Consider the following 135,794-nt stretch of genomic DNA (forward strand, 5'->3'; position numbering starts at 1 on the left):
ACATGAAGAAAAAACATCGAGGAACTTAAATTGCGAACAGATTTTGGTTAGCTTGAACGGTTTTGTCATGGTGATTTTTTGAAATGACAGTAAAAAAGGGAAACATTAATTGTCTGGTATGTTTAAATTGCAGCTTCCAAACACTTCAACGCATTTTCTCATACAGAGATCAAATCATTCTGAGGAAATATGCATAGTTTCACGACTTTACAACACTGTATGGATAACAGAAAATAAAAAAACTGTCAGACTTCTCAACTGACATGATCTCACTCTGGCCACTCTGTCTGTGTGAGGAAAGGGAGGGGGAGAGGGAGGGGGAGTGTGAGGGGGTTGGTGACTGTGAATTTTTGGTGACTGACAGTGTGTGTGGATTGTAGGGAGGGGCTGTCTGGCAGAGAGAGAGAGAGAGAGAGAGAGACCTAATCATCCCTTTAATAATCAGGAAAAAAAATCTGTATTTTAAATTGTTATTGTTTTTGTTGTTGCTAATGGTGGCGTTTTTTTCCTTTCATTACAGGTTAAGAAATCTCTTAGGCCTTATCCTTTTCTGACAGTTTTAGGGATTTAAAAACATCCTAAGAATCCTTATTTGTGCTGCAAATAATAATTTCAAACTCATTTGATACTGACCTATGACAACCTGTGACGTGACATGACATTTATTAATCTCATGGATGTAACAGTAACTCTTCAACTGACAGATTAAGCTGCAATGCAAGCAAAACTATTTCACAAATGCTTATAGGTCATTAAAATCATTACAAAACACTAATAAATTATTTAAGGATTTGGTAACACTGTAAAATAATGTCTAATTTGTTAACATTAGTAAATGCATTGGTAACACTTTATAATAACTGCACTCATTAGCTAAGCATTAGTAAATAGTTCATGATTATAAAGCCTTTTCCCTTAATAATAGTCATTATTAAGCAGTAATACATCTATAAATAAATTGTTCTTGGTTTAAAATCACATATATTACAAAGGAGATTAAAGTCTCAGTTGTCTTATAAAATAAATAAATAAACACAACCCAGTTTGATTCAGAATTCAGAAATATTTATTTCAAGATGCAATAAAAGGAAACTGTACACTTGAATAGGTTTTGAGCGATTCTTGAAGGACTAGCATCACCACTTCTTGTACGATGGTTTGAGGAATATATCTTCCAGATAGTACCGCCGCTCCCTATATGCAGAGTATGCAGTCTTCGTAGGGCACCAACTCCCAGAGGGGGCACCATCCCAGTTGCCCAAAAAAAAACATGCGCCATTCTCCCATCCGCGCTCGCGACCGCTCACACCTCATGTTTGCTGCTGAATGTTCATAATTGATGGATGGACATCTATGCCCGGGTAAAGGACATCAGCAATCCGGCACAGAGAAAAGAAAACTAAAGAAAAAAAAAAAAACAGGCATAAAGTTGTCTTGACATTGGACACTCGAGAGTCTCAAATTTAGGGACTGTCTCTAAAGTTACATGTGATATTGTTATACACATTTCTAATGTCAGTAGCATTTGAAGAGAATGACTTACAGTCATAAAAACAACTGTAATTGTTCATCTAGGTGACAGCTATAAAGCACAATTAAATTGAATGTTTGATATTTATTACAACAAACTGTAAGTCATATGTAAATTATGCTACTTTTTCACATGGCCTCAAATGCAAATTTGAAGCTCAATAGCATTTGAGGAAAAAGACTTGCAGTCATAAAAATATTGTAATGTGTTCATTTAAGTGTCAGCTACGATGCACACCTTATAATTTTTTTATATATATTAAAATAAAGTGTTACTAAAGTTATATATATTGTTCAATGTATGTGATTTCAAAGTCTAGATTGGTCGGATTAACCCTTTAACTGCCGCATCCCTTAAAAATTGATTGTCAGAGGGTTACTGTAAATGCTTATGCCCGCTGGGCACAGTTTTCCCGATGCCACCGGGGTGGCGTTGCACTGATGGCTTGAGCCCGACATCGCTGCTTGCAGCTATATTTATTATTATTATTATTTTTTTCTAACGTTACGGGGGCTTTTGGGGTCCTTAACATGCTCGAAAACTCTTGAAAATTGGCACACAGATTGGAACCTGCGGCCATTAGGGTCGGGCAGAGACTGATACACGGGCGTGGCACAGGGGCTCTACAGCGCCCCCTGGAATACTGAGGGCCATATATCATACATACTTGCACGTAGACACATGAAACTCGGTACACATGTAGATCTCATTAAACCAAACAACTTTCGTACTGCATGTCATAGGCTCCGCCCAACAGGAAGTTGGCTATTTAGGGTTTATTATTCATATTTTTGGTCAAAGTTGTGGGGGCTTTTGGGGTCCCTAACATACTCAAAAACTCTTGAAAATTTGCGCACACTTTGGAATCTGTGCCCTTTAGGAGCCTGCAGAGGTTGGGACCCGGGCGTGGCACAGGGGCTCTATGGCGCCCCCTGGAACACAGTCATAAATGTTGATGTATAGCTCACACATACTTGCACATATTCATATGAAACTCAGTACACATATAGATCTCATTGTGCCGAACAATTTTCGTATTGCATGTCATTGGGCTCCGCCCAACAGGAAGTCAGCTATTTAGAGTTATGTAAAAAGCGCATGCTCTGGAATTTGATATACTTGTCATAGGTTTTTTACTCGTTTACCACCAAACTCGGTCAACATGATCTCAAGACATTGGGGATGAAAAATTGCCAGGGGATTTTTGATATCTCGAACGGTTTGCTCGTGGCGAGGCGTTGAAATTATGGCGAGAATTGAGAAACAGGAAGTGTCTAATACCATCCACATACATTTCCTGATTTCAATCAAACTTCATCAGATTATTCATTGTATGATGTCGATCACATATATGTGACTATTAGGAGTCAAAGTTATAGCGCCACCAACTGGCATCAGGAAGTGTGTCATTTTCAAAATGCTTTGAATTCAGCATAATATTTTTACTCGATTTGCTTCAAACTTCATCAGAATAATGTTAAAACACAGCCGATATGAATCTGCTGGGGGAAATTGGATAGCTAAAAATATTGTTGCCGTGGCAACATGTCAAACTGGAATACTTCTCAGGTGATTTTGAGGCATATAACATGCTTAGAATTTCATCAAACTCAGAACACATATCAGTATTTATGATAACTAGACACTGGCAAAAGTTCATAAGAGGGCGTGGAAAAGGCACTCTATAGCGCCACCTTTTGTCAAAAGTGGGGGGGTTAGTTTTAGCTACAGACACCAAACTCGGTAAAAAAATTGTTCTTATCAAGACGGACAACTTTCTAATTCACAGTCATCAGCTACGATCAACAGGAAGTCAGCTATTTTGATTTGAATGTGGATTTTTTTTTACATTTAGTTGTGAATTAATGCATACTGCTCAGAGGAGAGTAACACTATACACACCAAACTTTGTCTACATGATGCCAAAACATTTTAAACAACTTAAATTGCCAATGGATTTTGGATAGCTTGAACGGTTTTGTCGTGGTGATTTTTTTTAATGACAGTAAAACTGGAATTATTAATTTTCCTGCATTTTTAAATTCCAAACACTTCAAAACCTTTTTTCATACAGACAAAAAGTCATTCTGAGTAAATATGGATAGTTTCACGACTTTACAACACTGTATGGATAATAGAAAATTAAAAAACTGTCAGACATCTCATATCACTCTGTCCCTCTGTTTGAGTATATGTGCTTCAGACTTCCATTGTCTGAGAGAAATTGCGCCCCTACAGGTGCAATTACCGGAGATTTAGTTTCTCTTTTAAATCGGTTAAAATACAAATAAATACTTGGATTTAATTCACACTGACAAGCTAAACCAACATATATGATTATTATCAGGTCAGGGCTCATTAATAATGGATGTGTGGTCAGTGATACGTGAGAAACACGACGAGAGATGAATCACCGCTCTGAGCATGAGCATCTGGAATGATGAGCTCAGAAAAAACGAGTTTATTCTTGTTTTATAGCTATTAAAAATAAAGTATTGCAGCGATATCACACAATTCACCAATTAGAACACACCAAGAGCTAAATTAAGATGTTTTTGAACTGTTTGTGTGAAAATGAAATATTTGAGGCTGCCTATATGAAATCACGCCTCCGATCAGCGCGTACAGTGTCGAGCTCAAAACAAACGAATTTATTCTTGTTTAAGAGCTTTTTTAAATAAAATATTACCACAAATGCACACAATAAACCCATTGTAACACTACAAGAGCTAAATGCAGGTGTTTGTGACCCGTTTAAGTGTGCAAGACTATTTGAAAGCGCGACTGGCAGAATAACATATATCTCTCGAGCTGCAGGATTCTGGCTTTCGTCGTACAAACGAACACATCACGGACAAGATTATTTCAAAATAGCTTGGCGAATATAAACGAAAACAGCCACGTGAACATAAACTGTTGAGAAATAAAACTGAAGTGGATCTACTGAATTTGAATATTAAGTGACCGCGTATACCAGCTGCTTCTGTCTTCAATTTTAATCTATATAAAAAATGTAATTCATTCATCTTGGCTGCGTTTTTAATGTGTGTACGTATTTATTTATTTATTATTTTGCTCTAACAAGAATTAATCTATATTTATTTAAATCAATTACATTTTATTTTACATTTGATTTGTCCATTTCTGCATCTAAACGCCTAAAAACATAAAACATGCTCTATTATACTATTGTTAGCAATTTCTTTATCGTCCAATTTATCTGGTGTACACACTTTTATTTTCATAATAAACTTGTTTGTTAGATTATACACAGTTACAGTGGTCTATAATAAATATTAACAGGTTTTATTCAAGCTGTTTAGAATGATTGCAGTAGGCTAAAAAACATTGGAAAACAATAACTGTTGTACTTTTTTATATATTTTGTATAATTTCATAGTTTATGCATTATAGTTATAAAAACAAATAAATTTAGCCACTCACATAGAAATCTTAGGCCTTATCCTTTTCTTACAGTTTTAGGAATTTTAAAAAATCGTAAAAAACCTTATTTGTGCTGCAAATAATAATTTCAAACTCAAAAAGTAAATAGTCAGTTCATGCTTTATAAAGCCTTGTCCCAATATTAATAGTCAGTAGTAAGCAGTTTATAAATACAGCTATAAATAGCTTGTTTTTGGTTTATAAGCACATTTATTAAAAAGGAGCGTAAAGGATCAGTTATCTTCCTATGAAAAATAAAAAAATAAAAATAAACAAACAACAACACAGATTGATACAGAACTCAGAAATTCTATTGTGGATTTATGATAAAATCAGCCTGTAAATGAATTCATACTCCTCCAAGAAGACACAAGTAGTTCACACCAAACTTTTTTTTTAACATGAATCCAATATACTGAAGATGTTAAATTGCGAATGGGTTTAGGATACCTTAAATGGTGTGGCCATAGCGATTTATTAAAGTAACATAAAAAAATACAATAGTTATTTTACTATATCTTTAAATTTTTTAATTCCAAACTCTTCATAATTTTTTATATACGTAGAAGTCATCATTTGAAGGAACCACAGTAAGTTTCAAAGCTTTATCATTTTCAAGAGCCAGCAAAAAATTAAAACTATCATAACTTATAAATGAAGCTTGCAATTCTTAGTACCAATAATGGCCACCTGATGGAGCTATAGGATCACTTTTAAATAATTATTGTAGAAACAAGTATGATTTAAATCATTTATAGAAATCTTTCAAAGAAAAATAATATGAATTTTATGTATTTTACTGATAAAATGACCCTCACTTAATTAGAATAACAAGCTGAAGTATTGTGAACTGTATATTAAGAATAATTCTTTATAGGCTTTATGGACAGATACGTTTTGAGTGACTCTTGAAGGTTCAGCACCACATCCTCTTTTACCACTGTTTAAAGAATTTATCTTACAGAACAGATGCGAATGAATTTTGGATAGCTTGAATGGTTTTGTCGTGGTGATTTTTTGAAATAACAGTAAAAAAGTAACCAGTAAATGTCTTTTATTTTTTTAAAGTGCAGCTTCTAAACACTTCAAAAAAATGTACACATAGAAGACAAGTCATTCTGAGGAAATATGCATAGTTTCATGACTATACAACACTATATGGATGATAGAAAATTAAAAAACTATCATAAATCTGATGTCACTCAGTCCCACTGTCACTGTGGGTAATGTGTGTGTGTGTGTGTGTGTGTGTGTGTTAAGTGAATTAGGTGTGAAACTATCAGGGAGCATTTAGTCTCCAGTGCCAACATTTTACAGAACTGCCACTTTCCTGGAGTCTCAGAATTACAATGTGTCAGGTTCTGAGAAATCTAAGATTCCAAAAAATGATTTAATTAGAATACCATGAAGTATTGTGAAATACTATATATTAAGACTTTATATATAGGCTTCATGAACAGATTAGAGTGACTCGTGAAGGACCAGCACCACCTACTCTTGTCCGATGGTTTGAGGAATATATCTTCCAGAATCCGGGATTAAGATTTAGGAGCTCATTTTTATTCCACCTCCTTTCCTGAAAGTCTGTCTTGCAGAATTGACTAAAAATTAATCTTCACATTAATTCCTAATTATTTTGCAATTCTTTTTGTCAGTTCTTCTTGACCTGTTTTTTTCTTCTTCTTTTCTGACCTCATGACCCAGTCAGCATTTTTTGTATAATGGTCAAGTCTTAACTTATCCATTTCTGTATTGCATTTGTGTTTGATATTTCTCATGGGTATTTCATAATTTTCGACTTTACAGTTTGAGTTAAAACTCTTTTTTAGCGCATTCCATCTGCAAAAGAAAACATGCCTAATAATTCTACACACATGAATATAAAGTGTTTTTCTCTTCCAGCTTTCCTGGACTATTGTATAGCACTTATAAATGATTAAATAAAAATAATGGTAGTTATTAAGATTAATATGGTTTGGAATTGGTAAAATGTTCTTGGAAAAAAATCACAATAAAACAATGTTTTAATGTTTAAGTTTGGAATATTAACTGACATGAATGAATGCTATATAAATATTGTTCATGTTAACATAATGTTTATAAATGAAATCTTATTGTAAAGTGTTACTAAAGTTATAAATATATATATATATATATATATATATATATATATATATATATATATATATATATATATATATATATTGTTCTGTGAATGTAATTTTAAAGTCTAGATGATTCGGATTAACCCTTTAACTGCCATATCCTTTAAAACCTCACTGCCAGAGGGATATTATGAATGCATGTGCCCGCTGGGCACACTTTACCTGATGCCACCGGGGTGGCGATGGCATTGGTGGCTTGAGCCCGCCATCGCTGCTTGCAGCTATATTTAGGGCTCAAGCCTGGAGGGCGAGAGCCCTATTGTTTTCCTTAGGATTATTTGTTATTATTATTATTATTTATTCTTCTAATTTTTTTCCAAGGTTTCGGGGGCTTTTGGGGTCCTTAACATGCTTAAAAAGTCTTGAAAATTGGCACACACATTGGAACCTGCGGCCATTAGGGCCGGGCAGAGACTGATACACGGGCGTGGCACAGGGGCTCTACAGCGCCCCCTGGAATACTGAGGGCCATATATCATACATACTTGCACGTAGACACACGAAACTCGGTACACATGTAGATCTCATCAAACCAAACAACTTTCGTACTGCATGTCATAGGCTCCGCCCAACAGGAAGTTGGCTATTTTGGGTTTAGTAGTCATATTTTTCTTCAAAGTTGTGGGGGCTTTTGGGGTCCTTAACATACTCAAAAACTCTTGAAAATTTGCACACACTTTGGAATCTGTGGCCTTTAGGAGCCTGCAGAAGCTGGGACCCGGGCGTGGCACAGGGGCTCTACGGCGCCCCCTGGATCACAGTCAGAAATGTTGATGTATAGCTCACACATACTTGCCAATATTCATATGAAACTCAGTACACATATAGATCTCATTGTGCCGAACAACTTTCGTATTGAATATCATAGGCTCCGCCCAACAGGAAGTCAGCTATTTAGAGTTATGTAAAAAGCGCATGCTCTGGAATTTGAAATACTTGTCATAGGTTTTTTACTCGATTGCCGCCAAACTCGGTCAACATGATCTCAAGACATTGGGGATGAAAAATTGCCAGGGGATTTTTGATATCTCGAACGGTTTGCTCGTGGCGAGGCTTTGAAATTATGGCGAGAAATGAGAAACAGGAAGTGTCTAATACCATCCACATACATTTCCTAATTTTAATCAAACTTCATCAGATTATTCATTGTATGATGTCGATCGCATATATGTGACTATTAGGAGTCAAAGTTATAGCGCCACCAAGTGGCAGCAGGAAGTGTGTCATTTTCAAAATGCTTTGAATTCAGCATCTTATTTTTACTCGATTTCCTTCAAACTTCATCAGAATAATGTTAAAACACAGCCGATATAAATCTGCTGGGGGGATATTGATATCTAAAAATATTGTTGCCGTGGCAACATGTCAAACTGGAATAATTCTCAGGTGATTTTGAGGCATATAACATACTTAGAATTTCATCAAACTCAGAACACATATCAGTATTAGTGACAGCTAGACACTGGCAAAATTTCATAAGAGGGCGTGGAAGAGGCACTCTATAGCGCCACCTTTTGTCAAAAGTGGGGGGGTTAGTTTTAGCTACAGACACCAAACTCAGTACAAAAATTGTTCTTATCAAGACGGACAACTTTCTAATTCACAGTCATCAGCTACGACCAACAGGAAGTCGGCTATTTTGATTTGAATGTGGATTGTTTTTTACATTTAGCTGTGAATTAATGCATACTGCTCAGAGGAGAGTAACACTATACACACCAAACTTGGTGTACATGTTGAAAAAACATTGAGGAACTTAAATTGTGAATGGGTTTTGGATAGCTTGGATGGTTTTGTCGTGGGGATTTTTTTAAATGACAATAAAGATGGAATTATTAATTTTCCTGCATTTTTAAATTCCAAACACTTCAAAACCTTTTTTCATACAGAAAAAAAGTTATTCTGAGTAAATATGCATAGTTTCATGACTTTACAACACTGTATGGATAACAGAAAATTAAAAAACTGTCAGACATCTCATATCACTCTGTCCCTCTGTTTGAGTGTGTGTGCTTAGACTTCCATTGTCTGAGAGAAATAGCGCCCCTACAGGTGCAGTTACCGGACTAAAAAAGGGAGGAGACTGTCTTTTTGTTTCACTTTTAAATCGGTTAAAATACAAATAAATACTTGGATTTAATTCACACTGACAAGCTAAACCAACATATATGATTATTATCAGGTCAGGGCTCATTAATAATTGATGTGTGGTCAGTGATACGTGAGAAACATGAGAGATGAATCACCGCTCTGAGCACCAGCGTGTGGAATGATGAGCTCAGAAAAAAACGAGTTTATTCTTGTTTTATAGCTATTTAAAATAAAGTATTGCAGCGATATCACACAATTCACCAATTAGAGCACACCAAGAGCTAAATTAAAATGTTTTTGAACTGTTTGTGTGAAAATGAAATATTTGCGGCTGCCTATCTGAAATCACTGCCTCCGATCAGCGCGCACAGTGTCACAAGTTCAAAACTAACGAATTTATTCTTGTTTAAGAGCTTTTCAAAATAAATTATTGCCATAAATGCACACAATACATCCATTATAACACAACACGAGCTAAATGCAGGTGTTTGTGACCCGTTTAAGTGTGCAAGACTATTTGAAAGCGCGACTGGCAGAATAACATATATCTCTCGAGCTGCAGGATTCTGCCTTTCGTCGTAAGAACGAACACATCACGGACAAGATTATTTCAAAATACATAATAGCTTGGCGAATATAAACGAAAACAGCCACGTGAACATAAACTGTTGAGAAATAAATCTGAAGTGGATCTACTGGATTTTAATATTAAGTGACCGCATATACCAGCTGCTTCTGTCTTCACTTTTAATCTATATAAAAAATTAAACTCATTCATCTTGGCTGCTTTTTTAATGTGTGTACGTATTTATTTATTATTTTGCTCTAACAAGACTTAATCTATATTTAATTAAATCAAATACATTTGATTTTACATTTGATTTTTCCATTTCTGCATCTAAACGCCTAAAAACCTAAAACATGCTCTGTTATACTATTGTTAGCAATTTCTTTATCGTCCAATTTATCTGGTGTACACGCTTTTATTTTCATAATAAACTTGTTTGTTAGATTATACACAGTTATAGTGGTCTATAATAAATATTGACAGGTTTTATTCAAGCTGTGTAGAATGATTGCCGTAGGCAAATTTTTAAAAATGTAAATCCCAAAAAAAAAAAAAAAAATTATAAATAAATAAAAAACATTGGAAAAGAATAACTTGTACTTTTTTATACATTTTGTATAGTTTCATAGTTTATGCATTATAGTTATAAAAACAAACAAATTTAGCCACTCACATAGAAATCTTAGGCCTTATCCTTTTCTGACAGTTTTAGGGATTTTTAAAAATCCTAAAAAACCTTATTGGTGCTGCAAATAATAATTTCAAACTAATTTGATACTGACCTCTGACATCCTGTGACATGATATTTATTTGAATTTACATAATCTCATGGATGTAACAGTAAATCTGTTCAGCTCACAGATCAAGACTAAGCTGTAATGCAAGCAGAACTTTCACAAATGCTTGTAGGTCAATAAAATCATTACAAAACACTTACAAATCATTTAAGGGATTTGATAACACTGTAAAATAATGTCTAATTTGTTAACATTAGCAAATGCATTGATAACACTTTATAATAACTGCACTCATTAGTAAATAGTCAGCTCATGCTTCATAAAGCCTTGTCCCAATATTAATAGTCAGTAGTAAGCAGTTTATAAATACAGCTATAAATAGCTCATTTATTAAAAAGGAGAGTAAAGGGTCAGTTATCTTCCTATGAAAAAAAAAAAATGAAAAAAAAATAAACAAACAACAACACTGATTGATACAGAACTCAGAAATGTTATTGTGGATTTATGATAAACTCAGCCTGTAAATGAATTCATTCTCCTCCAAGAAGACACAAGTAGTTCACACCAAACTTTTTTAACATGAAGCCATATACTGAAGATGTTAAATTGCGAATGGGTTTAGGATACCTTAAATGGTGTGGCCATAGAGATTTATTAAAGTAACATAAAAAAATACCATAGTTATTTTACTATATCTTTAAAATTTTTAATTCCAACTCTTCATAAATTTTTATATACCTAGAAGTCATCATTTGAAGGAAGCACAGTAAGTTTCATAGCTTTATCATTTTCAAGAGCCAGCATAAAATTAAAACTATCATAACATATAAATCAAGCTTGCAATTCTTAGTACCAATAATGGCCACCAGATAGGATCACTTTTAAATAATTATTGTAGAAACAAGTATGATTTAAATCATTTATAGAAATCTTTCAAAGAAAAATAATATGAATTTTATGTATTTTACTGATAAAATGACCCTCACTTTATTAGAATAACAAGCTGAAGTATTGTGAACTGTATATTAAGAATAATTCTTTATGGACAGATAAGTTTTGAGTGACTCTTGAAGGATCAGCACCACATCCTCTTTTACCACTGTTTAAAGAATGTATCTTACAGTACAGGTGCGAATGAATTTTGGATAGCTTGAATGGTTTTGTCGTGGTGATTTTTTGAAATAACAGTAAAAAAGTAACCAGTAAATGTCTTTTATTTTTTTAAGTGCAGCTTCTAAACACTTCAAAAAAATGTACACATAGAAGACAAGTCATTCTTAGGAAATATGCATAGTTTCATGACTATACAACACTATATGGATGATAGAAAATTAAAAAACTATCATAGATCTGATGTCACTCTGTCCCTCTGTCACTGTGGGTAATGTGTGTGTGTGTGTGTGTGTGTTTGTGTGTGTGTTAAGTGAATTAGGTGTGAAACTATCAGGGAGCATTTAGTCTCCAGTGCCAACATTTTACAGAACTGCCACTTTCCTGGAGTCTCAGAATTACAATGTGTCAGGTTCTGAGAAATCAAAGATTCCAAAAAATGATTTAATTAGAATACCATGAAGTATTGTGAAATACTATATATTAAGACTTTATATATAGGCTTTATGAACAGATTAGAGTGACTTGTGAAGGACCAGCACCACCTCCTCTTGTCCGATGGTTTGAGGAATATATCTTCCAGAATCCGGGATTAAGATTTAGGAGCTCATTTTTATTCCACCTCCTTTCCTGAAAGTCTGTCTTGCAGAATTGACTAAAAATTAATCTTCACATTAATTCCTAATTATTTTGCAATTATTTTTGTCAGTTCTTCTTGACCTGTTTTTTTTTTTTCTTCTTCTTTTCTAACCTCATGACCCAGTCAGCATTTTTGTACAATGGTCAAGTCTTAACTTATCCATTTCTGTATTGCATTTGTGTTTGATATTTCTCATGGGTATTGCATAATTTTTGACTTTGAGTTAAAACAGTTTGAGTTAAAACTCTTTTTTAGCGCATTTCATCTGTAAAAGAAAACATGCCTAATGATTCTGCACACATGAATATAAGGAGTTTTTCTTTTAATCATAAATGATTAAATAAAAAATAATGGTAGTTATTAAGATTGATATGGTTTGGAATTGGTAAAATGTGCTTGGAAAAAAATCACAATAAAACAATGTTTTAATGTTTAAGTTTGGAATATTAACTGACATGAATGAATGCTATATAAATATTGTTCATGTTAACATAATGTTTATAAATGAAATCTTATTGTAAAGTGTTACTATATATATATATATATATATATATATATATATATATATATATATATATATATATATATATACATACATACATACATACATACATACATACATATATATATATATATATATATATATATATATATATACATACATACATACACATACATACATATATATATATATATATATATATATATATATATATATATATATATATATATATATATATATATATATATTGTTCTGTGAATGTGATTTTAAAGTCTAGATGATTCGGATTAACCCTTTAACCGCCATATCCTTTAAAACCTCACTGCCAGAGGGATATTGTGAATGCATGTGCCCGCTGGACACAGTTTACCTGATGCCACCGGGGTGGTGATGGCATTGGTGGCTTGAGCCCGCCATCGCTGCTTGCAGCTATATTTATTATTATTTTTATTTTTTTTCTAACGTTACGGGGGCTTTTGGGGTCCTAAACATGCTTGAAAACTCTTGAAAATTGGCACACACCTTGGAACCTGTGGCCATTAGGGCCGGGCAGAGACTGATACAAGGGCGTGGCACAGGGGCTCTACAGCGCCCCCTGGAATATGGAGGGCCATATATCATACATACTTGCACGTAGACACACGAAACACGGTACAGATGTAGATCTCATCAAACCAAACAACTTTCGTACTGCATGTCATAGGCTCCGCCCAACAGAAAGTTGGCTATTTTGGGTTTAGTAGTCATATTTTTCGTCAAAGTTGTGGGGGCTTTTGGGGTCCTTAACATACTCAAAAACTCTTGAAAATTTGCACACACTTTGAAATCTGTGGCCTTAAGGAGCCTGCAGAGGCTGGGACCCGGGCGTAGCACAGGGGCTCTATGGCGCCCCCTGGAACATAGTCAGAAATGTTGATGTATAGCTCACACATACTTGCACATATTCATATGAAACTCAGTACACATATAGATATCATTGTGCCGAACAACTTTCGTATTGCATGTCATAGGCTCCGCCCAACAGGAAGTCAGCTATTTAGAGTTATGTAAAAAGCGCATGCTCTGGAATTTGAAATACTTGTCATAGGTTTTTTTGCCGATTGCCACCAAACTCGGTCAATATGATCTCAAGACATTGGGGATGAAAAATTGCCAGGGGATTTTTGATATCTCGAACGGTTTGATCGTGGCGAGGTGTTGAAATTATGGCAAGAAATGAGAAACAGGAAGTGTCTAATACCATCCACATACATTTCCTGATTTTAATCAAACTTCATCAGATTATTCGTTGTATGATGTCGATCGCATATATGTGACGATAAGGAGTATAAAGTTATAGCGCCACCAACTGGCAGCAGGAAGTGTGTCATTTTCAAAATGCTTTGAATTCAGCATCTTATTTTTACTCGATTTGCTTCAAACTTCATCAGAATAATGTTAAAACACAGCCGATATAAATCTGCTGGGGGGATATTGATATCTAAAAATATTTTTGCCGTGGCAACATGTCAAACTGGAATACTTCTCAGGTGATTTTGAGGCATATAACATGCTTAGAATTTCATCAAACTCAGAACACATATCAGTATTAGTGACAGCTAGACACTGGCAAAAGTTCATAAGAGGGCATGGAAGAGGCACTCTATAGCGTCACCTTTTGTGAAAAGTGGGGGGGTTAGTTTTAGCTACAGACACCAAACTCAGTACAAAAATTGTTCTTGGATGGTTTTGTCGTGGTGATTTTTTTAAATGACAGTAAAAATGGAATTATTAATTTTCCTGCATTTTTAAATTCCAAACACTTCAAAACCTTTTTTCATACAGAAAAAAATTCATTCTGAGGAAATATGCATAGTTTCATGACTTTACAACACTGTATGGATAACAGAAAATTTAAAAACTGTCACACATCTGATCTCACTCTGTCCCTCTGTTTGAGTGTGTGTGCTTAGACTTCCACTGTCTGAGAGAAAATGCGCCCCTAGGTGCAATTCCCGGACTAAAAAAGGGAGGAGACTCTCTTTTGGTTTCACTTTTAAATCGGTTAAAATACAAATAAATACTTGGATTTAATTCACACTGACAAGCTAAACCAACATATATGATTATTACCCGGTCAGGGCTCATTAATAATTGATGTGTGGTCAGTGATATGTGAGAAACACTAGAGATGAATCACTGCTCTGAGCAAGAGCGTGTGGAATGATGAGCTCAGAAAAAACGAGTTTATTCTTGTTTTATAGCTATTAAAAATAAAGTATTGCAGCGATATCACACAATTCAACAATTAGAACACACCAAGAGCTAAATTAAGATGTTTTTGAACTGTTTGTGTGAAAATGAAATATTTGCGGCTGCCTTTCTGAAATCACTGCCTCCGATCAGCGCGCACAGTGTCACAAGTTCAAAACAAACAAATTTATTCTTGTTTAAGAGCTTTTTAAAATTAATTATTGCCATAAATGCACACATTACACCCATTATACACAACAAGAGCTAAATGCAGTTGTTTGTACCCGTTTATGTGCGCAAGACTATTTGAAAACGCGACTGGCAAAATAACACATCCCGAGATGCAGGATTCTGCCTTTCGTCGTAAGAACGAACACATCACGGACAAGATTATTTCCAAATACATAATAGCTTGGCTAATATAAACGAAAACAGCCACGTGAACATAAAATGTTGAGAAATAAATCTGAAGTGGATCTACTGGATTTTAATATTAAGTGACCGCATATACCAGCTGCTTCTGTCTTCAATTTTAATCTATATAAAAAATGAAACTCATTAATCTTGGCTCCTTTTTTAATGTGTGTACGTATTTATTTATTATTTTGCTCTAACAAGACTTAATCTATATTTAATTAAATCAATTACATTTTATTTTACAATTGATTTGTCCATTTCTGCATCTTAACGCCTAAAAACCTAAAACATGCTCTATTATACTATTGTTAGCAATTTCTTTATCGTCCAATTTATCTGGTGTACACACTTTTATTTTCATAATAAACTTGTTTGTTAGATTATACACAGTTACAGTGGTATATAATAAATATTAACAGGTTTTATTCAAGCTGTTTAGAATGATTGCAGTAGGCTAATATATTTAAATGTAAATCCAAAAATAAATAAATAAATAAATAAAAAACATTGGAAAAGAATAACTGTTGTACTTTTTTATACATTTTGTATAATTTCATAGTGTATGCATTATAGTTATGAAAACAAATCAATTTAGCCACTCACATAGAAATCTTAGGCCTTATCCTTTTCTGACAGTTTTAGGGATTTTTAAAAATCCTAAAAAACCTTATTTGTGCTGAAAATAATAATTTCAAATTAATTTGATACTGACCTCTGACATCCTGTGACATGATATTTATTTGAATTTACATAATCTCATGGATGTAACCGTAAATCTGTTCAGCTCACAGATCAAGACTAAGCTGTAATGCAAGCAGAACTTTCACAAATGCTTGTAGGTCAATAAAATCATTACAAAACACTTACAAATCAAGGGATTTGATAACACTGTAAAATAACATATAATTTGTTAACATTAGCAAATGCATTGATAACACTTTATAATAACTGCACTCATTAGTAAATAGTCAGTTCATGCTTTATAAAGCCTTGTCCCAATATTAATAGTCAGTAATAAGCAGTTTATAAATACAGCTATAATTAGCTTCTTCTTGGTTTATAAGCACATTTATTAAAAGGAGAGTAAAGGGTCAATTATCTTCCTATGAAAAAAAAATTAAAAAAAAATAAACAACAACACAGATTGATACAGAACTCAGAAACGTTATTGTGGATTTATGATAAACTCAGCCTGTAAATGAATTCATACTCCTCCAAGAAGACACAAGTAGTTCACACCAAACTGTTTTAACATGAAGCCATATACTGAAGATGTTAAATTGCGAATGGGTTTAGGATACCTTAAATGGTGTGGCCATAGCGATTTATTAAAGTAACATAAAAAAATACAATAGTTATTTACTATATCTTTAAAATTTTTAATTCCAACTCTTCATAATTTTTTATATAAGTAGAAGTCATCATTTGAAGGAAGCACAGTAAGTTTCATAGCTTTATCATTTTCAAGAGCCAGCATAAAATTAAAACTATCATAACTTATAAATCAAGCTGGCAATTCTTAGTACCAATAATGGCCACCAGATGGAGATATAGGATTACTTTTAAATAATTATTGTAGAAACGAGTATGATTTAAATCATTTATAGAAATCTTTCAAAGAAAAATAATATTAATTTTATGTATTTTACTGATAAAATGACCCTCACTTAATTAGAATAACAATCTGAAGTATTGTGAACTATATATTAAGAATAATTATTTATAGACTTTATGGACAAATACGTTTTGAGTGACTCTTGAAGGTTTAGCACCACATCCTCTTTTACCACTGTTTAAAGAATGTATCTTACAGTACAGGTGTGGATGAATTTTGAATAGCTTGAATGGTTTTGTTGTGGTGATTTTTTGAAATAACAGTAAAAAAGTAACCAGTAAATGTCTTTTTTTTTTTTTAAGTGCAACTTCTAAACACTTTTAAAAAATGTACACATAGAAGACAAGTCATTCTGAGGAAATATGCATAGTTTCATGACTATACAACACTATATGGATGATAGAAAATTAAAAAACTATCATACATCTGATGTCACTCTGTCCCTCTGTCACTGTGGGTAATGTGTGTGTGTGTGTGTGTGTGTGTGTGTGTGTGTGTGTGTGTGTGTGTGTGTGTGTGTGTGTGTCTGTGTTAAGTGAATTAGGTGTGAAACTATCAGGGAGCATTAAGTCTCCAGCGCCAACATTTTACAGAACTGCCACTTTCCTGGAGTCTCAGAATTACAATGTGTCAGGTTCTGAGAAATCAAAGATTCCAAAAAATGATTTAATTAGAATACCATGAAGTATTGTGAAATACTATATATTAAGACTTTATATATAGGCTTTATGAACAGATTAGAGTGACTTGTGAAGGACCAGCACCACCTCCTCTTGTCCGATAGTTTGAGGAATATATCTTTCAGAATCCGGGATTAAGATTTAGGAGCTCATTTTTATTCCACCTCCTTTCCTGAAAGTTTGTCTTGCAGAATTGACTAAAAATTAATCTTCACATTAATTCCTAATTATTTTGCAATTATTTTGTCAGTTCTTCCTGACCTGTTTTTTTTTCTTCTTCTTTTCTGACCTCATGACCCAGTCAGCATTTTTGTACAATGGTCAAGTCTTAACTTATCCATTTCTGTATTGCATTTGTGTTTGATATTTCTCATGGGTATTTCATAATTTTCGACTTTGAGTTAAAACAGTTTGAGTTAAAACTCTTTTTTAGCGCATTTCATCTGTAAAAGAAAACATGCCTAATAATTCTGAGTTTTTCTCTTCCAGCTTTCCTGGACTATTGTATAGCACTCATAAATGATTAAATAAAAAATAATGGTAGTTATTAAGATTGATATGGTTTGGAATTGGTAAAATGTGCTTGGAAAAAAATCACAATAAAACAATGTTTTAATGTTTAAGTTTGGAATATTAACTGACATGAATGAATGCTATATAAATATTGTTCATGTTAACATAATGTTTATAAATGAAATCTTATTGTAAAGTGTTACTAAATAAATATATATATATATATATATATATATATATATATATTGTTCTGTGAATGTGATTTTAAAGTCTAGATGATTCGGATTAACCCTTTAACCGCCATATCCTTTAAAACCTCACTGCCAGAGGGATATTGTGAATGCATGTGACCGCTGGGCACAGTTTACCTGATGCCACCGGGGTGGCGATGGCATTGGTGGCTTGAGCCCGCCATCGCTGCTTGCAGCTATATTTATTATTATTATTATTATTTTTTTCCAACGTCTCGGGGGCTTTTGGGGCCCTTAACGTGCTTAAAAAGTCTTGAAAATTGGCACACAGATTGGAACCTGCGGCCATTAGGGCCGGGCAGAGACTGATACACGGGCGTGGCACAGGGGCTCTACAGCGCCCCCTGGAATATGGAGGGCCATATATCATACACTCTTGCTCGTAGACGTATGAAACTCGGTACACATATAAATCTCATCAATCCAAACAACTTTTGTATTGCATATCATAGGCTCCGCCCAACAGGAAGTTGGCTATTTAGAGTTTAGTATTCAAATTTTTCGTCAAAGTTGTGGGTGCTTTTGGGGTCCTTAACATACTCAAAAACTCTTGAAAATTTGCGCACACTTTGGAATCTGTGGCCTTTAGGAGCCTGCAGAGGCTGGGACCCGGGCGTGGCACAGGGGCTCTACGGCGCCCCCTGGAACACAGTCAGAAATGTTGATGTATAGCTCACACATACTTGCACATATTCATAAGAAACTCAGTACACATATAGATCTCATCGTGCCGAACAACTTTCGTATTGCATGTCATAGGCTCCACCCAACAGGAAGTCAGCTATTTAGAGTTATGTAAAAAGCGCATGCTCTGGAATTTGAAATACTTGTCATAGGTTTTTTTCTCGATTGCCGCCAAACTCGGTCAACATGATCTCAAGACACTGGGGATGAAAAATTGCCAGGGGATTTTTGATATCTCGAACGGTTTGCTCGTGGCGAGGCGTTGAAATTATGGCGAGAAATGAGAAACAGGAAGTGTCTAATATCGTCCACATACATTTCCTGATTTTAATCAAACTTCATCAGATTATTCGTTGTATGATGTCGATCGCATATATGTGACTATTAGGAGTCAAAGTTATAGCGCCACCAACTGGCAGAAGGAAGTGTGTCATTTTCAAAATGATTTGAATTCAGCATCTTATTATTACTCGATTTGCTTCAAACTTCATCAGAATAATGTTAAAACACAGCCGATATAAATCTGCAAGGGGGATATTGATATCTAAAAAATTGTTGCCGTGGCAACATGTCAAACTGGAATACTTCTCAGGTGATTTTGAGGCAAATAACATACTTAGAATTTCACAAAACTCTGAACACACATCAGTATTTCTGATAGGAACTTAAATTGTGAATGGATTTTGGATAGCTTGAATGGTTTTGCCGTGGTGATTTTTTTAAATGACATTAAAAATGGAATTATTAATTTTCCTGCATTTTTAAATTCCAAACACTTCAAAACCTTTTTTCATACAGACAAAAAGTCATTCTGAGTAAATATGGATAGTTTCATGACTTTACAACACTGTATGGATAACAGAAAATTAAAAAACTGTCAGACATCTCATCTCACTTCTGTCCCTCTGTTTGAGTGTATGTGCTTAGACTTCCATTGTCTGAGAGAAATTGCGCCCCTACAGGTGCAATTACCGGAGTTTTAGTTTCTCTTTTAAATTGGTTAAAATACAAATAAATACTTAGATTTAATTCACACTGACAAGCTAAACCAACATATCTGATTATTACCGGGTCAGGGCTCATTAATAATTGATGTGTGGTCAGTGATACGTGAGAAACACGAGAGATGAATCACTGCTCTGAGCATGAGCGTGTGGAATGACGAGCTCAGAAAAAACGAGTTTATTCTTGTTTTATAGCTTTTACAAATAAAATATTGCAGCGATATCACACAATTCACCAATTAGAACACACCAAGAGCTAAATTCAGATGTTTTTGAACTGTTTGTGTAAAAATTAAATATTTGCGGCTGCCTATCTGAAATCACCGCTCCGATCAGCGCGTAGTGTTACGAGCTGAAAACAAACGAATTTATTCTTGTTTAAGAGCTTTTTTAAATAAAATATTGCCACAGATGCACACAATACACCAATTATAACACAACAAGAGCTAACTGCAGGTGTTTGTAACCAGTTTAAGTGTGCAAGACTATTTGAAAGTGCGACTGGCAGAATAACATATCTCTTGAGCTGCAGGATTCTGCCTTTCGTTGTACGAACGTACTGGATTTGAATATTAAAGTGACCACATTTACCACTTGCTTCTGTCTTCAATTTTAATCTATATATATAAAAAAGGAAACTCATTCGACTTGGCTGCTTTTTTAATGTGTGCGTACTTATTTATTTACCTTTTTATACATTTTGTATAATTTCATAGTTTGTGTATTACAATTATAAAAACAAAAATAAATTTAGCCACTCACATAGAAATAGCTTAGGCCTTATCCTTTTTCTGACAGTTTTAGGGATTTTTAAAAATCCTAAAAAAAAAACTTATTTGTGCTGCAAATAATAATTTCAAACTCATTTGATACTGACCTATGACATCCTGTGACATTATATTTATTTGAATTTACATAATCTCATGGATGTAACAGTAAATCTGTTCAGCTCACAGATCAATACTAAGCTGTAATACAAGCAGAACTTTCACAAATGCTTATGAGTCATTTAAGGATTTGATAACACTGTAAAATAATGTCTAATTTGTTAACATTAGCAAATGCATTGATAACACTTTATAATAACTGCACTCATTAGTAAATAGTCAGTTCATGCTTTATAAAGCCTTGTCCCAATATTAATAGTCAGGAGTAAGCAGTTCATAAATACAGCTATAAATAGCTTGTCCTTGGTTTATAAGCACATTTATTAAAAAGGAGAGTAAAGGGTCAGTTATCTTCCTATGAAAAATAAAAGATAAAAATAAACTAACAACAACACAGATTGATACAGAACTCAGAAATGTTATTGTGGATTTATGATAAAATCAGCCTGTAAATGAATTCATACTCCTCCTCATACTACTCCATACTCCTTTTTCAACATGATGCCAATATACTGAGATGTTAAATTGTGAATGGGTTTAGGATAGCTTAAATGGTGTTGCCATAGAGATTTATTAAAGTAACATAAAAAAAAAACAATAGTTATTTTACTATATCTTTAAAATTTTTCATTCTAACTCTTCATAATTTTTTTATATAAGTAGAAGTCCTCATTTGAAGGAAGCACAGTAAGTTTCATAGCTTTATCATTTTCAAGAGCCAGCATAAAATTAAAACTATCATAACTTATAAATCAAGCTTGCAATTCTTAGTACCTATAATGGCCACCAGAGGGAGCTATAGGATTACTTTTAAATAATTATTGTAGAAACGAGTATGATTTAAATCATTTATAGAAATCTTTCGAAATAAAATAATATGTATTTTAGGAATTTTACTGATAAAATGACCCTCACTTAATTAGAATAACAAGCTGAAGTATTGTGAACTGTATATTAAGAATAATTCTTTATAGGCTTTATGGACAGATACGTTTTGAGCGACTCATAAAGGTTCAGCACCACATCCTCTTTTACCACTGTTTAAAGAATTAATCTTACAGAACAGGTGTGAATGAATTTTGGATAGCTTGAATGGTTTTGTCGTGGTGATTTTTTGAAATAATAGTAAAAAAAGGAACCAGTAAATGTCTTTTTATTTTTTTAAAGTGCAGCTTCTAAACACTTCAAAAAAAATGTACACATAGAAGACCAGTCATTCTGAGGAAATATGCATAGTTGCATGACTATACAACATTATATGGATGATAGAAAATTAAAAAACTATCATACATCTGATGTCACTCAGTCCCACTGTCACTGTGGGTAATGTGTGTGTGTGTGTGTGTGTGTGTATGTGTGTGTGTGTGTGTGTGTGTTAAGTGAATTAGGTGTGAAACTATCAGGGAGCATTTAGTCTCCAGCGCCAACATTTTACAGAACTGCCACTTTCCTGGAGTCTCCAGAATTACTCGGTGTCAGGCTCTGAGAGACTTAAAATTCCAAAAAATTATTTAATTAGAATACCATGAAGTATTGTGAAATACTATATATTAAGGCTTTATATATAGGCTTAATAAACAGATTAGAGTGACTCGTGAAGGACCAGCACCACCTCCTCTTGTTCGATGGTTTGAGGAATATATCTTCCTGAATCCAGAATTAAGATTTAGGAGCTCATTTTTATTCCACCTCCTTTCCTGAAAGTCTGTCTTGCAGAATTGACTAAAAATTAATCTTCACATTAATTCCTAATTATTTTGCAATTCTTTTTGTCAGTTCTTCTTGACCTGTTTTTCTCTTCCAGCTTTCGTGGACTATTGTATAGCACTCATAAATGATTAAATAAAAAATAATGGTAGTTATTAAGATTGATATGGTTTGGAATTGGTAAAATATGCTTGGAAAAAAATCACAATAAAACAATGTTTTAATGTTTAAGTTTGGAATATTAACTGACATGAATGAATGCTATATAAATATTGTTCATGTTAACATAATGTTTATAAATGGAATCTTATTGTAAAGTGTTACTAAACTTATATACATATATATATTGTTCTGTGAATGTGATTTTAAAGTCTAGATGATTCGGATTAACCCTTTAACTGCCATATCCTTTAAAACCTCACTGCCAGAGGGATATTGTGAATGCATGTGCCCGCTGGGCACAGTTTACCTGATGCCACCGGGGTGGCGATGGCATTGGTGGCTTGAGCCCGCCATCGCTGCTTGCAGCTATATTTATTATTATTATTATTATTATTATTATTCTTCTTCTCCAAAATGAATCGCATTTTTGAGGGCTTAAACATGCTCGAAAAGTCATGAAACTTTGCACACACCTCAGAACTGGCGAAAATTTACATCTGATATGGGTTTCAGAAGTGGGTGTGGCAAAATGGCTCAACAGCGCCACCTATACACGTTCAACGGTATGCGCCTCGAGCTACGTTTCATGTACATGTATGAAAATCGGTATACACATGTAACTCTCCAATACCTACAAAAAAGTCTCTTGGAGCAAAATCCGAAACCCAATAGGAAGTCGGTTATTTCTAATATTATGAGCAAATTTTGTGTCATTTTTGTCATTTCCATGCGTTGTATTTTAATGAACTCCTCCTAGAGATTCATTCAGATAAACACCAAATTTGGTATGCCTAATCTAAAGGCCTTTGCGATGTTAAATTGCGAAGCTTTTGAGTTTTCGTTGAAGGGCCTGTGTGTGGCGGCCTGGCGAATTTTGATGATTCGCCATGAAACAGGAAGTTGCTATAACTCAGACATACAATGACCAATCTGCCCCAAACTTCACATGTTTGATGAGACTCCTGACCTGAACAGTTTGACATGACCATATTCAGTTATAGTCATAGCGCCACCTATTGGCAACAGGAAGTGACATATTTTACGCTGCGACAAACTACTCCTAGAAATTTTTGACATCAATGTCTTTTTTGTGGTCAGTGTAATCTAAAGGCCTGTGTGATGTTAAATTGTGAAGATCTTGAGTTTTCATTAAAGGGCGTGTCCATGACGGCGTGACAAAGTTCGATGTCTTGCCATGGGAATAAAATATGTTATAACTCAGACATAAAATGTCCGATCTTCCCTAAACTTCACATGTGTTATAAGAGTCCTGGCCTGAACACATCTGAAGGCCATTATTAAAACGGGTGTGGCAAAATGGCTCAGTAGCGCCACCTATACACATTCAACGGAGTGTGCCTCGAGCTATGTTCCACGTACATGTACAAAAATCGGTACACAAATGTAACACTCCAATACCTACAAAAAAGTCTCTTGGTACAAAATCCGAATTCCAACAGGAAGTCGGTTATTTAGAATTTTCTCTTCAAAATTGGCGCTGTTTTTGCCATTTTCAGGGGTTGTACTTTAACAAACTCCTCCTAGAGATTTATTCAGATCAACAGCTAACTTGGTCAGTTAAATCTAAAGGCCTTTACGATGTTAAATTGCGAAGATCTTGAGGTTTCGTTAAAGGGCGTGTCCATGGCGGCCTGACAAATTTTGATGTTTCGCCATGAAAAAGGAAGTTGCTGTTACTCAGACTTACAATGTCCAATCTGCCCCAAACTTCACATGTTAGATAAGACTTGTGCCCTTAACAGATCTACATGCCCATTTTCAGTTATAGTCATAGCGCCACCTGCTGGCAACAGGAAGTGACATGTTTTAGGCTGCGACAAACTACTCATAGAATTTTTTTGAGATTAAAGTATTTTTTGTAGTCAGTCTAATCTAAAGGCCTGTGCAATGTTAACTTGTGGAGATCTTGAGTTTTTGTTAAAGGGCATGTCCATGGCGCCATGACAAATTTTGATGTCTCGCCACAGTAAGAGAAGTTGTTGTAACTCAGGCATAATTTGTTCGATCTTCCCCAAACTTCACATGTTCGATAAGAGTCCTGCCCTAAACACATTTGAAGGCCAATATTCCATTATAATGAGAGCACCACCTGCTGGCAACAGGAAGATTGGCATATATATGGAGTAAACTTTGATATATTCCACTTATATTTATGAGTTTTAATGCATATTTCTCACCGTTCACCTAATTAATAAAGCCACACGCTGGCGGTGAGCCCGGGTGCGAGGGCCCGTTCATCGCTGCTTGCAGCTTTAATTATTATTATTATTATACTTCTCCAAAATGAATCGCATTTTTGAGGGCCTAAACATACTCAAAAAGTCATGAAACTTTGCACACACCTCAGAACTGACGAAAATTTACATCTGATATGGGTTTCAGAAGTGGGTGCGGCAAAATGGCTCGACAGCGCCACCTATACACGTTCAACGGTGTGCGCCTCGAGCTATGTTTCACGTACATGTATGAAAATCGGTACACATGTGTAACTCTCCAGTACCTACAAAAAAGTCTCTTAGAGCAAAATTCTAAACCCAACAGGAAGTCGGTTATTTTTAATATTATGAGCAAATTTTGTGTCATTTTTGCCATTTCCATGCGTTGTATTTTAACGAACTCCTCCTAGAGACTTATTCAGATCAACACCAAGTTTGGTATGCCTAATCTAAAGGCCTTTGCGATGTTAAATTGCGAAGCTTTTGAGTTTTCGTTGATGGTCGTGTCCGTGGCGGCCTGGCGAATTTCGATGATTCGCCATGAAACAGGAAGTTGCTATAACTCAGACATACAATGACCAATCTGCCCCAAACTTCACATGTTTGATGAGTCTCCTGACCTGAACAGATTGACATGCCCACATTCAGTTATAGTCATAGCGCCACCTATTGGCAACAGGAAGTGACATATTTTACACTGCGATGAACTACTCCTAGAAATTTTATGACATCAATGTATTTTTTGTGGTCAGTCTAATCTAAAGGCCTGTGCGATGTTAAGTTTTGAAGATCTTGAGTTTTCGTTAAAAGGCGTGTCCATGGCGCCGTCACGAAGTTCGATGTCTCGCCATGGGAATAAAAGATGTTATAACTCAGGCATAAAATGTCCGATCTTCCCCAAACTTCACATGTGTGATAAGAGTCCTGGCCTGAACACATCTGAAGGCCAAAATTCCATCAGGTGTGGCAAAATGGCTCGATAGCGCCACCTATACATTTTCAACAGAGTGCGCCTCGAGCTATGTTTCACGTACATGTACAAAAATCGGTAAACACATGTAACACACCAATACCTACAAAAAAGTCTCTTGGTACGAAATCCGAATCCCAACAGGAAGTCGGTTATTTAGAATTTTCTCTGCAAAATTGGCGTTGTTTTTGCCATTTTCAGGGGTTGTACTTTAACGAACTCCTCCTAGAGATTTATTCAGATCAACACCAAACCTGGTCAGTGTAATCTTAAGCCCTTTGCGATGTTAAATTGCGAAGATCTTTAGATTTCGTTAAAGGGCGTGTCCATGGCGGCCTGACAAATTTCGATGTTTCGCCATGAAAAAGGAAGTTGCTGTAACTCAGTCATACAATGTCCAATCTGCCCCAAACTTCACATGTTAGATAAAACTTCTGCCCTCAACAGATCTACATGCCCACATTCAGTTATAGTCCTAGCGCCACCTATTGGCAACAGGAAGTGACATGTTTTATGCTGCGACAAACTACTCCTATAATTTTTTTGAGATTAACATATATTTTGTGGTCAGTCTAATCTAAAGGCCTGTGCAATGTTAACTTTTGGAGATCTTGAGTTTTTGTTAAAGGGCGTTTCCATGGCGCCATGACAAAATTTGATGTCTTGCCACAGCAAGAGAAGTTGTTGTAACTCAAGCATAAAATGTTCAATCTTCCCCAAACTTCACATGTTTGATAAGAGTCCTGGCCTGAACACATCTGAAGGCCATTATTCCATTATGATAGCGCCACCTGCTGGCAACGGTAAGATTGGCACATATATGGGATATACTTTGATATATTCCACTTATATTTAGGACATTAAATGCATATTTCTCAACGTTCACCTTTTTACTAAAGCCACACGATGGCGGTGAGCCCGGGTGCGAGGGCCCGTTCATCGCTGCTTGCAGCTTTAATTAGGGCTCAAGCCTGGAGGGCGAGAGCCCTATTGTTTTCCTTAGGATTATTTTTTATTATTATTATTATTATTATTATTATTATTATTTTTTTCTAACGTTACGGGGGCTTTTGGGGTCCTTAACATGCTCGAAAACTCTTGAAAATTGGCACACAGATTGGAACCTGCGGCCATTAGGGTCGGGCAGAGACTGATACACGGGCGTGGCACAGGGGCTCTACAGCGCCCCCTGGAATATGGAGGGCCATATATCATACATACTTGCACGTAGACACATGAAACTCGGTACACATGTAGATCTCATTAAACCAAACAACTTTCGTACTGCATGTCATAGGCTCCGCCCAACAGGAAGTTGGCTATTTAGGGTTTATTATTCATATTTTTGGTCAAAGTTGTGGGGGCTTTTGGGGTCCCTAACATACTCAAAAACTCTTGAAAATTTGCGCACACTTTGGAATCTGTGCCCTTTAGGAGCCTGCAGAGGTTGGGACCCGGGCGTGGCACAGGGGCTCTATGGCGCCCCCTGGAACACAGTCATAAATGTTGATGTATAGCTCACACATACTTGCACATATTCATATGAAACTCAGTACACATATAGATCTCATTGTGCCGAACAATTTTCGTATTGCATGTCATTGGGCTCCGCCCAACAGGAAGTCAGCTATTTAGAGTTATGTAAAAAGCGCATGCTCTGGAATTTGATATACTTGTCATAGGTTTTTTACTTGTTTACCACCAAACTCGGTCAACATGATCTCAAGACATTGGGGATGAAAAATTGCCAGGGGATTTTTGATATCTCGAACGGTTTGCTCGTGGCGAGGCGTTGAAATTTTGGCGAGAATTGAGAAACAGGAAGTGTCTAATACCATCCACATACATTTCCTGATTTCAATCAAACTTCATCAGATTATTCATTGTATGATGTCGATCACATATATGTGACTATTAGGAGTCAAAGTTATAGCGCCACCAACTGGCAGCAGGAAGTGTGTCATTTTCAAAATGCTTTGAATTCAGCATCTTATTTTTACTCGATTTGCTTCAAACTTCATCAGAATAATGTTAAAACACAGCCGATATGAATCTGCTGGGGGAAATTGGATAGCTAAAAATATTGTTGCCGTGGCAACATGTCAAACTGGAATACTTCTCAGGTGATTTTGAGGCATATAACATGCTTAGAATTTCATCAAACTCAGAACACATATCAGTATTTATGATAACTAGACACTGGCAAAAGTTCATAAGAGGGCGTGGAAAAGGCACTCTATAGCGCCACCTTTTGTCAAAAGTGGGGGGTTAGTTTTAGCTACAGACACCAAACTCGGTAAAAAAATTGTTCTTATCAAGACGGACAACTTTCTAATTCACAGTCATCAGCTACGATCAACAGGAAGTCAGCTATTTTGATTTGAATGTGGATTTTTTTTTACATTTAGTTGTGAATTAATGCATACTGCTCAGAGGAGAGTAACACTATACACACCAAACTTTGTCTACATGATGCCAAAACATTTTAAACAACTTAAATTGCCAATGGATTTTGGATAGCTTGAACGGTTTTGTCGTGGTGATTTTTTTTAATGACAGTAAAACTGGAATTATTAATTTTCCTGCATTTTTAAATTCCAAACACTTCAAAACCTTTTTTCATACAGACAAAAAGTCATTCTGAGTAAATATGGATAGTTTCACGACTTTACAACACTGTATGGATAATAGAAAATTAAAAAACTGTCAGACATCTCATCTCACTCTGTCCCTCTGTTTGAGTATATGTGCTTCAGACTTCCATTGTCTGAGAGAAATTGCGCCCCTACAGGTGCAATTACCGGAGATTTAGTTTCTCTTTTAAATCGGTTAAAATACAAATAAATACTTGGATTTAATTCACACTGACAAGCTAAACCAACATATATGATTATTATCAGGTCAGGGCTCATTAATAATGGATGTGTGGTCAGTGATACGTGAGAAACACGAGAGATGAATCACCGCTCTGAGCATGAGCATCTGGAATGATGAGCTCAGAAAAAACGAGTTTATTCTTGTTTTATAGCTATTAAAAATAAAGTATTGCAGCGATATCACACAATTCACCAATTAGAACACACCAAGAGCTAAATTAAGATGTTTTTGAACTGTTTGTGTGAAAATGAAATATTTGAGGCTGCCTATATGAAATCACGCCTCCGATCAGCGCGTACAGTGTCGAGCTCAAAACAAACGAATTTATTCTTGTTTAAGAGCTTTTTTAAATAAAATATTACCACAAATGCACACAATAAACCCATTGTAACACTACAAGAGCTAAATGCAGGTGTTTGTGACCCGTTTAAGTGTGCAAGACTATTTGAAAGCGCGACTGGCAGAATAACATATATCTCTCGAGCTGCAGGATTCTGGCTTTCGTCGTACAAACGAACACATCACGGACAAGATTATTTCAAAATAGCTTGGCGAATATAAACGAAAACAGCCACGTGAACGTAAACCGTTGAGAAATATATCTGAAGTGGATCTACTGGATTTGAATATTAAGTGACCGCGTATACCAGCTGCTTCTGTCTTCAATTTTAATCTATATAAAAAATGTAATTCATTCATCTTGGCTGCGTTTTTAATGTGTGTACGTATTTATTTATTTATTATTTTGCTCTAACAAGAATTAATCTATATTTAATTAAATCAATTACATTTTATTTTACATTTGATTTGTCCATTTCTGCATCTAAACGCCTAAAAACATAAAACATGCTCTATTATACTATTGTTAGCAATTTCTTTATCGTCCAATTTATCTGGTGTACACACTTTTATTTTCATAATAAACTTGTTTGTTAGATTATACACAGTTACAGTGGTCTATAATAAATATTAACAGGTTTTATTCAAGCTGTTTAGAATGATTGCAGTAGGCTAAAAAACATTGGAAAACAATAACTGTTGTACTTTTTTATATATTTTGTATAATTTCATAGTTTATGCATTATAGTTATAAAAACAAATAAATTTAGCCACTCACATAGAAATCTTAGGCCTTATCCTTTTCTTACAGTTTTAGGAATTTTAAAAAATCGTAAAAAACCTTATTTGTGCTGCAAATAATAATTTCAAACTCAAAAAGTAAATAGTCAGTTCATGCTTTATAAAGCCTTGTCCCAATATTAATAGTCAGTAGTAAGCAGTTTATAAATACAGCTATAAATAGCTTGTTTTTGGTTTATATTATAAGCACATTTATTAAAAAGGAGAGTAAAGGATCAGTTATCTTCCTATGAAAAATAAAAAAATAAAAATAAACAAACAACAACACAGATTGATACAGAACTCAGAAATTCTATTGTGGATTTATGATAAAATCAGCCTGTAAATGAATTCATACTCCTCCAAGAAGACACAAGTAGTTCACACCAAACTTTTTTTTTAACATGAATCCAATATACTGAAGATGTTAAATTGCGAATGGGTTTAGGATACCTTAAATGGTGTGGCCATAGCGATTTATTAAAGTAACATAAAAAAATACAATAGTTATTTTACTATATCTTTAAATTTTTTAATTCCAAACTCTTCATAATTTTTTATATACGTAGAAGTCATCATTTGAAGGAACCACAGTAAGTTTCAAAGCTTTATCATTTTCAAGAGCCAGCAAAAAATTAAAACTATCATAACTTATAAATGAAGCTTGCAATTCTTAGTACCAATAATGGCCACCTGATGGAGCTATAGGATCACTTTTAAATAATTATTGTAGAAACAAGTATGATTTAAATCATTTATAGAAATCTTTCAAAGAAAAATAATATGAATTTTATGTATTTTACTGATAAAATGACCCTCACTTAATTAGAATAACAAGCTGAAGTATTGTGAACTGTATATTAAGAATAATTCTTTATAGGCTTTATGGACAGATACGTTTTGAGTGACTCTTGAAGGTTCAGCACCACATCCTCTTTTACCACTGTTTAAAGAATTTATCTTACAGAACAGATGCGAATGAATTTTGGATAGCTTGAATGGTTTTGTCGTGGTGATTTTTTGAAATAACAGTAAAAAAGTAACCAGTAAATGTCTTTTATTTTTTTAAAGTGCAGCTTCTAAACACTTCAAAAAAATGTACACATAGAAGACAAGTCATTCTGAGGAAATATGCATAGTTTCATGACTATACAACACTATATGGATGATAGAAAATTAAAAAACTATCATAAATCTGATGTCACTCAGTCCCACTGTCACTGTGGGTAATGTGTGTGTGTGTGTGTGTGTGTGTGTGTGTGTGTGTTAAGTGAATTAGGTGTGAAACTATCAGGGAGCATTTAGTCTCCAGTGCCAACATTTTACAGAACTGCCACTTTCCTGGAGTCTCAGAATTACAATGTGTCAGGTTCTGAGAAATCTAAGATTCCAAAAAATGATTTAATTAGAATACCATGAAGTATTGTGAAATACTATATATTAAGACTTTATATATAGGCTTCATGAACAGATTAGAGTGACTCGTGAAGGACCAGCACCACCTACTCTTGTCCGATGGTTTGAGGAATATATCTTCCAGAATCCGGGATTAAGATTTAGGAGTTCATTTTTATTCCACCTCCTTTCCTGAAAGTCTGTCTTGCAGAATTGACTAAAAATTAATCTTCACATTAATTCCTAATTATTTTGCAATTCTTTTTGTCAGTTCTTCTTGACCTGTTTTTTTCTTCTTCTTTTCTGACCTCATGACCCAGTCAGCATTTTTTGTATAATGGTCAAGTCTTAACTTATCCATTTCTGTATTGCATTTGTGTTTGATATTTCTCATGGGTATTTCATAATTTTCGACTTTACAGTTTGAGTTAAAACTCTTTTTTAGCGCATTCCATCTGCAAAAGAAAACATGCCTAATAATTCTACACATAAATATAAAGTGTTTTTCTCTTCCAGCTTTCCTGGACTATTGTATAGCACTTATAAATGATTAAATAAAAATAATGGTAGTTATTAAGATTGATATGGTTTGGAATTGGTAAAATGTTCTTGGAAAAAAATCACAATAAAACAATGTTTTAATGTTTAAGTTTGGAATATTAACTGACATGAATGAATGCTATATAAATATTGTTCATGTTAACATAATGTTTATAAATGAAATCTTATTGTAAAGTGTTACTAAAGTTATAAATATATATATATATATATATATATATATATATTGTTCTGTGAATGTAATTTTAAAGTCTAGATGATTCGGATTAACCCTTTAACTGCCATATCCTTTAAAACCTCACTGCCAGAGGGATATTGTGAATGCATGTGCCCGCTGGGCACACTTTACCTGATGCCACCGGGGTGGCGATGGCATTGGTGGCTTGAGCCCGCCATCGCTGCTTGCAGCTATATTTATTATTATTATTCTTCTTCTCTAAGATGAATCGCATTTTTGAGGGCCTAAACATGCTCGAAAAGTCATGAAACTTTGCACACACCTCAGAACTGGCGAAAATTTACGTCTGATATGGGTTTCAGAAGTGGGTGTGGCAAAATGGCTCAACAGCGCCACCTATACACGTTCAACGGTGTGCGCCTCGAGCTACGTTTCATGTACATGTATGAAAATCGGTATACACATGTAACTCTCCAATACCTACAAAAAAGTCTCTTGGAGCAAAATCCGAAACCCAACAGGAAGTCGGTTATTTCTAATATTATGAGCAAATTTTGTGTCATTTTTGTCATTTCCATGCGTTGTATTTTAACGAACTCCTCCTAGAGATTCATTCAGATCAACACCAAATTTGGTATGCCTAATCTGAAGGCCTTTGCGATGTTAAATTGCGAAGCTTTTGAGTTTTCGTTAATGGGCGTGTCCGTGGCGGCCTGGCGAATTTCGATGATTCGCCATGAAACAGGAAGTTGCTATAACTCAGACATACAATGACCAATCTGCCCCAAACTTCACATGTTTGATGAGACTCCTGACCTGAACAGATTGACATGCCCATATTCAGTTATAGTCATAGCGCCACCTATTGGCAACAGGAAGTGACATATTTTACACTGCGATGAACTACTCCTAGAAATTTTATGACATCAATGTATTTTTTGTGGTCAGTCTAATCTAAAGGCCTGTGCGATGTTAAGTTGTGAAGATCTTGAGTTTTCGTTAAAAGGCGTGTCCATGGCGCCGTCACGAAGTTCGATGTCTCGCCATGGGAATAAAATATGTTATAACTCAGGCATAAAATGTCCGATCTTCCCCAAACTGCACATGTGTGATAAGAGTCCTGGCCTGAACACATCTGAAGGCCAAAATTCCATCAGGTGTGGCAAAATGGCTCGATAGCGCCACCTATACACTTTCAACAGAGTGCGCCTCGAGCTATGTTTCACGTACATGTACAAAAATCGGTATACATATGTAACACACCAATACCTACAAAAAAGTATCTTGGTACGAAATCCGAATCCCAACAGGAAGTTGGTTATTTAGAATTTTCTCTGCAAAATTGGCGTTGTTTTTGCCATTTTCAGGGGTTGTACTTTAACGAACTCCTCCTAGAGATTTAGTCAGATCAACACCAAACCTGGTCAGTGTAATCTTAAGCCCTTTGCGATGTTAAATTGCGAAGATCTTTAGATTTCGTTAAAGGGCGTGTCCATGGCGGCCTGACAAATTTCGATGTTTCGCCATGAAAAAGGAAGTTGCTGTAACTCAGACATACAATGTCCAATCTGCCCCAAACTTCACATGTTAGATAAAACTTCTGCCCTTAACAGATCTACATGCCCACATTCAGTTATAGTCATAGCGCCACCTATTGGCAACAGGAAGTGACATGTTTTACGCTGCGACAAACTACTCCTATAATTTTTTTGAGATTAACATATATTTTGTGGTCAGTCTAATCTAAAGGCCTGTGCAATGTTAACTTTTTTCTTGAGTTTTTGTTAAAGGGCGTTTCCATGGCGCCATGACAAAATTTTATATCTTGCCACAGCAAGAGAAGTTATTGTAACTCAAGCATAAAATGTTCAATCTTTCGCAAACTTCACATGTTTGATAAGAGTCCTGGCCTGAACACATCTGAAGGCCAATATTCCATTATAATGATAGCGCCACCTGCTGGCAACGGTAAGATTGGCACATATATGGGATATACTTTGATATATTCCACTTATATTCAGGACATTAAATGCATATTTCTCAACGTTCACCTTTTTACTAAAGCCACACGATGGCGGTGCGCCCGGGTGCGAGGGCCCGTTCATCGCTGCTTGCAGCTTTAATTAGGGCCCGAGCACCGATGGTGTGAGGACCCTATTGGAATTGCTCCGTTTATTATTATTATTATTCCGCTTCTCCAAAATGAATCGCATTTTTGAGGGCCTAAACATGCTCAAAAAGTCACCAAATTTTGCACACGCCTCCGAACTGGCGAAAATTTACGTCTGATATGGGTTTCAGAAGTGGGCGTGGTAAAATGGCTCGACAGCGCCACCTATGCACGTTCAGCGGTGTGCGCCTCGAGCTACATTTCACGTACATGTATGAAAATCGGTACACACATGTAACACATCAATACCTACAAAAAAGACTCTTGGAGCAAAATTCTAAACCCAACAGGAAGTCGGTTATTTTTAATATTATGAGCAAATTTTGTGTCATTTTTGCCATTTCCATGCGTTGTATTTTAACGAACTCCTCCTAGAGATTTCTTCAAATCAACACCAAATTTGGTATGCCTAATCTAAAGGCCTTTGTGATGTTAAATTGTGAAGATTTTGAGTTTTCGTTGAAGGGCGTGTCCGTGGCGGCCTGGCGAATTTCGATGACTCGCCATGAAAAATGAAGTTGCTATAACTCAGACATACAATGTCCAATCTGCCCCAAACTTCACATGGTTGATAAGACTCTGGAACAGAATAGATTGACATGCCCATATGCAGTTATAGTCATAGCGCCACCTATTGGCAACAGGAAGTGTCATATTTTATGCTGCGAAGAACTACTCCTAGAAATTTTATGACATCAATGTCTTTTTTGTGGTCAGTCTAATCTAAAGGCCTGTGCGATGTTAAGTTGTGAAGATCTTGAGTTTTCGTTAAAAGGCGTGTCCATGGCGCCATCACAAAGTTCGATGTCTCGCCATGGGAATAAAAGATGTTATAACTCAGGCATAAAATGTCTGATCTTCCCCAAACTTCACATGTGTGATAAGAGTCCTGGCCTGAACACATCTGAAGGCCAAAATTCCATCAGGTGTGGCAAAATGGCTCGATAGCGCCACCTATACACTTTCAACAGAGTGCGCCTCGAGCTATGTTTCACGTACATGTAAAAAAATCGGTATACACATGTAACACAGCAATACCTACAAAAAAGTCTCTTGGTACGAAATCCGGATCCCAACAGGAAGTCGGTTATTTTGAATTTTCTCTGCAAAATTGGCGTTGTTTTTGCCATTTTCAGGGGTTGTACTTTAACGAACTCCTCCTAGAGATTTATTCAGATCAACAACAAACTTGGTCAGTGTAATCTTAAGCCCTTTGCGATGTTAAATTGCGAAGATCTTTAGATTTCGTTAAAGGGCGTGTCCATGGCGGCCTGACAAATTTCGATGTTTCGCCATGAAAAAGGAAGTTGCTGTAACTCAGACATACAATGTCCATTCTGCCCCAAACTTCACATGTTAGATAAAACTTCTGCCCTTAACAGATCTATATGCCCACATTCAGTTATAGTCATAGCGCCACCTATTGGCAACAGGAAGTGACATGTTTTACGCTGCGACAAACTACTCCCATAATTTTTTTTGAGATTAACATATATTTTGTGGTCAGTCTAATCTAAAGGCCTGTGCAATGTTAACTTTTGGAGATCTTGAGTTTTTGTTAAAGGGCGTTTCCATGGCGCCATGACAAAATTTGATGTCTTGCCACAGCAAGAGAAGTTGTTGTAACTCAAGCATAAAATGTTCAATCTTCCCCAAACTTCACATGTTTCATAAGAGTCCTGGCCTGAACACATCTGAAGGCCAATATTCCATTATAATGATAGCGCCACCTGCTGGCAACGGTAAGATTGGCACATATATGGGATATACTTTGATATATTCCACTTATATTTAGGACATTAAATGCATATTTCTCACCGTTCACGTTTTTACTAAAGCAACTCACTGGTGGTGAGCCCGGGTGCGAGGGCCCGTTCATCGCTGCTTGCAGCTTTAATTATTATTATTCTTCTCCAAAATGAATCGCATTTTTGAGGGCTTAAACATGCTTGAAAAGTCATGAAACTTTGCACATACCTCAGAACTGGCGAAAATTTACATCTGATATGGGTTTCAGAAGTGGGTGTGGCAAAATGGCTCAACAGCGCCACCTATACACGTTCAACGGTGTGCGCCTCGAGCTACGTTTCATGTACATGTATGAAAATTGGTATACACATGTAACTCTCCAATACCTACAAAAAAGTCTCTTGGAGCAAAATCCGAAACCCAACAGGAAGTCGGTTATTTCTAATATTATGAGCAAATTTTGTGTCATTTTTGTCATTTCCATGCGTTGTATTTTAACGAACTCCTCCTAGAGATTCATTCAGATAAACACCAAATTTGGTATGCCTAATCTAAAGGCCTTTGCGATATTTAATTGCGAAGCTTTTGAGTTTTCGTTGAAGGGCCTGTGTGTGGCAGCCTGGCGAATTTTGATGATTCGCCATGAAACAGGAAGTTGCTATAACTCAGACATACAATGACCAATCTGCCCCAAACTTCACATGTTTGATGAGACTCCTGACCTGAACAGTTTGACATGACCATATTCAGTTAGTCATAGCGCCACCTATTGGCAACAGGAAGTGACATATTTTACACTGCGACAAACTACTCCTAGAAATTTTTGACATCAATGTCTTTTTTGTGGTCAGTGTAATCTAAAGGCCTGTGTGATGTTAAATTGTGAAGATCTTGAGTTTTCATTAAAGGGCGTGTCCATGACGGCGTGACAAAGTTCGATGTCTTGCCATGGGAATAAAATGTTATAACTCAGACATAAAATGTCCGATCTTCCCTAAACTTCACATGTGTGATAAGAGTCCTGGCCTGAACACATCTGAAGGCCATTATTCCAACGGGTGTGGCAAAATGGCTCAGTAGCGCCACCTATACACATTCAACGGAGTGTGCCTCGAGCTATGTTCCACGTACATGTACAAAAATCGGTACACAAATGTAACACTCCAATACCTACAAAAAAGTCTCTTGGTACAAAATCTGAATTCCAACAGGAAGTCGTTTATTTAGAATTTTCTCTTCAAAATTGGCGTTGTTTTTGCCATTTTCAGGGGTTGTACTTTAACGAACTCCTCCTAGAGATTTATTCAGATCAACAGCAAACTTGGTCAGTTAAATCTAAAGGCCTTTACGATGTTAAATTGCGAAGATCTTGAGGTTTCGTTAAAGGGCGTGTCCATGGCGGCCTGACAAATTTCGATGTTTCGCCATGAAAAAGAAAGTTGCTGTTACTCAGACTTACAATGTCCAATCTGCCCCAAACTTCACATGTTAGATAAGACTTGTGCCCTTAACAGATCTACATGCCCATTTTCAGTTATAGTCATAGCGCCACCTGCTGGCAACAGGAAGTGACATGTTTTAGGCTGCGACAAACTACTCCTAGAATTTTTTTGAGATTAATGTATTTTTTGTAGTCAGTCTAATCTAAAGGCCTGTGTAATGTTAACTTGTGGAGATCTTGAGTTTTTGTTAAAGGGCGTGTCCATGGCGCCATGACAAATTTTGATGTCTCGCCACAGTAAGAGAAGTTGTTGTAACTCAGGCATAATTTGTTCGATCTTCCCCAAACTTCACATGTTCGATAAGAGTCCTGCCCTAAACATATTTGAAGGCCAATATTCCATTATAATGAGAGCACCACCTGCTGGCAACAGGAAGATTGGCATATATATGGAGTAAACTTTGATATATTCCACTTATATTTATGAGTTTTAATGCATATTTCTCACCGTTCACCTAATTAATAAAGCCACACGCTGGCGGTGAGCCCGGGTGCGAGGGCCCGTTCATCGCTGCTTGCAGCTTTAATTTAAAATATAATTGATTCTTTTGATAGCAAAGCTGAATTTTCAGAATCATTCAGAAATCATTCTAATATGCTGATTTTATACTCAAGCAACATTTCTTATTTTTATCAATGTTGAAAACAGTTGTGCTGCAGAATATTTTTCTAGAAACAGTGATATATTTTTTTTTTTTTACCCAGGATTCTTTTAAGTAGAAATTTCAAAAGAACAGCATTTATTTGAAATTTTTGTGTACCAATGTAAAAGCCTTTATTGTCTTTTGATCAATTTATCAACAATGCATCATTGTTGAAAAAAAAAAAGTACATTTTAATATAATTAAAGTTTTCATTAACAGTTAAAACTGAACTTGGGTTGAATAACGTGCATGTAATCAAATAACCAGACCACAAATAACTAAACTATACTTTGTGCAGAAAATACAGAAACCTTTAAACAGAATTGCTCCATTGTACTGTAGTGCTGGAGAAATAGCAGAAAGTTTGAGTAAGTCCTTCCTCTGGCAAAGGCCGGATGGACAGACTTGGCTGCTGATGGAAGGGATTTCTCTCCTCCTCTCCCTCGCTCCACTGGCTCCAGCTTTCCCTGAGGTTCTTTAGGTGGACTCCTAATGAAAGATCAAGGGCATTAGCTGCCGTCTGTGCAGAAACAGGGTACCTGCAGTTAGTGCGATGGTTACAGAACATTAATTTTACCGCAGGCTCATTTATAACTGAGAGAAAAGTGTGTGTGTGTGTGTGTGTGTGTGTGTAATTGTGAATAAGAGAGGAGAGTAAGAGAGTGACAGAGATAGAGAGAGAGAGAGAGAGAGAGAGAGAGAGAGAGAGGGGTAGAGAGAGATCAGTCCTGATTTGAAGCTCTCTCACAAATCCATTGTCCAAAGGTGTACAATTCATGGAAAGCATAGTGTGGAGAGCAAAACAGAGAAGTGGGGACCATTCAAGCCGGCATTTCCATCTGCTTCGTCAGCACAGCCTCTGTGGAAAAATGTCAGATTCATTACCTTATCCCTCTTCTCTCCCTCTTTCTTTTCACCTTACGATTCACACAACTTCAGCTTGTTCATCTCTTAAGCCCAGAGCACAGACTTGGTGTAAGCAATGGACTCTTCCATAGTAGGACTTTGGATTATTTGTATTTATTTATTGCAAACGTAATATTTTAAAGAACTTTGGAATTATATTTGAAAAATTTCCAGTTGATTTGGACGCTGATAAACCATTCAGCATCCAACAGTGATGTCATTTTAATAATGATTTCCAATAAAAGTTTTCTTTCTTAAATTTATTAGCAAAATTAATTATGATTATGTGCGTGTGTGTGTGTGTGTATCTTTAACAGTCTTTAGGCATTTAATTATTCACCTGTTCATTTTCTTAATCAGAATTTTAGTAAAAAATTGACCGCATTTTACAGACTATAAATTGCAACTAAGTCGCATCAGTCCAAAAATACGTCATGATGAGGAAAAAAACATATATAAGTCGCACTGGACTATAAGTCGCATATATTTAGACCCAAGAACCAAGAGAAAACATTACCCTCTCGTGGCTGTAGACGGTAATGTTTTCTCTTGGTCCATTTCTCTTGGTTCATGTCAAATTAATTTTGATTAAAAAAGTCACATCTGACTATAAGTCGCAGGACCAGCCATACTATGAAAATAAGTGCGACTTTTAGTACAGAAAATACGGTATATCCTTAAAACAAGATAAATTAGATTGAGAAGCAAAATATATTATAAATGTATTAAGATAAAAAAATAAAATAAATAATCAAACATGGTCAAAAAAATGTAGACAAACTATTTAGAAATTAAGTTTAGTTTTGTTATCTATTATCTTTGGCACAATTTAGTGTCTCAGCACTCAGGTAAACGTTATTTCTTTTAAATTTGAAAACCTGAAGGTTTTTTTGCCTGACAACCACCTGACAGATTGAAACATCACATGAATAAAACCTGGAATATTAACATCGGTGTGTATATACAATTTCTGTTCTTGTCTACACCTGAACCCAACTTGAATGAGGATTTTTCTATTAAAACTAAACCTTTTGCTGCGAAGGGAAGCGCTGTAAATCTAGTTCAGTGAAAATACAATACTTCATGACGTTTATGGGTCACCTCAGGTAACGTAACCAGGGTTTTATACTCTCATTATACATCAATGAAAGAGATAGCAGCATGTGTAACTGCTAAAACCCTGGTGATTTCGTAGAGAGACCATATAGACCTGAAAAACATGCCCTTACTAATGAAGTCCTGGCACGTTTCTCCAGTCATAGTATCATAGATTCCAATTTCTCCTCAAATCCCTGGTCTGTGCCCTCATGCAAATCAGGCAGATTAAGGCAAGATGTATGGACTTGCAAATGTATTCAAACATTCTTCCCTTAATGCCACAGATTTGCAGTAATACTCCCATATTTGTGTCTGACTTACAAGGACCGACAAATTGAAGTCACCGTGTGGCAGATTTGAACGGTTATTATCTTGCGGCGTGCTCCATCAAAGAGTGTACTTATTGATTTGCTCTGCCAATGAGCGCCTCGGTTTCCAGCTACCTTGGAAACGAGTAGTAGGCCCTAGATGGTTTTTTGGGTCCTCCAAACCTAAACAAACCTCCTGAGGCGACAAGTTTTTAGGTGATGAAGGAGTCAGCCACTTCCCAGACTCAACAATGCGATAAAGCCCAGTGCAGTTTGTCATGTTACATTCTGCCTTTCGAAAAAAAAAAAAAGGAAAAACAAACCATCGGTATATATACCATCCGGATGTGCTGGAATGAAAGCTACCTTGCTTTGTTTCCTTGGCAACAAACACATGGAATATGTTTTCTGGAAGCCAACTCTCGTGGGAGATTTCAGAGGAACGAGAAGATAGCTTTACTGAGTAAATTAAACAGCCTTTTGACTGCCAGTGTGATGTTTGCTGAGATTGTATGCCGAAGTCACGCGTATGCCAAACTCAACAAAAACACGCACAGACAGCCCAAATTGAATAATGACATTTGTTTGGTGTTTAGTTCTGTTTGAATAGAAATTTCACCCGAACTATGTCGATGTAAAATCACGCGCGCATTTCATCTCAGCTCCGGTAACCCATGCAAAATATAGATCAACTCTGTACGAGTCCACCAAAAAGCTTCTTGTAGATTTTCAGTCTCTCTTTTTCTGCAGTTGCATAGCAACACAGACGAGCATAGCTGTAGTGACAGGGTGCAGGGAGGCAGTTCTGATTTCCAAACCCTCACTCTTTGATTAAGAATAGGCCACAGGCACCAGGGCTGATAAATTATGTGCTAACAATTGTTAGGGTTAGAAAAGTTCACTTCAATAGGGATAGAACACATCATCAAACTCTTTCAACACTAAAATTTAATGTTTGTTGCCTTAATAAAGATCATAAAATGTGGCGTATGAACTGTAAAATAAGATGACATGAGCAGACAGTAGAAACACAACATATTAAAGAGAATTTAGGGTTTGTGAAGGTTAACAAAAGTTATTGAGAGTTTATATATACATATATATATATATATATATATATATATATATATATATATATATATATATATATATATATAGGTTTTAATATACCTTTAGCAACAGTGATGTTTAAGGTCAGTAAGATTAAATTTTTTGGAAAAAATAAATATTACTTTTATTCTTCAACAAGGATGCACAACTGTTTAAAAAAATTATAAGAAATGTTTCTTGAGCATTTAATCAGCATATTATTATTTCTGAAGGATCATGTGACACTGAACACTGGAGTAATGGCCCTGAAAACTGAAAATTCATTACATTCTAAAATATACTAAAATAGAAAATATATAAATTGTCAATTTTACACAATATTTTAATTTTTTCAAGAAATACAGCCTTGGTGAGCATGGGAAAAGTCTTTTAAAAACATAAAAACAACATTTTTTAAATTTCTCTGACTTTTGAATGGTTGTGTAGTTTATTCTTACAGTATATAATTCAATTTATTTTATTGATTTTTGCTCCTTGTTGCACACATATTAGGGTGAATCAATTGCATTTAGTAAAGTCAGTAGGTAGGTAAACCGAAAAAAAAAAAATCTAGATCCAATACACAACACTTATATAGGCTTCTTATATCAAAATATTAATATTTTTTAACGATAATATCAACAATTGATTTAGAGATGCACAAAACCATCATACTAGTCCTGGATCACCTTTGCAAAAAAACGTTTTACATTTTTTTATTGCAACTGGAAGACAATACAATCACAGAAACTTGATGGTAGGGTTGGAGAAAAAAACTAAAACAAACCCAAAACAAATCGAATTTGTCATGGCAATAGACAAAGTGGTATATACATTAATTGATAAAATTGTTGTCTTTGGCAATATGATTACAAGTCAAAGGAAATACAGAGAGCAATAACGCCTCTATATTGACATATTAGCAGGGTGCACATGCCATCAGACTGAATATTTCATTACAAACCAAATGGACTCCATTACCTTCATTTTAAACAACTCAAAAACATAACAGAATGGCAGTAAAAAACAAAACAACAGGAAGAAAAAGAAACACTTTGCCTCCTATTAACATTTTTCTTTTTTTGGCTGGCTCTTCTTGATGCTTTTTAACATGTTTCAGGTTCCTCTGAAAGAACTAAAAAAGGAAAAGTTCCGTAGTGAGTGTTGTCTTTGAAGGAAAGGCAGTGTATACAGGACTCATGGCTCTCTGTACTAACGGCTTCCCAGTTTGAAGCATATTGAACAGAAATGTGATATGACAGATCTTTATAAAGACCAGCAGACAAGGTTATAATCAGGGTGATTTTGAGTCAAGAAATGTCTAGCTTGGTTAGGGAAAGGCATGCCAACTGGAGACATCACATTAACACTCATGGGTCAGATATAACATTCAACACGCTACAAAACATCGGGTCGAACCATTATCATCATCAGATGAACGGGGAAGGCAGGTGACTTCATGAAACACAGCAATGAAGAGCGATATCAACAAATATGACTGAGAATATCTTCTACATGAGTACTTGACAGAAATGCTACAACTTTTTGACATGTTTATGACTGACATATCAAGTATACATCATCCGTTTTGCAGTGTATAGAGTCATTACAGGCTTTGGCACTGAATCCTTAAGTTTTTTACTGCACCTTAAAACAATAAAAGTGCAATTGGTTGAGGTCGTGAGAATATATACACTAGCATTTGCACTGAGCTCTGGTATCACTTGTTTTTATTATTTATAAGTGCTTTAATATATATATATATGCATGGAGTCGTAAATAACCATCTGAATGCCTGTACCAAGAACAACTGAATCAATACTGATGACTCCTGAACAGTGCTACATGTAAATACAGGAAAAATAAAACTGTAGATCCAAAGTCTCGCAGAACAAAATGGAAGACCCTGAATAAATCGCAGACACGCACATCGGGATTACATATGGATGAAAAGCAGGCACGAAGCCGGAAGGGGACCGACACTCACTACGAACTTCTCCTTGACGACGTGGACATTGACGTAGTGGGTATTCGTGAGTATTCGGGGCGGCCACAAGCATGGACCGAGGTGGTCCAAGCCTGAGTCCTCGTATTGCAGAGAGAGTTTCCCAACAGTCAGTGTTTGTCCCTGAAGAAGGTAGTTGTTAAGATGCCCGCTTCAACACAAAGGCGACGAGGATGACAAATGGAAATCAAATCCGACAAAAACAACGAAAGAGACTAGGCCTATTGGCATAGAATTTAGAAGCGGCGCCTTCGTTCTCTAGGATCTAAATTTATATGAAAATAATTCATGCTCCATGCTAAATACATCATTTACCTTACATGAACTTTGAATTGTTTTTTTTTTTTTTTTTTTTTACGGTTTTCTTTTTCTTTACAGAACCCATGCAACACGATTTGGAAAATCCTGCTGGCTACATTGCTTAAATTAAGAAAGGAAAATGGTCTAGTGTTACTTTTATACAGTGTTTATCCTGACCGGATGAAATTGCTTATTACATCATGAGGGTTAGAAAAAACAAACAAACAAACAAACAAATGAACATACACAAAACAACTCCACAGTCAATATTTTCTGCTATTAAAATAAACTTGGCAGGTATTGTAGCTTTAGCTCAAGAGTTTTCATTTTCAATGTGCCGAAGAAAGAGTTTCACCATCCACTATCGGTTTAGTTGGAAAATATCGCTCAATTTGATTGCTCAGAAAAAAAATGGGGGCAGTTTTGAGAGACTTATTGATAAATGTAATCACTTTTTTGACTCCAAAAAGCACTTTGACAAAAGTTTATGGCTTTACTCTCATCCCAGTGAACTATGATTCATACGAGCCAAACGACAACTACAGACAGGAGTGTTTTCCACACAATGCTGCTGGTCTTCTTTAACGGCCAGAGCATCAGGGGGAAGTGACATCACAGAAACTGCTTGAGGATTGTCTTTGGCACTGCCCTGTGCTTCTAAAACATTGATATTACACCAGAGATTACTATAACCCATAATTATCACTAACTTGAGAACTACTCTGGAAACTCAATTTGCTGTCATGTTTTTAAAAGATTAGTTCACCCCAAAATTTTTCTTTTGTCATCATTTATTCACTCTTATGTTGTTCCAAAACTATAAGACCTTCGGAACACAAATAAAGATAATTTTAATTAAATCTGAGAGATTTCTCTCCCATTGAAAGTCTATTCATGCTTCAAAACATTAAGATCTAAATTAATCAAGCAGTTTAATCCAGGTCTTCTGAAGAAAAAAAAAAACCAAGAGCAAACCTCATTGGTTCTTGCAGAAGCTCAAATTTATTGGCATGATGCCGGAATGAACCTCATTGGTTCTTGAGCTTCGTGACCAAATTAGTTCGCTCGGTGTTTGTATTTGAATAAAAGCATCATATAAAGAAATCATGTCTCTTCAGAAGACTTGGATCAAATCACTTCATTCACATGGATTAATTTTTTGTTCTCTTTATGAACATTGGTTGACTAGATTTTCAATTGAGGGACAGAACTCTTTCAGATTTTAATTTCATGGGTAAAAATCCTTTGCATTCCAAACGAAAGTGTTATGGTTTGGTAATGAAATGAAGGTGAGTAAATCATGACAGAATTTTCATTTTGGGATGAGCTATTCCTTTATCTACTGTATGACAATGGAGCAGGGCATATTTTACTATCGCTATATTTCTATCAGTCGAATGAAACTTGCTGGATATCTTAAAAAAAGGGAATGCTATGGCTTCAATCTCCATAGATTACAAACAGAAATCACAATAAAACAAACTAAAAGTTAACCCTCAGGAAAATGTTACCTATTAGGATAGGAAAACAAAGTGATTGTTGATATTGCCACAAATCAGTAGAATTCACCTGATGTCCTGGAAAAAAAAATAGTAAATTCTATTAAAAGTGATGTTTTTTTCTCTCTCTCTCTTTTTAATAGTCAGTTTATTATTTTTGCTCTTTCTGCCCCTTTGCCGTCCGGTTGGTGATATTGTTCAAACAAGCCCTGACTCCCGCCAAATGAAGTAGAGATCCGGCCGCCTCCTTCATCTCCTCGTCATCGCTTTCTGGAGGCTTCTCCGTGCGCCTCTTTTTGAGAGGAAGAGTGTCACTGGCCACTCTCTGTTTGACTTTTGTCAAATGTTGCCGTTTCTTGTGCTGGGCCAGAGCGAGGGCGTCTACGGACCACTCCTTTGGCTCCTTCTTGATTTTGCTCTTGTCGTCTTCCTCGGCATCGGCCTCGTCCAACTCGCTTCCGTCGCAGTGGACATCTTCTCCGACATCCGAGCTGGAAGATTTGGCAAAACTGTAGGTGTGGTCCTCCTTGGGGTCAATGCTGACCAGTGAAGAGTTACGGGTTGGCTCGTCATCACTGGTTAATCTGTATCCGAGTACTGACCTATTAACACAGACGAGAGATGCATTAGTGCACGTGCACACATGCTGTTCCTGTCCCTGAGTAAAACAAATGAACTACATGGACTTACAGTGTAATTATTTTATGGAGCTGCATGTAATTATGCTACCATAGTAATTAATTATAATAATATGTTTAACACAGACACTCTGGACTGATGTTTTGAAGTTTTTTGCACAGATGGCAACAACCTCTGGAACACATGAATAAATTCATCCCATTTGGTATAATATAAAATTAGTAAATCTAAATCACAAAACCTGTCAAGATTATCCCTAGGTAATAGTAAAAAAAATAAAAATTGTTAAATATAAACTACCATTCAAAATTCTGGGGTTGTAAAAATTTTTATGTTTCTGAAAAAGACTCTTATGCTCACAGTAAAATGCAGTAAAAACACTAATATTGTGAAATATTATTACAATTTAAAATAACTGCTTTCTATAGTAATATATTTTAAAATCTCATTTATTCCTGTGATGGCAAAGCTGAATTTTCAGCATCATTACTCTAGTCTTCAGTCATATATATATATGAGAGAGAGAGATAGAGAGAGATAGAGAGAGAGAGAGAGAGAGAGAGAGAGAGAGAGAGAGAGAGAGTTTTGATTTCATGTGTTATGTGATAAACACTGCAGCCTTCAAGTGCCTCATCATTAAATATTAAAAACAATTAAACATTTGTCTCTGAAACACACTTGAGCTTTCTTTGAAGCACCTCTTCAGCTGGCCAACATCAACACTGAAAAGCATATTAATTGGTGAATTACAAAACTCTCAACTTTTTGGTAAAATAATATGATGCAAAATGGCAAATAAAGCTAGTTTAACTATGTTTAAGCCTCAGAAACATTAATGAAGTGTCTTTTAAGTGATGCCTGTTTTGTGCTTCTGGTCAGTTTATACAGCAGCAGCTCTGAGTGACAAAGAACATCCAGCCGTGCTTCGCAGAATCACTGCAGAAATGCGAAAACTCCCTCTGTGCTTCGAAAAATAATCCTAAGAGCTTTTCCACTTCCTGCCTCATATGTGCATTTATGACTCATAAATTATAGTCCCAGCACAGCAGGCTAAAGAAACTGTTTCAATAATTAATTCCTAAATGCAGTGTCACTCATTTTAAAGAGGCTGAGATAGTTATCATGTCTAGGCCTTTGTTTCATTCTAATAAAATAATAAATCTTACTGGGGAAAAAATAAACCTGGGTCATATTTCACCACAAATACAGGAGGAATAAACAAAAAATATATATTTTAGCACCATTAAGACATTATCTTCATGAGTGTATCATTCATATAGTGTTCCTGTAGCTCAATTGGTAGAGCACTGTGCCAAAAATTGATATATATATATATATACACACACACACACACTGTATATACTAGGGGTACAACTTTTTCACGGTTTGGATTATTTCAATGTTTTAGAGTCGGTATGGTTCGGTATATGCTATGTTTATGGGGAAAAAAACTTTCAAATAAAAAAATAATAATAATATTCTAACTACAAGCAACAGCACAAATAAATCCAATATAGTAAAGATACAAATTAAATAAACAGTGATTTTTTTGGTAGGTTTGGCATTAGATTTTAGCTACAGAAATTGAATAAAGTGATCAAATGTAAAACAGCATTGCATATTGGACTGTATCAATTAAATATCTTCAACTCCTAAATATTTTATGTAATTCTCGTTAGTTACTGTATATACAAAAAAACATTTTTTTTAATTTATGCTGATTTAAATAAAAAGATGATTCTAAAGTTTTTTTTGTTTTTCAGAAAGACGTTTCGGCAGTTGAACAATCGGTATGTTGTTAAACAGTAATACAATCCACTGAAAACAATGTCTCATTTTCATTCCTGTCAAAAATGTAATTAGGTCTATAATGTCACAATGGGACAAAAAGTGATGTTGGCACATAATGCACACCCCTCTGTTTTTATTTGGTGATTCTTTTGAGTTTACACTTTTTCAAGCACTAGTTTCTAATTCCGTCCTTTTAGTGCAAAATCTTACATTGAGATGCAGCAGAGCTTGTAATGCTTGTAATGCTTGATTTCGTGACTAGGCCAGACCCAGAGCCCAATTACCTTCGGCTGACGGGACATTTTGTGTAGATTTTGAAGTGCACTGGCACTAGCATGCAGTACCTGAGGGGCGGCCTGTTTCTGAGCCCCAACTTATGAATGTTTCACGGCAAGACAGTCAGTCTGTGTGTTTGGTCATGCCATTAAAAAACTTAGCGTTTGTGATCAATTATTCAGGTCACATCATGCATGCAAGAGTGGGGCCTAAGCCCGGATAAGACTTTGCGCTGATGCCTGCAATGACCTGCTCTGATCTAATGAAATGTGAGGAACAGAGCAGCCAGACTTCAGGGAGTCAGAGGGAGAGATCAGATATGGGTCAAAGCACTGCAGGGTAAGCATGGTTCTGATATGCTGATAAACCTGTCAATCATGTAATGGGCTCAAAGTGACCTGAGGGACAGGACTGACCTGACAGCGGCTGTCCTGCTGACAATGGGGTTGATGGGAAGGGGTCGGATTCCTGGGAAGAGGCCCTGGCTCATCATTCGAGCTCCGTTCTGGATCACTCCCTGAGGGACTGGAGAGAGAACACAGATAAGGTAAGTTAATGCAAATGCTACCTAAAAGCATATAGCAGCCAAAATACACAATTTAAACAATCCTGCTATGTATTATAGCAGACATGTACTGTAATCCATTTAAAAGCACCACACCATGTTAAACAATTAGAAATCAGTTTAAAATGTTTGGATGGAATTTCCCTATAGTTTCAAATTGGCTCGAACAGGCAAGGGCTGTTTTAAAGGACTAGTTTAAATATGTTAGGCTGGCTTTTGCAACTTTGACCCCTAAATAGTGCACAAAAGCAAACAATCTTCATTTTTCTAAGAGTGAAAATATTGTCAAGTTTTCCAAACCCACTGGATGATTATAGCTTTTCTAGTTCATTTATAATAATGAAAATAACCCATAGAAGGTCGGGTCTCGAAAATTTGTCACATGATTTTACAGGGAATTTGTTTATTTCATTGATTGATTGCATTGATCTCTCTCTCTCTCTCTCTATATATATATATATATACACGCATACACACACACTATGTGCAATATATAATAATAAAACAAAAGTAATAAAAGTAAGCAATGATATATAAACATTTATTTTACAAATACATATATTTATTAACAAATATATATTTTTATTATTATTATTTATTAGATAGCTTTTTGATGGAGATCACACTCAGTATCCAATCAAACATTTTTGCATCCGAGAGCAGCGTCCTCTTAATGAGGTTTAAACAGGGTTGAACCTGCAGTCAAACAGACGTAATGTCTGCTGTCCCTCTCTGTCAAAGTATGAGGCAACATAAAGCTCCATCTGGAAAATGAACCTGGACTCTTAGCAGATGGCGAGCACAAAAAAAGGACAAAATAACCATCCATTCAGATTCCAGCACACTGATTTGGCTATTAGGCAGGAGCATTGTTGCCTAGGCAACTGGTCCCCCTATGCATGCCATAGTTGCGGAACTCAACTAGGTGACAGTGAGTGGAACATCTGGGCTGGCTGGGTGCCCTCTTCACCCGCCTTTCCGCCCTGAGGGAACACACTGCCATAACAAGGTGAAGCGATGCCCTGTGACAGAGGCCGTCCCAGCTAACTGAGTGCACAATGAGAATTGACAGAGATGTGCCGCTCTCCACCAATTAGCGTGGATGGGCTAGCAAACTGAATGGCTAATGATCTCGGCCCATTTTAGGTGGTTCATGTCGAGCCATCCATCCAGGCATCAGAAACAACAGCAGGACACAAAAGCAAATCATATTCACAGTGCAGCCACATCAGGAAGAAAGCCAGTGAGGCTTTTGTGCTTGGGAATGTTCCTCTTTTATGTGGATGAGAGCTGTTAAACAAAGGCGAAAAAGTGTTAGCTGGCTCAATAGAAAAGAAATCTAGATCTGCAATGGCAATGAATGGCTTCACGTTAGCACCAATGACCGAGATTTTCGATGTGGCATTATGTGCGGATAATGCTGCATTTAACAGCAGGTAATAAATAAAATACCACGGATGGTGACTTCCAGGAAGCTCGGCATACACGCAACACTGTGCAAACATCAGCTGTGATTCAGCGGCGTTTCGGTCACGCTGATGCCCAGGGGAAGGTGGCCCGGCGCTCTCACAGGGGCAATGCAGAGGCAGTCAGTGCACAAATGATATCAGACTGTTAGTACGCTCTCTCTCTCTCGGCCTTCCCCTCAAGCACATTAATGTCAGTGGCATCGACCCAATTGCACAATTCTGTATTGAAAAGTCAGTTTCTCTCTAATTCCCTCTTTAACAACTGTATTCTGACAGGGGACAGCTGAGTTGGGTATCAACATCAACCTTTTTATGTCTTGTAAACTTAAAACTTTGATGTATTCTGCATTGTTACTCCAACTAACTAAAACTAAAAGAAAACATTAAGAAAACGTTTGATACTTGAAATAAAATGAAGTTTCAGTTAAATTAAATATATATATTTGTATTTTTTTTATTTCAGCTAGTTACTAATGATCTAACATGACTACAGAAATTAATAATAAATGAACAAAGCACACAACAAAATTACTAAAACTTTTAACTAAAATGAAAACACCAAATTTCTAAAATAAAAACGAATATATTAAGAAATATTTCAATGGTACTAAAATAACGCTGCTGCAAATTAAGCTGACAAGAAGTTGACAAAGTTACAAAAATACATAAAAAAGAGAATTATCACAAACCAGTCAAGTTTTGCATTAAACAGCGGAAACATATAACATCATGCATAAAGACGCCTTCAGACATTTTCTTCTTGTTAAAATGTTGTTGTTGTTAAAAAATCAAAATAGAAGAAAGAAAAAGAAAGAATTTATAAAATAATTCAAATAATCAAGAAAGAAATGCTGAAACCTGTGTATGTTCATGTTTGCCTGGCAATAGTTCTTATTCTGAAACAAATGTAAAGTACTCAAGTTTTCAGCACCAGCCTTTGCCATTTTTACCCACCAGGGGGAGTCATTCACAACAAAGCAGATGTCTAACAGAGCACATAGTCCACTCTTTCCATGCAGTTCCATATTACCATATCAAAGTGCATAAAAAAACCCTTAAAATTCATTCTACTAAATAATAAACCCTAAAAGCCCCTCATCACTAAATGCGAGTAAATCAAGCCTGAATTTTCATTTTTGCGTGAACTATCCCTTTAATACCTGATTTACAACTCCTTCACATGAAATGTCACAGCAGTCAGTCTGTAGATGAGCCGTCCTGACAGGACTCCTCCTTGGGCAAACTACACACTCATTAAGAAGTACCTTAAAAACGCTTCTTATACAAAGAGTTTCAGGACGAGAGTGCTTTTGGCCATTGTTTTCTCACAATACAGCTGGGGGCTGCGTGATTCGTACATTCGGGCCTATGACACGCACCACTGCTTCTGTAGAGCGAGCGCTTCTCTTCTCACAAAAGCCTAACAGCAGGGACTCCACGTCCTCTCAAGAATCAGCCTGCACACATGGGCTCTATGGCCACTGGGCTTCCTTCTGTATAAACACCAGTGGAGGAGGAGGAGGAGGAGGAGGTGTACTGAAGGTGTACTTGTGTTCCTGTGGCTCAGTGGTAGAGCACTGCGTTAGCAGACAAAAAGGTTGTGGTAAATAAATGTATAACCTGAATGCACTCTAAGTCACTTTGGATAAATGCGTCTGATAAATTCATAAATGTAAATGTAAATTAAAGAGTTTTTGTATTCAACTGGCACACTTTCGTATGAGCAGGTTCAAGTAAGCAAGGTCAGAGGCCGTACTGAATGACAGACTAAAAGCCTGACTTGCTATGAAAACATTTTACAGCTTCATGGTTAATGTACCATCAACACAAAGACCAATACAAAAAGAGCAGTGTTTATACATGTATTAGTATTTATCCAGCATGATATTCTGAGATGATTTTCAATAAAAATGAACGTCAATAGTCTTTCAACTACAAGCGGTGATGTCGTCATCTCATATGCAATGCTCCCAAATATTTAACCATCCAAACATATATGACTTTCTTTCTTCTGTGGAACACAAAAGGAAATATTTTGAAGAATGATCACTTTCATTTTTTTAAATAATGAAAGCAAGAAAGCATGCATAAATAATAATAAAAAAGTAAATAAAGAATAATTAATTAAAAAACAAACACATTAGAAGTTCCATAATAGTAATATGATTTATGATTTCAGACTTTGAACTATAAAAGTACATTTTTCAAAACAATTTTAGATAATTTAATTAAAAAAAAAAAAAAAAAAAAAAAAAAATATATATATATATATATATATATATATATATATATATATATATATATATATATTATATTAATATTATAATTGACTTAAATTTAACCATTTTAATGTAAATTCTGAAGTAACTGCTTTAAATTGATTTCAATGAGTAAAAAGGAATCCAGATTAACACCAGCAAGACTTAAATGGTGACTACAGCTTTGTAAAAATGCACCAGAGAAACAAGCATTTACATGCCTGCTCATTTCATCTAATACTGCATCTGCTGGAATCACTCCTCTGGGGTATAATGAGAGAGACGCAGTGAGAAAAGAGATAAAGACAGATAAACACATAGACAGACACTGAAAGGAAGAGTAAAGGCGATGACAAATTCCCTGTACTGTAAACTTGGCACCTGCTGTTGTGCAATAAAGCCCATGCATTTAGCTTAATTCTTCTCCCAGATGAACTATAGGAAGTATATTGGATTTGAGGGGATCGGTTTTCAGCTCAAATATTTGCAGCGTGATAAATGTCTGCATTAGCCAGAATTAAAAGGAAGGAAAAGTCAAGTGATGCACTGCTATCTTGAGGCACTGAGGCAGGAATAACAGAGCACAGTGATGCCGGCGTCTTAAACAATTCTCCTGCATGCTACAGAGAGCACTCGGCTGTGTTGATGGATTTGCGGATTGTTATGAGAAGTCCTTCTGCCCGTCACGTCTAAATAAAAGCTTCAACACACACTTGCGAGATGGCTAGCGTATACATCTCACATACAAAGCCTTGAGAGACAGAAACAGAGTTCAACAGAAGATGCCTTTTTGTTCATTGAGCCACAGTGAATGCCACGCCACCGAACCGAATCCAAACAAAATGCCGTTTAAGGATATCATTTTAGGAGTAGTTGCTGTCAGTACACTGGCAGAAATCGAAGGGCCCTTTGTAGGTCACACAGTGACAAGGGACCTCCTTAGGGACTGATCTCCCGCTCGCTGCTTCACAACTATTTACCAGACTGCCACGGTGACCGAGACTGATATCCGAGTGTTCACATCTCACTCAGATCCTGCCTTTCGCCACTGTGACCAGGAGCAAGGTCAGGCCGAAAAGATAAGCAGCACACAGGGTCTCAACGTTAAGCAACGCTCCTACTGACAGAAGGCAGATGCGAGTAAACGAATGCTCTTTTTAAGTCAGCGCCGGCTGCGTTAAACAGAGGCAGGCGGGATGCCAGCGCATGTTCTGAACGCTCATCGTGTGAGTTCTCCTTTGATTCTCCAGACAAATGAACATGTTCAAGGGCTTGAAACATATTTATTATTCACAGGGTGGAGACCCAGCATTCATTTAAGTGTTAGGTTCTGATGAGATTTTAGCACACGTTGTCGGGTACACAAACTTAACGATGACTCGCACTGTGTCAGGGCCCCGGGGTTAAACATTTTTAAGTCTCTTTTAAGTTTTTACAAATAAACCTGTAGTTGAGGTCAAGTTGAAGTATGCAAGTTGAAAAACAAAATAAATCAAGTCATATAACTATGCTAGGACTGAGATAGTCTACCCAAAAATGGAAATTACGTTATTAACTCCCACATACTGTTCCAAACCTGTAGGAATTTCTTTCTTCTGTAAACACTAAATGAGATATTCTGAAGTATGTTGGTACAAACGGTTTCCATACAACTGAGGTCAATGGGAACCAGAAATTTCTGAATTTTTTGTAACAGAACTCAGAATAATTTTTTGGGGTATAATATGCCTTAAAAAATTAAGGTCACGTCAGAGCTGATAACCTCATGGGCTTGTAGCACCCGTTGGGCTTCTGGCGTCTCGAGTTTGAGTCCCAGCTTGCAGACCTTTGCCAAAGTACATTAAGACGTGAAATTAAACATTTTTGTTTTCTGAAATATTATGTGAAAATAAAATTGCAAATGTGACATTCTTATTAAAAATGCACTTATTTGCACACAGTTTCAGAACAGAAGTGTGAACTGGATAAAGCCAGGTTCAAAAAAATTTGTTTTATTTTGTTGACATTAGAATTAAATGTTTTTACAGAAAGGATTTTTGATAGCTCTTATCGTGAATCAGAAAATACTGCCAAAAGCCATAGAAGATCATTTTCACCATGTTTTTCAGGAATTAAATGTTGTATAAAAGCAGGCAAATTATAATGTATATGAACAAACCCATTTGTAAAAACATTCAGAACACAGATAGGAATAAAACTGTAATGTTTAGTGTATATTTCTGACTCAGTGCAGGAGAAAAAGCTGATTTGGAGAAAATGGCATTTAAAGATGTGTATTATAACAAATCACAAACAGAAGAAGTCCCATAATGCATAAATTGATAAATAATTTTTTTTATATATATATTTTCTTTGTGTTAGTCTTAAAACAAAAAAAAAGTCACGAAAAGTGATATTTATTTCAACATTGACGAATGCATGAAAAAAGTTTTAGCCTGTAGTGTCTTGCCTTCAAACAATCATTTTTGTTATTGTGGAAAAAAAAATTATATCAAAAAAACCTTTTTCCACAATAAAGAATATTTTGTACAATGGGTAGGTTTCATGGAACTATTAAAACCCATGTAGAACCTTTATTTTTAAGAGTGTGAACAAAGTATCTGACTCTATAGTCTTTTTCATGTTGCAATGGCTAAATAGTCGAATCGATAGCATAAATCATCAGATTTGAATCCAAAAGAGCAGCCGTCCCAGTTAAGCAATGAGCCATAGTAGAGGAACATCCCACCATCTGGAGGGACTCACAAAACCCCTGTGAAAGGTCAATTACCATTTTTATAATGATGTGGATGGGGATTTACTTGTTTGCAGCAACATCTAAGTTTAATTGTGCAGTTAATAACACAAAATGCATTCCCAAAATATGCAAACAGATCCCAGCAATCAGATATCAGAGGCTGAGGGAGGGAAACAGTCTGAGAACGAGACAGAAAAGACAGAGAGGTCCAGAAGTACTTGAGAAGTGATTGTTTGAAGGCAAGACACTACAGGCTAAAACTTTTTTCATGCATTGGTTGTTTTAGTTTCAGTGGGCCAAATCTATAATACACAGACACACACATCAGAACACTTTTAAATCAGAGTGCTTTTAGAAACTACAACGAACTAAAAACATAAAAACAAAATTTTGGGTGTCCTTTCTTTTCATTTTCTTAAGATTAAAGTGACTTCTGTAGTGGGTCGCCTCAAAGGCGTTGACTCTACTGTACCGCTAAAACTAAGCTTGGAGGCATTCAATGTTACAGTGATGAATAAACACGACGAGCGTGTTTCTGTGGTCCGTGCTGATATGCAGAAACTGCTCTATTGCTGAGAGAAGTCAGTCATTTCCCTTAGGTGCCCGCCTCAGGCCCTGCGGCGGTGCGTAGGCCTCAGGAGTGCTCAGAGATTAAGGGCTTACAGTTGGCACATTAGCTGCTAAATGAATCCTGCTCTGTCACTGGTAACGGGCCACTTAACCGTCGCTAAAGTCCAACTCCACAATCCTAAAAATACCCTTCAACACACTGAAATATGAATTATTATTCGTGCTGTTTTGACCTTTATGCCCCTTTATTGATACGGATAGTGAAAGGAGGGTATTCAATGCAAGGCAAAAGAAGTGAGAATGGCTTCAAGTTTTACAGTCTAATATAAAATATTACAAATAAATTACTTCAGAAATGGTTCGGCAATGTAGTAGTCAAAAAATGTGTCAATAAAAAGAAAATAAAAAATGTTCTGCTTTTTTTTTTTATTCTTATTTTTTTTTTTACAATTAACCTCTACATAGCTAAAATAAAAATGCAGGCTTTTAGAGCTTTTTATGAATGTTTTAATACATTTTTTTTTAAATGTATTATTTTATTACTACTGTACATAAAACAACAAAAAAACATTTAGATGCATTTTTTATGCACTCACAATACTACACAATTTTAACAAAACAAAGTAAAAAATAAAACAGATACTGTTACTTATGTAATAGCATTAATAAACGGTTTTAAATAACCAGATTTTTGTACAGTATTTAACAATAAATCCAATTGCTTTAATCTCATATATTTTAACTAACTGAATACTGCTTGCCATATTTAAACAATACAATATTTAAACATACTTTTTAACTGAATAAGTTTTTTTTCCATAATGAACAGATTTCTGTTGATTCTAAGTAATTAGAATAAAATATTTTTTGAAAATATGAATTAAATTAGTGCTTTCATGTTTATATATGTATGACTGTCCAAATTTTTTGAAACATTTATATGTAATTCAAATACATTAATCGTAAATTTAGGCCTTAATATTTTTTGTCTTTATGAATTATTTTTTTCCCAAAAGTATATCTAGATCCAAAACACACATACACACTTGGGTGGGCAAATTAGCCAACCATCAGTACTCCAAATCAGCTCAGTTCTTGTTTTGAGTGTGGGGTGTTAAGTTACCCAGCGGTACCCCACAGGAGGGAGTTGTGTTGTTTTCTCTCTTTGCTTTGGTGCATGTCGATACATGCTAGTGGAGCGTGAAAAGCCGCTGCTACAACAGCGTCCACTCAAACAGTTCTTCTTCTCCCCCTTCTGTCTTTAAATCCCCAAACAAGGATTGTGGGCGTTGTGGCGGAGCCAAACACACATCAGCCGAATGAGATCAAACACTACGGTGGCACTCGGCGCGTGTGGACACCAGTCAGTCTCGCCCCCTCTGGGACACGCCCTTCTCATAATGACCCTGTCCCCATGCTGCCCTACACAACCCGGCAGATAAGCCACTAGCGTCTGTGTGTTTTATCAGCCTCTAATGGTCTCTGCACGCATGAGTAGAGCTTAAAACAGTAGAGCGCGCTTGTTCTGTCCTCCCCCCTCTGCTAGCCCTGCTAAACACAAATACACACATGCCGGACAATCCTCTCCCTCACGTCTGTAAAAGGGTAGTCCACCCACTCTCAATGATATGTCTCGGAATGCCACTCTCACATGTCATTCCGAACCCCTTCCGATTCTTTTGCTTCCACAGATGACAAAAGGAGATGTTTAGCAGGATGCTCAAGCTGCTTTTAACTTAAACTGAATACGAGCGATCAGAGGCTATCAAGCTCCAACAATGACAAAAAGCACCATAACAGTAGTTGATATGCGAGTTGTGCACTAGATTTTAAGTTTGTGTGTAAAGAACAGACAAAAAAATATTTTTTTTAGTATGTGAAAATCTTAAGAATTAAGAATTTTGCTGATTTTAATTTCATACATTATTATTTGGCATTCTATCTGGCAAAATATAAATTTTATATCCAATATTATAAATTAATGAGTTTTGATTATGAATTGTCACAGAGCTACTACCATAGTAAACTTACTGAACCATTTAAAGCTTGTTAAACACATTTATGGAGAAGACATGCATGACAAGCTATTGATCACCTTCAAGGACACATATATGGTACAAGACATTTTGTCCAAAAATACAACGAACCATATATGGAGCATTATGAAACAGCTTCAGGCATATTTATATATATCAGTGTGAAACCGACATTCTGGTGTTACCTTTGGCAAACCATAACTCGACTTTGTTGTTTGATCAATAAAGTCTACTGGCTTCAAAACCTCTCGCACAATTTATTTTGAACAAGGAACATTCTACAACACTGTCTGGCAAGAAAAACATAAAATTGATTTTACATTTCATGTGGATTACTTGTGGGTTATTGTGATGTTTTTATCAGCTGTTGAATTCTCATTCTGATGGCACCCATTCTCTGCAAAGGATCCATTGGTGAGCAAGTGATGAAATGCTACATTTTTATGAAAAAACAAACTCATTTACATCATGGATGGCCTGTGTCAATAAATGTTTAGTCAATTTAAATTTTTTAGTGAATTATTCCTAGTGAGGGTCAGTATGATGGTTTCACGGAATATGACCATATTTATCTTTTTTTTCCATGCATGACCGAGTGTAAACCACATTTTCTACTTCTTGAGAGAGGAAATAGGTTACTGCAGTGTTCGACTTCGAATGCCCCATTATATACTGTCATAATGAAGGAATATTGTAGAAAAATTCCACTCTAAATAGTGACAAAACGCAGCCCAAAAATACAGGTTAACCTCATTTATAATCGCGACATGATAAAATTAACATGCATATACAGTAGATGCATGTTGAGCAGCTATGGTGGTTTTTGCTTTATTACTTTTTTGTCTCATGCAGCGCACTGCCTGCATCTGAGTAACAGGAAAAACAAAACAAATAGTGCATATTAACAGACAAACTATGCTCATATTTGTAATTCCAAACAGTCAGTAAGCAACAGGTGCTTGGAAACATGTTTTGCACTCATTTATTGACGAGTCGTCTGCGGTACGGCCAGCTGAAAGTGATGCTTCTCTGCCGCTCACTGCACAGAACAGACACCGCGAGAGAGGACACTGCGCCGGGAGAGTTAGACTTTGCGCTCGCGGGGCAGCACTGGTGACATCTTCCAACTGAATCATAGCTAAGGTTTATCCAAAAAAGTCAGTATAAAAAAGCCGCTAAAAGCGTAGAGGGTTGCTAAATCTAGCGCTGAAGTCACACTCGTGTCTGAGGCGCAAGAGCTGAAGGCAGCAGGCGGTGGATGTGTGTGGTGGTCTCTGATCTATAACAGAGAACATTTATAGATCAGTGGTGGTGGTCAGTGGATATTGTGGACGAGTTCTTCTGTGTCGTCATGTTCTACTAGTTCTACAGCTTCAGTTTCGGATCTTTATACAGCCGTGTCCTCCCCACAGTGCAACAGTGAAAAGAGACCCCTCTCAGACAAGTTCCGAACATTATTTAAACTACACCGGTATTGCGGTATTTAAAAAATGTATATCATCATAAAAATAAACACTTGTATACAGTATGAACCGGTATACCATCCAGCACTAATTATTCCTTTAATTATGCTTTGGAGCTTGACAGCTCCGGGTCACAATTCATCGTTTGTATTCTACAGAAGAAAGGAAGTCATACAGGTGTGAGTAAATGATGCCAGAAGTTTCATTTTTGGGTGAACTATCCCTAAACTAGTTTTACAAATGCCCACAATGCAATGCGAGAAAATAAAGAGCTGTCAGGCACAGACCTTCCCTCCTGTTTTTTATTTTTGGCTTTGCACTGTAAAATGGCCCGGTGTGTTGAGATAAATAATAAATAATTAAACGGCTCTTTAAGATGTCTTAGTAAGCTCTTCAGCACCATGCACTATGTAAGATCTCCGGATGTCTTCCTTCCTCTCACTTCCCTTCGCTCCCCTGGCCAGGGCTTGCTGTAGCCATGGCAACCGCTCACATTTCACACACTTGAGAACAGTTTATCATGCAACGGCCAAGGCTAAAACAGGAAATAGCTGTCTTTGCTTAGTCGTGGCTTTCAGAAGCATGTTTACAGCCAGTAATAGAAGCCAGACACACGGTGGCGACTATAAATGTGGACGCTGACATAACACATTATAATACGCAGACCCTGACTTCAGAGTGTATTTATAGAAGTTACTGTGAGGAAGCATAGAAATTAGGACACACTTTATATAACAGGGACAAAAACGCATTTTTGTAAATGACTTGTAGAGCCAGACTGCTCTCAGGTCAGCAGATTGTGTGCTTTACTGAATGACGGTCATACTCAAACCCACTTCCCACTGATCCCAGAGCCCTCGTGAGCAGTTAGAGAGAGCACTAGAGTTACTAGGTGAACCCGAGAGACGTGCCCAGATAAGATCTTGAAGCCAGGGATGGTTTATTTGTTTTGGCATTTTCAGTAAAGTGGACATAAAACAGAGCAAGACATTTTTTGAAGGGCATGTCAATGTAGCAGCACAATGCGCTACACGCGTTTCATCTCTGATAATGCACACGCAATATCCACACAAATCTTTTCAGGCACACCTCCGTAAAAGAGCCACAGTGTATGGTTGAAAATAAAGACATTTGCTCTCCTATCCCAAATGTGCAACAAAAGGGCCATTTGGAATTCCTGAGGACACAGAGGTGCTGATAGTGATCAAGGCCGATATGTGTATACATTGGGGTTTAGCTGACCGTCGCACTTTTAGTACAGTCGGTAGCTGCAATCTGCTGATTGGTCAGTTTGAATAACAACTGATCCTTCACAGGGAGCTTGACTGACAGGTGATCTGACCAATCATAATGTCGAATCAGCTATTTCGGCAGACAAACAAACCAGACAAGAGAGTAGATTAACGTCAGTAGACTTAAACTTGAAAAATGGTGTGTATTGATGTCTTTCCGACATTTTTGGTGTTAATGTCTTTCCAAATTTTTTGGTGTTAATGTTTATTTTGTGCTTTAAGTAAAAATTTAAAACGTATCGTTCCTCTATGCTCCTCTATGTATTATTCCTCTGCGAGAACACGATGTGTGGCATGAAAGCAGCATGGCTTGTCAGACGTATCAACAGTAGCTAAGGCGGGTGAGTCTTTGCTCTTATCACTTTTTTTCACTGGTGCAATCCTTTCTCTGGCTCTCTTCTCGGGTCTCTGAACTCTGTTTCTCCCTCGCTCATGTAACATTCTACATTAATGCACGGTACAATTAACTGTATGTGTTTTTTTATTCTCCATCTATTTTGAAAACCAGTTTGAATATAACCATAATGAATAGCTGTTATTAAGCCATTTCAATTACAGGTGCATCTCAATAAATTAGAATGTCGTGGGAAAATTCATTTATTTCAGTAATTCGACTCAAATTGTGAAACTCAAAATTCAATGCACATAGACTGAAGTAGTTTAAGTTCTTTTAATTGTGATGATTTTGGCTCACATTTAACATAAACCCACCAATTCATCTCAACAAATTAGAATATGGTGACATGCCAATCAGCAAATCATCTCAAAACATTTTCAAAGGTTTCCTGAGCCTTCAAAATGGTCTCTAAGTTTGGTTCACTAGGCTACACTTTCTTGGGTAAGACTGCTGATCTGACAGTTGTCCAGAAGACAATCACTGACACCCTTCACAAGGAGGGTAAGCCACAAACATTCATTGCCAAAGAAGCTGGCTGTTCACAGAGTGCTGTATCCAAGCATGTTAACAGAAAGTTGAGTTGAATGATTTGGTGATACTCTTTTTGGAATTCTGTAAAAAGAACAGCATTTATTCAATTTATGATTAAAATCTTTTGAACCAAGTCTTTACTATCACTTGTCTTTCCTGAATAAAAGTATTAATTTCTTACAGTTTTAATTATATTTCACAATATTTCTGTTTTTACTGTATTTTATTTATTAAATAAAAGTAGCCTCTATAATCAGAAAAGTCTTCTTTCAAAAAAAACAAAACAAAAAAAAAACACTGAAGTGCTACTAATTGCAATACAATATAGTCACACAACAGCAACACTCTCTCACATATTTTGCTATTCTTACTGAGCTTATTTCCATTGTTGGTATACGTGGCAGTGGGTGATAATACACAAGAAATTTACATTTTTATACCATCAAGCTTATAATGTTTCTTTAGTCATTCTGCAATCCTAGAGCCTGAACCACTGTAGTGAAAGCACTTTTACAGCGGGACGGTAGAGCTGTAGGATGGTGATTGTTAACTGTGGACAGCTTTACAATAGCAGCTTTCAATAAACTTTACACATTCCACAGAGCAATTAGCATGAACCATGCCACTTGATGATTTCAATTTGCTCAGTAAGACGCAACACCCACAAACCTCCGTCTGAGAGACGGGCAAGATAACAATGCAGAGAACAGACACCCTACCGCCAGTCTCAGAGATGAGTGCTCGATGTATCTGGGAGCCCAAAAAGTTTTCTCCTGATTAATGTTTCTAGTTCTGTCCTATCTGCTTTCTGTCAGTCTCCCTGTTATTTTTCTCTTTCCCAAATGGGAAAACTGAATTGATGAGGAAAAAAATGGATTTGGAGGAGATGACCAATACATAATTAGTGCTGCTTGCTAAGGTAAACATCACTATTCTTATTGTTCAGTCATAATAATTTTTCAAAACCCCTAACACTAAGTTGTAAGCTTCGTCCTGAACTGTTATATTCAGGAAAGAAACCTCAAATTGTCCAGCTTGTTGAGGAGGGAAGCACTACTACAAACGCCAGAACACCACAGCAATCACATAACAATATGCTAAAAAAAAAACACTCCAAACAACTTAGCAACCATCCAAAACACTGCAGAAACCAACCAGGATACCTCGACAACACTTAGCAACCTTTCAAACATTCTAAGAACACCATTGCAATCACCCAGGATACCTATCCACCACCACCAAACATCCTAAGAACACCTTAGCGACCACAACATCCTCAGAACACCTTAGCAACCACAACATCCTCAGAACACCTTAGCAACCACAGAGCAACTCTAAAGAACACTCAGAACAACATGGCACTTCCCAAAACCACCATGGCAACCTTCGAGGATACCTTAGGAACCTCCTAACACCCTAGCAACCAAACAAAAACTGCTGTATTCTACCAAAGTATATTAATAAGTTCAAAATATTCATCTGATTTTAGAAGAGTGGAAATGTCCTGGATGAGGCATTCAAGGCATTTTTTAAGCATTTTTTCTTTCTTTCTCTCTGTCACTTCATTTTATTGTCTACACTAGCCTGACAAAAATGGAGATTTATTCTTGTTTCGGCTGAGTCATACAGACACAATGCCTTCCTTCCTCGGTGGGAGTGGGAGAAGGAGATGGAGGAAAGATGGGATGGAAAGAGGGAAAGATGGAAAGATAGACAGACCTCAGGTAAAATACAAAATAATAATAATGCTAATAATCTGACCCAAAGGCAGTCAGTGTCTATTCGGAGTCAATATATTCTCTACAAAGAGAGATAAATGACTCATGTCATTCTAAAATTGTCCTTGCACTCACCCTCTGTGAAATGGTGAGGGACATATGCACCACCAGTTCTTGTTTAGGACTTATTTTAGGACATTTTTACTGCTTGATAAATATAAGCAGCACAGTACAAAGTTCAATGTGCTCATCGTCTCATAATTAGGATCTTAAGTAGATAAACTTAAATTCTGCTTTGCATGTCAAATCTGACTGGACGTAAATTATTACTAATTAACATTACTTATTTTATTTAACTTGTTGTAATACTTCTAAAATATTTTCAGGATTTAATAAAATATTGGATTCCCAGATTTGAATGGAAACCCCACTGTGTATTTACATTTATACAGTATGTTTAATGTTGGCTGGGACCTTGTGAAATGATGAGAAAAGGGTTCCCCAGACATTTCTCCCAGATGCTGGAAGGCAAGTAGCTTTTAGAATGGACCCCCCACCGTTAGCCGGGGTGGCATCAGAGGCAGAGATGAATACATTTCAGTGTGACTTCTTAGTAACTCATCTGACTCATGTAGGTTCAAAGCAGCCGCTGTAGTAAAGAATGAAAGAATGTCTGAAATGAGAATTTATGCATCCACCTCTAGAGAAGACAGGTAATGTCACCGGCATGACAACACAGCGCTCTATTGTGCTCTCTTTGCACCCCTTCTCTCTATGCTCCTCGCATTCTTTCAACTAATTCAAAGAGAGGAAGAAATGCAGAACAATTATGACACAGCAGCTATTTATCAACTGTGAAATCTGAGGAATGGCAGGTGAACTGAGCACAAGGAACATTTTCAGCCTGATCCCCTGAAGCAAAGCCTCAAGCCAACAGACACTCTCCTACAATCTTTCATTACTGCTTATTACATGAAGAAAACACATTCAGTTTTCTACAGTAAGCATGCATTTCTGAAGAATCCAGAAGAGATTTTCAAAAGTAGCCATGTGTTCTGATAAAACAAACTGTTCTGCGAGTTAAAATGTTGACAAAGTCGGGCTACATTTGCATTATCTAGGTCTGTTAGCCCACAAAATGCATTTAGGTTACATTGTAAAAAATATTATTGTTTGACGTAGGCATACTGTTTTTATATATATATATATATATATATATATATATATATATATATATATATATATATATATATATATATATATATATATATATATATATATTTAATAAATTTTATTGAAAACAGTAAATCGTATTAAAATGTAAAATAATTGATCTTGAGAGAAAAAAAAAACAATTCAATTAAGCTCAAATTGTATTTAACGTGGATTATACCATTAAAATGCATATGGTTGTGATGTCACATTTATCGAATTAGATAACTGATAACCCTAATGACACTGCAGTAAGGGAACACTAAGCAAGGATGAAAGGATGGAAAGTGCACAAACACAAACACAGACATGAAAGTACATACATTCTCATGTTACTAGACGTGACTACATTTTCAAAACACGGCTCAGTTTTGTCACGTCCATTTCGATACAACTCTCGTAGAACAAAGAGGAGATAAAAGAGGAAACGTGCAAGGCTGCAAGGCAGGCAGGAGACAGCGCTCTCGTTCCAGCGCACACTTGCTGGCGTTGAGAATAATAAGGTCTGAAAAGTATTACTGAAAGAGTTCCACAGCTCCGTCCAATCCTGACAGCCTTTCTTCTCAGAGAGATGAGTCTTACTGTAATTCATCAGAACTCAAAAACAAAAGTACGTTTTAATGTGCTGCTTGCATGATGAATACATTCGGAATGCGGAAAGAGAGTTTTAGCATTTTTGGTTCGTCTACTTTTAAGGTGCGACATTTATCTGCATTTCTTTGCCGCCTTCAAACAGTGGATGTGACCAATATGTATGCACTTCCAATGCATATGTCACAGCTCATCAAGGATGTTTTGGATCCTGATCCTATTGGTCCGGAATGATTTAATGGAATCATAAAGTGAAATTTACTATAACAACCCAAAGACCACAGTGAGTCACAGAGAGGGGAAACGTGCACGGATAACTGGGACATCCACTCAAGACTTCCTTCATCTTTATTGTTAATGTCATGCCTCATAAAAAAACGGACCTCTTCATAGTAAATGTGTGCACCTAAAATCATGCAACTTGATGAAATAACCACTCGGTGACCTCCCAGAAAAACCTGGAAATGATAGAAAGCACACGAGCAGCCACACAAACCAAGAAACACCTAACAAACACCCTAGCATTATGAGGGATTTTCACAAATATGTAAAAAGTTATAAATCACTGAGCCTCCTTTCACCAATTCAGCAACAGAAGCAGAATTTGTGTTCTACAGCATTTCTAAACACAGCCACAGCCTTCTAAAGGCTTTGAACTTCAGAGGCGCTACTCAACATGAAGAGGCTGGAGAAAAAAAAACAGGAAAGAGTAAAAGAGAGGAAAGAGGGGGGTTTATTTGGATCGTTTTTCATGGAGTGTCAAAAGGGCTTCCACAATCACCAAATCAATCCCGACCTACTGGTAACTGTGCGAGAGGTGAGAGGTGCTTAGCTGTGAGAGAGTGTGAGAAAATAACAGCAAGAGAGAGAGAGACAGAAACTGAAGGAGTAAATCTCACTGGTAATCCCTTACTAAATAGTTCGTAGAACTTCTTGGTCTTTGTGCAGTTCTGTGCTTGTCTTTTCCGTCAGTAAAAAAGTCTGTTAAAATCCAATAAGAGGGCTGGATATGGACCACTTGTCACAGTGCTGCAATACAAATCTCTAGTGTGCAGGGTCAGTACACATTTTACACAATTTACCACAAGCTACCTGCACTTGAAAATAATAAAATGATTTGACACTTTTTAATCAAATTAAATATATAAATACATACTTACACCAGCATTGATAAGTTTGATGTCAGTAAGTTGTTGTTTTAAATTTCTGTACTTTATGCCACAAGGATGCATTAATTCCCATTATCTTCTCACATAAAATCAATATTTTTTTGTCTATTTATTTATTTGCATACATAGTCTTGTTTAATCAAACTTCCCATCACATTATGGCCTTAAAATGGGATGCAAATGCAGAAATTCCAGCTGACTTTAACGACACATGTCGACTATCTGTGTTCGCACTCGCTTAAAATTTATGGCAAGTTAATAAGTTTCTAGTGGACTTCAAAGAAAGCCATTTTGAAATTAAATGACCCCTCGGCTGCCATGACTGACAATGTGCCAGTGATCGACCCGTCACCAAAGCCAAAGTCAAAATACAAGCAGCTAGTCCATCCAGTGACTTCACTGCAAATCTTCATCTCAGAGAGTATAAGACCACACGCACACACAAAAAAAACCTCAATATTTTAGACTTGTACTTTAGAGTGATAAGACAGTCAATCATGGTCCACAATAAATATCAAACAGCTCATTTGCCTGTCACTCCCTCAAACATCATCTCCACACACAGTCTGGAGTGTCATTTCCCAAGATCCTCGGAGACATAATCCAGAGCTCTGTGCCATTTCGACTATTTAGTGAGACACCAGTGCTAGCAGACAAACTGAGAGCAATTCATTCCACTGCTCATACACCACACATCAGCTTTTGTAAGAAAAACAAAATGCAAAATCTTCTTGAAAAGTGTTATCTCTGAAATGAAGCCGGCTCGCACTTCTTCTCCTGCCTTTGAATTCACTTCACATCCATCTTTTTCATAAAAAGGCTTATTTAGCCTTAATAACTTACTTGCCTTTTAAAAACTTCCTCTAAAACGGATAATCATATCAAGCAGGCATCTTAGATCTAATTGATGTTTCAATGGCTACGCAACAACCAGGGCCTTGACAAGCAGAAGAAAACTTCGCTTTAATGTTCAAAGGCATACAGTATCTGAGAAAGAAGGATGGCGAAGAGCGCAGTACGTGCAACACGAGTTAGTGTGCACTAGCACTTCAGAGCTCAGCAGACGTCCCTCCTACAAATATGGCAGCCGCTGCAGGTGTATCGCTGTCGCCTCCCCACGCGTCAGATAATGTCACAGCCACAAAAGAGTTTACAAAACACACAGTTAACTGCCAATTATTTTGAGCAAGTTGCTGCCTGCACGGCACCTCTATGTAGCGCTCAAATGACACTCTTCGAGAGGGTGTGTTGTGATTTTCTCTGTCATATAAGCGTGTTTAAGAGGGTGATGATGTACAGTATTGTTCAAAATAATAGCAGTACAATGTGACTAACCAGAATAATCAAGGTTTTTCGTATATTTTTTTATTGCTACGTGGCAAACAAGTTACCAGTAGGTTCAGTAGATTCTCAGAAAACAAATGAGACCCAGCATTCATGATATGCACGCTCTTAAGGCTGTGCAATTGGGCAATTAGTTGAATTAGTTGAAAGGGGTGTGTTCAAAAAAATAGCAGTGTGGCATTCAATCACTGAGGTCATCAATTTTGTGAAGAAACAGGTGTGAATCAGGTGGCCCCTATTTAAGGATGAAGCCAACACTTGTTGAACATGCATTTGAAAGCTGAGGAAAATGGGTCGTTCAAGACATTGTTCAGAAGAACAGCGTACTTTGATTAAAAAGTTGATTAGAGAGGGGAAAACCTATAAAGAGGTGCAAAAAATGATAGGCTGTTCAGCTAAAATGATCTCCAATGCCTTAAAATGGAGAGCAAAACCAGAGAGACGTGGAAGAAAACGGAAGACAACCATCAAAATGGATAGAAGAATAACCAGAATGGCAAAGGCTCAGCCAATGATCACCTCCAGGATGATCAAAGACAGTCTGGAGTTACCTGTAAGTACTGTGACAGTTAGAAGACGTCTGTGTGAAGCTAATCTATTTTCAAGAATCCCCCGCAAAGTCCCTCTGTTAAAAAAAAGGCATGTGCAGAAGAGGTTACAATTTGCCAAAGAACACATCAACTGGCCTAAAGAGAAATGGAGGAACATTTTGTGGACTGATGAGAGTAAAATTGTTCTTTTTGGGTCCAAGGGCCACAGGCAGTTTGTGAGACGACCCCCAAACTCTGAATTCAAGCCACAGTACACAGTGAAGACAGTGAAGCATGGAGGTGCAAGCATCATGATATGGGCATGTTTCTCCTACTATGGTGTTGGGCCTATTTATCGCATACCAGGGATCATGGATCAGTTTGCATATGTTAAAATACTTGAAGAGGTCATGTTGCCCTATGCTGAAGAGGACATGCCCTTGAAATGGTTGTTTCAACAAGACAATGACCCAAAACACACTAGTAAACGGGCAAAGTCTTGGTTCCAAACCAACAAAATTAATGTTATGGAGTGGCCAGCCCAATCTCCAGACCTTAATCCAATTGAGAACTTGTGGGGTGATATCAAAAATGCTGTTTCTGAAGCAAAACCAAGAAATGTGAATGAATTGTGGAATGTTGTTAAAGAATCATGGAGTGGAATAACAGCTGAGAGGTGCCACAAGTTGGTAGACTCCATGCGACACAGATGTCAAGCAGTTTTAAAAAACTGTGGTCATACAACTAAATATTAGTTTAGTGATTCACAGGATTGCTAAATCCCAGAAAAAAAAAATGTTTGTACAAAATAGTTTTGAGTTTGTACAGTCAAAGGTAGACACTGCTATTTTTTTGAACACACCCCTTTCAACTAATTGCCCAATTGCACAGCCTTAAGAGCGTGGATATCATGAATGCTGGGTCTTGTTTGTTTTCGGACAATCTACTGAACCTACTGGTAACTTGTTTGCCACGTAGCAATAAAAAATATACTAAAAACCTTGATTATTCTGGTTAGTCACATTGTACTGCTATTATTTTGAACAATACTGTATAACCGACTATACATTCGCATTCATCAGATACTCATTATGGTGCAGGGGTTTATGTAACTGAACACACACACACACACACACACACAAAAAAAGCTAAGTAATGATCAGGCTGTGAGTGAGCAACTAGAGTTGCTCTGCTGTGGTGATGTAGGTGGTGGATGTCTCCTGGGCTTTGGACTGCCGTGAGCGTCACTCTTGCACCTTGGATGAGAAACATATTTATAATAACAGCTCTCGCACCGCACTTCCATTAGTGTACCGCTTTAAATGCCACCAGGTTAATTAAATCTCTGATTACTATGATTCACACGCATGAGTCTCATCAAAGAAATGCATGTGGAGGGATCCAGCACATACTAAGGAGAGATTTGAACAAGGAAACTTTCAGGACAAGAATATCAAGTATATCAGGACGATGGACCATGCGTTGTGAAACAAACCAAGCCATCGGTCAATGTCTTTAGAGCTTGGCGAGAATTAATTTCCAGTCAAATTAAATATAGATCACATCTTAGGCGCACTGAAAGCAAATTCATTTAGGTGTCTAAAGAACCGCTTCTGGGCATGTCAATAAGTCAACCACTTGTAACATTGGGCCACAGTAGGCATTGGTCTTATACTGGATAAAACTGTTAAGAGGTGGATTAGTTCAATAGCATAAACTGTGACCAAACTGTGCTTTGCGCTCATGAACCAGCCATGTGATTCTGATTTTGCATAACTTCCTGTCCTCTACCCACCATCTCTATCAATAGAAAGCAGCAAAATTCACATGCAACAAATAGGAAGTCTACTATCTTTAAAACATTACTTACTGCTATTGCATTGAATAAATGAACTAATAATGTTATAACTGTTATCGTTAACATTTACTCTCCGAGTGCTGGGATGAAGATACCCAGGAAAAGTGCACAACAAGCCGTCCAATCCTCTGCCTGCTGAGGCTAATGAGTGTAATAAGGCTTTCATTGCAGCCATTATTAAAATAAGCAAGGAAACAGCCACGGGGTCTAGTTTTAAAAGGTTTGCTATCGTAGATTTAACTTTAAAAGGGTTCTTGTGTACAAAACAATTCGTTTTTAGGCATGCACCAAGCATTAACCCTGTACGAATCAGAATCAGAAAGAGTTTTATTACCAAGTATGCTTTTTTTTTTAATGATACAGATTTTTGTCTAATGGGGGAATATTTTAAATACTACCCTTATTTTTTATAGAAGATATTCAGATTTGAAGCAGCTCGTTTTTAACCAGGGCAAACAAATCAAATAATCACCCACCCAGCTTATTCCTTAATGACCTAGTCATGCACATAAATATGAGCCTTTTGCTGAAGAAAAGGCTCATCTAAAGAGCATGCAAATAAACCAAGAACCCTTCTTGTAGTAGAACTGATGTGGGTAAAAATGAACAAAGCGCACTTGTCAGTGGAACAAACAACACATTAAGGACAAAATGGTTCAAAGCATGTCAATATGGTAAGACACGTCACTCTACCTTGTAGCAGGACCCCCTTGTTTTTTCTGTAAAAGGGACTTCCTGGCCAAATTGGAGGACTGGACATACTGTAAAGAAAACACAGTGGAGAGAATGATGAGAAAGTGACACAAACAGATGATGTACAACTGACAGATGGACTGCGATCCTGAAAAACAGACAACGAAATGGCACGAAAGATATTTTAAGAGATAAAAGGTGCCAAAAGAGAAAGGAAGAGTGAAACAGACAGAGAGTGCATGTACACATTCACAAAGGAATACCATGGTGAGCGTAGCTATTTTTATGTTGATACTGTAAAATCATAAATTGATACAGGATTCAAGTTATGAGATCATGTTATCACAGTTTTACATTAATAACATTAACGAATGCAGCTAGAGTGGGTGCCATCAGAATGTTCAAACAGTTGGTTAAACCAGCACAATAATCCATAAGTAATCCACAAGACTCCAGTCTATCAATTACCAAACTATAAAGTGAAAAGCTGTATATTTGCAACAAAAGGATCCAGCTGATTTAACTCTAAACCATTTGTTCTGCCCAAAACATAAGTCCTACATCCATAAGGTTTCCTCAAGTGAAAAAGCCCCTGTTGACATTTTGCATATATTTATATCTATATTTATATCCGATATATTTATATCTGTGCATATTTCACTCCCGATTCAGACGAGACATTTGACATTAAAGACATCTTAATGATGGATTTCTTTCTTCACTTCACAAAACCTTAATTGATGGACTGGAGTTGCGTGGATTACTGTGATTTTTACTGTGATTTTTCCAAATGAGTGAGTACATTTTCAGCAAATTTTCATTTTGAGGTGAACCATTCCTTCACGTATTATTATAAGATGAATTTCAAAACAACTTTTCTAGAGAGTTTTACCATGTGATTTATCGGCTGAAGGAGCAACAGTAATAGGTAAAGCTAATTAAATAATCAATTCTAGAAATATATTTAAAAAAATCCAATAGAAAATCTAAATCTAATTTAAAAAAAATCCAAAATTAGTCAACCTTTTATTAGCAACTAGTAACTTTGATATTTTAAAGTAAACTTTGGGTACAACGGCAGAACATGAGGAGGGTTGGAGGCTTATACAATGTTGAGACTTGACTATGCAGCAACTCCTTCAAATTGAGCCCTCATAGCTTTAATCATTACTTTCTAGTCCTGAGATGACAGGCCGGCTCAGGTGATGGAGCTTCACAGCGGGAGACACTTCAGCTGAACTACACACCCACAACTGGTGGGACCTTTTTTTGGGAACAAATGAACGGAGCGATCTGGTAAACCATGTTAATGCTCTGTGCTGTCACTCAGGCAGGAAAATTGGAAGGTTTTTTTTTTGTTGTTGTTTTTTTTTTTTATCTGTATTACTGGTTTAAAAAAATGCCTGAAAACAGACATTTGAATATACCTGCGATGAACAGGGGGAAAAAAGCAAGTTACTGTGCTGGCTGTGAGAAATGAAACCAGACTTCAGGACTGCTCACATATAATAGCTATTGATTTTTCCTGGTGGTTGGAAAAGGAGGTCAACAGGCCCTTCATGAAAAGAAGTGATGGTATGAGGCAGGATGTGTGTACGAACTCAAACGCTATCTATGTCAGGGTCACCGAAACAAAACATCATACTCAAATTAACATTAGTATAATAAATTAAACAATATATGGTAAATTTAATAAGTATTTGATAATTAAATGTAACCATTATTGTATTAATATAAAATGTTGAGAAATAAAAAAATAACAAAGCAATATTATATACATTATAACAATATAGTAACACATTTTATTACAAAAAAATATTGAATAATTACATTGAAAGATTTTTTATTATTACTAAATGTGTTATATAATTTTTTATTTTATTTATATATAATTTCTATAAATAAAATTTACATTTATTTCAAATATATATAAATGTATAATACATAAAACAAACAATATAAAATAAATGATAAAAAATGTAAAAGATAAACTATTAGAAGTGTTTGCAACTGTATGTAAACTGTAACGTTATGAATGTTATCCAAATGTACTACATGAAAACATTTGTAAAGATTTAAGAGTGCTTCAAATATGATCAAACTTAATTAAGTCATGAATTTTGTCTTGATCTTTTTCATCTCCTCTAATGATTCGCATTCCCAGACACTGATCATCTGTGACAGCAAATATGAATTTCCTGACCTTTTGATTAGTGAAGTATTGGTCTATTGGAGCAGGGTTTCACATTTAGCAGTATTTCAAAATGTTTTTTCCACATCTCTGTTTCCAGACAGTCCCTACTGATCTGAATATTTTTTGCTTCAAAAGGTTATGAAATATTTTTTCGTGGATTAGCTGCTTAGTTGCGATCAATTACCTTCTTGTGTACGATTCCTCGCTCAGTGCTCACTGCGAGCTTCACAAATCTAATCAGGAGCAGTCTAATCTTCGATTTAGCCCTCGATCCACTTTCTGCTTCCCTGTAGATTCAGTATGTGTAGACATTGGCTCTGTCGCCTTCCCTTCTTAATCTTCTTAGAGTAAATTAACTAATTGAGAATTAGAACAAACAGAGGTGGCACAGGGCTTTGAGCACATTTGTCTACATGTTGTATTTAAAAGCCTAAGTCTGCGGGTTGACAGGGCTGTTTTGGCTCTGGACCTCTCCTGATGAAGGAGCGCTCTACGGTGCATGGCATCTCCAATCGTCGAGAGGCCGTGTGCCAAGGTGAATAAACACAGCACTGCCACTTCACATTTGCTAATCTCCACAGGGCTGTCAGACTTCAGGTATCTGCCCTGACAATTGAGGACAATTTAGTGTGAGAAGTAATGGAACCTTTCGATTTCTTTACGGAGCCATTAATTACAGTGTTCCGTCAGAATGTTTTAGATTCTTTTCCCCCTACTTTTTCCCGTTGAGAGTGATTAAAACATATCTCAGCACTGCTCAGACACAGCTTGAGATGAACATCTTCATTAGCATACTAGTCGCCTAGCAACTAAAACATCTCTAACTTTCAACTTTCAGATTTTTTTTTTACTAACCTTACACCTGAGTATAGCATTCAGTCATTACTAATGTACAGGATCCGACAGTTCCGAAACCCCAAAAATGAAAGAGTACCATCTTAAAATATGCAGGGAGGTAAAAATAAATTCTTTTGGGTTTGTTATGTTTACTTTAACTCCTTACAACCACAATAAATGAGACCGATCAGCGTATAAGAACATTTACACCACAAAAATGTGAAACTTTTATCACATAAAAAAGACCACTGTGAATTTAATTTCTGATTGAGATATTGGAGTTGAACACTTGAGTAGAAAAGGTAGAAAGTAATGTAATATTAAACAGAATTATATTTTATTTAAACAAATCATAATTTTGTATTATATAATTTTACATATATAGTAGTCATAAATATTTTATGTATTTAACATATATTTTAATATCTATTGATATTGCATTCAATTTATTGTTTATTAATTAATATTTTATATAAACAGATGCAAAATTATATTTAATATTTATAGCATTTTAATAACAATAGTATAATATTTTATACAACTATATTCAATTGATTAACATTTGATATACTTTACATATTATATTCTGTTATATAAATATATATATATATATATATATACACACATTGTATATATTATGTAATAAAAAAATTTTTTTAAAGGTAGATATTGACCAAATGAATTACCTGAAAACCTGCAAAAATGTATAATGCTGGCATAATCCAAAAATTATATAAAAATTATAAGGCTGCTATATACAGCATTATTTTATCCCTACTATTTAAGAAGAAAAGTGTTCCAATGAAATAACAAAAAAAGTTAGTTTTGTTCTGAATTAACTTACGCACACTAAGCTTCAAATGAGTGAGAGTGACAGTTAGGTGTAGGTATTCATGCTGCTGACACATGGCTGAAGTACAGTATGAAAGAGCAAGATCCCTGCAGTGTTGGGTTCAACATGCCATCTCTCCCTCTTTCTACTTCAGGAGGACTGTTCATACTCCTAATGCACAAATGCTTTGTATCGGGTTACAGCTATGGTATGTGTTGCCATGGACACAGCATGCCTCATGATAGACGACCCAGGTCCTTTTTTTAATCAGCTGTAAGAACCAAACCAAAAAAGCAGGAAAGCTTTTATGGTATTATGTTATTTATATGTTATTATGTGCCCTCCACTCTCTGAACATAATAAAAAGAAATGAGATCTCCAGCTGCAATTATCTGGCCCATGATTTCGCCAGTATTATTTAACACATTGAGAGGAGGGAACAATCAAACAGCTGCTGATGGAATTTGAGCCCAAGAGCCCTGATGCGGCCTTGTATCAATAGCAGCTTTTGTTCTTGACTAAAGGAACTATTACTGTTACTCAGACGAAGTGTTAGTGATTTGAGCGAACTCCTATTTAGCTTAGGCACAAAACTGTTTGTGCTATGGTCATGAATGATACTGTGAATCATACGGTTAGTTGCCTGGCAAACAATAAACTAAATTAAAGGAGGGAAAATCAGAGACTTGTGGTATACTCTTTGGCCTTAGGACAACGATAAACTACCTAGCAACCAACCAGAACACCCTAGCGACACCATGGCAAACAGCCTACAGGTCTCAATGGTAAGGATTTTTTTTTTTGCTTGCCCAATAAGGCCAGTAGTTCACATTTCTAGTTCCTATCTACCACAATTTCAGTGGCTCACAAAAAAAAAGGTATCCTTTTTCCCCTTCTAATTATAATGTATAACTATATAATTGTACATATAATTATTTTAATTAAAATACAATTATATAGATTTTTTAATTGTTACATTTAATTAATTCAGTATTTTATTTCAAAACTATTTAATGTATATATATACACACTCACACGCACCTATGTATATATATAATATACACACACACATACATACATACATACATACACATACATACATATACACAGTACACACATAAATAAAACAGTTTTCAAAAAAATTATATAATAAAATAATAAAAAATCTAAAATCAAAATATAAAATGAAATATTATAAATATATAACTATATAACTATAACTATATATTATATATATATATATATATATATATATATATATATATATATATATATATATATATATATATATATATATATATATATATATATATATAATTTAAAAAAATATATAATGAAACTAAATAAAATAAATTATTTATAAAATTATTTAAATTATAAATAAATTTATAATTATACTTTGATATTTGTAATAGTTATATTTGACTTATGTATTTTATTTCAAAATAATTGTATGTATAATGTATGTAAAAGTAAATAACTGTATATATATGTAAAATAAAATATCAATAATTAAATAAAGTACATAATGAATACATTTTAAATAATTTACAATTAGGAATACATAAATAAAAAGATATAAAATAGGTATATTTTAATGTATAAAATGCATGAACATAACCAAAGAAATGAAAGATAATGCGCTGACCAAAGTGACATTTCCGTCAACTACGCAAAAAAAATCTGATACGCTCTTATTCAGTGGGCCTTATTCAATATCCTAGCATTGTGCCAGTAAGTTTTGCATGGGTAAGCACACCTCATTTTCTTCAAATAATGTAAAAATCTATTTAAAACGTGTTGTATAACAACATTTGAGGGGTGGAGGGGGAGGGGTTGCACCAGGGTACAGGGCATAGAACAGAACAGAGCCACTACCTTGGCCTACAAATGCATATCCCGGTAATCTAAGCAGAAACGACCCCAGCCGGCTCTAGCGGAACCTCTCTGAACACTTTATGTGGGAACGTGGCTCACTTCTTCAGCACAAATGCTTTTTAATGAAATGTTAACGCCAGCTATGAAGCCAAAAACAGATTTCTTCAGGGCTCTGATAGTGCAGCTACGCCTGCCGGAGCATTTTCAAAAAATGTTAAACATCAATGGGGAAGGGCGCTCTTTTGCCCTTGCTGGATGTTTGAATGTAAAACACATGTGCCACCGGCTGGAGTCTTGCTGAGTATATAGCCCATCTATTTTTAATCTGGCGTGCTCTATCTGTTTGCTCTGTAAATGCAAACACTCACACCTTTCAAGGAATAGCTGCTTTCTCCATCTCCATCAGGAGCAGGCTTGGGTCATTCATTTTTAAACAAAGCTTACCTCCTTTCACTTGATTCTATAATCTAATTTCAAATCCTATCGCCCTCTACATTTTCTTTTTACCCCTACAATCGCAATCCTCTTTAACTAATCTAAAGTCTAATTGGTGCCAGCACCGGTTCTCCCCTGCAGGTTACTTCTCACCTTGAGGTTTTTAACTTTTGTTCGTGTGAAATCTGAACTGCTCTCATCCGGGCTCAACGGCTCACAATGGAGGCTTTCTCAGGGTCAGGAGGTTGAGAACAGCTAAGACTAAGAAAAAATGGTTCTTTTAAGAATTTTTCATTGAAAGTAGTGCAGTGCGATATTGAAGAAAAATTTGATACCTCGTTAAATAATTTTATATTCAATATGACATACAATATTGACTTAAGTGTGGAAAGTCAATTAAAATTATATTTAAAAATGAAAAAATACAACCAATATGTTTCACGTGCTTTTTTGGAACACTTCTGAAAGTTTTAGAATTACTGTATTTTCCGGACTATAAGTCACAAATTTTTTCATAGTTTGGCTGGTCCTGCGACTTATAGTCAGGTGCGACTTATTTATCAAAATTAATTTGACATGAACCGAGAGAAATGAACCAAGATAAATGAACCAATCGAAAACATTACCGTTAGACGGTAATGTTTTCTATTGGTTCTAAATAAATGTGTTTTTTTTCCTCACCTTGACTTATTTTTGGACTGATGCGACTTATACTCAGGTGCGACTTTTAGTCCGAAAAATACGGTACATAAAAATGTCACAAATCAGGAAATGTAATTATAACATCAATTTGAAAAAACAAACAAGAAAATGTATAACTTTGCTTTCTATTTATTACTTAAAGTACACTTTAAGGACTTCTTCATAAACCAGAGCAAAACCTATAGCCTATGAAAGTTACAAAAATATTAAAGGTAACTGAACAGTCAAAAGTAGGGAAAAAGGGGGGGGGGGGGTAACAAATATACAAATGACAAGAATTGATAAAATAAACAGTAATATTCAGGGACAGAAATGTAAGAATCAAGTGTAAAATACAACTGCATAGTGTTCACTGTATGAATTAAATTTAGATGAATATTTGTTAATATCTTTTTTTTTTGATAAACATTAGTGACATATTCAGTAGCACGTATTTATAGACTGCTGTCAATTTAAGACTGACTGCACAGATCCAGTGGCATTTAAAACATAACTGACTGCTTTTACGAGAGCGAATGTCGAGACAGGTATTTTGACAATTCTGTGGATTTTTGTCTGTTCAAAAAGGAGACGTGAAAGAATCAACTCGCTGTACGCAGGGGCAGTTTTCTCTGTGCATAGACGTCACACACACCCAAAGCATGCGCACACACACACTCAAACAATTCTCAGCTATATGCGTCGACCTATACCTTTGACCTTTTGTAACACTTTTATTTAAGAAGCCTTTTATATCTGGTTCAGATATCGCAAGCTGTTGTGATATTTATTTGTGTAAACTTTTGATAAATCCTGCAGCCCTAATAGAAAGGTACCTGGGGAGCCCAAAATGGTTCTTCTGTTGCATCGCTACAAAACCACCCTTAGAAGCTTTATTTTTTTAGACTAGATTGTGAAACTCAAAGAAAGTGTATTTGCAATACAAAACACGTCTGTAAAACAACTAAATCAGAGCTGGAGGGAAGTGGTTTTAGAGCACAGAAAAATACGACTTGTGGATCCAGACTGAATATTTTCCATGGACTTTTAACAGGAAAAAGGCAGGCTGTTGACAAACTTCCAAGGGAACTAAAATACCTCAAAGATAATAAATCTCCACAGATGTGCTTTCAATGACTGCCCACCACCACCCAAAAAAGCCACAACCTTCCACAACCTCCTTTTTGTTTCTCTAAATCACCTAAAAAGATGACAAAAGATTGTAAGAGAAGCTAAAATAGATGTTTGTGTATGCTAAATGAACTAAAGAAATCCTCACTCATGTCATAAACACTAAATCCTCAAAATACCTCAACCAACCCCCCAAAGCTTCTCTCAGCGAAGAATGTTCTTCTCAGACCTATGTTAATCAAAGAGACATGGGACGTGTCCCATTGGAAGGGTCATCAGTCTTGGGCTGCTGAAAAGCTAATATATCTCTAAACTTTATAGACGGAGAAGATCTGACACACTGAGGGTTTCTGCCAGATATGGAAGCCCCATCATTTACAGCACCGGCCATTAGAGTAAGCGTGGAATAGTGGGCGATCTAGTCATTTAGTGTTACTGAGAAGACTTGACGGCAGGAGAGGTGGGGGCAGAGGCACACAAACAAGACTGCAAGTCTGGGAGAGAAAAAGAGAAAGAAGCGAAACAAGACGATACCCAACTAGAAACTAGAGCTTTTCATCAGCTTGTAAATTTTTTTTTTTTTTTTTTTTAGTAATGCATTTTTACCTACAGGCTGAAATGACAACTATTAAAAATGAGAACTATGTCACTCTCTGTGAACTCACTGTTTTTTCCTCCCTCTCTTTGTTTCTGGGCTTCTTCAGATTCACAGTCCCATTTAAAATTAATCTCCAAAAGCGACTGGACCTCCACTTGTCATCTCCAATATTTCACGCGTCTTTGAATTTTTATGAAGACAGACAAAAGCAGGTACAGAAAACCCTAAAATATGCTCCAGGCCATCTGCGGTTGCCATGGAGAGTTGCATGTTTCCAGGGCGCTACTGTATTTCCCGAGCGCTAATGGCCTGTCCTTTTGCCAGGCAACAAATAGCCCTGTGATGCAACTGCACCTGTCTCAGCTATGTGTTACCATGGAGGCGTTCCTGTTGCTATGGCGACTATCACGCTAATAACCTCGCAAGGGCAAACATGCATCGGTGAACTCCGAGGCCCAGTTGTTCCTCCTGCGCTCTCGTTCACATTGTGAGCATGTTAAGGAATGCTCATCTACCTGATCCCACACACTGCCATTTAAATGTTAGTCAAGATTTCTTACATCAAAACCAGTCACTTCCATCCTCTCACTGACCTTTACAACAACATGATGTACAATACAGTGTTTATTTGAAATAGAAATCTTCTGAAACGGTGTAAAAAGTCATTTTTGATCAATATAATGCGTCCTTGCGGAATAAAAGGATTAGTTTCTTCAAAAAAATATATAAATCTTAATGTCCCCCAATTTGTTGCTACCACAATTTAATTGAAATTCAATTAAAACTGGACAGAAGCTTCAGGTTTTGAACTTTCATGTAATGTTTACAAAGTGGATCAACCTATTCCATTTCAAAGAAAGATAACCCAAATTAATTTCTCCATATTTTCCCTTCTTTAAATGAAACCACCTCATCCCTCCACAGTGAATAAGGACACATATGTACCCATCCACAGGGATTGATGATGATATCACCAGAGCAAACTCTGCATTCATTCCATCTGTCTTCCTGACCAACAACCTGAAAAAGAGCTGAAGCTCTCAGCTCACTACCCTCAGGATCTAATAATCTCCACGCTATTGCTGTGATTACAAAAACAGCAAAGATGAAAGAGTGGTGCATTAAAAAATGAGCAAAAAAAAAAAAAAGGAGTGTGTCAGTCTATGACTCAGCTGATTCGCGTGAACCTTAGGAATGCTATAAAAAGCTTCATTTGGCTTCCTGGGAGCCGCAGTGGCCAGATAAACACTTTATTACACACTGCTATACGCAGATTGACCATCTGGCCGGAGAGAGAGAGGAAGCCGAGCCTGTGTGTGCCAAACACTACTGTGCTATCTTTGCAACCTTATTCACACACCCCTTACACCAGGGTTACCAGAAAGATCTGAAATGTGAGGGCGGAATATAGTATAAACTGCAGCAACTTATAGATATTAATTAGATGAGGTCGAGTTCATTCAATAAGAGTAACAGATTTGCTAATAAAAAAAGCATTGGGCTAAAAAAAGACCAATTTACACTGCAAGTAATCATTGCATTAGATTCATTAGATTTTTTTAGGTTGCGAGGTTCTTTGAAGATTAAAAAAGTTCTTAATGTTTCATTCTAAAGTTCAGATCTGTGAATCTGTGTTAAAACAGAACAATTTAAACATGCCTGAGATCTTTAAAGCCGCACTTCGAAAAATCTAGAGATTTAAAAATTCTTTGTAGACTTTAAAAAGATTCTTCTAGGGCATTAGGCTGTAAAACCTTTTTGGGTTTTAATTGGAAAGTTTATTTTTAAGAGTGTGTCTTTGAAAATAGTATTGTGAGGTTGTTACAGGCTGTTGTTTTTAAGAGGTGTAGGCTACAGGGACCGTCCTCTGTGATCTCCTCTTCCCACAGGGCCTCCGCGTCTTTGAACACCTGGTGCTAATAACCAACCTAGTGCTTTTCCCACACAGTGTTATCAGCAGAACACAACTGACTGCAACACTCAATACAGAAGGCGAATTCGCTAACAATGAACTGCGCCCACTGATAGAGTCATTTATTTGCACATGCTGTCTGCGCTGTTTTAGCATGTGATTCAATGAAAAAATTATGCAAATCAGGGAACAGCAAAAACACAGCCAAAAAATTACTGCATAATACAATTTGCTCAGCTCTATTCCATGTTTTAGGTCAGTTCTGAGTTCTGGGTCTTCAAAATGCCCACACACATATTTTCTGGCAACAACATATTTCAAATATATGATCAATCTATGTTTGCAAAAAGTCTGGTTACAAAAATATATATATTCTTTTAAATAAAAAATTTAATAAAAAAATGGAAATACAAGTATATAATTTTTTTTTTTTTTTTTATAATCCAAAGCTTGTACCTGATAGTATACCTGGTTCAATATTACTGAGGGTGGTTATTCAATAAGACTGATTTACCAGGAGCAAAGCTTTTGAAAAATCTTTCAGATACAATCAGAAACCTTAGAGTAAAATAACACCAATTATCATTCCCCTCAAAAAGCCTCTCATCGGATATGGGATTATTTTCACTCAGCATTCCGTGGCGCAAAAATTGGCAAACAGCGCAATTTCACCTCCTGCACACATGCATTTTGAGAGAAAAAAGTACATATTTTTTAAAGAAACAACCCTATTCAGCAATTGTTTGTCGAGCTATAAGATTTCTGCCTTGATGAGGCAGCAATGTGCTTGCAGCTTGCAATACTGCTGAAGGGAGAAATGCAGGCCGTCGTGACAAAACCCAATCCAAAAACATCTGAGCTTCTCTTTCTCCACCTAATTCCTTAATCATCTCACCATACATGAGCAACACCTGAAACCCAACTGATGTCTCTTACTAGAGCTGTTCAGTTAAATTCAATCTCTTTAAAAGCATTAATCTCCATTTTCCCTTTCTAGCCTCTGAGCTGGCCGCCCATTTGTTCCATATCCTTTAAGGATGATATGCTAGTTCGAGTTTTACAGTAAAGCAATTATTTTGTCCTGCACAGTCGAGTGGCTGGGAGCATGCAGACCTGTTAGCTGGATCAAAATGAAATGGAGCGGTGAGGGTGCCGCTCGGAACCCAATGCCTGGACTCGCTCTGATAGCTCCGCTCAGCACGCTGACACCCATGGGTTACGCTGCTAACCAATACCAACAGGGACAAGCATGCAACATGGAGAGAGAGACATTTGGTGAGGTTTAAGGATCGATGTGTCCAGTGGGCCGCTTGCCTACCTTTGATATGCCTGAGGAGAGGTGGGAGGCGTGGCGAACACCTGGGAATAAGGATGATAAGGCGTCTTCTTCAGCGCCTGGATGAGATTCTGTCTGTATTCTGGGTCTATGCACCACAGGGAGCCCTTCCCGATACTCTGTGGAGGAGGAAGAGGAATACATCAGGACAGAAAAAAAGCTGCTAAATATGTCAGGGCAGCTAGCAGAACCAGTCAAAGATTTTCAGCTGTGGCATAAACTGGTGTTTGTGTACTGCTTCTTTTACCTTTTGGCTCAAATGAATCACATGTTATTCTGGAACGTGGATTTCAATGTATGGATCATATCTATGGACACAAGTTATTGCGCTGTGCTTCCGTAATTTTACTTCCGTAATTTCTGTAATTTAAATTTACTTCATACTGAAACATCAGATCAAGTAAATAAATGAAATCATGACGCATAGCTAAGCATACTAATATACTGTAGCATTTTTTCCAACATGATGGACAGAAATGTTAATACCATAATACCGACATAACATTTTATAATAAGAATATTTATTATTTAGTCAATATTAATTTATATTAAACACTAAAATATTTAATACATGTATATTATTTATTTTAATGAATATATTTAATATTTAAATATATGAAATATGTAATAACATTAATGATTTACTAAATATGAAATGCAATTTTTATACTAATATGTATTGTTATTATTATTAAGATTTGATTATATATTCATATGCTTTTTCGGGTAAGTAGGTAACACTTTTACAACAAATTTTATTGGACTCAACTGTACAAGCGCTATACTGTATGTGTGATGTAAATCAACAGGGTGCAAATGGAAATATCAGGGTGCAAATGGAAATATGAAGGACTACCGTATTCACACTTCTGGTCACTTTGTTGTTGCAGATCACTTCATATACAAATATATGTTCATTTTGTGAATTTCTGAGTTAAAGGTTTGCTCTGGTTGCAAGATAAGACTGAGTTTACTTCATCCAGTACAAGGGAAAAAATTAGAACCTGACCAGCTGCGTCCCCTTGACCTCCACATTCTCCAGTTCATTAAAGTGAAATGGGTAGAAATAATGTGTAAATAACCAAGAAGTGCAGACTACAGCTAGCACAGATGCTACAGACCACTTAGACAAACTCAGCATTTTAAGAGCGAATGCTCCTGGTATATAAATTACCTCTTCTGACAGATCCTGCTGAAAACGAGGAAACGGCAAAATGTCACTTTGAAAGTGATATCAGGGGAAAATTACTTGGGCTCATTAGCACAGACTACAATCAGTGTCGTGTTACTAAGCCCCATTTTTCAGCTCAAGTTATCCCTCTACTGTCAGAGATTTACACAATCAGCAAACCACCACCACCATCACAGTGCTTTTGTAAAGTAAAGTCATTTCCTTTCACTCAGGCACTTTGAAGTTATGGACAGCGTGTGCTGTTTTGTTAAGACAAACTGTGTGTTCTCAATGAATCAATAGTCATGACCTTCGGATAAGTGACAGTGTGTCATACTGTGTGCCCTGAACCAATACACATACTCTGGCCAGGGCCATGTGTCACGTATTCAAACTTCGCTAAACTAACAAACCGGACATTGCTTTAGCATAGGTTTCATTTTTGCTACCTAAACCACTGAAATCAGCCGGCCCTACTGACCTACTGACCAACATATCTTTAACAAAGAACTGCTATGAGATTTGTTCATCTTGAACACTAGATCCTCCTGACAAGGGCTCAGAAACGATAACAAAGTCTATTGATTGCAGCAAAGCCCAGAGCGAGCGCTCGGTTCTTTACCCACAGTATTTGGCTTCAGTGGAAAGATTTGTACCAGCACAAGTCAAACAATTCAAACCCTTGGAGTGTTTTAGCAAACAAAATAAACAGCACATTTATTGGAAAAGCCTGACCAGTAAAATCTGAGATAGAAAAGCAACAATAAAAAAATGGTTATATAAATATATAGAATAAATTGCTTTAATACTAATAAAATCAAATAATTGACATGTAATTAACAAAAATCACTACAAATAGTCATATTACAATGACTACTAATTATAATCTATATTATATTATTACAATTTATACTCAATATTTTAATTATATATGACTATTTCAGTAAATAATTGAATAGCAGTACTATGGAGCATTGTTTCATGCCATGTAATATTTTCCAGAGGGAAAAGTCTTTCCTAACAAAGAATTCAATTTTCTTCTGAAAGCAGTGGATGCATTTATTCTCAGCACAAATTGACATTCTCCACCTAATTAAGCTGTCAAGTTTTCATCAGCGTGTTTAAAAACCATACCTGGACCAACCACAAAGATGAACTGCACCATGAAATTCAATCCTTAAATGGTCCGTCCAGAAGATCCTCTGATGGAAATGAAAAATAGGGGAGTTAAAATAAATTAACAGGGTGGAAGCAATGAAATGGGAAAGTACAGCAACTGGTTAAAGATTTTTTTTTTTAAAATAAAATTATTATTTATAAAATTTATACTATTCATAAAATAAATATTCATATTATCATTACTGTAGGGACATAGAAAAATTAAGCGAATTAAATAAAAAGTGCTACACTATTTCAATTAAAATATAAACAATATACAGAAGAAGAAAATAGAACTGAAAAGTTATATAGGCATTTTTGTTTCTTGGGAACTGACAAAAGGTTTCAGTTAAAACAAGACAATCAATTCTAATTAAAATAGCATCATAAATCGTATAAGCCCTGCAGGAAAAAACAACTATTGTTAAAGTGACTAATTCATATTTGACAATTTCAAGAGAGTGAAAAAATACCTACTGATGGGTTAAAATTGCAGTGATTACATTGTCAACTTGTGTATTTGAGTAATAAGTATATGTGCAGACACAATAAAGCTTGGAACAAGGCCACATCCGTCTTTAAAGGGTGTGATATGTGATCTTGAGAGCATCAGGTTATTCATATATGCTCCGTGGAGAAGAGGCTGCACTGGTCTATCTTTCCAAATGTTCTGTAATCAGGAGAAATCAATAGGTTTCAGAGCACATTGCCTCCGATTTATCTCCAGCTCCCTGACAGCTGCTGCGTCCGTCTGAAGGCCAGCTCAATGGCACCAGCCAATAGAGTCTCCAATCAGAGAGAGGGGGTGAAAAAGGGAAAGGAGAGCCAGGGAAAAGGGGGGAAAGTACTTGGATTACACTGGTCTCCAAGGCAACAGGCAATGTGGAGTATATAAAGACTGTTTGATATACTTGGCAGAGAGATCTTTCTTTCTCTTTAAGACGCACGGGCCTCTGAAGATGCTATATTCCATTATAAGCAGTAAAGTTAATCCTATCAGTTCCTGAGCAAAATGAAAAACCTGTTATTATGAAGCAACCCCTCCCTCAACCTGACTGTCCAGAGTCCCCCTCTTTCATGCTCAAGACTTGTGTGTGAAAAAAGAAACTGTGGGGAAAAAGTAAATCCAAAATTCCAAGTTGTGGATCCATCGTGATGAGATAACTGCCAATTATTTAATGTGTTTTAAAGCAAAAATTGCTCTTTTTTTCTTTATTACAATGCTTATATTTAAGAGATTCTATAAAAAATCCTTAACCCTAAGTATTAAGCTATGGCATGTTACTCAAAGATACAATAGTCCTACAGACATTACCACTAACTCAAATCTAACGGCTTAAGGAGAGAAAACGTGCTATTACTTTCTAAACAGATTTTTTTTAGTTATAATTTTTAGTAATTTTGCGTTTTTGTAATTTTTATGTTTTTTTATATTACTATTTAATGTTTAATTTATTTTTAGATTTAGTTCAGTTTTAGTTTACTTGCAGTAATTTTTCATGCTTTAACAATGGTTGTCAAAGTTTTTAATCTTATATTTCTGTTTTTTTTTTTTTTTTTGTTATTTCAATTAACAATTTTTTGGATCATTCTAGTATTAATCAACAATAACAGTACCATATAATTTATTGGCCGAAAATTAAAAAAATTTTGGTCAAGATTGGATGAATTCCTTCATCATGAGCTTATTTAATCTTGTTGCACATTTAAAAAAAAAAAAAAAACCTTACATAGGGTCCTAAGCCAATTCTAGGGAATTTATCATTTGTTTGGTTTTAAATTGAACCAGTAAGTAACCTCTTAACAAAACTATTTAGCATGCTACCTACTACTCAGAGCACTTGACTTCCTAAACTGAGTGTGTTAATGCTCTCGTGGTAAGGTAATCATATAAATCAAGGTGTCCAAAAGGACATCATTGCTTTGGTCTCCAAATCCCAGCAATCTTCAGCTGCTAATGTCTGCGGCCCCAGAGTCGTCATCTCTTCTGAGGCTCTGCAGCTTAAATCACATGAAGGAGCAGAGAAGCGGTAAGCTCGCTCTGTGATTGGTGGAGACACGATAACCTCAGTTCATATTGGCTGAATTCTGCACATAATGGCATTTTTAAAGAAGGTCTATATTGTGGAGTTCTGCAGTGGAGCATTAAGGGCCCGATGACTCTGTTCATCTTCAGAGGCCCTCAGTGCATTAGAAAGGGTATGGAAGGTCATTCATAATGAGGGCGTTTGGGGAGGGGGAAGCTTGGCTGTTGTTGGATCTATTCACGGAGATGATTCCAACACATCACCCCCATCCAACTCTCGCACTTCTGTCCTTTCAGTCTTTCTAAGTGTGTGCAGCTCATTCTGTAAGCTGAGTAGAGCTTGAAGATCCACAGTGGCAGTGTGTCACAAAGAACATCAGAGAAACACATCACACCTCTAACAACTGACACCAATGACTACTGCACTGCGTCCTACTTTCATCATACATTAAAAACAACGTGAACAGTTATGAAAAAGATTGTGCCAACTCTGAATTCTGATTAGCTGTCATGGTCAAACCCAAGCAATTGTAAAATTTCTGCTATATATTGTTTTACAATGGCTTGGTTTTTACTGTGGCATTCAATCCTAAAATGAATATACCGGTGGACACACACCCATTGAATTATGCATCAAAGCTGATAAATTGCAAGAAAAACATAAACAACCAACCATACATCTAATGAACTATATTACTTGGTATATAAAAAAAAAATCAATCATGTATAATAATAACATTTATTATTATTATTATTATTATTAATGCAAAATTACTATATATGGACATTTCAATACTCTAGTCTAATTTGGATAAATAAATAAAAAAGGGGGGGACATTTTAAGTAAAAACCATAAACTCAACTAAATTAAATAGTAAAAAACTACAAAATGTATTATTATTATTATTATTATTATTATTAATAATAATAATAATAATAATAATATGTTCCTATTATTTATATTAATCATAATTACTATTAAATCATTCAAAATTACAACATATACAAATACAATATTCTAGTCTCTAGAAATTATCAGGTTATGATTTGACAATATATTTTTAATAAAACCATAAAAGAAAATTCATGAAGCTACAAAAATATAGTTAAATTCTAAAAAAAAAAATGTAAATAAAAAAATATATATAAAAATATATAAATCATTCTATATACTTTTTAGTATTTCTTACTTTCATCTCCTAAAAATGTCTGAAAACTCTTCTGAATGTCTGAATGTTCTTTGCAACAGAAAATGGATGGAAATGGATTTTCAGCATAAGTTTTCATGAGATGCCTTTTAGTGATGTAGAATTTTAAGACACCGTTATCAAATCTTTCCAGAAATACAAGTCCAAAATAAGTAGCTTGGTTCACCAAAAGCTAAACCAAGCAATGCCATTGAGACAACCACGATCAAGAATTTAGTTTAATGCCAAAATCTGTCCTAATACCGAGGCAGAGGAGAAAAGAGCACATGACAAACTGCTAATGACCTGTGTAATCCTAATTAAACAGGATTCCTTTGCAGAGCCTGAAGCCATCCAGAGTAAGGCAGATACAAAAGTAAGAGCTGATGACATGATAAATTAAGACAAGTTCTGTTCCCACAGCGCAGTCTGTGCCAGAACAGTACCCAGGACAGAGTGTGTGTGTGTGTGTGTGTGTGTGTGTGTGTGTGTGTGTGTGTGTGTGTGTGTGTGTGTGTGTGTGTGTGTGTGTGTGTGTGTGTGTGTGTGTGTGAAATTGTGCCTGTGCATTCATACCATCTTATGAGTGTATATGCTGTACATGATTAACAGTGATGAAGGGTGGCCAGATCAAGTCCCGCTGAGATGCATTCCCCCCAAAAAAAATCCACACATTTGAGCGAACCGTCTCTCTTGGCGTTCAAACACCATGTTTATTCTGACACAGTCAGCGCATGCAGAGATCATACACAAGCAATATGGTGTCCCCCATGGGTGCAGCATACGGCCATGATGCGTGAGGAGACCAAGCCTTGGAATCAAATCAGTGCAGGAAGTGGTCAGTGCCAATATAATATGAGCAGGAAGTGAACAGACTCACACATGCCATCATATTTTAAATAAAGTGAATATATAAGCTGAATAAATAAGCTTTCCATTGATATATGGTTTGTTAGGATAGGAAAATATTTGGCCAAGATAAAACCATTTGAAAATCTGGAATCTGAGGGTGCAAAAAAACTAAATACTGAGAAAAATCACTTTTACAGTTGTCCAAATTAAGTTCTTAGCAATGCATATTACTAATCTAAAAATTAAGTTTAAATATATTTACAGTAGGACATTTACAAAATATCTTCATTGGACATGTTCTTTACTTTATATCCTAATTATTTTTGGCATAAAAGAAAAATCGATCATTTTGACTCATACAATATTTTTTAGGCTATTGCTACAACATATACCCCAGTTACCCAAAACCTTATGTATGAGCAACAGACATCTGGAAAATAAGGCAGTGCACCCCTAAAAGCTGTTAATAATTGTGGAGGGAGACAAACAGACAGCCAGACATCCTGAGGACTGAACTGCTGAGGTTCACTTGCGTTTCAGGCACCTGAAGCTCTGCCAAGAGGCTCTTTAAGCACAGACAATTGACAAAAGATGCTGATTTCCATAATCAGACGGTAAAGATTTCGAACACAGAGATTATCTCACTTAACAACACTTCTCACCCTGACAGACTTGTATTCAACACAGATTTAGACACACTGCTCCGTTGGTGAAAAGCCCTAATGATGAAGCACTAACGGGGTTATATCAGAAACAGACCAACAGACAAGTCAAGCAATCTCTAAAATTGCTCAATTGTACAGCTCAAACGACGGCATTAGCTGCAATTATCCTTTCATCTGTTCAGCGTTAGTCTTGTTAAAAGCGAATTCTGCCAGGATGCGATTTTGATCACAAAATAACTTTTTCTGTCAGTTTACTCGCACTTGAGTTCTTCTGCTTGATTATTTAAACACAAAAAAAGATAACTTTGGAAGAATTAATTTTTTTTTTTTACTATGTTCACAAAGGCTGCATTTATTTTATCAAAAATAAACTGAAAAAAAAATAATATTGCAATATTACAATTTAACAATAATGATTTTCTTATATTTAAAAATGTCATTTATTTTTATGATGACAAACGGAATTTTCAGTAGTCATTTATTATTAATAGCAATGTGGAAAACAGTTGTGATGCTTAATATTTAATAATATATAATCATATAATCATACAATTTTTTTCTGGATTCTGAAAAGAAAGTCCAAAACAACAACATTAATTTAAAGCACAAATCTTTTGTAACATTTTAAATGACTTTACTCGTCAGTATGGGCCTTTATCACAGCATCACGCTGCTCAAGTTACTCCCAGAGGAATAATCATACTGATTTAAATGTATTCTTAATATTATTTTGTTTACTCTAGCATTATATTTATTATAATTAATCTCCTGTTTGTACACAGTATAATGCTATTCAATCACTTAATCATGTAGGATATGAATCATTTAAGATGATCAATCTAGTTATTTTTGAATAATCATCGACGGGCTGGAAAGATTTTATTTGAACAACTATAATTTAATGTAATTATTGAGGATTGCATCGTAAAGTGCGTGCATGAAAAATGAGAGCATTATTATTTAATACAATAAGTTTCCCCCAAAATTTTAATTTAATCATGCGGTTTTTAGTCATAATTAATATTTCAGGCTTTGGCTAAGTTTCCTGCAGTTCTGTACTAAAATAAGGTCATCCGGCTCCTGGAAGTGTGATAAAGGCCAATTCAATAAAAGTGTCAAGCCATAGATCTTAGCTCATTCACAATGTCCATTCATCATTAATCATTGCTTTGAGTCAAATCTTTTCAATTAGCACATAAAATCAGTCTTCATTATAAGTTCATGAATCTGACTGGTCTGGTTTTCACACAGTTATCATATCACCTCAGAGGACTTCGGAAATTAAAAGCTCCATACCGATCTGTACAACTCTTAAAAACGTCTCCTTTTTGTTTTCCACAGAAGAAAGATAAGGGTGAGTAAAGATGAGGAATTTGTCATGTTTTGGGTGAACTAATCCTTTAAACATGCATTCCTTTCGCAGGATGTAAGGTGCTAATAATGGTCTCTTACAACCATTAGAGCAAAGATTAAACAGCATAGAAAGCACCCAGTGAACGTTTTCAGTGACTGGTCAGTGAGTCATGAATCAAGTAATGACAGAACACAGAATGCTCTTTCATTTTCTCTATCATCAAAACCTACAATAACCATAAAGTAAAGTGGGTTGAAAGATTCATAGCGTTCCCCAAAGTTTTATGAAATAGTCTTATCATCAAGGCCAGCCTTATCTTTGCCACCAAAACATATACTTAGATGTCAATAAGGAGAAGACATTAAGTTTTGGTTAAATCTCCATCCTGCTCTCATTAAGTGCAAGATTCAGATTCTAGAAGGTGCTGACATCTTAAAAATCCGAGCTCAGCTCCGTATCCGCTATTGATCGGCAGGTACTGTGGTGTCAGCATCAGGATCCCTTGGGGGATGGTCGGGTAACCCTTGATTACACTGTACACCGCAGTCTCTGAAAGTTGGGCGGGCTGGTGACGTCAACAGTAGGTTTGCGTGCAAATCTCTCGTGGCTTCCCTCGCAACCAACATCTGTCCAGAGGGACCACAACAGCTGGCCAGGGTACATGTCAGCGAGCAGGCCGGCTTTATCTTACATCAACCTGGCTTTCAGAGCAATGGATAAATCGTGTCACACGGATCAGCATTATCGCAGTAAACCCTCACAGATATAGATGGGGATTGAAGAGCGGGGATCAGAGAAAAACAAACAGAGAGTGATATATATATAGATCTGACACATTGCTCTTTAAATAATTAAACTTGTCAACTCAATCAAATGTCCAGGCAAACACCCAGAACATCACCATTATTGTGCTGACAGTACAGAAAATGCTACCTACTGGAAATGCCAATGCGTGCTCTTCCATCCTGCATTTCTTCATAAACCACTCCACTGCTACTTGTTCAATTGCAACTCTTGTGTAACTTCGTCCTGTTGCTATGGAGATGTCATCAACAATGGAACAGACACGATAATCATCAAAGCTCCCTCAATGTATAAACACCAAAACAGGTGGCTGTATGTGAACCAGACGATGTAAGTGACACAAGAGCTTCGGGGAACCACCTATATTACCACCTCTCAGGTGCCAAGTTCAGATCCTGCATTCATAACAGTGTCATGGAAACAGATGACAGGGTGTCATTTCTAGAGCACTCACTCTTCACCAGTCACTGCGAAGTCACTGTGCATTGCAGAAACATGCATGCATAAAACCACTAAACTGTTGCACCACTTTAGTGTAGTGGTCAACCGATACTTTTTTTTTTTTTTTTTTTTTTTGACAGCCGATATCAAAATCTTGGAAAGCAGGGGGCCAATAGCCAATATTAAGCTGATATAAATTTAATTTTTGTTATTAATATTAATAAGAAATTTGAAATCATTTGACAACGAATTAAAAAATAAATGTGTAAAATAAACATACTTACAGCATACTTTAGATGACAAAGTATTTTTCTCAAATTAATAAATAATTAATATTAATATAATTAAAAAGGAAGTAAACTGTAACCAACCTGGCACTCAGCATTCTGGGAAGTTTGTGTGCATTGGGAATCATGTTTTTCAAATAAAGCAAGGCTAGCACTTATCTTACATAAAGCACACAAAAAAAAATATATATGAATATTACAGTGGTCAAATGCATAAAGCAAAGCATAATTTGAAACCATGAGTTTAAAGTTTAAAGCAATTAACACAGACCGACCAGTCAGACAGAGAACAAGCGATCTTGCAGATCACATGCACACTTCACATGATCTCACAGCGGGATTCAACTAAGTTTGCAAGGTTTGTGAAATTAATTGTTCATTAGTCATTCAAAGATTTGTTTAAATTATATAAATGCATATTTGCTTAAGGCTGACTTCAAACGCGGAATTATTATAACATTTGCCTTTCTATTACAAATAATATATAAACAATCATTATAACACTTTCTGTATTAATTCCTTTGTTTAACCATTCTATCGGATTATTAGACAGACTTCTATCCGTATTAGACAGAACTGTAACAGTAAACAAGAGGAAGAATGTGAGCACTGTGTGCTCTTGCACAGGAGTTTGACAAAGCAGAAAAATTTATCAGCCGATGCCGATATTTGAAAAAAGACAAATATCGGCATTGGCGATATATCAGTCGCCCACTACTCTAGTGTACTGGATTTATTAAACCTGGTCTATTTTCACATAAAGCTAGATGAACTTTCAGATACAGACTTTGCTGCAGCCTGAAAATGAACTGCTGGTTTCGTCTGGTCAGAGGAGAACTGGCCCCCCGACTGAGCCTGGTTTCTCCCAAGGTTTTTTCTCCATTCTGTCACTGATGGAGTTTTGGTTCCTTGTTGCTGTCGCCTCTGGCTTGCTTAGTTGGGGACATTTCATTTACAGCAATATCGCTGACTTGACAGCAAATGATTGCACACTGAACTGAGCTAAATGATGACATCACAATTCAATGATGAACTGCCTTTAATTGTCATGTTGCATCATTGACACACTGTTTTCTTAATTAATGTTGTTCAGTTGCTTTGACACAATAGGTTTTGTTTAAAGCACTATATAAATAAAGATGACTCAACATACGCAGCAATACCAAGGTCATGACTTTGATTTCCAGGGAATGCATTCTGCTTAGTACAAAAGCACCAAGCACAAATATTTATCAAAAAGCACATTTTATTTAAAGTTAACTGCAGATGTATTTATCAGTATTTTCATTCCCTGAGAACTGACCTTATGGCCTTCTTGTTGCTAGTACCAGGATCTAGTTAAGTTTAATTTCTTTAATAAATTGAATATTTGTAATTATTATATAATTCTTGTAATAGTAATATTAAAATATTATTTATACATTTTATATTTTTATTTTTAATTAACTGAGCAAATACACCTTGTTCTTTATGCAAATAAGGGTTATTATAGGATGTGCTGGATTTGTAAACGTTAGCACTACTTGCTTGATCCAATTTTAAGATGCACTATTACCGAACAGAGAAGCTCGTGGTAAAGAGATTTATTTAAACTTTTTGTTTGTGCACATTTCCTCTTGATTACTGAAGCAATAATTTTAAGATCCTTGTGTGAAAATTGTACCTTTTGCTTTCTTAAAGCTATTGTTTAGGCACATTCACGTGAACAGTGTGCAACTGCCCCATGCAACACAAATTTTTGCACAGTTACTCGATTTGCATAATTCCTTTGCGAATCTGGTGCTAAAACAGTGCAGACGGCATGTGCAAATGATGCTAGCAGCAGGTGCAACTCATTATCAGTCTTTAAAAACCAAAAACAACATTTTCTTGAGGTCTGGATCCCTTAATTTGGTTCTCCTCTTGGCCGAAATTAATTATTCCTCTGTAAACCCCTGGGGATTGCACATCTATCAGATGTTTGTTTATTCAGACTCTTATTTTGCTGGTTTAATTTGCCCCTTACTGTCTCATTATGTAGAGTGATGCATGATTGCATAGCAAATCCACAATGAATCTGAAATTAAAGCAGACCTAAAATAGTCGTCTCATTCATTAAGTAGGCCAATGAGGCTAGAAAAATTTAATCAAATACCAAATGAACAGGCATACGGCTAATCATGACTTTGTGACCTAACAGAAAGAAAAAAATAATAATTCCCTAAAAAGTTAAATAAACAACTCTGAAAACTGAAGATACAACACTAAGTGGTAGAAGCTTTGCCAATATTTACTGTTGTCATGTAATATTAGTGTTGTTTGCTAAGGTTATCACTGTTACTATTTATCATACTAAGACCTGAGAATTTGAAATAACCCCTAAAGCTTAAGTATTACATTTTGACATTTTCCGAGTGATTTGAGTAAAGATCTGTCCGACAATAAAAAAATGTAACAAATATTTTATGGACTCACCTCTCACCCTAGCAACCACACACAACAACATAGCACAGCAAAAACTTCTGCACATGCAACACCATCCAGCAACCACCTCGTAAGCCCCTAGCATCATGATGGCAAATTTTGCACATGCAGCACTATCCAGAAAAACGCAAAACACCCTAGCACCACTGTTGTGAATTTTGTGCATGCATCACAATCTGGCAACTACCTAGATCACTGTTGCAACCACCTAGCAACTCCCTAGTAACAATGCATAACACTCAGCAAGTTTTGCACATACAAGAACCATCCAGTAACCTCCAAGATCCAAGATCGCCCTATAAACCACCAAGCAACAACCTAGTAACCATGCACAGTACCCTAGTATCATGGTTGCAAGTTTTGCACAACAAACCAGCAATCGCCTAGCAACACCCTGGCAACCACCCTAACTTCATGTTTGCAAGTTATGCACAAGCAACACCATCCAAAACCCACTCACATGCACAATATGCTAGCATCATAGTAACACGTTTTGGAAAAAGAAAAAAAACAATCATGCAACCACCAATGCCCTAGCAACCTTTAATTCCAAAAAGCCCAGAGCTCAAACTCGCACAAATAATTTGAATAAAGGAAAACCAGTTCAAACCCTGTGAATCTCAGCAAGGTACAAATACATTTTGAATGGCAAAGCTGTTAAATAAAATTGGATTAGTGCATTAAAGACAAGAACTAAAATGATATCTAGTCGAGTCGAGCATCACGGTTGACCACAGCCCCAGTGCTTTGAGGGAAGATTTTCAATTGAAACTTTACTCAATATTAAGTCATTGCGATCCTACATTAAATAAATAAATAAACAAAAATTTGTGCCCCAAAAGTTAAATATTTTGACCAGGTCAACCAAAGATGATACTGGAACATGAAACAAAAAACACTCATTCTTTATGGCTCCCTGCAGCAAAAGAGACTGTAATGTGAAAGGGTTGATCGGACACTAGTCTATCATCAGTGGATTAGTCATTCCCAGCGAGAACACACTCACACACACACACACAACGCACACACAAATCAGTTTCTCTGTTGCTGCAGCAACAGCTTACTTTCCATGTCAACTGCAAAGCTGTTTCTATGGAGACACGTATACAGAAAAAAACTCTTCGCTCCATAGCCAGGGAACAGATGGCAGTGAACTGTAAGAGTCACATGGAATGGCTTTACTGTTCTGACTAACTTGCAAACACACGCACACCATAAAAACACACTTAGTCTGGTTGACTATCCTTGTAGGGACCCTTCACAGGCGTAATGGTTTTTAATACTGTACAAACTGTATCTATCGCCATACACCAACCCTACACCTAAACATATCCCTCACAAAAAACTTTCTGGATTTTTACAATCTCAAAAAAACTCATTCTGTATGATTTATAAGCTTTTGTACCCGTGGGGACCTAAACTGAAACCCCATGAATTGGTGTGTAGTTAGGTTTAAGTCCCCACCAGTGTAGAAGAACCTGTATACACACACACACACACACACACACACACACACACATATATATATATTTTTTCATTTTAAAAATAAAATAAAAGTTTAAGTTAACATTTGTGTATTTCTTACAAAATAAAAATTCAAATGTCTCAAATTGATTCACAAATTATTTTATGAATCGGTTCAATGATGATCCCAACAGACTGATTCACTGCAAATGAATTGGAATTCACAGCAGCAGCCAACAAAGGACTTTAGGTAAGTGCATTTATTTTGCCTTGTCTTGCATAGCTATAAGGCTTTTAATGCTATATACAAAAATAAACAGCGGTTTTGGCATCCTTACCTGACTCCTGTCCTTGTCCACTTTCTTAAAACACTTATTGAGGGACAGATTGTGCCTGACTGAGTTCTTCCACCCCGTGGGGGCGCTGGCAAAATAAGGGAAGTGTTCCAGGATCCAGTTGTATATGTCTTTAACTGGCAGTCTCTTGGAGGGGGCATCTTCTATAGCCATGAAGATGAGGCAACTGAACGAATAAGGGGGTTTGCAGTTCGGGTTCTGCTTGGCGTCATAAGGGAGGTCCGAATGGGCCGGAGAGGGCGGGGTGTCATCATCCAAGTCCTGGACGGGGCTGACGCTCCTCAGCACGGGGTCACCGAAGCTGTTGAGCAGGTTCTTGCTCTCGTGGAGCCAGTTGAGGTTGGTGAGTTCCTCGTCCTCCATGCTGCCCTTCTCCAGTTTGATGGTGGGAAGAGCCAGGTCCATCTCCTCGGCCTCCTGCAGGGCACGCGTGATGGAGCTCGCCTGATAGAACTGGCTCAGGCCGTTCGTGAAGCTGACCCCGGAACTTTCCGGCTTTTTACTGGGAGGCATAATTGGACCCATTTAGACCAAGGCTCCTGTGGAAAACACCAAGAGAACATGATCACAATCACAGAAGGTCAAAGGTGAAAATAAAACGCATTAAGAGCACCATTTGGGATAGCGCCAGTGACTATGAAGTGACTACTTCACATATATTTTGAAATATTTCTCAATCCGAATCCACTATTGTAGAAGTTTACAGTCTTGAAGGATGACTAAGATCACTTGATGTTCAGATCACTACAGGAAAGTCTTGTTTCCATCCAAGAGACAAAACAATCTCAGAGAGCACAAAAGAACGAGACTATGAGTACCATCCAAGTCTGCTCTCGGAGATGATTGAACAGCTATTGAGCAACTGAAGATGCCTTGCTATAGTGTGAAATATTTCTAGTAAATGGAATATAACACTCAAGGTCATCGACAAATGATCTGCTCTGTCTGTTTTATGTGCTCTCAACTGCTCTTTTTATAGTTGCCATAAACAGATAAAAACACAGACATCAATACATGTCACAAATGTGATATAATGATCAAATAAGACTGTAAAGACATGTATAATGTTACAAAAGATTTCGATTTCAGTTCTTTTGAACTTTCAATTCAAACAATACTGAAAAAAGTGATGATAATAAATAAAAAAATTCTTAAACAGCAAATCAGCATATTATAATGATTAATGAGCAAATTGAATGCGCACACATATCCATGAGCTAAATCGTCGCTATTTTAAGATGTCACCACAACCAGCTAATTTCTGACATAGTTTAAAAATAAAATGTCAGCTGTGGTATCACTAATCTAAAAATTGCCGACTATCTATTTCAATACAATAACCCATAAAGAAGTGGGTGTGACAGAGGGAAAAGACACTACAGGTGCAGGTCAATCACTGAATCAAATACTCTGAACATGACACCAGAAAAACAGACTGTGACCGTCCCCGTGATCTGTCACAAAGATCAATTTGTGTGGCGCTGTCTCTACGGTCTCGCTTTCTCGCTCTACACACCCAGTCCATCTGCAAAAGCAATGACTAGAAAGTCACCATCAAACATTTAAACATGATACTGGCAAAAATAATTCTATGAAAACAGAAAAATCTAACTCTTCAAAAGGCAGATTTTTATTTTATTTTTTAAACACCAAGACCTCTGCTTTACACTGCTTGTCATTCAGAAAAAGAGAAATGCTTCGAGATTATACTTGAGCGCTGTGGAGAGAGCAGGATTTTGAAGTCCTCTTGTTCAAACCAGCCATCCACGCATTGAAATGCAACACGGACACTAAAATCATTCATGAAAAATCAATGTACTGCATCTTTCCAATGAGGAGGCGCTCCGGTCCCGTGAGGCGCTGCACAGGAAAATTATATTACAGCTGACAGTAAAGTAATTTAATTGCACTGTTGCCATGACAACACAGGGCTCTGTTTAGGCCTAATTTGCTGGCAACTGCCAATTGTGTCCCAAGAGACTCGAAACATCATTCTTGACCATTATTTTTGACTTCAAAGAAAGTTTTTGCTAAATTCTTCTGAGTATCACATGACAAGGAAGTGTGATGATGATGTGAATTCCCTTTCCGCTCCCATCCTGACTTATTTTAGAACAAATTTTCGTACACAGTATTTTGCGAATTCATTTCAAAATGTGACAGCTTTTCTTTGAGGGTGTCTTTTGAAACTCTTCGTAATAGTTTAACATGAACTGAAACATGGGAAGCAAGTTTATAACACTCTGCTCTTAAAATAGCCTCAAAAATGTAAACTTTAACACGGACTCTTAAGGCCATCTGCACTAAACTGAACGACGACTGGAACCAAAAGAAAAGAATAGCATGCATACATAAGTTATTGTTGTGAATGACGCATTAAGCTCGGATCTTTCTGCAGGATCATGTTTCACTGGCAAATAGCTGTAAATGTGCTCCAGTTGTGCGTCCAGATGACAACAGAAAGCCAGATCACAGAGGGTGGGTTAAAGCTACAGATAATCATGCATGAAGCTCTGATCAGAGCCCAAATACCATCTGCCTGTCTAAATCAACATTTGTTTGGCAGCCTCATCACGAATCCGTGATTAAATGCATGCATACATGCAGTTTGTGTTTAATACAGTCATATACAGTACATCTGCATATGCAAACTACCGGCCGTTGGGGCTTGAATAAATTAACGTCCACCCATGTCCGCCATGTGTTAAAATGCATAATGATATTCTACATTCAGCTATGTTCATTAACATCCCAGTATGAGTGACATGAAGACAGCACAACGACAAAGAACAGCACTTTGCTCCCTCATCACCCATCTTAACATCTGACTATTAACCACATACACGAGTGCTAAGAGAGATCTTCTGTTCAACATGCAGACGCATACCGTCCTGATATTACAAGCAGGGTGACTGCCGAACTGTCATTGTTTGGCTCGCTTGATCGGGAGAGCTGCGTTAAAACAAGCGCAAAACTCATTTAAAGTGGGTGAAGAACAAGTAATGAGTCTATTCATGCTGGTCATAAATCGCTCACCGAGTCGCTCAGCCACAAAAACAAGAAAAAGTCAACTCTGTGCAGCTCGACTTCTAATATGCCGCACTCTCAACAAATGATTCAAATTAGACTAAACTAGATTTTTACAAGGTCAGAAGAAAATGCAACATGTTCAGAATTCTTAAATGGTTGCCAGGATGTTGCTAAGGTGTTCTAAATGTGTTTTAGCCCGTTGTTATGGTGTTGTGAAGTGCCGGCATACTGGATTAACTCAAAAGCTCCCCAGTCTTCTTCTGTTTTCAGGCAAACCAGGTGATAAACCAGATGTCAATGTGGTTTAAATGATTGCAATGTCCTAGAAAAAATTGTTTTGCTGCTTGAATATAGAAGTGTTTTTTTTTTTTTTTTTTTTTTTTTTTTAAGGACTACACTAGAATAAATAATCCGATTTAAGGATACTTTGACAAGAACTTAAGCTTTACATCAAAACAATTGCCATCCATCCCACAAGACTCCCATTTCCTTACATCACACTTAATATCAACCTGACACATAAACGGGCCTTTGAGAAAAAGTAAAAACAAACTCTGTACCTGCTCGGAGATATCATTCATAAGCTTGGCGTAGGCTTCTCTCAGCTCTTGTGACAAACATTTTCCTTCCCTCTAGACAGAAACACATTTATATGTAATCTCACACCAGGGTACCCATATTTCCGAAGTACGTAATAGTTCTCTTTTGACGGCATAAACACTTCACAGCCTACGTCAAAGTGCCGGCAAGCCTCGACTCATCTGCCTGGATTGTTTACCTGGAAGATTTCTCTCAAAGGGTGTGACCTGTGGAAACCCCTCCTCCTGTGGAATCACAGGCTTTGAAACCTGACTGGAGAAGCCCCGCCCCCGTCGCAGCTGATTGGACGCGGGTCTGTGAGCTCATATGAGCTGCAGAGACATGTTTCAATGAAAACGGAGACAAAAAATGTCATTTACATGAGGAAAAAAACAGAAGACGACTTAGCTGGAGGACTCCTGGCATTTTCAGGTAATCCACGTTTGACGCCATGAAAACAAATCCAGACTTTCCTCTCGGCTCGAACAAGAAAAAAAGTCATGTGCTGTCAATACTCAAGGAACGAAGGAGAGGTGAAAGGTCACTTTCTCTCTGCTGCAGTGGCAGTAAATAGCTGCACTCAGCCTGATTTTAGACCTGTTCTCTTATCACTCCACAACAGAGAAGTGGCAGGTAGGGATTTCATACGGCTCAAAGCAAAAACCACGTTCAACTCAAAGCCTCGACTAAGCAGACACAAAACAACCACTCAGCGTTCAAATAGCCCCAATTACACAAGAAATAATCAAAGGGCTTTAATCTTGGCATGAAAAAAAACATTACAAAAGTTGCAAGTCTTTTTATCCCATCTGAAACTACAGCTTTTAATTACAGCTGGTCTGCGCAGCTCTCTTCTCACAGTATTGTTATGCCCAAAGCAAAGTATTGAGCAAGAGTTTCCACAGCTTAACGCGGTTATCGTGGGTAAGTACTTGCGGTAATGATTTATGACCACTCTTTTGATTAATCTACCCAAGTGTACTTATTCAAAGCCAAAAAACCTTGTGCACAGACTGTCTGTGAACAATTTCACTGAAATGCTGGTTCACACAAGTGACTCAAAGTTTCAGATTTGTCAGAGCATAACTTTCCTTTCATTCTTGACCAGGAATGTTCCAGGTTTAATACAAGGTTTGTTTAACAATATTCGGATAAATGTTTGACAAATATTTCAACTTTTAAAAACATTTCTTGAGACCCAGACTAGACAAAATACGTAGCTCGTGAGATTCTGTCTTATCTCATCACGCTCTCTCTTTTCCGTCCCAGAGCAAGGCTTCATTATACCTTCTGTGAAAGAGGTGAGAGCAGACAATATCTTAAACTGTAGCTGAACACATCTGGTGTATTAATGAAGTTCTGGCTGAGTAGAATACACTTTCTAGTGCTGTGGAAGCTACTTTGAAACTATAGCTTGTTAACCTACAATTTAATGTAGTCACCGTACTACTACAAGATACTAACCACTGATTGAAAAATTAATTCTATATTTATTCTGTATAAATATTGAATATCTTTTAATATAAACATTACACATAAATACTTATTTATAATAAAAATAATATTAACAGATGTAATTTAATTAGATTATAATTATTGGCAGGTAAACAGTAATTATTTTAATGAATACAAAAAAACGCATCAAACTTATATTCAGACTAGATCTGCATCATCTGCATGATTATAACAAAAATCATAACTGTCGATTATTTCCTTGAAATTGTAATTACGAATATTAATTACGATGATCACATTGATGATCACTCAATTGATTACATTGAATGATGTTTATACCATTGTTTGATGCAACTGCATATTTTTATATGAAAGTAAAAAAGCTAACTGAAAAACTTTTCTATAGTATTAAGCTACAAATGTCAACTATACATCCGATTGGTTTCTTCTTTAAATTAAGCCTATAAAAAGTAAAAATATTAATGGTATTAAAATGTTATACTAATTTTTACTAATTTTTTTTTTTAAATGTAGAAAACGTATCTTAAGCATGCAGAATAACGTAAGTCAACTTTATACAATCAATTGCAGCTTTGAACGATTACGTAATTGTGCCAATCCATAATTGTAATCGCAATTAGAAATTAGATTTAATGTGCAGCCCTAATTCAGACTAAATATAAATTTAATATAAAATTTAACTAAACAGTTGAAAACACAGCCATGAAAGGCAACATTTAACTAAATATTATTCATATATAAATAGAAGACCTAAAATACCATGCAGATTCTTAAATCTGTGAAAAAACAAAAACAAATTCATCAGGACATTTATTCTCCAAATGAACCGATTCATTAGGATGAATCAGATTTTCCAGAGCCACATATGAGAGCATGTCTGATTGCTGACTTAACTCGCGCGACAGTATTTAAAAAAAAAAAAAAAAAAAAAAACACATGCAAGAGTGAAAACAGCAATGTAGCTTTATGGTCGCACTACACTGCTACAACTTGTAAAGAAAAAGACTCTTGGAAAAGCTAGTATTTTGAAAACAACTGATTTAATAACATGCTCCTGAAAAGTCGGAAAAGTCTACAAGTCACATGCACATACAAGTCTTGAATGCTCATTTCCCCCCCTCCTAAGCCATCCAATTTGAATCCTAACAAGTTTATTTACTAGAACAAAAATACAGTCAACAAAGATGTACCCTTATACCTAATTCTGCCATTTCAGTAGTATCTAAACTGTCCTTCATCTAGATCTATACGGTATCTGTTTCAAGTTGAGCACATAAAGCTGGATTTAAGATATGATATTCTAAAACTGTTTTATCTCACAGTGCCCAAAAAGCAGATTACCATGAATGTTCTACCTAGTAGCTGAGAGTTCATTAAAGCAAAAACAGAGACTCAATAGTGTCAGAGGCTGCATATATTTTCCCCGCAGAGGTCATTAGGGTAGATTATCACTGTTCTGTGGAGGCAGAAACTCCCAGTTCCTGTTCGTTTCAGCTGTGGCTGGGTTGCTGCCCACAAGGTTCAGTCAGGCTGCAGCAGCAACTGTGTCCCCACTGTTACTCGCAGGCACAGGGGCGTCCCTTACCCTGGTAACAAGAGGATGACTGGGACAGAGCGACAAGCGGTGTTAAATCTTTCACCCATGAACCCCAGGGGATCACCACCATTTCTCTTCATTTCCATCGGAATCTGAGACCTCATTAAAACTGTCCGATTTCCACCACATCTCAGCTTATTACCGCCACGGCTTCATTCTTTTTCCTTACAGATACATCAGAGGCAAAGGGAGGAACAAATTGAACAAGAGCTTTGAATAAATGCTGTAATGGATCTCCATACAAGTACAAAGCTGTGTTCAGCCGTGGATTTATATCCATAATGTAATCATGCTTAATGGATCTCAAGCACATCTACCAACCCCCTCATGCAGCCTCCACCACTACCATTCTGACAGCAGGGTTAAGAACTCCAGTCAGCCTGGCTATAAACAGCACTGGACTTTTTCTTTGTGCTTGGGTCACGATCCTGTGGTATACTGGATACCCATGCTATGAGACAGCTAGCTAGTAATTAGTAACAATCAAACATTTCTAAAACATTTTAAAGAATATATAGATGTAAAAAATATATTATTTAGACAGACAAACAGACAGACAGATAGAATGTGTATGAACAGTATTTTTCATAAAGTATTTTAGAAAAGATTATGTTTTATGTTACACATTAACTTAATACAATTATACATATTGATAAAAATATATAAAATATATATAAAAAAATAAACACGATAAAAATTCTGAAATTAAATTCTGAAAATACATATTCTGATTTTAAAACTGTATAATATATAATAGTATAACAATTTATATTTACAACAAATGAGAAGAAAAATGCATATGGTAATGAATATTTATAATGTAAATCTACTTTTTTTCTTCAAATTTTCTATATTTAAAAAAAACATTATTAAACTGATGTTTTAATAAATTATTAAAAAATTATTATTTATATATATATATATATATATATATATATATATATATATATATATATATATATATATATATATATATATATATATATAGTAATTATTATTATTATTATTATTATTATTATTATAATAATCTGTGATGTTAAACTGGTTGGGCCAGGACACATGACAAATCCCCAACAGTAAACTACCTCATCCTATTTATAAGGTACTGACACAGAGTTCAAATGTCCTGTGTTCACACTAGACAGACAAAACCTGTTGCGACGCGGTGGTGTCCTATGAAGACACGGTTCACTGTTTCATCGCCAAGCAAGTGTCCCAACAAGGTCCATCGCCCAACACAAAATTAATTTGCTGAATTCATAAACTGTATTTTCCTGCACTCAAACCTGCCAATCTAAAGGAAACGCTGTGTATGGTGTTTGAGGTAACTTGTGAATTACCATAGACTTATAGTCTAAATAAAACAATTTGCAACCATTACTGTTATTACATTTGTATACAGTACAAAACTTTGTATTGTGCTTGCTATAGAGTGTGTGACGTCATGCACTGCCGCCGGTGGCAGTTGACATCCGTGGTGGCAACCCTCACAGCCCTAATTTCAGCTTCTACTTTGAATTAAACCAGGGACCTTTCTCACAGCAGTTACGATCTTCAACCATTAAGCAACCACCACCCAGGACAGGCCTGCGTGGGGGCCGGAGGCGACATATGGTGATAAAATCAGAATGGCTGCCGCTCCCAACCCAGCAGAGAGGAACCGCATTCAACGATAGTGAATCTGACAGAGCTGCTGCATTGATGCATATGTCCCACTACACCACAGAGGTTTTATCACATCGCAAATCAAATGGACCTGGCTACCATGGAGCTTTTAAACCATAGACACACACCTTGACATTCAAATTCCCTCAGAATTCTCCTGCCATAGGTTTATATCTTGGCCATGATGCTTCCCAGACGGTGCGATTGCGCAGCGGTCGAGCTGGGCTGAGGTTTAACATTTCACAGAAGGTCAGTGAGCATAGTGTGATTTGAAATCCAGCAGCTTTATCTCTATTGTAGAAACCGGCCATCTCCCCATGAATGCCACTGCCCTGCTGGGGCTCAGCTAATGCAGCAAAGCATCCAGGCATGAGAGTACAGGCTAATCTAATCCCAATGACAGAGGCGCGAGCAGAGGAAAACGTCCGCACAACCCTCTAACACATGTACAAGCATATCTCAACAGGAAACATGGGATGATGGGTAACTGTATCCTAGTCACCACGCTCAACCTGGGGCTGCAGTATGATGGAGTAAGTCCCTGTTGCTGCGAGCGTCGACTCGGGACTTGTGGAGAACACCCGGGAGACAGGAAATTGAATTTGCCTGTGTATCGGTGACAAGGGAAACCCAGTTAAAAGCTGAGTCCAAGGAAGCAGGGCCTCAAGAAGAGAGGACACTTAATGAAAATCAAGACGCTGCTCACCCAAACCCCTCAATTCAGCAGATACAAAGTTTAAACAGACCTACAAAAAGTTTAGAAAAAAAGTGTTTCACTAGCCTGATGCCACTGAAGCGTTTTAAGCTCCTAAAAGAATCTATGTACTGGTCCTATATAGACTACAGAAACCAAGATGCTTGAAAAAAAAAAGAATAATAAAAAATAAGTTAAATATAGCATCAAGAATTTATATCCCCAAACTCAAGCAACTTTTACAGGGATATTAAAGGTTCTGGTATCAAGTGACATTAAAATGCATTATTTGATCAAAAAGCCTTGTCAGAATATCCATGTAGATACAGTCAGTTACCTGATTAAAATGCAATTAAATAAAAAATAATTACATCTTGGGCTCAAAAAATAAAGAAATAAATCACATGGATTCAAAGTATGGCCTAAAGAAAAATTAAGTTAAATTTACAGCTTGCTTATCGGTCATATCAAATCATTATTGTAATATATAAAGCAATCATGCAGTGCAGACTATGTATAAGGATAAAGTAAATAAATACAAATAAATAATAATAAAATAAATATTTGCATTTAAATAGTAATATAAATGTGTTTACTTAATATTTGAAATTTAATGTTAACATTTTTAATAAAAGATTTGCTCAGTAGCATATACACAACATATTCTCATTGCTTTTTAATTTCAGTCATATGGATATTACTTTTGTCACCCAATCACCTTCAATAACAGATAACTCTTAATTTCAGAAACAATTAGAAACAATAAAACAATCTGTAAAGCTGCTTTGAAATGCTTCGTATTGTGAAAAGCACTACAGATATAATGTGAATTAAATTGAACTGAATATTTTTTTGACTGTGGTGTTAAGAAAAGCACAATTTCACCAGTATTGACTACTGAAACTAGTACCATGATTGACAGCCTTACTATACAGCAAGAATCTGGTTCCTGACAAGAAAATAGTTATTTGCTGAAGATAAGGTGCTGCAATGAACCACTGAAGAACTTCATTTTCTGAGGGTATGTGCAGGCAGGGGAAAGACAGCTTCTTCCTGTTCACTCAGGCCGCTCTAACAGGCTCCTAATGAAGGTGCGCCTCACGGGAACTTTTCAGTTGTAGTTTTTCTTTCTTTCTTCTTCAATCCCAAAAGGAGGGAGGGATCAGAGTATGGCTGCTTTAGGTTTAATAGCCACGATAAACGGGCACAAACTGTCTCGCTGCGCAGTGCGTTTCATTAGTAAACAGCACTCAAGACGGCAGTGTTATTCGGTACAATAACACGTAACAATACAATTAATGCTGTTACATGCAGGCGGGGCTGCGGTCTCGGGAGCACGGGGAAGATTATAATTGTTCCAGTCTGACTACCTCTGGGAGCCTGCAGCGGGAGCATTTATTACCGACCGAGAGAGATAGAGCGAGAGCGAGAGCGAGAGCGAGAGAGAGAGAGAGAGAGAGAGAGAGAGAGAGAGAGAGAGAGAGTAAGAGCAGCAGCTATACAGACATCCCTACTCTTCCAAACCCTAGTGAGCTGCCTCAATCTATACTGACTTTTAAGCCAGCATCCTAAAAACTTGTGACTTATTTGGAACAAAAAATAAAAAAGTAGCAAAAAATGTCAATTATGAAAAAAATCTAAACCAAGTGTTTAAATACAAATTTGAAAAAAATTGTAAATGTAAATAGAAATAAGACTGCAAGTACAGATCAAATATCCCATTTGAAACATGGCCTCATAAGCATAAGAGTACATAAAGAGTACATAAAGATAGTTTACAATTTTTCTTTTAAAATTAGTTTTAAATTACACAGAAATATTTATACAGATACTTTTCAGTACTGAATAAAATGTAAGTTCATTACTATTTTCTCCACTGATCTTGTTGCAGTGCATTCTGGGATTGCATCCTCTGTGAACAGTACATGCACTGCAGCCATGGCTAAAACAGGTTAATTTAACAAGCACTACGTTTTTGTAACAAACTTGGCCTTAATATGACGACTCACTAGGTTTCAGAGCAAAGCAACTGACTCTAAAACAAACAGCAACTGCACAGGCACCGCATCCTTTTTCTACATTTACTACTCAAAGGAGAAGGCAGCATGCAAACCTTTAAATGAAAGTATATATGTCCCCGACCGCAAGCATTTTCAGAGCACATTCCTTTTGATCTACGTCTCCAATGTCTTCCAGAGGAGTCAATAAAAGCTATAGAGCAGCTCCTTTACGAGCCCTCCAGATATATATTAGAGGGGTCTCACCGATTCAAAGCACCGCCATAAACACAATGGCAGGTCTGGCTCAGTGATAAGCCTCTCTTAGTGGAGACTGATGTTATCAGAGCGAGCACTGGACTGAGAGAAGGACCAAGGTGACGTTGAAGTCCTTCGAGGGAGAGAGAGACCATCAGGTCAGTAAATCACAGTTCAGTGTCTGACACATGTCTCTATCCCTCGCACGCGGGCACACCACAACTTTCCGCAGAAATCCTACTAGATGATTCATCTTAATCTTTAAATCACCAAGATCAGAAACGTTGGATGATAATACCATCTTCTGGATCCACCTCTAATCACCCAGCATCCTCCTCTACAAACAAACAGTGACATAAACGTTCATGTAAATTAACCACATTAAAGATACAGTATGATAGTAAACGTACCTACACCTTCCAATCATGCTGAGAACTTTCCAACTGAGCTAATGAGATTTTCTATTCTGTAAACCTAAACCAAGGTATCGCAAAAACCTCTTTGCTTTTACTTTAAGACATTAAGTATATTTATTTAGCCATTTTCTTTATTGGGTCATTTACCGGCCCCTACAATGTCGACAAATCCTGACCCTCACACTCCAGCTGAATATGTCCCAGAGGTCAACTGTGGTCACGGAGATAAGCTACCATTCATCAATGTGGCAGGCGGCACTCCTGAATTAAGCTCATGGTACCAGAGAAAGAGGTTCCACATCAGCGCTAAACGAAGCCGTCTCAGTGATAGCGTGGTCAGTGGAAGCATGTGAGCGAGATTCTCAAGCTCTCCTGCTCATTTGACCTGCTCTCAGCTCCACATTCATACACTTTTCATATAAACCAAGATCTATTATGTTGTTTATGTGCTTGTCTTTCACAACGCTTGTAAAGCACAAATTTATGAAAAGTCCTCAAAAATATACTGTACGTGAAAAGACTTTAAAGGGGCTAATGAAAGAGGGAAATAATGTCATTTTTAAAGCTAATATTGCCAAAAGGTATCTTTGTATCTGAATATGCCTCCTATTTTACAGCATGCAAAAAACAGAGAGAAATGTCTTAGCATCCACTTTACTATCCCATAAGGCTGCGGGGAAGAGTCATCACTGGCAACATCAATACGACTGACATAAAAAAATAAAATAAAAAGGTTTTAAAACTGTATTCATGCTTCAAACAGGCATACTTGGAATAAAATAATTTCGAAAAAAAAAAAAAAAATCTCAATAATCGCAAACCCTTATATACAGTATAGAGAAAGAGAGTCAATTTTGGAGTTGACGAAGATACAGTCAATGTGAGGTCACCTCGAGTATAAGCATATATATTTTTGTGTGTGTAAAGGCAGTGCTGCGTGTGCATTGACGGCGGATCTTAGCATGAGCTGCACGGTTCATCTGTAAAGGATACAGCCCTTAATGAGGTGAGTAAAACAGCTGCTGTCTGCAGCACTAAATTTAGGCAGTCGAAATCACACACGCATAAACGTGCACACACAAATACTCACACGCCGGCAGTGCTGGCGCAGCATAATTAAAATATTATTCATTGCATTTGATTTACCATTAAGGTTAAATGGTTGCAAATTATTTATTCCTCAATTAAACAGAACATGAGCAAAGGTGAACACCATTAAATTGTAAATACGTGTGTCAACAGTTTCCCCCCGTTTTTTTTTTTTTTTTTTTACATTGTGGCATTATTAAATGGAAATTGTGCCCGTGGCGGAAACAGAAATTCGACCCAGGTGAAAATACAAATGAACCCAGCTGTCATTTGCAAAACACAGGCTCTTGATGAAGGCAGGAATTATAGAAAACAGCTGCTATGTCATTAACAGACAATCCATGATACTGATAATTCAGTGCTAACTAAACTCAAGTCCTTCATCTGTAGGTTCTCATGGAAAATAATCTAATCTGTGCATTTTAGGATAGATCTATTCACTGAACATTGCATTCTGCAAAATGTTAGACGGGTTAGATGATATGGGTAAGATTATATTACACATATTCTTCTGAAAAGAACTGTTTAAAATAAACATAAAAAGTGAACGTAGAGAGAGAGAGAGTGAGAGTGAGATTACACAAGTTTATGATACACTTACTCAGCTGACATAACCCAAATTATGGCAGCAGAATTAACTAAAAAAAAACTTCAATAATTGCACACATTTACCTCAATACAGGCCTACTGTGATGTCTGCAGTGCTGGAGGCAGTACTCCAGTTTCCCAGCGTGCTACCAATGTGGAACAACTTATTAAAATATTCTAACAGTGGCACAACACCACTACTTTTCAGTAGATTACTAAATAACCATTGATGAAAACATTAATAAACTGAAATTATTAGAATGAATGAGAATCTGAAATTCCGAATTTCTTCCCATCTATATAATTTAGAGTGCATCTCAGCCTTTAAATGTTGAGTGTCTCCATCATTGTGTGTAAACAGGGAATAAAATATGCATACAAGAAAGAAATATTGAAAGTCTGAAAGAAAAGTTTGCAGTGAGTATGATTCTTTAAAAGAAATGAATAAGCATTAAAGATTATTTCAATTGATCAAAAGTTAATACAATTTCAAATAAATTATGTCCTTTGAGCTTTCTATTTTTCAATGAATCCTGAAAAATGTATTATGGTTAAAAAAATATATATTAAGCAGCAAACTTTTATTCAGCACCGACTATAATAAGAAACATTTTGTTTGAAATGTTAATAATATTTCACTATTTTTTACTGTATTTTGGTAAAAAATATATGTAGCCTTGGTTAGCATAAGAAACTTATGTCATGAAACTTTCAGAGACTTTTTATCGTGTCCTGAATCTAGCAGAGACTTAAATCTACAGAGAGCATGGATCCTTCTCAAACCTGGGCAGGAGACAGAGGTAATCAGAATATATATCCTGTTCCTCTCGATCTCTCTCCGCCTCACTCATGCGCTCATCAGCAGGAGTCAGAGTTTGATCAGTGGCAGGCACACACTTCCTTAAAGGCTGCCTAATCTGAGGGAGTCAGGTGTTTGTACTTTCTGCCAATGCTTTGGCGGAAAAGTGGAGCTGTGCAATCTGACAATGCTCCTCTGACACAGTTGCCTAGCAACGGCGAAGCTTGGGGTCTCAAGCTGATGGTCTCAAGCTGGATTTATCATCTCTGACGACTTTTATTTGATCTAGACAGATTAACGGGCCCTGCGAGGAGCGGAGGACACACAGGCGTATAAAACCCCCTTCCATAAACACATATTCGAGCATAAACAGCAGGCATGGATAACAGATGTAGAAGATGTGATCTGGCAAGAGAAGACAGGGAAACGAGAGTCACCTTTCCTAAGATCTCTCTCTTTTCTTGCTCCGCAGGCTAAGAGATCTTTGCTTGAGATCTTCATACATTCAGCAGTCACCTTTTGCTGCCAAGTGTGGCTGATTTTGAGGTGATGAGAGCTCTGGTCTTGGCGTGGTGTGATGAGCTGTTGGGAGACTAATTGCGGAGTGTAATCTGCTCTGATTAGCGGGAGAGGAGTGGGCAGGTGTGAGCACACACACATTGGTTCGGGCCGACGCAGCTGCAACCTGACCGTGTGCCAGATAAACAAAAGGCATGAGGCCGAGGCCACGATTACACACACGCAAACACGCGGTCTCAGTCGCTATCCTCTGCTAATTAACCACCAACACACCTATCACACTTAACTGCCTGCCATATGTTTACATCCAGATGAGTTTTCATCTCAGCCACCTCCCCAGGAGCATAATTCACATCCAATTTTAAAGCGGCAGTGACAAACTATTTAGTAGTGCGCACGGGACGAAGGCAGCGCATACATCTTGTTTAGATTTCTGGAGTGTTGTCCTGGGCTAGGAAAGGCAGAGGAAAACACATGCTGTGCTTGAGTCAGCAGGATCCGGGGCTGGCGCATTAAGTTATCACGCCTCGCTATCCCTGCCCACAGCTGACACAGGCAATTAGAGCTGAGGTTAATATCGCGCAGCCAAAAAAAAATGCATATGTCTCTATCCCATCGTTCTGAAAAAGGAACACTGGGTGCTTGCAGAATTAGTGCTGGGGAAGCACACGCGATGCCTGGGAGAATATTCTGTGGCCTTGGTGTAACCTTGACTGCTTGGTTCTATACCAGGGGCAGAAATGAATAGGGGAAAGGGGCAAAAAAGCTACAAAAATGTACAAAATTTAAGACAAGAGGGCAAAAAAATGACCCTGTACAGTTCTATTATAGTTGTCGTGATTAAAGTGAAACTTGAAAATAAATCAAAAGTGTCAATTGCAGCGTAACATTTACGTTTTCTCACACTGCATCAGAATTTATTTTTATTCATTTATTTTCTTTGCAGTGATGAGTTTATTTCAGCATGCGCAAAAACTGCAAATACAATGTAAAAGATTAATTTTGCATTGTAGACCGATTGATTAATTGTAACAGGATTGTTGTTGTTTTTTTGTGAGAGCACATAACTCCCTTTTATTATTCCCTATTATCATATATTCCTATTTTGTTTAACTGGGTATTTTTTTTTTTTTCATGCTACTAAAATAACCAAACCAGTCTTGATTTTCTAATGGGTAAAACCATCTAAACGTACTCATTAATGGTTCTTATGACTTAGGGTTCTTAGCTTATTTTGTCTGTGAAGTCAGAATATAACGCACCATTTCCCCAAACACAAAAATCTTAATCATTATTACAATAACAAAAGCAAAAATAAACAATGTTTTTTGTCATAACTTTGCAGGCTTAAAGCTGTGGTCCGCATCTTATGGCGCTCTTGCGGGTTATTAAACATGCATGCGTCTTGCGAAAGAACATTGTAGCTATATCTCTCTTGTTTATGTCTATGGTGAATCACAAAGATACTGGACTACTCCACAGTACCCGGTACCTACCCAAATCCGTCTAAATAGTCCGAATATAAACACCTATTATAGGGGTACCGTAGTAATTCGGAACAAGCCACGGTTTGGAAAATGGATACATTGTGTACTCGCTTATTATATAAATTTTGAACATTTTGATCACAAAAAAGTTACAGACTGCAGCTTTAACCTTGTTTTATGTTTTCATTTTATAATTTACATACTTTGTGTACAGTAGGCTATTTACATTATAAATTCATTTCACAACCTGTGAAAATAAACAAATGCCATGACAGAGGCAGCTTCTGTTCCACCTCTGCAGTGTAAACATGGATTCTGGTGTTGTTAATGACATTTTATTGGTAACAGTGACATAAGACAACAAAGACACAGTAAAAATGTCCTTAATAAAGGTAAAAATTGCCCCAGGAAATCAACTCTAGGGGACAAATAACATATAATCTCTGTCCCTGTTCTACACAGTCACTAAACCAAGCAAGGTGAAGTGTATAAACTGAAAGGATACGTGACGACGATGTTTACTGTGCTCCGGTTCACTTAATCTCTGTGTCAAATGACAATTTATACATGTCATACCATTACGACACTATAAACTGTCCCCAGTGAAACGCTGCCCTGCTAATCAGCTCCCCTCACAAACAAAATTAGATTTTCAATTGAATTTGTTTCGGCCTGGAAAAATATGACAAACTGCTAGGACAATGCAGCCCGATGGCTGTGGAAGACTGGTTTTCTTTTGATAAATCAAGTTAAAACAAAACATAGCACGAGGGAGCACTTTGACACAGTGTTCATGGCACGGAAAGTGTTTGCATAGAGGGGAACGAAATCTACGTTCCAAACAGAACATGGCTGGCCAGAGGTCCTTCTCTTTATTTTCCCTTTGGCGTGTGTTGTTGAGGCATCTAAAGACCTGTGGCTCTTTCACTTATCTTTAGCAAACACTGGTGGAGGATGAAGCTCAAAGTTTGTTCTTGTTGATAATGTCATGGCAACACAGGGAACAGGATAACTGCACTCCAGCTGGGATGGTGGCAAAGCACACTAAAATGCAAGAGCGACTTCAGAGGCGTTTTTGTCTTGCTACCAAAAACATGGGGATGTGAAGCCAACGATTTGGAAGACAATGACCATTTTAGAATCAACTGCATCCTTCAGATTTTTGAGAGAAAGGGTATTGAATTATTTTATAATAATATATTATGCATGTATGTGTGTATGTATATATATGTGCATGTGTGTGTGTTTGTGATAATTTTAAGTTTTACAATTATTTTCTTTTAATGACTTTGGTAGCAACAGAAAAAAAGAGTCTCTTACTTAGTGAGTTTGAATGAAATTTTACTTTTTCTTTTTAAACATTATTTCTCAAAAAAAGACTTAAAAAATATTAAGTTAACTCGACATCGACCTACTCCAGTTTTGTGCTAGACGAAAACTTAAAATCTTATTTTTATAAAGAACTAACTGTTGCTTTGCTCATGTATCATCTCATTTAAAAGACCGCTACAATAATGCTTATTTATTTTAAATTCTCTTTGATGCATTTTATTCCCTCATTATCACAGAGAAACCACAACTTCCAGCCGACAAATCATCTCTATGCAAGACGAAGCACATTTCTTCAAGATCTGCAGAAGAGATTGTGAGAGAAAAGCCGTCTAGGGTCATTAGTAGGGTTTCAAAGTCACTCTGCCCTCTGACAGAGAGCATTTGACAGGTGCTGCTGAGGCAAAGCTTGCCACAGGAGAGAGAAATGATACCATCCTGATTAGATCGTCCACCTTAGGGAAGGTGCTGATGCACAGACATTCAAAAAGAGAGGAAGAGGAGAATGAGTGCGGGTGATGGAGAAAGAAAAACTAGAAGTGCAAAATAGAAGAATGTCAAATTTGCAACGTTTCTTCCCCCACATCGTGCTGTCCTTCCTCTGGTGTGGTCTGGTGCGTCACCCCCAGCGGAAACGTCTGCGATCTGTCAGTCAACAGACCCCTACCCTCGTGCTGTTAACAAAACTGTCAGACTCCGCACCAACCCGCCAGCCTGTGTTACTACCACATAAAAAAAAAAAACAGATGTTTGAGAAAATAACCCACTCTTGCGTAATCCACCGAACTGAAATTCACACTTGTTAACCGGGAATGGCTCCCTGAGCACTCCAAGCCCTCTCCCAATCAAGAACCGATCCTCATCTGGCATTTCATTACAATCAAACAAGCATTACAATGCACTGGAGAAAGTGGAGTAATTTGAGGGGTTAGGCTCATCAGCGTTGGCCGCTTCTCTAAAGTCATTAATGAGGGCTCAGGCCAGGCTCAGGGCTTTCCACAAGTCACTTACGCATCTACAACCCCTCTTCATTTGATGAGCTCGTTCATAAAGCCTGAGGAGCCGGGATGCCGCTTTAGAAACAGTCCCTTTTTTCAGGTTAAATGAACAGTTATTGAGTGAAAACAGGTCAAGAGGACTGGGGGCACATTGCTAAGTGAAGCTAAAGAGAAAAGTGTTATGTTATGAGCGGAGTGTGTAAGTGGGAAAGCAGAGGCAGATTGGCTGTTGCTCGTCATCAATGGGAAGTGGTGGCGGGAGAAAATGAAGAGATTTGCACATTAAAAGCAGCAAATGTAGTGCAGCTTTGAGGAAGCCACCAGCAAAGAATTTACACTCTCTAAATAAACCAAGTTGACAAAAAAAAAACTCAATGTTCGGCATGATAAAACACTTTCGCTTGAGTAGTAAATCGATGCAGAGTCAGTGCCTGGATGTCAACAATGTTTTGAATGTGTTTTGACACTGAGAGGTGACAGTCATTCACTGAAGACACATTCTGCCTTGGGCTTGTGATTGGGCACAGTATGTGTGTGTGTGTGTGTGTGTGTGTGTGTGTGTGTGTGTGTGTGTGTGTGTGTGTGTGACGAATAGAGAGAGTGATACAAAACATAGTGCACTAAAATGAAGCTGAGAGCCACCCCGCTGCACAAGAGCCCTGTAAAATACAATTGTTTATATGCTCGACAGCAGGGCTGTGCCCTCCCTGACAGAACAAAAATGAAAGCAATATCAATGAAATATGACACTGATGATAGATCGGGAGAGGAGATGGAAATGACTTGATTCTCCCGAGTTTTCTGAACGAGTTCCGGCCTTCGAGGATGTGTTTAAGCTGAACTCTGAGATAGCTCGCACTTGTCAGGTTTCTCAAACAATCAGGGCATCAGCTCCGCTGGGAGTTGTCTGAAATGAGCAGAAAACTCAGCAGGTTTGTATGAAGCACACGGCGGAAGTGTGGAACTGTTTATAAACCTCCTCTAAAGGCTACAACTAGATCCGAAACCTCTTACTCAAACTACATAAAACGCTGCCGATTGTTACAACCAGGTAAATTCAACATTTATCTGAAAGCTGACTCATATATGACCTGTATGTGTATCTGTGTTTGAGAATGTGTGTCCTTATGTCCTTGGGCAACGGTCCATCACTTTAAGCGGGAATAGACCATGTCCACTGGCTGTAAAGAGTTCTCAATGCTCATAACAGAGGACAATAGGATCAGTCTGAACAATGCAAGCCCTCTTAACAACACTGATCCACTAGGCCCAGAACCATGGCCCATCTCTACTATCATCACACCACACACACAAAGCCACCACAAAAAAAAAAAAAACACCTGATTTTTTTTCTTAATATCTCCTTAAAAAGCTCTTTGATTCGTGCCTTGGATTAGGGTTGGAGCTGAACTTTGCAGGACAGTCGATCGCCAAGAGCAGTGTTGGCCACCCCTGCTGTAGCTCAAACATTGTGGAGTTACATGCTAAAGGTTAATACTTAGTTATATTAGAGCAAACCCCTTTCATTAATTATAAGCTATAAAAAAGTGTCAAGTGTTCACAAACATAGTTGAAAAGCCACTGTAAAGAGCTGTTACAGTCAGTCAGCATTCTGGGGCACAATCCTCCATTGTGCCTGCAGCACAGAGCCTTTTGACCCAGGTGTGAACTTGAGTATCAATACCATTCTAGAGTCTGTTATTATTTGATCGTCAGCGGGCGGCTGGGGACATAATTCCAGTGCATTGGAGAGCTGGTCATGCACTCACACTGGACCTAAGTGGCCAGCCATTTCGGCAGCAGCTACACTTCTCATTTTTCTCTGCTGGAAACCAGAGTGTTTACATCAAATCTACAGTTATTTTCCCCCCTCCTGTGCAACCAGAGAGGCACCAAAAATAAGGAAAGACCATGCAAAAAGGAATCAAAAAAGGAGAAAAGGTAGTCTAGAAGGGGATGAAGTTAATTTTAGATTAAAACAGGACAAGTATGAGATTCAGAACATCTCTTTGTAGGGTACTCATTTTTAACCAGTGCTCAGCAAGCGGTAAACGTGCTTCCCAGAGGTACTGCTGCCAAGGGTCTATCATTCATTAGGCTGCCACCATCATCACATGCGTTCCAGATACTTAATCACTAGGATAGAGATAAAATAAAAAGCTTGAAGGTCACGAGGGGGAAAGAGCGATAGAGGGGAGATAGCATAGAGGGGTGAAGACGTATGGCCTCATTTTGATTGAGGACGTGACGCTTTCAGTCACACGCGACAGAACACCCGATGAGGAGATGCGTTTTGACTGGAGACCTTTATCACAGACTCCAACGGTTTGCCGAGCTACACATCACAAGGAAAAGGCCCTGGAGAATTCAGCTGCAAATCACAAGCGAAAACATTTAATAGGACTATCTGAATCTATCCTCTTCCATATTCACTTTACGCTCTAGAAGACGAGCGACAGTAGAGCGTTGAGCGAAAATTTGAATCTGAACCATCATGCACATTTCCCATCAGGTGTTTTTTTTTTTTTTTTGCCTGTCTACTCCGCTGATGTTTTGACATATTTCTCTGCCTCGTCAAGCACTCGTCTCCGATTTGCCGTGCTGTTTAATGTTCATGAGGGGCGGCGCAAAACTCGGTCCGTTGACAACCCACTGGCTGTTGTTATAAGATCTCAGACAGACAAAGACGACGAGGTGCACCGTTGAGGAGCCCCACACTCCACTGCTTCAAAATAAAAAGTGGCTTGACCTCCTCGGCAGCCAGCTTCACCTCTCAACTGTGACGGACGGACGGCACTCTAGTCTCGTCCCGCGGCACAGCGTGCTTAAATAATGCCGCCTCTCTGCATGCCCCGGGCCAACTGCCACCCACCATACTGGGAAACTTCTGATGCTTAATCTCCTGAAATGCAAATGTGCCAAATGGGAGACGGGGTCTCGAAGGAAAGCCTGCCATGCTGCGAGTGTAAACGGACACGGTTAAACCCTCCTCTAAGACCGGCTCAGACTGCACCGACAACCCAATCAGAACTAAAATACTCACTTTTCCAGGCAGGCATTTTTTTATGACATTTGAATTTGAAAGGGTGTATGGTGGGGCATACAGTTTTGCTCAAGGATATTGGATCTTTCAAGAGGCTTTGTTCGCATGCCGTGATGACAACAGCGGCGCACACCAACTGAGGCGAAATTGTCAAGGCAACATATATTGAATTTCACAAAAGTTAAGAGCAAAGCGATTTCCCTCCCCTCTCCAAACCTCCCACTGAAGACGAAACAAGCGATTCACAACACATCCTCTTACTTTAAAGAAAACAAGCGGCTGACACATTTCCTGCCAACAGGCCCTTTCCTCAGATAACACAAGACTCCCGTCAACAGGAAGCCCTTTCACCGGCGGCTCTGCCTCCCTTTCGGCACGTCACACTAAACAGCTCCTCAACCCCAGCCCCCACAGCCTCCCCTCCAACTGTTGAGGAAACTTGCAGAAGAGGCTTGCTAAAGCTAGAAGAAATCAGTTTGAAAGGAGCCAGACTTAAAAGTGTGGTTTGTGGCCTCAAGTCCTTCAAATGCGCCTGGTCTGAGAGGCAGCGTTTTAACAGCCTCAACAATACTCCTGAAATCAATTAACGTGCAGCCGGTGGTATCAACATTACACACAGCCTGCCATTACATCAGATCCCACAAATAGCTCTGGCCAGACAGACGGACAACGTTATGGCCTGTGCAAAACAGAGGAAAGGGTGCACAACAAAAGCACAAACATGCCCTCTAGGCACGGGTCAATGCTTTAGGTTTGTTAAAAGCCTCCAGTTCTCGTGTGCTCACCAGTAGTTTACACGAGTGAGTGCACGAGTGCGGTAACGACGTAGAAAGGATTTGAGGAAAGTTTGTAAAAAGCAAAGCAGAACTCACGTTGAGTGGAGAGTGCATTTGAAGAGCGGTGAGAGAAAACCTGAGGCAACCTTCATAAGGCAGGGGCTGTACTGTTTGAGCAGATGCTAATAGGAGAACTGCCAAGTGAGAGAGAGAGAGAGAGAGAGAGAGAGAGAGAGTGAGTGAGTGAGTGAGAGAGAGATAGAGAGAGAAAGCAGACGCCTTCTGCAGGCTGCTGTGATGACATGCAGGCTTTTTTCCTTTTTTGTGAGGGGGCTTATCTTTGTCTCTATGGTAACTGTGTCTCTGGGTGGTTATTAGAAACCCTGAACTTCCTGTGCATCTGCAGGATCAGCCAATCACGTGCCGTGTTTTCATAGGTGGATAGCTCGTGCTATAGGCGATGGGAGAGCAGCCACATGAGGGGGCCATGGAAACAGAGGGTCAGGGAAAACTTACAGCACGGCATTTCAGTCTGCATAAAACAGCCAAAACGGTCTTCATTGCACTCTACGTATTTATAGAAACATCTAGTGACTAGACTAAAGTAGGTTAGAAATCCTAGAGCTCATTTTTTCCACCAAAGCAGCGTCCGCCGCGCCACAAGCTTTTTCCAAATAGGACACTGCCATCAAGGTATTTCAGTATCCTCTAGGACGAAAATGGAAACTCTTGTGGAAAGCACAAGCTCAGCATCTCAGATTCCCAGAAAGAGACTTGCAGATAGACAACCACAGAAAGCTCAGCGCTCAGCAGAACAGCCAGAGTTACCAGAGTCCAGCTCTAATGACAATAAATCCACGGCATGTGGATGAGCAGAACTTAATGCTCATGAATGCAAATGAATAGACACTCTGTAGGATTACTGTTGCAAAGCAAACAGCTGACATGGAGCATGCATCCAGGACAGGACTTTCAGCTGTTGTGTCCAAGCGTGCAGAGAAAAGACAGCTGAACTGGAGAATTACAATGAGAAAACTTCATTTTCCCAGCTCAGCAAAGGAATAAAACAGAGACTAGAAATGAACCAATATATGGTTATTTATCCCTGCAGACAGGAACACTGTTTGTGTGTTTATAGGAAGCTCATGCTACACACACACACACACACACACACAAGCGCTCACTGCATAGTTTCCCAGTAATATCTCTGTCTCCTTGGTTTAAGCGGGTGAAATCGTTTGGAGCGATGTGGCTCACTTCTTCCCTGCGCTGACTTGTTTTCCACCCAGTAAGCACATTCAAACTTCACTCGGTGGCTGGTTTATTTAACACGGCATTTGTTGACAAGTCTCGGAGCAAAGTTCCTTGCGTGGAACCCTGGGTGCTGAACTCGAGAACATCAAATACAAACAATAACAACCAGAACAGCGTGCCCAACCCCGTGAGGGCGAGATGTTACTTTATCGGCACCAAGAAAACATCAACCGGTCCACTAGGACAGCGAAGGAACGACCCCCGAGGCATGCTCAGTGAGGGACGGTCCAGACCTCTTCTAGGACTGTTTACAGCTGCAATGACTTCCATTCCTCAGTGACAGGAGCGTGCCCTCTTTCCTGTCTGTGCTGTCACAATATTTCATCCGGCATAAGTAGCACATGTCCCACACGTAACTAGACTCACCAGCCAGGAGCTCCCAGCGACGTCTATGTGCTCGCGAACTGTTTGACTCCTGACACAACAGAAAGCCCTGATAGATTACAGCAAGAATGATCAATCGCACACAAACCTTTTAATCCAAATCGTCCACTGATTGGCTGCCTCCGCATGAGCTCCAGATTTTTAAATCCCACTGGTTAATCCCTCCATTTCTCTCAGATTCGGTATTTTAGCAGTGACCACAGTGGGTTTTAACATTCACTTGGCTTTTTTTCTCCCTCCCTCTCTTTCTGCACTCTGTTCTGAGACCGCTCACTGAGCTCTGGAACTAAGGGAGCCTGATGAGGAAGGAGGAGACTCGCTGGGTCCTAATGTCTCTGGTGTTAACTGAAAGAATGCCATTGTTTCATGTGTAACCCAGGGCTACACTCTACAGACGGCTGATAAGACCTGCGCTGTGCCAGATCCACTGGGTGTTTGTAGTAGATGGATAAAGATCTAGAGCTGTTCGATATCCATTACCTGGATAAACAATATAATAGTTACAAGATCATTTACAAATTGATCTTATTAAAAAAAAAAAAGAAAAAAAAATTTACACTGCAAAAACACCACCACCAACAAAAAACCCTGGTTCGGTAAATGTATCCTGCTTTAAGCTTTTTTTTTTTTTTTGCAAAAGGACATAAAATACCAAATCTTGCTTTTAGAGAAATATAGCAAAACTGAATGAGGTTTTCATAATGAAACTTAAAACAAATTAGTTAATTTGTTCCATCCAAATTAAGTGTTATCCTTTATTTTTCTTAATCCAGTGTCAATTAGATTTCTGAAAAAAAAGAACAAATTATAGATATTTTAACTGTAAATGATACTGATATCAGGTTTTTTATCCATAGGTGATAGAAACTCTGATAAAAGACTGCATTTTTAGCATTTGCGCTGTTTGTAGTCTTGCTCAAGTTTGTTGGGCTGAATATATACATTTATGTTTTTATGCATAAAACTTATATAGTGCTATATATAGTCTCCTGGAGGAATGCAATAGCTGGACGTGGTTATTCACCTACAACATTTCCTATAAAATTTGTCTTCATTGTAAGATCTAAAATTTTATCTGCAGGTTTGACATCAATGACGTCAAAAACTGCTTCTCACATTTCATGTGACCAATTGCATTGCAGCAAGCTAAAGAGGCAACAGGAAATACTGTACAGTTTAAGGGCTATTGCAAAGCTTTAGTAGACTTAAAAGAATGGTGCACATGTATCAACTGGTTTTATATTTCATGGTGCTTTTTGGAGACTGACATTTAAAATCTACTGACGGGTAAGGAAAAGAGCAGCTTGGATATTCTGGTTAACATCTGTTACACAGATTAAAAATAATAATAATACACCATAAGGATGGGCAGATGAGAATATTTGTTTGCATTACTCCTTTAAAAGAGTCAATGATTATATACTTTTTTTCTCAAATTCAGATAAATGGCTCAAGCAGACTAAAGTAGGTCATTGCAAAATCCCTCCATGACATCAGCAGCATCGAAGCACACAAATCACTGCCATTAAAAAACATCTTACAAAAGGTCAAAACCCCTGCTTTTTATCTCCCTTTCAATCCTTAGAAAACAGATTGAAAACCTAAAAGCCTAATGTTAGTTATGTCCTTCAAGAACATACTAATATTTAAACCCCAAAATCCTTTGCTACCACTCTGAAGTGCTTGCTATTGAAAATGTGGCAGCAATGCTAAAACTATTATGTGCACCGACTCTACAGCCAAGGCTATAAATATAAGCAACACATGGAGCGGCAGACTGCAAAACAGGGGGAAATTTGGGCTGCTTATATCTGTCAAGAGCTGCACGAATCAGGCCGCTGGCCATATGATCAGCCTGGAGGCTGAGTCCACCTCCTCGGCAGGGAGCTTTGTAACTGCGCTTCTCGTTTCTTTTCCAAAAAACAGATTGAGAGAGAGGGTTTTTTTTTTTAGTAAAATACCCTGGATGCTTATGTGAAAAATGCCTCATGAGGATCATAAAGTGTCTCAACTGAAACTTGGCCCTTATCTAAATAACAGTCGACCAGTGTGCTCACAATGTAAACTCAGTGGCTTACTGGAAATTTTGGGAGACCCCCGTGAACCATGAGATGAGGACCTAGACACAAGAGGATAGATCACATACTAGCATTTCTTCTCAGAGGTGGGACAGCATCTGATAGAGACAGACAGTCATGTTATTATGGCTATTTTTTCTTCTCTCATATCCTTATTTATTTTTCTATTTATATGTGGAAATATCTTTCAAGTTTTAATTTCAGCGAGTATGCAAATTCTAACCAGTTAGTAAAGATTTGACTGTCACAAGTGATCATGCAATTCTAAAACAGAGCATGAATAAAAAAATGTGTGTGTATTTTGTCCACTGTGCTCATATATCAATATAACAATTAAAAGCATGATACAGTACAATGTTTTCCATGATTGTGATTTCTTTGTTAACACGTCAAATTTGCACAGTATTAAAAAGGCAATTGCATGCATGCTTTAATGCAACCTGTATGCAGAGTAAATTACTCTACATCTGCAGTTTAATCCTAATATAACTGGCTCATAATGACATGAGGGTTCAGTGTTTGACAGTATGTACACAACTGAACTGTGAAAAAATCTTTACTATAACAAAAACTGTGTGTAAAGAGGAAAAAAAGCCTATCCTTGGCTGATGTGTAGAAAATATAGAGCTATTGGCTTTTATGTTACGCGACCGAAGCCAGACTTGTGAGCACGGGAGCTTTCCAAAACTGTACATTTTCAGATCAAGCAGTTAATCATGTTCAATAATGTTTCAGTAACAGAAACCGACTGAGCTGCCAAACGCTCTGGCCTCTGAACGTCTGGCAGAAAGATCCAGCTTTTGCAGCAGCTGTAGGATGGAATTCTGTTTGGGTTCCCCAGTACTAATATTCAAGTGCGAATAAAAACAAGAAGGGTAGCAAAAAGTGATTCACAACATTATTTTATATATTAATATATAATTATGGTTGCAAAAATAACTCATGATATCACAATAAATTAAAAACCTTATCATGAAAGCAAATGTAAACCAGCATTTCGGTTTATTAAACAAATCTATACAGTATGATTGAATGAACAACGATATAACACACCTGTGATTGCACACCAATTGAATCCTATATTAATGTGCACACACTCATCTATCATCATTATGTTGCTTGGCAACCATAAACAGCCAGCAGTTGATCTAATGAACTATATTAATAAGCAGGAGAATTCTTTATTATTTATTGAACATAAGTGTATGCTATCATATTGATGTTGCCATTTAATAAAAACGATAAGACATTTAAGGATGTTACAGTGATTTTTCCAAATCAACCTGTTAAAATCACTGAAAAATATTTGCAAGTAGCTTAATGCTTAAACGTAAAATGTTAGTGGGTGAAAAAAGCAATAATGCCAATGAGACTATAGATGTAAAAATGAATTAGTGTCCATCCCCTTCATATATCACAATCTTTTTCTCTGTACTCATTAAAATAATTTACATTCAGCAGTCATAAGAATAACGCAATAAATGTTTCTCTCAGTTAATTACTCCACCTTCCTCTGTCACATCTTCAAACGCATTAAAAAAAAGAAAAGAAACAAAACCCAGATGAATGTCTTCATATATAATATTTTGCCCGAGGCACTTAAGTGAATTAATGTAGCATAATTCCTGAGCAAAGTGCTCGCTTAGTGCAATAAAAGGATTGGAAATATGCATTTTTCAAATGATATTTCAGGCAACACTTACTGAGAATAAAATATGAATATGTCTCTGAACTAAGCAGAACCCTGGTAAACAGTCGAGTTGTTGCCTACAACCAAAGAGTGATTTCTGTGTGGTTTCATATTCTATTGCTAAACCTGTTCAATAAATCAGGCTGAACCATTTGCATATTGTACGATTACAAGCAGAAAATTTGATTTGGTGGAAGAATGCTTGATATAAGCTCACTACGCTCACTTATATGTTTGAACCGTTAGATGAATCCTTTTAAACTGGCGTTATTTTCAGTGTTGCATTTTTCCCGCCATTCTAATTGCCATGCAAAAAATTAATAAAACAAAAAACTTCTCAGTACTCTAACACAATTACATAAATAAAAAGTATAATCTCATTCTCAGTGTAGTGTTAAAATATATTTGTGTAGTACTTATGAATCACTGTATTTTTTATGTTGTACTGCCTTTAATGTAATGCTTTTTCAGTCTTTATTAGCATAAATTAGTGTTTAGAATGTATTAATTAAAAATAGTAAATTATTGTCTCATAACAATGAAAGTCTACTGATGGAATGAATTTTAAAATTATAATACAAATTACAATTTGGGGTAAACTGTTCAATACAGATAAGAATTTGGGAAACATGTCCAATATTTCAAAAAGTATGAACAACGAAACAACAAATCATTTAACAAACATGATCGATTCTGGGGTGAAATTTGACCTGGGCATATTTTCATGAGTTTCACCCAAAACACATCTCTCATCTCACTGTTCTGTCATTCTAAATGAATTAGTCAGATACAGCTGTTTCTGCAAGGAGTGGGGAAAAAACAATCCTTGCTAAATGCTGCTTAGTTTTGCATTCGGGTCAAATATACAGTGCAAATGATCTGTACATAAGGAATAAAAAAATGGAACAGTGCTCTTCCATGAATATGAACATGATCCAGGGGCGTAATAGGACATAATACAAACCATACTACTTAAACCACTCAACCGATACTCACAATACTCAAACATTGTTTACACAGCAGAGGTGGATCTGCGAACATCTTTAACCACTGCGCTATTTTCTCTGTGTTCGGTGGTGGAAAATAACTCAAGAGAGCACGCATAAGAGTTGGCCCCTCATAATTGAAATAAGTGGTGAAATCAGTTAGCTTCAAATCCTCCCAGTGCGATTCAGGGATGGGTAACTAGTCTCATACTATGAGCTGAAAGGTTCTTTCACAGGGATGCAGCATCAACTCGTATCTATAATGTGACACATGGGACAATAACCATTATTATAATCTATTGAAGTCTGGGAAGCTAATAGACACCAGAAACAGAATGAGGCGGCGCTGCCTGGCTGCCGGGGAGAAACGAGGGTGATTGTTTTTCACCCTCTGCGAGAGTGTGAGCAAAGAGCAGGAAGAAGGGGTGATGGATCTAGCACAGCCACGTGCCTGCCGACTGAAAAATCAATCACAGTAATGGCTGGCGCTTCCGCAACGATTCTCCGCAGAACGAAACACGGCTTTAATGTGATATGCAAACAATAAAAACGGAGTGCAATTCTTTTTCAATAAAAGAAGGCACTTTTCACACAACAAACGCAGCATGAACAGGAAACTAATGTTGCCATCCCTCCATCCATCCATCCGTCTGTCTCGCTCTTTCTCAGGGAAAAGCACTTGTAGATGGAACCATCTCTGATAAATGTACTGCTGGAACACAGAACAGGTCATGTGAACTGGTGTCTCTAGAAAGCAGGCTTTAATAATGCAGGACTGCCTTTTTTTGATGACTGTGCTAAGGACATAAAACCAGTTCCTGTGAGTCCAAACCTTTGTATATGACACATGATGGCTCTTTAAGCATCCAGGGGCTTTCACCACCAGGCACATCCTGATGCAACCATGCGGGCCACAGTAATCCATCCATTGTTTTTTCCCATTCCTCATGCAGGGGACACACACAGTGCAGATGGCATAATTTGTTGAGATCCTCGCCCGGCTAATGGCCTAAAGCCCAAGTGGGTCATTTACGCAGAGAAATATTGGGTCTTTTGTCCACTCAATCCTCACACACAACCTACACTTACCTATTGTACTACAGCCCCAACAGCCTGCCACAGGCATTTGGATCAAGGACATGGTGGGTTTCAATTAATGTGGTATATTAAAATTTGTGGAGCATAGCGGAGATTTAATAGCTGGTAACAACTGAGTGGAATCTAGACTATTCATTTCTTTTATTGACAGTGGGGTTATCAGCAGTTATGTGCAAGGCACACATTTGAAACAAAAGAAAATGATTACAAATATGGCTGCAAAACTTAGCATGCAACTCTTTACCATGGTTTTATTATAGAAATGATTTTGCTCTTTTGACAAAATTGCACTAAATTCATTCTAAGAAATCTATTCAGGCTACCATTTTCAATATAAATACAAATATTAGATGAAACCATTGATTACTATATGGCAATGGAGGTTAAACATTAATGAGAGGAATGAACAACATTTATAATGTTTGCCTTTCACCCTTATCATAACATTACTGACATTACAGTACATTATCCACAGATAGATTGATAGACAGACAGACAGAGAGTTGTAGGTTCATATTCATCACAGTGATCGATAAACAAGCAAAACAAATAAATTGCAGCTTACCCCAGTATATTGGAAAACTATATTTTCTTCCTTCCCCTGGGGAGTTCTCATCAGATTTGCTGCAAGATATGTATTTTCTGTAACCAGTCACATCATATTAGTCAGCACGGCATTAACAGGACTCTGCCTTCTCTAGAATCCCGCTCCTTCAAATTTATGATTCATTCATGCCTGAGGCAAAGGCAAGGAACTAGTTTCTTTAAAAGTGGGCCAGAAGTGTGGGGCCAGTGTGAAGCCGCTCTCCAAATGGAGCCCTCTCTGAAAACACAGAAAGAGAGAAGGAGATTACAGACACAATACTCTGCCATGTTCTCCGTAGCCAAAACTCCCAAGGGTCTGCTCGAGTCCTCACAAAAGCATTGATCTCTCTTTATTGATCGACTTTACGTACCACTTTTCCTCCTCCTGCTCCCCTCCATCTTTTTGTTTTCTCACTGTCACCCTGTATGCTCTCCGCGCCAAGAACTCCAGATATGTGACGTTCATTTTCTTCATGTGCTTGAAACCTTTTGAGGTCAGAATTCAGCTCCAGGTAATTGCCTCTTAGATCAGTGAACACGAGTGCTTATTCCTCAGGTTTGAAATATTGAGAGGCTAATTTGATGCTGGTTGATGAGTTGAAGGAATCATTGCAATGTGCATCTTAACACATGACGTCAGGAGTAATGCTGATCAAAACGTGTAGAATCAATGGTGATAGTCTGATTGCCCTCTATGAACCTTCTCGGTCATTTATTATATACAGGGGTTTCTTCCTGGTGTAAGAGATTAATTACCCCTCTCAAATTAATGAACTCTACTACTTTCCCTTTTTTGAATGCATGAACAGTTTCTTAGAGTTTAGATCACGAATATGTGACTTCCATTACTGAAAAAAAATTCATAAAAGGTGACAATTGATGCTTTATTAAAAAAATAAAAAACTTTAAATTAAGCAGGTTTTTAAATAAACTAAACATAATAATTAAAATTAAATTATATATTATATTTACAATTATGTTTTTTTTTTATTAATAAATCTAAAGTAAAATAAATATCTATAATTTCTAAATAAATAAATAAAATAAATTACTATAATTAATTTGTAATGTACACACAAATTTTGGGGTGGGACATGCTAAAGGTAAATGGATAACAGACAAAAAAGCCTCAAAACTCCAGTTCTGATTTCAACAAAGTCTGCATGCTGAGTTGGTTGTTATTATTGCTTTATGCAGCTGTGCCATAAATAAACATGACCTTCTTCCAACGGACTGGCTGTCTACTCTTCCTAAATAGTCTGTGTATTTGTCTGTGTCCCTATTTTATCAATGTCAATAATAAGTCAGGAGCTGGTTAATCTTCCAGCTTGGCTTGAACGCTGATGTTGGTCATTAGTGGACCCATGTGCCATGCATCACAAACTACTGGAAAGACCGCACAGAGACAAGCAGAGTGAATTGATGAGAGATGCATCTGGTCCGTTTGTCCCATTTGGACAGGCCTGTTGAGCATTAACATATGCAACCTGCTGAGCGAAACAGACAACATGTTGAAGAACTAACATGCAGTGTGGCTTATCATTATTACGGCATATCAGTGTTGTATTATAATGATTAATTTGGCCAAACAGCTTACCTTTGCTATAATGACAAAGGGAGAACTTCATGTGGAAATAAGTGGACTTGATAACAAAGAAAACTTTAATTTTATTAGCCAGTAAATTACTGTCATTCAACATAAAGTTAACATCCATCATACGGGGGACCATGGGTTGCAATTATTGATTAATCTGGGAAATATGGATGATCTGACTAGAGTATCAGGGAACATACAAGACAAATCCGCTTTTGTCAGCCATTTGTCCATGATACTGATAAAATGCATAAATCGGTAAAAGAGCAAATGCATCAAATGGATGATGTGAATGCATCGTATCCTGATATTACATTTACTGATGAGCTTTAATTAATTAGCGCAGAAACAGAAGAGGCTTGTTAAAACAGAATGATTTAATGTTTGTGCAATAATGAATCAAAGGCAGTGAAACAGAACAGCACCTTTAAACATAATACGGTGATAAGAGGCTCTTCAGTGGCTGCCAGTGTGATATTTACACAAGCTAATTGAGCCAAACCCTCTGTGATACAGTAATATGGGCTTCAGCTCTGTTTGCACATATAATTAGAGTTCAGAGACTCTATGCCCAGCCACCAAGGAATGAAGTAAAACGAATCTTGTGGGGTGCATGAAGGCCACATTTGTTGCATTCAACACCAAATGCCTTCTTTACGTGATCAGGTTCAACAGAAATTAACTTAAATAATTTCAGAAGAAAGTGACTTGAATGTATAATTTCAGAGCCTCTGTGATATCAAGGTCTCACTATGGCATCTCAATTGATATATTACAATATTACATCAAGTGCCTTCATTAAAGTGACTTCAGAGTAACTGCATCATTAATGTGACTTCAAAGACTAATCAGGGGTAAATTTCTAATTGACTAATGATGCATGTGCTGTTTCTCTATGTACATAAAGCAGATCCATTCATTTCTACACCATGCACTTGACTGATTGTGAGTTTTGTTTTGTAAATCTTACCATCAACATCAGTTCACCAATGGTGTGAGTTTAGAGCAGGACTATCAGTTTGTCCAATGGCAGAAGAAGTGATTGTTCAAGAAATCTGTTCGAAAACATATTTGTCATTTCATTGCAATTCCATTTGGAAACACCAGCAGCAAAGCAAATAAAACATTTATCTGGATATAAAGGTTTCAAAGAGCTGTTGGATTTCCTGAACCTATAAAAAATCTTTTGGAGTGGCGCATAAAATAAGGGGGAAAAAATCAATTGAAACAACCCTTCAAAACCGAAGACGTAAAGTGGTCTCATTCCACCCATGTAGCAGTTTCATACCTCATTAAGCTAATACACAAATAAACGGAGAACACATCTTTAATTTTTGACCGTGATGAGTGATTTAGGGTACCGTGAGGAGACGCCGCATCAGTTTTGTCAGTTCATCGGAGTTCTGAGTAAATCACCCGTCATTTTTCATCCATTCTCTCCATTACATTTGGGCTCTTGTGTGGCTAAACACAGCTTAAGAGAAAGAAAAAGAGGAAAGTATCTATTAATCATGTTTAATAGGCCCCCCATAAGGAAATCAATATGCTCATAGCGCCTTGGAATGTGCCTTCACTGTCAGCATTTATCAGTGACTGTAAGCCTTTACAAAAACTAGCTTGGAGCAAACAATTTATTTTTCTCCAAATTTCCTTTTTACCAAAAGCAAAATTGAGAATTTATAATTAGGCGGCTTTCTCTATTAATCTTAATCTCGATCATTCAGATTACATAAAAGTATCACAGCCATTATCTCAGATTAGAAAGCAAGGTTTAATGTATGTCCTTACATACACTTGGTCACCAAGCCTTCCCCGAGTACACTCAAAAAAATGAAATCTGGGTGTTGTTCGATAAAAATAAATAGAGCATTTTGAAACAAATAAAATTAATCAGTTTAAGGGATGTACACAATTATTTTAAATCAGTCTGAACTAAATCCATACAACCTTAAAAGAGCTCAATTCATTTGTGTCGAAACAACAAAAAATAATGATTCGAGTCAAACTACTACTTTTGCGCATGCGCTGATGACAGGAAATCCATGTGACCTCGTCAGTTATTGCGGGCGCCATTACGTGATGGAGTCCAGTCTTTGGTGGAATGCTGTAGAATTGGTAAGTTCAAAAATCCTTTATTATCTTTGTCTGCATTGTGCTGATAGAGAGTAAAACTATTTAAATCAGTCAGAATTCAACATTAAGCGGATATTTGACCGCTTATTGGAATATTTGAACTACTCTATTAGTCACATGTTCATACTCGATGAAAACATAGTAAATCGATATAAACACCTGCATGTATGTACATAATTTGACATTAATGCGGTAGTTGCTTAGTTCTAATTCCTGTTGCAAGCGTTATTTTACTAGATTGTTTCAGTTAACGTATTCGGGCTACTGTTGTTGACCGTACTGTTAAGTGATGTTTCTGTACAAGTAAAGACGAGAACACTGCGAATTAATGTAAAAACGAATTAACAAGAATGATGTCAATGTAAATACGATGATATGCTTGATGTTAATCAACAAGCAGCCAGGCGGCGTGGAATACCGTATAGAGCACATGCGTACAAGGCATGCGTCATTTGACTATGATCGCACAGGATTAGGGTGCATGCGTTGTTATTTCGCACTGATGAATACTGTGACCGTGAGGGATTCCCTCACTTCTGTTACATGTTCAAATTCGTAATGTTTTATAGTTGTGATCTTAAACGTGATATTTATACTTTAATCTTATTACTGTGTGTTGGAATTGCTACTGCACATTATTGTATTACGTTGTATTATTGTTACAGTTGCTGTAATTAAATGAGAATGATTTAAAGACAATTTGATATTTGTTTGTACGAAATATAATGATCGAAACTTCCCTTCCGGCCAGCGTTTACATTTTATATTGATTTCAGTTTGAATGCATATTGCACAGGAAAATGCGACATAAATCAGCCTCGGTTTCGTCGGTAGAGCAGGATCGCCCGTTTTCTTCAGAATTGTTTTGTGTTTGTATATATAATTTTACTGTTGCTGAGCATGTAATAGGTGAAACATCTGTACAGGCAAATACAAGTACACTGCAAATTTATGTAAACTTTGTTTTATTTTACAGGTTTTTACAAGAGCTCATTAAATAGCACCCTATACTTGGGTTATAGTTTACTTTTTCACATGGTAAGTTGTATTAAGTATGTTCTTAAATGGGTTTAGAAAAATGGCTCATTTATTATTGTAATAAAATAAAGGAAAGTTTAAAGTGTTTTATTAGTGTGTGCTTGGAAATACCCAATGTTTTCATAACCAACATAGAAATGGATATTGTAATTTTCTGATTTCATACAATTTGATAGTTATTTTACTAGTTTGTTTCAGTTATAAAATTAGCCATTTCATTCAGGCATTTTAATCTCAGTAGATTTCTCTGTTCAGGTAAAGATGAACACTACAAATTTATGTAAAAATGATTTTTATATATTTTTTTTTTATTTTACAGGTTTTACAAGAGCAATAAACAGCATCCCATGCTTGGGTTTTAGTAAATTTTTAATGTGGTAAGCTGTATTAGTGATGTTCTTAAAGGGTTAGTTCAGCCAAAAATGAAAATTAGGTCATTAATTACTTACCCTCATGTCGTTTCAAATCCGGAAGACTTTCGTTCATCTTTGGGACACAAATGAAGATCTTTTTGATTTCTGTCCTTTCATAAACAGCGACACAACTGAGACTTTGATGCTTAATAAGTTCGATGTTCGAAAGTATGATGAACAGATTTAATTTAGGCTTTTACTTGCATATAAACATTGATCAGCAAACATCAATGGAAGGTCAGCTGAACCTGATTGATGCCCAAAAACAGAAGCTCAGACGTGCTGTGTAACGAGAATGAACCTCATTGGTTCTCGCATGTCAAACAAACATGCTTATGCTTCCGTTCACCACAACTGATGTGCGAGTTGATTAATGTTTATATGTGAATAAAACCCAAATCTAAATCTGTTCATAATATAAAGCGAGTCTTCAGAAAAATGTGACTAAACCACTCAATTTATATGGATTCGTTTTTATGATCTCTTTATGTACTTCTTGAAGTATCAAAGTCTCAGTTGCATAGCTGTTTATGGAGGGACAGAAAACTTTCAAAATTCATAAAAAAAAAAAAAATTGTGATCCAAAGATGAACGGATGTCTTTGAGCATGACACGAGGGTGAGTAATTAATGATAGAATTTTTATTATTGGTTGAACTTTCATACAGATTGTATGTCCTGTTATACTAGGCTATCGATATGCTATGGTCAAATAATCAATGTTTTTGTGCATTTTTTTTTTTTTTTTTTTACAGAACAACAGCGTAGACATGGAAAGAGAATGCATCCTCAAAGCACTGTGTGTATACTTAAAGGAGGACCATCTACAGCTGTTTAAGGAGTACAATGTAAGCAACTGCTTTTCTCTTCTTCACTTTCATGTTTACGTTATGTTTTGCACACTTGTTACAGTTTTCATATGTTCACTAGGGGTGCAATGGTTCTCTGTAAAAAATCGAACCGTACCGTTCTCTACTTACGGTTCGGCACGCACTTGAACCGCGGTCCACCTCTAATGACAATGCGAGTGCCGTATGCTGCTCTAACGTCTAGTCATGAATGCTGTTGCAATCTTTGTGTAAACGAAACTCATTTAAGCCTTGCTAACTTAAACATTCAGGAGCAAGATGCAAAAGAGAACTGTGAGATGATTTGTGAGTGTGCTCATCCAAAGCTTGCACGTTTTTTTTTTTTTTCAGAAAACGTGCAAATACTGAGTTCTCTTTCAAGTCTTGTGCTTCAGAGGCCAAATTCATTTTCAAATTCACAAAAATTGAAGTTTTATTAAAAGAGAAAGACATTGTATGTGTAACAGTATGTACTGGATCGTCAAAAAAACTATTCTCACTGCCTGTGTTTTTAATGTTAAATCACACAAGAAATGACAAAGAAATTACTAACTGCTCTTGACTGAATAGCTGATGTTACTTCAATAATGATTAATCTTTAATTTATTCAGTAAAGATAATATGCAGTGTTATTTTATATTTGATTATCCATTTTCTGTACCTAAAAAAAAACTACTGTTAGATACCTGAAAAAAACTGAAAAACACTGTTTATTTTATTTGAATCTTTGATCTATTGTATTTATTTGTAATGTTGCTTGTAGTTAGATTATTTGTTCTTATTAATTGTACCCTGAACATAGCACATACTTAACCGTACCGTGATACGAACCGAACCATGAGCATTTTGAACTGTTGCACCCCAAATGTTTACGGTCATTAAAAAATATTGTTGTTTTACACACTAAACACATTTTATTTGACTTGCCCAGGATTGCGACTGGATGAATGCTAAAGAAGCCATAGATCAGATGGTAATGGGGATCTACATCGTCCAATCCATAGACGCCAACCAGGAGATAAACCTGTGGACGTTGGTATCCTGATTGAAGGGACCGAGGTGCTCTGCTCTTTGAAGAACGTGTAGCAGTGGCCACGCTGTTTGGACTTACTCACGTCTTGAACCTCAGCTACCCACAAGAACTCAAAGCTACATTTGAGGTCATCCAGAAAGTTTTCTTTATCTTGGATGGACAAAAACTTTCACCAAAAGTACAAGCCCTTAAGAACAAGATGTTGGAGTAAGTTACCTTACGTGTGTATTCTCAAAAGACTAAATCTTGACTCAAGAAGGTATTAACTGTGCATATACATTGAAATATAATATTGTTAATCTTGGATGGTATGTTTTGTATTTTTTCACCTGCAAATTTGCCTTGAAATAAGAATAAAGAGAAACTTGTGATATTCATTTTGAGAACATTTTATTTGTGCAGTAAATTACATTTTGATAGACATGTCAATAATTAAACATTTGTTTGATGTAAATAAAGTTGTACAATTAACTTGACGATAGTATTTGCCAAAATATTTCTGGTTTTCTAAATTAAGTGATTAAGATTAATTGGCTCAACAAGATTAAATAGTTTACAGATAAATATGATAATATGATTCAAATGAAAATGATTTGATCTTGTTGGTTCAAAATGAATTTTGCTCTTGGGTTCCATTTGCCTAAATTAAGTTGAGACAACACCATTCAAATGTGTGGAAATAGGTGTCATAATTATATTAAGTTAGACCAACGACTTATTTTTTTGAGTGTAGCAAATATGATGTAAAATCTCTTTTTTCTTGTTCTTTTTGGCCTTTTATTGATTGATAAAAAATGGAAGAGGTGACATGAAAAAATGAAGAAGGTTGGAAATATGAGAAAATCTACAAGATTGATACTAACTTGTGTCATTCACATGAATACTTTGGGTTCAAAGCACCTGCTGGGTCAACTGTTAGGCCACGGCTCCAATGTTTTCATTATAATGTGCATATTTGGCCATTCAACCTCAAAAATACCTATTACATTAAATTTCTGGACCATCTGCACAGTCTTCTATTCAAACACACTACCCTTAAATTTTGCTTTACATGTTAACAATGACTTGACTTTCAGTAGCAAAGGTGACAACAGAATGAACAAGGAGCCTGTGACAGGTCGGCTCAGAAACAAACTACACAAGAACCCTGCAAATACGGCACAAATGGACTGAAACAGAGCTTCTCGTCCTCCACAGATAGAGCGCTCTGTGGTGAAGCTCTCTTTTTGCTAGCAGGTTGAGCAGAGAGCAAGGTCCCTCATTTCTATCTGCCAGTCCTGATTAATGATATGTCATCCTTACCATGTTCTCTTGTTCTTCCTCCACCAAACAAGGTGGGACCTTGTTTCTCTCTCATGCCCATTTCAATACAAATACACCGAGTTGGTACAAGCAGGTCCTATTGATGATACATAGACATGCGGTTCTTCTAAACAGCCAATGACACATGCAAACCTAAAACTTTGTGGAAACAGACACTCACATGTGCACATCACATTGAACGAAAGTAAGAGATC

At 36.8% G+C, this 135,794-nt stretch overlaps 1 protein-coding gene across 4 annotated transcripts; it reads right to left on the bottom strand.

Moving 5' to 3' along the window:
• Positions 1–42,424: 42,424 nt before the first annotated feature.
• LOC127933317 (forkhead box protein N3-like) lies at positions 42,425–121,066 on the bottom strand. Of its 4 annotated transcripts, none has more exons than XM_052530214.1 (6): positions 120,871–121,066; positions 96,727–97,283; positions 82,499–82,635; positions 70,683–70,750; positions 48,666–48,774; positions 42,425–46,145 (listed from the first exon to the last, which is right to left on the bottom strand). In XM_052530214.1, exons 2-6 carry the CDS (start codon positions 97,267–97,269, stop codon positions 45,695–45,697), a joined length of 1,308 nt encoding a protein of 435 aa, XP_052386174.1. In that variant the 5' UTR covers positions 97,270–97,283; positions 120,871–121,066; the 3' UTR covers positions 42,425–45,694. The 4 variants fall into 4 exon arrangements, with proteins under 4 accessions (XP_052386174.1, XP_052386177.1, XP_052386176.1 ...); XM_052530217.1 differs by lacking the exon at positions 120,871–121,066 and adding an exon at positions 120,765–120,857; XM_052530216.1 differs by lacking the exon at positions 120,871–121,066 and adding an exon at positions 119,181–119,291.
• Between the last annotated feature and the right edge of the window lie 14,728 nt (positions 121,067–135,794).

This window comes from Carassius gibelio, chromosome A17 (genome assembly GCF_023724105.1).
Source record: "Carassius gibelio isolate Cgi1373 ecotype wild population from Czech Republic chromosome A17, carGib1.2-hapl.c, whole genome shotgun sequence".
Classification (NCBI taxonomy): Eukaryota; Metazoa; Chordata; class Actinopteri; order Cypriniformes; family Cyprinidae; genus Carassius; species Carassius gibelio.

Excerpts from the sequence above, each read along its gene's own strand:
- LOC127933317 (XM_052530214.1), bottom strand. The coding sequence starts at position 97,269 with ATGGGTCCAATTATGCCTCCCAGTAAAAAGCCGGAAAGTTCCGGGGTC. Across the intron at positions 70,751-82,498 it reads TCTCCTCAGGCATATCAAAG|TATGTCCAGTCCTCCAATTT; the intron begins GTAGGCAAGCGG and ends TTTTCTTTACAG. Across the intron at positions 46,146-48,665 it reads AGCAGGACAGCCGCTGTCAG|GTCAGTACTCGGATACAGAT; the intron begins GTCAGTCCTGTC and ends CTGTGTTAATAG.